The 144,179-nt window shown below is 36.2% G+C and overlaps 1 long non-coding RNA gene across 1 annotated transcript; it reads left to right on the top strand.

Moving 5' to 3' along the window:
• Positions 1–57,047: 57,047 nt before the first annotated feature.
• Positions 57,048–100,535, top strand: LOC130150959 (uncharacterized). Its single transcript, XR_008822442.1, has 3 exons — positions 57,048–57,169; positions 94,322–94,426; positions 100,453–100,535. It is a non-coding gene; the product is annotated as an uncharacterized LOC130150959 (long non-coding RNA).
• Positions 100,536–144,179: the final 43,644 nt, after the last annotated feature.

The following is a 144,179-nucleotide window of genomic DNA, read 5'->3' on the forward strand; positions in this document are numbered from 1 at the left end:
GATGTTTAGGTGAGGCGGGGTACTCATAATTTATTGCAAACTGAATGCATTAGACCATAATCTTTGCCAAAAAGTGTCAAAAATAAAACACAGCATGCAACACTTTGAAATTTGTTTCTCCTCTGTACCCAACACACAAAAAATAAGCTGAAAATGAAGGCTAAACAGAGATAACATTTTCTTTCAAAATCCCCTGGGTTTTTAATTTATTTTTCAATGCTTCTAATGCACGAGTGAAAAATCCTTTGCCTCAATTATGCCTACCTGCTTATTTCCTCTTTATTCTATTCCTTTTGGAGAAAAAACATATCTCTAAATTTGTAAGTTTTTCAGCATCATATCAGTAATACTTTTATGTTAATTAACCTGTAAGAACAGAAGCCTATATTGACGTTCATCTGCTTTTCATTCCTTGATGAGTGTAGTAATTTCATGACCTCACAAAGGATGTTAGGACAAGTAAATATATTTATCACATTGAAAAATCCAGACCAATAAGAATCCTTCCAATATAAAAAATTCAGCTGGAACTATGCTGTATGTTTTCTAGGTGAAGCACATTTTTCTCCTCCAGGATTTCAAATTAAGCATATTGCCAAATTACTTGTGTTTTCCTTTTAGTCTTTGTGTAACCATCAATGAGTGCTACTCAAAATGTTACTGAGAAAATGTTAGAACACTGGAGATACAGACTTAAAAGTAGGAACCTTCCATCAACATCCTTTACAATTTCTCCTTGGAAAAGCTTGAATAATTTATATGTGTATTTATTCATGAAACCATACAGTATTAAAGTACATACATTAAACACTTGATAGGTTGCCTAATTGAATTTTTAAAATTAGCTCCACAGATTTTCAGACTAACCATCCTCTCAGTGATTATATTCACTCCTCTCTGTGTACTCTTTCTGTTTTCCTTTTTTTACACATTTGAAGGCATGTTTAGAGCAGGAAGATATCTTTTTTACGACATGTAAAACAATGGAGGACTGGTCCTTGACTAGGTTATTAGGTAATAGATCTCTGCAAATAGTAGCAATATCATATAAAACAAAAACAGCAAAAGTAAAATTTGTATTTGTTATGGCGGGGGGGGGGGGGGGGGGGAAGTGAATAAGGAATGCCCCAGCAATAGATAGCTACCTCTATGCTAATGAGCCACATTGTCAAAATGATTTTGCCAAGCAGAAATAATATGTGACCTGTGACTGGAATGCCTAAAACTATAATTAAGGAATTAGTCTGTTCTTTATAGTATACAGATCTTTGAGCTGATGACATTTGCACGAGAAGTGGAAATGAGGTAAATCATCCTATGAAGATGGTGCAGCTATTGTCATTCTGTCTGTTTCTCCAGATATTTTGCCATGAAGAGCTTTCGGGGAAATAAGAAACTGAGCAACAAAAGCATTTCCAAACAATTTGGTCCTGCTGTTTTGTTGACTACCTGCATGGCATCAGGGAGAAGAGACTGACTGTTCTTAGAGATGTTACAGAGTTCAGTGCAGCAAAAGATGGAGAGGTTACACTTAAATGGGCAGATGATGAAGACTCACCAAGATGGTGGCCTCTGGCAGCCAGAAGTGATGTTTTTCTTTACCTGCAGATGTGCCCTTACAGAATAGGCAGAAAGCCTTGGCAGCAGACATGAACAAGTTCCCTCTGAGAAGAAATCTAGGCCAGCTGAGCCTGATCCATGTGTCAAAAACAAGACAAAGCCATGGATGACTGTAACTGAAGACTGTGGGAGATTAAACCATCCATCTGCTGAGCAGATCTATTTTAATTTTTTTTTGTATGGTTGATTGGTTGATGGGTTAAATCCAAAATGCTACAAAAAAGAGGGCTGAGGCACAGTAATTTTTTTCCTGCTCATCCACGTGGGCACCAACAATATTGCCAAGGGAGACCATGAATATATCAAGATTGAATGTAAGGCTCGGGGGACTAGGGCTCAGAGCATAGGCATCCAGGTGATGTCATCCTCAATCCTGCTAGTGGGAGAAGCTCATTTAGGAATGAACACATATAGATGGTAAGCACCTGGCTGTCCAGTTGATGTCACATGCAGAACTTTGACAATGGGTCTACTTTTGAAGAAAAAGAGACAGGGATCATATGACCAAGAAGAACAAGATCCTCTTCCCCATCAGATTTGCTGACATCTTAAGGAAACCTTTAAAATAGATTTATCAGGGAAGTGTGACCACAAGCCAATGAGAAGCTAACAAGAGTGTGGGAAGTAAGGATGTATTTGGTTTATGCAAAAGGTTTTGGTAATGGGAGGACTGCAGGGATGGCTTTTATGAAAATGCACGAGAAGCTGCACCCGTGTCAGACAGAGCCAGTTCCAGTCTGCTCCAAGATGGAACCACTGCTCCCTAAAGCAGAGCCAGTCAAAATGTTGGCAGCACCTTTATGATAACATATTTAAGGAGTAAAGATGCTGCACAACAGCACCTGGGAGAGACGAGTGAAAATATATTAAAGAAACAACTACACAGACATCAAGGTCAGCAAAGCAGGATGGGGAGCAGCTGCTCCAGGTGCCAGAGTAAAGATACTCCTGCAGCCTGTGGTGAAGACCATGGTGATGCAGGTTGTCCCGCTGCAGCACATGGAGGTTACTGGTGAAGCAGGTATCCACCTGTAGCCCATGGAGTATCCCACACTGGAACAAGTGGATGTGCCCTGAAGGAGACAAGACCATGCAGGAGACAGTTTTCTAGCTGGACCTGTCGCCCATGCAGGACCCATGCTAGGGCAGCTCATAGAATCATACAATGGTTTGGGTTGGAAGGGATCAAGATCATCTAGTTCCAAGCCCTTTGCCATGGGCAGGGGCACCTTCCACTAGACCAGGTTGCTCAAAGCCCCATCTAATATGACAAACACTTCCAGGGGTGGGGCATCCACAACTTCTCTGGGCAACCTGTGCCAGTGCCTTATCATCCTCATAGTGAAGAATTTCTTTCTAATATCTAGTCTAAATCTACCCTCTTTCTACTTAAAGCTATTCCCCCTTGTCCTATCACTACAGACCCTTGTAAAAAGTCCCTCTCCAGCTTTCTTGTAGGCCCCCTTGAGCTACTGGAAGGCTGCTATGAGGTCTCCCTGGAGCCTTCTCTTCTCTAGGCTGAAGAACTCCAACTCTCTCAGCATGCCTTCATAGGAGAGGTGCTCCAACCCTCTGATCATCTTTGTGGCCCTCCTTTCGACTTGCTGCAAAAGGTCCATGTCCTTCTTATTCTGGGGGTTGACATATCCTTTAAGGATACTGTTGAATTTCTGGACTCCAAATGCACATTGCTGGGTCATGTTGAGCTTCTCATCCACCAACATCCCCAAGTCCTTCTCTGCAGGGCTGCTCCCTATCCATTCTCTACCCAGGTTGTATTTGTGCTTGGGATTGCCCCAACCCATGTGCATGACCTTGGACATGGCCTTGTTGAAAGTAATGAGATTTGCATGGTCTCACCCCTCAAGCCTGGCAGGGCCCCTCTGGATGACATCCCTTCCCTCCGGTGTGTTGACCGCACCACACAGCTTGGTCTCATTGGCAAATTTACTAAGGGTGCACTCAATCCCACTGTCCATGTTGCTGACAAAGATGTTAAATAGCAGCAGTCCCAATACTGGCCCCTGAGGAATGGCACTCATTAGGCATAGGTAGCTCTAAGGAGCTAATTAACGCCTTCTCAACTTCCCTGATGTTACACAGCCTTCTTACCACCTCTTGTGGCTCAGCCACCTGCTGCAGGAGGTCCTCCACCTGGGCATACCTTTTGCAGGCAGGTCTGCTGCCTGTCCCTGCCCCAGGAGAAAAGTCTGGGTGCTTCCTGCGGTCTGAAGTCTGCACTGCAGCCTCTCCCTTCAGCAGCTCCATCTGAGTGGAGTCAATGACCACCCCTGGGGTTGATGGTACAGGCCTCCCAGCAGGAGCTGCAGCTTTTGCTCTCAGATGAGTGTTCACCGTTCTTCCCTGAGGGTCAGGTAGGATGAGTGCCCCTGACCTGTGCAGACGATCACAGAAAAGTGCCCTGTTGCTGGGTTATATGGACTTCCAAGTCTCTCCACTCAACCAGTGGAAAGTCTGTCCTTCAAAGTGATGCCTTCCCTACACGCCCTCCCACACAAACTGCAACACAAACTACCATGCTGTGCCCTGGCTGATGCACTGTGCCCTGTTTGCCCATCCTGGTCACAGTGCTCCTAGTTGCTAGCCATCCCTAGGGCTGCCCTTTATGGGAGCAGGGGATGGCCACCATTACTCCTGGCCCTGCCCATACCTCATCAGCTGCTCTCATGCAGTTCTCCAGGAAGTGTCTCTGCACTCCCCCAGGGTTTCCCCAGCTCAGGACACCTGCCCTGTACACAGTGATCCCTTGCTTCACTGTGGAACACTCCTGCACCAGAACTGATCACCTCAGTGAGTGAACAGTACTGCATCTTGTGGGATGGAACTATGTTGGAGAAATGCACGAAAGACTGTAGCCCATGGGTGGTGTGATGGGTTGACTGACTGGATGCCTGGTGCCCACCAAGTTGCTCTATCACTCCTCCTCCTCAGCTGGACAGTGGGAAAAAAATACAACAAAAGGCTCATGGGCTGAGATAAGGAGGGGGAGAGATCACTCACCAATTACCATCATGGGCAAAAGAGACTAAACTGGGGGAATTTAATTTAATTATTGCCAATCAAATCAGAATAGGGTAATAAGAAATAAAACCAAATCTTAAAATACCTTCCTCCCACCCTTCCCTTTTTCCTGGGCTCAACTTCACTCCCAGTTTTCTCTACCTCTTCCACTCCAGCAGTGCAGGGGGACAGGGAATGTTGAATTCTCTGTCCCCCTGTGTCACTCAGAGGAAGGAAGTAGAGAACTCCAGAATGAAGTTGAGCCTGGGAAGAAAGGAGGGGTGGGGGCAAAGGTAGTTTTAGATTTGTTCTTATTTTTTATTATCCTACTCTGTTTAACTGGTGATACATTAAATTAATTTCCTCAACTTATCTCAACCCATGAGGTTTCATCATATTTTATCCTTCTGTCCTAGTGAGGAGGGGGAGTGATAAAGAATCTTGGTGGGCACCTAGTGACTAGTCAAGTTTAACTCACCACAAAGGATGCCACTTTCTCAGTGAGAAAGCAATATCATCAGAGGTTCATGCACATGCCTATATATCAATGCACAAAGCTTGGAAACCAGTTACAGAGCTACAACTTTATTCAGGCCACAGATATGTAGTAGGATAGCTCACATGACTGGAGTGCTGTGATGGGTGGATACAGGCACTTTAGGAAGAACAGGCAGGGGAAGCAAGAAGAAGAGGTTGTGTTTTGTGCAGAGGAATGGCTTAGATCTAAGGACCTCTGCTGAGTATGGGTAATACACCAGTTAGGAGCTTATTGCGTGGGATCAGAGGAGAGACAAGGAAGAGTGTTGTGGTAGTTATGTACTACAGACTTCCCAGTCAAGAAGTGAATGAAATCTTTTTTTAAACAACTGGGGGATCCTCATGACAACAGACCTTGGTAGTCATGGGAAGTTTTAACCACTGGCCCCTGCTGGAAGTGCAACACAGTAGGACACAAGCAGTGCAGGAGTTTTTTGGAGAGAACTAAGAAAAATTCTGTAACAGGCAGTCAAGAAATTCAGCATAGCAGAAGTGAGATGTTGGAGTTTAAGAACATAAGAGAACAGAAGACAGCAGAATTATAACTTAGAGTTTCAGAAGAGTAGTCTTCTCCTTCTTCAAAAAACTACCCAGAAGGATCCCATTGTACATTGTTCTGAAGTGCAAAAGGGACCTTCAGAAAACCAAATTTTTCAAATTTCAATGACAGCATTTTCAAAGCCCCAAAAATGTACATTTATGTATGGAACAAGTTAATTGAGCTGGCATGGCAGAATGCTGGCTTGACTAAGGAAGATAATCCTTACAGAGAGCAGAGATTCTTTCAGAGGTTTGAGACCCTCACAGATCTCAGAAACAAAACAAACAAACAAACAAACAAACAAACAAACAAACAAAAAAAGATACTTAGGAAAGTCAAAGCACAGCTGGAGTTGAAATTGGCAAGAGAAGTGAGGGGCAATAAGAAAGTCTTCTACAGGAACATGGACAGTAAAAAGAAGACTGGGTCCACAGTTCAATACGCCCAAGGACCAAGTGATAAAGGACATAAAAAAGGTTGAGGTATTCAATGTGGTCTTCATTTCAGTCTTTACTGGCCTCAGGCCTCGCAGGTCCCTGCCTTAGTGACAGAACTGGGAGAAGCAAAGCAGTATCCATTGTTAAGAAAGACAGAATTCGGAAACATTTAAGAAAATTGGTCTTACCTAAATCCATGGAACCAGGTGAGAAGCATCCAAGGTTATGAAGGATATGAATGGTGGCTTATATTCCAGTTTCCTACTGTCCTGGATAGAACATGCTGAGAAATTCCTGAGGACTGGAAAAAGGTAAATATTGCACTCACCTTCAACCAAAAGAGGAGGCTCCAAGGAATAACAGACCAATGAGCAAATAAATCTTCCTAGAAGACATGTCCAAGTGCAGTGAGGACAATAGCAGGACCCTAAGGATACTAAGGGTGTGCTTAATGGCCCTTAACTAGGCCTTAATGGCCCGGACTGGTGTCCCCTCATACTTCCTGCCCAGGGGCCCCTTTCAGCTCAAGCATCTAATCACCACCCATGTTATGAGGTACCTGCCTCCAGCCCTGCCTCTGGCTCTGCCAGCACTGTCTTCTGCTTTCCTAACTTGCTGACTGGACTTCTCTGCTGGATTCCAGACCTTGCATTATCTGATAATCTCTGGCCTGTAGAAAAAACCAAGTTACTATCACCAACCCATTGTCAAGATGGAGTCTCTGAAGTACATTAATCAAATAGTATGATATAACAGATTTTGTTACAAACTACTGGAATGTTAAATACTTTAAAAACACAGTGACCCAAAACTTCAACCAACAAGTATGTTATTAATTACTCAGAATATTTTGTCTTGTATTATGTATTATGTGGTCTAAAACATTGCAGACATAATTCAGCCGATAGCTGATTAGCTGGCAAATGAGCCTTTAGTTAGAGAGGCTGCAATGCTTCTAGAACCTCTGCTGCAGAAGGCAAATGTAAATTTGGGTGATTAATGAACTTGCTGAACACTTTTAAAGCTATAACTGTGCAGACTTTGGAAACCTTTTTCTAAAACCTGTATTTTCCAATCATTTGAAACAGCTTTTAATAAAAGGCCTACCTAGTAACTGCAAGATCTCATTAAGTCTTATTTGTTGTGATACCGCATTTTCCTGAATTTGCCATTAGTTATGCACTCCAACTCAATGTATTACAGTCCTAGAACACAACCATGACTCCTAGAGTTTTTTCTGTCCTATAGAATGGCCAGACATTCTGTTAGAACCTCTTCTTTGTGGTAGATATGTTGATTTTACTGGTGTATGCTTTCTAAATAAGGAAAGAATACACGTGCTTTACCTAAGATTACTATATATTCCTAATGTGAATAAATTGTTCTGCTTGTTTTTAGAGCAAGATCCAATCTCATTTGTTACTATAGATTAATAAAAGAAATTCCATTTATATTCTAAAGCTTTCTGAGCCTCCTGCAAAACTGAACAGCCTTATTCCTGGCAGTCTTTACTGGAATTGCAGTATTTGGATTCTGCAGGAATTTACAGGACCAGACAACTTGTAACTGAAATGTTTAATTTTGATAGCTAAATTTCATGGAAACATTTTGATAGACAAAATATGTTGAATCGGAAGCCCAGTTCAAGTGTAATTCTTTAGATGGCTATTAATAGTAACACAATCACATGCAGATAACAAAATGTTTCATAAGTACAAGCTGGTGTCATGACATCTGGAAGTAACACCTGAAAATGAAGAAGAAAATGGAACGGACTAAGTCTTCAGCTTTCTATTTAGTTTAGTGAGCCTAATGTAGATGAAAATTCCATTCAGTCTTGTTGCAGTATTAAGATTAAAGCCATGTGGTAGCAATAAAGTACTTTCTGTCATGGCTCATGCATTTAAAATGTGACATTTAGAAGAAGAAAGTAGAAAATAAGATGAGAAAAATATGTTAGGTGATGAACTACATAGCTTAGTAGACACCTTGAATAGTCAGGGACAGAAAAGAATTTTGAAAAGACTTGTAAGAAGACAGACATTTAAAGGTAATTTTCAAAGCACTTATACTATTATTGTGAGCTTTTGCCTCACAATTACAGACCACAATTGTTGTTTAAGGTCATCTCCTATTTGTAGAGGAAAGTATAGACTGGGAACATTGTGTGCTCTGAGTTGCTCAATGTATGTTTTCTTCACTGTGCTTGTCTTTGAACTTGTAAGTAACTTAAGTCAGCAAGGTCTTTCATTTTTCATCTGCCTAACATAGGGTATTTTGAGGTTCATAGAGAATAATAAACAGTGCATCCAGGAAGTTTTATTTAGCACTTTATATCTAATAGACAAGGTTGCTTGAATGAGAAATGTTAGGCAAGAAAAAATGTGGAAAAAAGTGCTCTCTTTTCTGTGCTCCATTCCAACAAACAGTTTTGTACATGGTTAATTTTATCCAGGAGAGTAGTCAAGCCCGGTCTAGAGGATATGCTGGCCACTGATCCTAGCAAGGCTATCTACATATGTCACAGCTAAGTATCATTACATTAGCTGATCTGGGACTTACAGTATTATCAGTAGCTAGTATGCATTATGTCATGTTACCTAAGAATCAAACCAGAAGGCTATACTTATAAATATATAATATGTGTTATCAAGAAGTCACATAATTCTTTTAGTATGGATTCATATGAATAAAACAATGAAACCACTTATGACTGAAATTATTTAGGTATGGTTACAATTTAAACATTCATAAGGCCATAGCAAGTCTGCTTTATGCTTTTAAAAGAACTCTTCAGAATTAAGAGACTATTGCTCAGTAGATTGTTTTCATAACTGCAATTTTGCATGAGCAGATCTTTAGTAATGTAAGCTTTATCCTACTTCTCTCAAACTCTAGATTCCCTGGTTTCTTGTAAAATTGTTTTGCAACTTTTCGTAACATTCCATATTATCTATACATTGCATTAGCTTTCATTTGGTCTCCAGCAACTCTGCATAACTTTGTGCATATTAATAAATGTACAAATAATGAACAAAGCTTGCCTGCTAAACACTAATGCCTTAATACTAAATATGTACAAAAAGCCCTGCAATTTTTGTAGCTCATTTGTTGAAAAAACTATGTTGGCCAAAAAGTAAAAGCATGCTCTTCTTCACTTAATTCTTCAAAATCCTCTCTTGTTCAGAAGGCTGACTGTCATGTAATGTTCACTTGAAATAGAAGTATATTTATTTCAGCATCACTTAATTTACAGTTTAGATATAGAATTCCAAATTGTTTCTTTTGTTATCTTCTTTTGCTTCTTCCTTTTGCTTCTTTCATTTTGTTTTCTTCCTTGTTTTGTGAAGACCTCTTCCTGCAGAACAGAGCAGATCAAACCAGAAGGCAGGATATGAGATGCACAACAGGTAACACATTCTTTTATACAAATCTGACTCCAAGAGACAAAGATACAATATATAAGTATTTATTAGCACCTCAGATCCTTTTTAAAATCTTTTCTCAGAGCCTGATTTTTTTTCAGTGACCTATTTCTTAGCCAAATTATAACCAGGATGCAGAAAGACACTCAGACATTTTAAGGCAGTGTTTTCAGAACAAAATTTATTTGAAACTGGGAAAGGGTTGGGGTTTGGTTTTGGGTTTGTTTGTTTTTATTTTATTTTTCTATTCTGAATTAATTCCAATAGAATATTTCAAATGGATATAAATAATTCAAATATTACAACTGGAAGCTGCTATGAAAATTTAGATATTAATTTACTTAACCATTCATCACATGTAAAAGTTATCTGTAAGAATTTAAGGGCGAGGATGGCAATTTGTTATATTCTTGCACAGTGAATGCTATTTAAATAGAAAAAGTAACCAATCTTAGAAGCTAAAACAACTTATTGAGATATACATAAGGAACATTAAAATCTCATTTCACTCTTGTGATCTGCAAAAACACTGTTTTAAAATTATAAATCCTGAAGTGAAATAAAAGGAATCAAAGGACTAGACTAAGAATGATTGCTCATACTTTTTTATTATAAATACTGTCACTGTAATCTTTACAAGGTACTTTAGAAGACTACAATGACAAATTCTGACACCCTAATTCTGCAGGATATTTAAATTCATGTCTGGATTTAAATACAAAAATGACTGCATTTGTTCAAGTGGTACTACCTGTGAAATGTAATGTTAGACATATTTAAAATAACTTGCCCAGGTTTAGGCATGTACTTCAGGTATGCACACGGGTTTACTTTTGGAAGGGTTAAAACTGTGATTTCATAAATGTTTATACTATTTTCTATGCATTGGTACAAACATACAACAACATAGATGTTAAACAATCTTATGGTTATAAAATACCTCCTTTGAAAAACAATGACCAGGGTTATAAATGAATTCTATAAAGATGCAATAATTACACAGCTTTGTGCATTGCAATCACATAAGTTCAGACTGCAATTACATAATTACAGGCTGTCAAAAAATGATTGAAGGTATTTATGTTCATAATTATGTGATTTGCCATAATTATAGTTATAAAATGACTTCACAGCAAGATTTATTTTTCTCAAGTTTTGAAAAATAAAAATAAAAATAAAAATAAGTGTTTTGTAATTAGGGGGTGGAAGTAAACATTTGATCCTTTGGTATGACAATGTCTAACTGTAGATCAACAAAATGTTTATCTTGTATGCATTTGCAATACTTGAAGGATTACAGTCTGAGACACAGGAAAATAAGTCAAGTGCAGTAACTGATGTTGACTGAAATATGAATCTAATATCTGCATTTCTATTACCTGTCAAAACTGCTAGGCTAGTATATCCTCATACAGAATTTAAATGAAACTCATGAATGGGTAAACCTGAGAAATCAAAGGACTTAACCACTGTCCTGCATTTTTTTTTTCTTGATTAAACTGCTGTTGAAATCAGTAGCACGATTATATAAATATAGTACAAGAGTTCAGATATCTAAAACCAGTTGCAAGAACAGGAAACTGAAATATAACTTTTCCTGCAGCTTTTGTGTCTGAATATGGCTAGAAAGCATATGGGAAGTAAAGAAAAGAATGAGTACATTGAAAATTAATTGCAAAGGTGAAGACAACAAATATAGCGATCACTATTTGCTGGTGCCAAGATATGGATAAGACCTTTATAATAATAATAATAATAAAAATAAAAAATAATAATCATAAAGAAAAATCTGGTGATACTATCATCTTAATGATTTCAAATACCTTACAAAGTGAGAAAAATAACAGAAAAAGCACAGTTTTATATGTTCTGATGGTTAGAGATTAATAACACTTAGTTCAGATAAGCATTTTAGTTCAGAAGAGCATGTGAATAATGTCTTTTCAAAATCTAAACCTGGAATGCTCATGAAGATCTGTGTAAGGCTAATAATCTGTAAACACATTGAAGAATGATAGTCTTTTTGCCTTAATGAATACATTTTAAAATTAACAGTTTAAATTACAATAATTTACTCATGTGTAATGTTCTGTTTAGAAACAGCATCCCAGATGATGGTACCAATATTAAAGAAGATATGGCACATTCAACAGAATAATGTGTGTCATACAAGGATGTCTCTCAGTAACAGTGATTCATTCTGATGCAGAAATGATCACCAAACCTTTCTTTGTTTCATTAACAAGGTTATTATTAGTACAACATACCAAGACCAGAAACTAGGTCCATGCACTGGGACAAAATTGTCTACACCATTTAATTTCGAGGCCAGCACCAGGAATGATTTTGACTCAGGCAGGAAGGATCCTGCTAAATAATGCCTGAGCAAAGTCTGAAATTATGAAAGGTCAGGAGAAATGTCCTTAACAAAACTTAGCTTGCTTTGAGGAAGAAAAATTCCATATGGTTGTGGGTTGTGCCATGGCACTTGCCGCAGGGTCAGATGGCAAAACTTAATAAAGGTTTGAATTTTTTTTTTTGCTTGTTTTTTTGTTTATTAAGTTTTAATTTAACCTTAATAAATCCTTGATCCTCAAAGGGGACCAGCTGAGAAGGGATTGTATTGAACTGTCTAGTACTAGGTGTGCTCCAGAAAGTAAGGTAAATCAGTACTTTTGTACTCTAGAAAGCTAGAAATATCTTATCCTTTTTGCTTTTAATTACCCAAGTATAATCAAATAAAAGAGCATAAACCTGCTCTGTGGTGTTGTTTAGATGATACACATATTAAAGAATTAAAGCTGGCCATGTCAGTTATTGACAGTGTCAATTCTATGAGCTCAAGAGAAAGACTCCAGTGTTCTCATACTGTAATTCTTATTCACATTGCAGAGTACTGTAGCAATTCAATTCTAATTACTTGTGTCCTGTGACTAATGGCTAGAAAATTAATTCCTGACCACCTAGTGCATAGCATTGTACAAGGAATAAACAAGCAAAATGATTAAGTAGACTATGCATTTCTCACTCTTGTCCTACAAGGTTCCCTATTAAATTTTTTCATACTTTGCAATTTCCTAACTTCTGGGATTATGCTTTAACCTGCAGAAAGATACTCTGTGATATGGAACACAGCCAACCACCAGCCAGTTAGAAAGGAAGTCACTAATATTCTGCAAAAGATTGTAGGTCACACCATCACAATTTCTTTTCTCTGTGTATCATTTAGTGCCTTTTCTTACTTGGAAGAAAATAATTCTCTCTGTGTAATGCAAGGGTGATCAGAAAGAAACTGGGATTTTGCTCATAAATCTCTCATAATATCCTCTACAAGTTTTCTTATAAGCAGCAATTAAATGTCCTAATAGCACACTATTCTGAGATTGAATGAACTTCTTTAATAGCCTTTCAGTTTTTGCAATAAATTATCCCTCAAATTGAAAATTAATCAATTTTACTATTATACTTTTGTTTGAATTTTTTTCTTCTTCTTTGGAATGCCAAAGTAATTATAGGTATAAAGGATAATTGCATACGCCAACAATTTTTCTTTCCATTTTAAAAGATATGTTACACAGCTTTCATCTCAGCCATAGAGCATACAGGAACAAATTTTCTTTCACTAAAGCTAGTGGTAAAACTTCTGTTAACTTTAATGAAAGCAAGATCAGATCTACATTATATTGTCACGTACAACTTTCATATTTTCTATTAGGTTATGGGACTAAAATCTCATCTGGACACTCACAAAGGAGCACACAGAGAAAATGGGGGGGGGGGGGGGGGCGGGGGGGGAAGCCCAGTTAATACCCTGCCTCTGCTCCTCCCAGGCCCATCCCATGAGCCATCAGCCTGTCAAAGATCCATCTCCACAAACTGAGAGGAGAAAGGCATCCAAAGGCAGGTGAGAACCCAAATTAAAGACTCAGAGAAAGGGACAGTCTTTCCAGGCCCCTCCCAGGGCTATCCCAGGAAAGCCATAGTCCCGGTGTCCAACTGCAACACTCACCATGATGAGTCAACACTGGAACACCTTTCGGAGTGGGGGTAACTGCAACTGGGTGTCAGATGCATGGAGAAGGATATTTTGGGATTGCACAAAATGTATTACAGGGTATGTAGGGGGAGAACTAAGAGCAGAGAAAGGGAGGATCTTGGTTTGGGGGGGAAGAAGCATGGGAAAATAGAAGGATAAGGGGACAAAAAAAAAACCAACAGGGGTCTGTCACATTGTCACCAAAATCAGGAATAAGAAAACTCCTAACACCAATGTAGCATTAAGAAGCAGGCATTCCTTTATTGCAGCGCTGGATGCATGGGGGATTGCTCCACCTAATGTGCACGCCGTATGTTTCATTCATGCAAAATTATATAGTCTACACATATGTGTATGCATTACATTTCTCAGAAAAATCATACATATTCATTCAATAGGTGATCCTATGTTAAGCAGTGTGCATGCTCCTTACCAGTATTATAGAGTCTTCTAAGGGGTCTCAAGCAGCAGTTGACCCTATAATAACAGCTGACCGAACACTGAACCTCGATTTACCTCCCTTATATGTAAAGTCCATGTTTATTTCATTAGGTAATTATACAACGGTCTTCCCAGCTACCACACAGTCTTCTCAGCAACCAGAAGTTTTAGATGACTCTTTCCCTTTCGGCATGAAATTACGCAACTAAGGTTGGTTAGTAACCTCTCTGTAGCAATTATAGTGAAACAAACAATATAGTTACAAAGCTAAAACAGACTATACCACATGGCGGTAACAAAATTTCATCAGAGAGAGCTTGGTACAGTTGTTTGGCTGTGCCCTATGCTGATCAGCACAGTCTGCCTTGTCTTCTCATTAAACTCTATTTCTAATTTTTTTTCTTCTGTGAGGGTGTCCATCTTGTGTGTGCTTGTGTCTGTATGGAGCCCTGAGTGCCAGGAACTGGAGTGAGAGCCCCAGTCAGAAGGACCCATTTATCCGTGGAGCAGCACCTGGAGCAAGTGTGCATGTGAGTGTGGGGGCATTAGCAATGATCCAGCTGGACAAGCTGGCAGGTAGGTGATGTGGCCTGGGAGGGGAGGCGGGGGGGAGGGCGGGGGGGAGGGAGTGTCTCTAAGGGTGAGATCATGAGAGGGTCTGGCTTTGGGGGACCAGTGTAGTATCAGCCAGTTCTCTGTGTGTGTGCATGACAATCTGTACCAGCAGCTGGAGAGGTGCTATGGTCCTGAGGCTTGCATGACTAGATGCTAGCAACTGGGGAGACCAGCATTCAGGGACAGCTACTGGGCACGCTGAGTGTCTGAATGAAAGTGCTGGAGAAAGCCACATTGTAGATATGTGTTATATATACTTACCACTAATAGACCTTCATCCTGACCAGCCAGACCAAGTAGAACGATTGGGCCCTTGTGCAGCTTGTGTCTGTGTGAGTGCTGAGTATGTCTACCTGTGCTGATCTACGTCACCAGTTGTGTCTATATGTATATAAAATTGTATATTTATATATGTGTTGCATACATTCTGTCTGTGCATGTGCCCACCAGGAATGCAACTCATTACTAGTGGGACCTAGGTCATAGAGGTATGGCAATGTCAGCTTTGTCAGGCAGCTGCATTCAGACTCTCCCTAATATTTTATTTTATGAATTATCCTTTTTCTGACTCTTGATCATTAGGTTGTTAGTAACAAAGAAAAGAAAACAACTTACTGAAATTCCCTTTGTAGTTTTTTCTTCAAGTTTGCTTTCTCTTGCAGAAACTTAGCACACACCTCTCCAAACTTTAGAGTAAAACATAATTAATGAGAATTTTCTCTTTGTATTCCAGATCTGATTCTTACCTTCTAACTTTGTACAAATACAACTGTACGAGCATGAATGCCATTTGGCTGGAGAAAGTGATAAGAAACAAAACTGCTCTAGCTTGAAGTACTCTTTCTGTTAAGACGATTCTGAACTGACCTGTACCTCATTATGCCCATTTTAGGTTCTTCATTATTTGTGATTTTGGGACATTGCAAAAATGCAAAGATAACCTTATAGTTGTGCATGGTATATGTAGACTATATGCTATACAAGACTATGTGGTAACTTAATGTGGTAGAAACAAGATTGTGACTATACTGCAGACATTTTACTTCAAAGTGCATGTCGTGGGTTGACTTTGGCTTGTTTCCAAATGCTTACCCAGCTGCTCTCCCATGCCCTTTTCTCAACAGGAGGCAGTGAGAAAATGAGATTAAAAACCTAGCTGGTCAAGGTAAAGACAGGGAAATCACTTACTAATGACCATCACCAGCAGACATGAGTGGGAGAACTATTTTATTGCTCCTCAAAGTAAATACTAAGTAAGAATACAAATCAAAAGATTTCAGATATTTGGATGTATGGGGCAGCCCCTGGCTTGTTCTCACAGAGGCTACACTTGGAGCCCTCAGCTCCTCAAAACCTTGCCATGTAAACCAAATCCAGTGCAGCAACAGGGCAATTAGTACTTTTCCCTGTGCTCTCTGGGCAGAGATTATCCCGAAAGGCAACAACTGATGTATTTATTCTAGTCGGGTGTGCTTCCTATAGACAGCTCTGCTGAAGGGGCTTTGGATTTTTCTTTCTTGCCCATTAACACTTCCACCCACACCTTTCTATGTCCTTTATGTCTGGTTTTGGAGATATAGTTTGGCTGGATAGAGAAAAGACACGAATCTGTTGAACACATATATTCTGACAGCTATCCCTTTGTGAACTGTCACCTCTCCTTGTATTTTCTCCATGCATAGCAGACAGGTATGTAATACTCTGTGAGAAATTATTTCTGTTCCAATGGAAGAAATGGAAATAGTTTTCTGCATATACAAGTAAGGATTTATTTTATTTTTTTCCCCAGGAATTTGTCACAAATTTTGGCAAACGGAAAGAAAAAGATATTTTATTTATCACCTGCTGAATACTTACCTGTTATTCTGAGATGCTAGAATTTCATCATGTTCTGTCTTGTATCTAGGGGAAGCGCAAACATGTTCATATAATGGTACCTCAAACTATAGAAAGTGATAAGTCTTTCCTTTGCATGTTATGAATTTCCCACCACAAAGTGCATCTGTGAATATAAAATATCTCAAGACCTAGACCAATTAACCAGGTTTTTGCTTAAATTATATGATTTTTGTAATTTACATATATTTCAAAAGAAGACATCACTAAATCATGCATCACAGGCTTTCATCAGAACATCTTCATAATGAGCTTTTAACCTACTCACAATGTTATATATTTGTATCTATATAGATTAACAGAATAATTTTTCATATGGTGATATTTTTAATTAATGTAAAAATTATTTAAATGCATAAGAATTGTGAGCAGAAAGCTGAAAGCCAGCAACTTCAAATAAGATTGGTTGCTGAAAGATGTTTTTAAATATGGATTCAAAATGTTAATGTCTTCATGAAGGAAATTGCTGTAGGTCAAACAAAATGGAAATTAAGTAATACTTTTTTTTTTTTTTTTTAATAGAAATGATTAAAAAAACCCCGTCTGTGAATGGTTAAGTCATCACTGCTATTAGGTAGCTTCATTTTTGGGTTTTAACTTGACGTGGAAAGACTTGTGACTCCTGTTCTCTATTGCAGTTGCTTCTTTCAAGGGAAAAAGGCATAATTATGCAGTGCATAATTAATGAAGTTAAATTGAGTAGAACTATTTACTTTACAAATATTGGTTGTATAAAGTGACAATTAGTAAATACTAAATAAGACAAAGACACTTTGATTTGAAATTGCTATCTGTAAAATATGCTTATTTATAATAAAATTTAATGGTTGCTATAAATGTTAATTTTGCTAATTCAGCTTGGAGATAAAGGATAGTAACTAACTTCATATTAATTTACTAAGGATTAACAAAAGGAATGTTGAGAATACTTGAAAGGGAACTTTATGTGAAAGGAGGAATACAAATAATAATAAAAAAACAGATATGCAGATGCAATTCTAGTTTCAGCTAATGTTCCTTAATAGACTAAAAATCAGCTGAAAAAATAAGATAAAATAATTCTCCCACCTCTTTTAAAATCAATGAGACTGAATTAATTTTTCTAACTAATTTTGAAAAATGTTCCTAAAAATAGCTATTAAAAGTCAAAATCTAGTATATGTGTATGATGGCATCTTAGATGCATCTAATGGAATGTGGATATAAGAATGTGATTCTCTATTAATCTGTTCTGGTGTGAGAGCCTCCACAGGCTGCTGTGCTGTGGACCACCTCCTTCTCCTCCTCCTCCTCTGACCTTGGCTTTCCTTCTGTTCTTACTCAGTCTTCATTCCATCCACCTCTCCCTTTCTGTCATTTCCTCCTGCCCTTTCTTAAAATATGCTTCACAGGGGTACCCCCAGCCTGGCAGGTGGGCTGAGTGTGCCCTGTTGCAGAGCCAGTTGGACCCAGCTGTCTGGCACAGGGGCGGTCCCTGGCCTTTTCTCGCGGAGGCCACCTCTGCAGCTCACCCTCTACAGCTACCAAAAGCTGGTTACTGACACTCAGTACAGTGACACACCTAAGCTTGCTGCTCAGATTTGCTAGCTTAGGCTATATGATTCTGTAGCTTGGCTATACGCCTTTTGAGCTAATTCTAGATCATATGAGCCTGACTCAGTATCCAGAAAAATCTGGATCTGCACCAAGATAATATCATAAGCAAGTAATCTTCTACTGTTCCCATTATGTGTCCCATTTTACCAACCTTTAAAGGACTGGAAAGAGGATCATCCTTTTCTTCAATGCAAATCAACAGGTTACATTTTGTGGTGGCATCATCCTATGTACTTTGGGGTCATCGACTTCATATATAAAGTTAAAAAAAATAAGACATTATTTCCCCATTAACACTTCATATACACAATTCTGAAGATACTCATTTGGGTTTATATGCTCTATTTTTTAAACAAAATACTACTAAATATATTGTTTAGCTTTACATTCAGGTGGCAATAGAAGAGATAGAATGACTTATTAGGTTTTAATCTAATATTTCAATATGCCAACAGGAAAAGAACATTGGAAACATTGTAATAAAACCAATAATATACTGTTCTAAACATTCAGTTGCTGAAAGTTAACACTGGGGAAAATATTTCTATATAGCCACTAATTGAAAAAAATACTCATTTTAGCTGGACACATATTGAAAATGCTGTTGGTGTATAAGCAGTGAATATATAGAGTTGTTAGATGAAAACAAAAACAAAAACAAAAACAAAAACAAAAACAAAAACAAAAACAAACCTGAGTGAAATTTTATTAAATGCCACAGACATTTCATAAGAAATCAACAGTCATTGAAGGAAGCAAAGTAATATATCTATTTTATCTGCAACCCTCTAAATTACATTTGGATTCTGTGAAATCCACTTTTTACCAAATCTTTTTACAATTTCTACGTTGAATACTAAAATCAAAGAATGGATGATTTTCATGGAGTAATAAGATTGGCCTGGTTTACAGTTCTCTTTCATTGTGTCTGCTTTGGGAACTCAATATATGCATTTACAGAGGGAGGAAGACTTAAAGCTCCCTTATTTTGTTGGTTCCTTAATATTTATCACTTTAATAATGTTTTCCCCTCAAAGATATTTTTAGAAAGTCTTCTTTTGTAAATAAGGTATAAACTTACAGTGTATTTAAAATGTAATCACTAGTAGGTCTCTCTCACTCCTGTGTCTGAATAACCAGTGCCTTTGAAAGAATCTGTAGGTGTATAATAGACAGCTGTACTACTTCACCCTTGTTTCTGCATGGATTTTTTTCTTTCCCTTCCTAATTCTATTCTTAGACAGTAATAGTGGCATTTTTTTCTTCTTTCTGCTTTGCAGAAGCCCATCTGCCAAACTAGCAGATAAACTATTATAAATAAATGAACTATTTATTTAGTGGATATTATGTTCTCCCAAGTCAAGCTTACTCACTCACAACCTGAAATTTCAGAAAAACATTGCTTTTGCTGTTACTATGGCTTGATAGGTTTATACCCCCACCATTCCTGAGACACTGAGTAGGAAAATAAATCTAACACTTTAATATATCTTTCCTCATTGAAATTTTGCACATGCATCAGACAAAATAGGACGTTATACATCTTAGTTTTAACACAGTGTTGCATCTTCGCATTCACTTGCTGTCTCAACCAGTTTACAGAGTCTAATATGGAATTCTAGGACATTCAATTTAATTATCTAAAAGCTATGTATCTCATGCAAACTATTTGTCTCTGTCTAGTCAGTGGAGAAACAGAAGTTCCATTAGAGAAGTAGATCCATAGAAAAGCCCCCATATAATACAAAAGTGTTTTATTAATATAAAAGGTACATTCATTATGTTAGATATGCAGTTTCTAACATGTCATGAAGTGTTTTATTCAGTTATATCAATGTAAATGTTGATTATCATTTGAGATACCTTATGTGTGACATTCACATATGACTGGCAGGTGACAGGGTCTTACAGGAGACTGGGGTTTTCTGGGGAAAGCTGGAAATCAAGTAAGATATGTCATAGAATCTAAAAGGGCATTACTGTGTTCAGCTGAGTGATTTGAGCTAAACATAGTAAGAAAAATAGGAGGATAGCAAGAAAGATGGGTATAAAAGATGGAAACTTTTAAGGACAGAAATGAAATTATGCTTATTGTACAGCCATACATTTAGAAAATACATTTCATGACCATGCAATACTCCTTTTTCTAATTGTATCCGCTATTTACTTGATCAATCACACTGTAATTATTTAACAACTTATAAATTAATGCTGGGGTAATAAATAAAAATTCATTGAAAAGCAGACAACAAATTAAAAAGACAGAGATTTAAACATTCTTTTAGGTTGTCTAATATCTCTCTTTGCTAATGGAGAATTGTGCTTTATTTTTTGAAAATTTTCACGCATACACCTGCAAGGACACATGTTCATGTGTACTCACAGGCATTTGGTTATTTTGTATTTAGTATTGTGGTAGTACTTGCTCGAGTTTTGTTTTGAATGCCCAAAGCTTTGTTTTTTAACAGCTTTTCTTTCTTTGTCTCCAAAAATTGTTTTTCTGAAAGATATATTATTTACCTTCATATTCCTTTTAAAATTTTTAGCTGTTACTCCTAGAAAAATTACAAACATAATTTTTCATTAGTGTTTGCAAGTTTTGAATACTTGTCATGATTAAAAGTATCTTTCCATCATAATGCACGCAGTATTGCACTACAGTAATGCATTTACTGTAGCCTGCTAAGCATGACTTCCACTATTACTATTTAAACAGTAAAGTCTCTGTGCAGACCTGGTGGTGCAGAAACTCAACCTCTCCTTGTCCTGAGTTGGGTTTGTCTGGTTTAATTCCTGCACTGGGACCCAGTGACTGCTTCTTCCCCTGTTTTTCCTTCAGCTCTGTGGGGTGACAGAGGGTAACACCCCTCTAGAGGCCACTGCCAAGATGCAGCTGGCAGCCCAGGAGAAGGAAGTGGGTTGTGATAAGAATAACATACCCGAGTCCATATCACACTCCCAAAATTAACATCTGAGGATACAGGTTGCCATAACCATCCCCTCCTTTCTTCCTAAGGATGTGTTTGCTTTGGGACTCAAGAGCATACTGGTAGTATATGCATTAAACAAAATAAAAGGGGTAGATAGTAGCATGTTTGAAGGATTTTCTGTTTAACAGTTTTAACAATAATATTAATTTGGCTTCTTATTTTAGTAGACAGCTTGAACTGTTCAACTATTAAAACACTAATTGGTCTAAAAAGAAATCTTTGATTAAATATATGATGTCTTTCCTTTTGTCCATGGAAGGATTTTCAATATTATGTTACAAAATCTGTATGTTTGCTTTTTTCTTTTAATATTACCTAAGCACTATTTTCTATCTGGCACCTATATTATCTGTGTACATACATAACTCCAAAATGTCCTTGCTGAGTGTATTTTTTCTTCCATGTTTTGTCTGTCATATTTATTTGGATTGCTAGCTCTTTCTGGCAGAAATTATGATTCACATAGCCAGTAAGACATAGTCATAAACAGTATAAAAATATTTTGTCTAATATTAGAAGTACAAAAGTTATTTGATGTCTAAAGGATTTATTTGTTACAAATAAGATATCACTTAGTTTGATTTGCAACTTCAAAAACACATGATGAAGGGGTCTTTTTTGAGGGTGGGTGTGTTTATGTTTTCTCTGCCTATTTGATGCCTTTAACACAAAAATATTAAAATTAAAAGAATGTACAGTATAAAAGAAAGCTTTACAACAGTAATGGTGATAGAGATAATAAAGGCTTCATTATAATGATTGCACCATTCCTACTGAGATCTTAATAGCTTCTCCAAAGTCATTGGCATAACATGCTACGAGGACTCAGTTTGTACTTGCAACATATTTATTTTCCCCATCTGCATGAGGAAAACTAAAAGCAAAGTAACTTGAGAGTTTTTAAAAATGGTTACTGCCATGACATTGAAACTTTTTCTTTAGGATAAAATCCTTCCTTTTATGTTAACCATCTTCAAAAATACAAGAAAACCCAGAAGAGAAAAGTGGTTCATTTTTAAATACACAATACATTAATACTAAAATATTGTGTACTAAAATTTTTCAAATTGAAAATTTCCCTTCATTTTCATGCCGGCTCAGAACAAAAGACTTGTTTTAAAGTGTTTTCTATGTCTAAGTTGCAAGACTTCTTAAATGGAAGCTGTAGAGTAGCTGTTCTTATAGGGGAAAGAAGCGATCTACCAAAGAAATCATACTTTCTTGGGAACAAGTAGGTAATAATTCTAAAATACTTTTTTACATTTTTTACCCCTAAAGTAATTTTGACAGAAAAGTAAATTGAAAACAACTCAAAATTCTGCTAGCACCTACTTAACAAGGACTCCAAAGCAAATAATTTCTTGAAAGAAACTGTACCAAAATCTAATCAGAAATACATCTCTGCTTGTCTTGTCATTGAATAATTATATCAGTGAAAAACTGGCAATACCCTAAAAAGCACAACTGAGTATTTGTCTTTTGCCTTTTATGAGAGATAGAGGAAAAGAGGAAGGGAGCAGAAATCAGGAATAAAGCAGGTAGGTGTTGGGAAGAAGTGTCTGCATTTTGCTTTGTCCTGAAATATGTAGAATATAAATCTGCAATGAGATATTGACAAGCGTATTGACCTTTGATTCTTTCATATTAATTTGAAATTAATTCCATTTTCATCAAGTCTTGTAAGAAAGAACATGAGGGCAAAGGAAGGCACTGAGATATAAAACACCCAGGATCTCTGCTGGGTCATGCTAAGGTCCACCCACCCTAGCACTGCTCTACATCAGTAGTAACCAGGAGGAGGAGAGGAGAAGAAAGAACAGGGCTGGGCCTTTCCTGCTTCCTGCCTCCTCCCAGTACTCCACCCTGGCTGCTAGGATATCTACTTCCCACACTTCTCTTCTTGTGCAACCTCTCCTCTCCCTCACCCATTTCCTCTGTGCTAGGGCAAGGGAAAAGAGGTTGATCGCTGCACTATAGAATGTAAAACATCACTGCTGCAATCCTTACTGTTCTGTCACCTACACTGCCACATTTTACAGAGCCCTGACACCACTGATACTTACAGTGGTAGTATACTATGCTACTACCCACAAAAAAAACCCCAGTCTTTCACTATTTCACATAGAAAAAGCTTTCTCTTAAAGATGGAACATACCACTACACTTTCTGCTGTGAGGCCCTTGGAGACTCCTGTCAACAAAGTCCGTTCTGGGACAGGCTAAGAATTCAGGACAACTGGCAGCTCTTTATAGTTAAATTGAGAATTTCTTTCCACAACAACTCTGAGCTGGCCAACGTTTACAAGGGCTTCCTTATCTCTATCATCTCCCCACAGCACTCCTGATTGGGTGTTTGTGTGTGAGGTGGGGTGGGGTCCGTGGGGGGTGTGGGTGTGGGTGGGTGCGTGTGCATGTGTGTGTGTGTGTGTGTGTGTGTGTGTGTGTGTGATTTCCTATCACTCATCCCTTTTCCGGACCAAACATCCCTAGGTTGTTTAGACATTCCTTAATCTAATTCCATTATATGCCTTTGATCATAGTTGTCAGCTTTCCCAAAACTTTAGCATTTCAGCTCTGTCCTTCCTAAGGTGGAGAATACCCTAGTGTTCAACATATTTAGAGATGGCAAAACTATGGATTTCTACAGTGGAATGACAAAGTTTTTTGTTTTGTTCTCTTACTGATTTATTTGTTTCTGTTACTATCTCAATATTTCCTTTGCTTTTTTGATTGCTACGAAGCAGTGAGTTGACATATTAATCGATAATCTACCATTCTTCAAGTTCTCATTTCTGAGTGATGAAGATTAGCACAGAGTTCCTAATTTTATATATGAAGTTAGAGCTGTTTCTTTTTTATTCATATTGCTGTACCATAGTAACTTTGTGCAGTATATCTCAAATTGCTAACATTTCTGAATAAACTATTCAGAAAAGTATGTTTTACATCAGGCATTACAATTGCAAAATTCTCATTAATTTAACAGTATCAGGAATTTACCTGGATCTTTGAAACTAACAGATGTTAAAATACATTAAGCATCCACATTGAAGTGTTCATGGGCAAAGGAAAGCTGTGGCAGCCCAGTTGTCTAATTTGATGTACAGGTAAGGATAGCTGAGATGTCCTGGGGTATCCTTCCTGGCTCTAAGTTACTAGTCTAGAGGGACACACATCTCTTTTCACCCCCATGTTGTAAATATCAGGATAAGTCAAAAACTGACAAGTAGGGTGTCCTGGTTGAGACAGGGAAAGAGTTAATTTGTCTTCCTAGTAGCTAGTACAGTGCTGTGTTTTGAATTTAATATGAGAATAATGTTGATAACACACTGATGTTTCAGTTGTGAAGTAGTTCCTACCCTAAGGAACTCAAGCGGTTGCTCTCAGGCAACTGAGAGATGTTGCAACTGAGAGATGAGACAACAGGTCTCAGAGGACCCTTCTGTTGTGGGGTTGCTGGAACTTGAAGAACAGCAGGTGCTGATTTTTACCACAATAGTGCATGGGTGGCAATATTGCACCAGCCAATACTCCCTGATTCTCTTCCATAGGCTGATTTGTCAAGTGAGAGTCAAGGAGTGATCAGCTCACTTCCTCACCTGTATGTTTAACCCCGCATCACCTGTTGTTAAACCACGACACACGGCAAATGACAACAGGTATTTTTCAGGCAGCGGAATCACACCTGAGATCAAACATGTCATCTTGAAAAGAAATGGGATTTTCTTACTGTCTTGTAATATATCAGTCAAAATGAGAATCAACTTTTTGATGTGAATATTCACATCAAAAGTCAATCCAGCAGAGTAAATGGCCCAGCTTCTTTCCCAGGGTCTGAACACTTATTACCACACAGTTTTAAAGCTAAATCCTGTCCCATTATAATTTAATATATTATAACACTGATCTGATATAATTATAGTTATAATTGACTTTCCTTCCTGATTGTTTGAATGTGCCTCAGTAGTCCAAATAAATCATTACTCCACTAATCATTAAATCTATGCATTTTTATGACCTATGCAATAAATGAGCTGTGCCTCTTGTACACCTTGGTTCTCTCATCCTCCCACTAGGTGTCAGGAGATTAGTCAGGGCCAAAGATCCCTCAGACTTCAAAATGTTTGCCTTTTGTAGGATTTATTAGTACATTTGCTACCATTAATACAGATGTTTTCAAATGGTATTCTGCCTGCAGCTGTGAGTGCAGAGGACATGCTGGAGTGGGGCAGTGAGGGAAGGGATTGGGGCTGGAGCAATGATACAGCCTGGCAAACCCTCAAGGAGGGCAACTGTAGCCCAGAAGAGAATTTAAGGCTGAAAGACGAAACCAGTTTATCAGTTATGAAACTACAATTGACTACCTAGCAAACGTTGTGAAGAAGAGAAAGCCTGGCTTCAGATGGTATAGAATGTTGGATTAAAAACAAGTATTGCAAACAAAAATTAAAAAATAGAAAACTGTCCTTTTGATCAGGGAGTGCATACAAAAAAATTACCTGTTTTTAATGATGTTTGATAAAATTTCCTGCAACCCTTACGAAAGACCAGAATTTAATATTATTTTTTAAAATAAATACCAGTTTAATACCTACTAATACAGTGAAAATATATTTTCATTTGGTATTATAAACATACATAATATGCATGGCCTTAAAGTCAATATACTGTAACATGGAGTCCCTGTGATACTGAAAAAATGGCAAAAGGCCCTCTAGCCTTAATTTTGTAAGTTTAGAAGGCAGGCGTTCTTTATTGCAGTGCTGGGCGGACAGAGATTGATCAAATCATACACCCCTATCTGACCAGCATTTCTCAATTTATTACAATACATAATACAAAGCATACATATTCATCATATTTTCCTGAATTTTAATACATAACTACTCCCTCAAAATTATTTGCATATGCATAAGCACTTCAGTCCCGGGGGTCTTTCAAGACCCTTGGTGGTCATCAGGTTGGTGATCATCAGCTGAACTTTCTTGGGGAACACGCGCACTGCTTGTACCGCAATGCCCCCTTGCCCCACTTTTCTTGTCTATTGTTATATCCCAGGTGTCTCAGAAAGATTGCCATCTTAGTGAGCCTATTGAAGAGGTCAAGTTAATCATTGCTTTAGTTTCAGACTGTTAGTGATTCTTTATATCTTAATTATATCATTTGATTAAGAGATAAGCTGAAAGCTCACTTCTGACTAGAAATGTCCTTATAGAGTAAAAACGGAGCAACAGTTAACTTGAACATTCAGGCAATCAAGGTGAAACCTAAACCAATATTAATTATTCTTAAAGATTTCTATTTTAAAAAAAAAAAAACAAAAACTTTGATAAAAAAATACATGGAGATGCTACATAACAGGCATGTCCAATTCTAAGCATGCAAGGTTCAGATTTGCTGTAATAATAATTCTACCTGCCATGAAACCACATGACTGGTCTAATGATTTGTGCCAAATGGAGGGGGCTATATGTCATATGTCAGACTTTAGCAAGTACCCAAAGAAAACACCACTTGACATTATAACCGAAATAGCAGACTTGCAGAATTGCATTTCATGTTTTAATTGCAGAGCAAGTTAGAAGTTAGCACCTCACTTCTTGATGACATTCCACTTAACAAGCACACACAAAATGAAACATTTTAAGTACTTTGTGAAGTGAAGGCGAAGTGTGTGATACTGTTTCTTCAAAGCATACAAAGCGAATATGCACAGACAGCAGAAATACGAATACTGCTTTACGTATTATGGCTGTGTTTTCAGACCAGACATTCCTTTTGGGAAGAGGTGAGAGGAGGTGCTGGAATATAATTTCTGTAATTATCCTTTCTTTCTTTAGTGACTAATGTTAAAAATAATATGCCAGCTACCCTCACAAACACCTGTACTACAGTAAAACAGAGGAAACCAAACAAAAATACTAATTTAATAAGCGGAAATTGTATATACCTAAGAGATCTTTTCCTTCTAGACTTCATTTACTAAAATAGCTAATCAAGGGGATCCAGGCATGTCTGCCACAAGTTGAAAAATATTCATTGATAAAGTAAGAAACGGAGTTACATAAAAAATGTTATTGGCAGCAAAATCTTAAAGCTTCATTAAATGTAATGAAAAATAGTGCTATGAATGTGGTGTTTTGTTAGCAAAGCCAAATATTAGTGAGATAAATAACTTTTAATGGTTACTTTATAGAAAAGAATTGGATTTATCAAGTTTTGGTAATTCTTTCCAACAAAAAAGAAAGGCCCACCTAACCAATATCCTGGGTAGCTGGGGAGGAGCTTAATTACACATACTGAAGAAAACACAATGGTTTGACATACACATTTCAAGGCCAAATAAAAGTCTCCATTTAAAAAAATAAATACGAGGAAATATAAGGAAAAAAATAGAATGAAAATGAACAGCTAAACTACTCAGACAGCTCCCTTCAGGAGCTGGACATTGAGCTTTCTCTGGTTTTACGTCTCTGGTTTCTTAGCTACATGTTAAGAAATAAAAAGAACCAACTCAAGCAAGTAACTCAATAGTTCCAATAACCCACAATCCACCAAAACTCAATGAATATCCATACCATCTCTGTTTTCCATTGTTTTCCATGTTAGAGGGCTATCTAATCCTTAATGGCCTTCAAACTCCAGAAAACATGTACTAGATTTTTGCTGGAGTTAACTGGAGTTAAAACTAAGTCCACTGTGGGGTTTTTCCTGTCTTCAACTAATTCTAGAAATTGGTCTTTATATCAAGAAACAGCAAACTGATATACCAGAATATTGACATCCTTTCTTGTCAAAATGGCCTATACAACTGCCGGATGCTCTACTTTCAAATACTAACATTAGAAAGTCACTTTCTCTTGCCTCTGCCCCTGTTTTACAAGAAAATCAAAATGTTCTACTTTAGGAGGTACAATTGTCTTCAACGTCAGTAAATTATTCACTCAGAGCAAACAAGTAGTCCTGTGAGTGCTGTTCTTGCATCTGTCTGCTTCAGGTAACCCTGTGGGCTAATTTCATCTTCTACTTTCTTTCCTTTTTCTTCTCTTCTTGCTTCTGACATTGCTGTAGCATATAACAATTGTTTCTCTCCTGGGCAGGAGCACATTCAGAACAATTCTCTCATGGAGTTATTCTATGACATAAGATTTTTGCATATTGAAATTGTGGTTTTCTTCAGAAGTTTAAGATGTTCCCCATGTCCTGGCACATTCAGCAAAATGACCAAGACTCTACATGTAAAACTGGCAGAAAAAGCCAGAACATTTTTTCTCAGTAAGCATAGTTTCATTTAAAATAAAATCTTTGACAAGCACATGTGGAACTGTGTTGGGTATCTAACTTAATTTCAGTCATCTTAAAATGTAAATAAAGAATATTTCTTTGTTTTTACCTTTGAGTTCTTTTGATTTAATTGTTTTGTAGCATTTAGTTTATTTCTAATGCTATTAGATATCATGACTATATTTCAAATACAGTAATCTCTTATGGAAGAAGTGTAATCACATGGATGATATACATTTTGACATTACTTAAAAAAAAACCTTTTTTTTTGTTTTGTTGTAATCTTGTTTCCTAATAAATTTCTCATTTTCATTTGGAGTCTAATTGCCTAATATTGTAAATAACCGGACAGGAATGTTTCTGGTCCAATATTAACTATATGTCATTATAAGTGCATGACTGATGCAAAAAGACATCTTTGCTTGCCTTAAACTTTCCTAGAACTGTAATCTGGTTCATATGATCACAAACAGATTTGTGATTTCTTGGTATAATATTTCAGGTATTTGAATCTTGCTATATTTCTTTACATTCCTACCACTAGCATGTATGTTTATGCAGCCAAATATTTAGTCATCAATGAGAAAAGGTGTAGAAAAATATGTATGCTTTATCTCATCAAGGTTCACTTGAAAGGAAAGGAAATGGGGTCATTACTGTCCTCAAGATATACCAAAGCTTTTTGGCATCAAAGCAGCACACATGGTACCGTTTTGTACATGTCAGAGGTCAGCACATCTGGTTGCAACGTATGGCAATTATGGCAATTACCATTGTCGTATCTAACTAAGTCTTATGCTATGGAAATAATCACATATATATGAAGAAAATAAGAGAAGGAAGAGGAAGGGGCAGAAAGAAGAAAGCAGAATCCCAAAATCAGAGTGCCGTAGACTAAGAAAGAGAGTTTTCCATTTTCTGTATCTTTGTAGTACGACTGTTGGCACATAATTGTGCCATTGTGTATTTACCAAACTTGTTCAAAGAATATTAAATCCAAAAGAACAACATGAATCAGTGATCACTCTTTGTAGAATCCCACTGACAAATCTTATCTCCACAGATGAAACATAATCCACTGCAGCACTGGGAAGAGACGGGTAGCATAACACATTGAATAGCAGAATGCGTGATACGAACCAAGTGTAAAGCAGGCAAAGCTGTCTCTCTCAGAAAGTATGTTTCCATTTTAAACTTTCCCTGTTACGTGGTGTAAGAGTGCAGAATATATATCAAATATATTTTAGGAAAGTATTATATATTTATTATTTGGGCAACTGAGCAAAAAGGAACTAAGCATATGTATACATATTTCTAAGTTACTTCATTAGATCTACCCTTCCTTGGATTATAAGCATTTTTATAGCTATCATCCATTCCCCCCCCCCCCCCCCCCCCCCATATTTTAGACATACTAATTTACCAGACAAAACTTGTTAGAAAAATCTTTGTTGTTATTGTTGGTTTTGAAAATATTAAGTATTGAAATAAAGGGATAGCATATTTTAAATTACCAAAAGCCATTACCACATATAATCAAAGTTGTGGTTTGAAAAGCTGTATTTTCATCATCTACTGATCGAGTCTTCTGAATGGACTGCAATATCAAGAATGTACACAATCTTCTGTCTTTCTACAGGGACATGGTATACCTGAAATTCATTACAGGTATGCTTCCACATAGCAAAATCCCCAGGCCATAGGAGATAAGTGCCAAAAGTCAACTTGTAATTTCAGCTTTCCTGAAACACGGCAAATGCATGTTTAAATATTTTAGTTTGGGGACAAAATGCTATCATTTTAAAATAAAATCAGATTTTGTTTCCCCCCTGATATTTTACTTTTCGCATTAGAACCAGACATAATATGTGCATTTCCTACATTTACTTTGATACCTATTCTTTACCATAAAATATTTTAGGCCTGACATAGCTATTAGGTAAGAATTTTACTATTATTATTGCTATTATATTCCATGTTAGAAAGTTACTCAGACTGAACTCACAGCAATTTTTTTTCCTTTCCCTTCCCTTCCCTTCCCTTCCCTTCCCTTCCCTTCCCTTCCCTTCCCTTCCCTTCCCTTCCTTCCCTTCCCTTCCTTCCCTTCCCTTCCCTTCCCTTCCCTTCCCTTCCCTTCCCTTCCCTTCCCTTCCCTTCCCTTCCCTTCCCTTCCCTTCCCTTCCCTTCCCTTCCCTTCCCTTCCCTTCCCTTCCCTTCCCTTCCCTTCCCTTCCCTTCCCTTCCTTTCCCTTGCCTTCCCTTCCTTTGCCTTGCCTTCCCTTGCCTTCCCTTGCCTTCCTTTGCCTTCCTTCCCTTGCCTTTCCGTTTCCTTTCATTTCGTTCCGTTTTCCCATTCCCTCAGTTTGTATTCAACAGACTTGTATATGGAGATAGGGCCAGCATTGCAGGGGATCTGTGTTTCAGTTTTAGCTGTTCATTCTAGATCATCCCTGCCTGAATAAAAATATTGACAATAGTCTTCACAGTCAACAGCAGTAACTTGCCCTGTGCATGTCTTTTGCCCCCAAAATATAAGTATTGCAGTAAAAAATTAAATAGGATTGAGCCAAGGAGAGGATTTTGTGGCATGTTAAGTCTGTAAAGTCTGTCTTCAGTTCATCCCTGACTGTCCACAATTTTCAAAAATGCCCTATAGTCATACCAGGAGGGAAATCTTTGCACAGTGCAATGGAATAAATAATGATTTGGACAGCACTTAGCCTCCGTTTATCGGAGAGGGAAGAACTACCTACATACATGAAACTCAGAGCTATGGTTAGAAAATGTAGCAGAGAATTATTTTTAAAGCTTTGAAATGTTTTCTAAAAGTACAACACCTACTTCTAAAAGTAGAACAGATTTAATACCACCATTGGTGTTTACACAAAAAAATTGTAATTCTGATGAATCCTCCTTCTTTTTTTAAAGCCTAAATCCATTCCCAAACAAAGCCCTTTGTTGTTAGAAATGTTGATTGTGCCACAACTGATTTTGGATTACAAACCTAAATGGAATACCAATGCCTGTGAAGCCTTATTTCAAAAGTAATAAGAAACGTCTTCATATTATTTGTCCTAAGAAATTACGTTACTCCAAACTAACATTCTGGCAAATGTACTTGCAAGCAGACATCAAAACAGAAGAAAATTTATTGGAGATGAAATAAAAATCCATTCAAGAATCACTAATTTAGACTTCAGGACTTAGAAATATTGAAAGAAAAGGATCTAAGGCCCTTGAGCTCCAGTTCATTTCCGTCTCAGACTCAATATATAAATTTTTATGTTTCACCTTCTGCAGTATAGAAACAAAATCCTCTGTTACTGAAATGAATTATTTTTTAATTTATTTATTTATTATTAATTATTACAATGATTATTATTTGTGTTTGTGCACAGGAGCTTAATTTTCTTATTGCCATATAAACATTCAACAGACATATGGTGGGTGCTTTGTGCTTTTTTCAGTTTACAGCAATAACTAAATGACAGAAGCAGATGAGTTAGTAGAAAGAAACAATGATTTGTGACAGACTCCAGTGTTAGCACATCAGCAGCCAAATTGTTTCTAACCTATTAGTTTTGGAGTGGTCTGCTTTTGAATCCACTAAAATGTTTTGAAGAGACATTTAAAGGTGAAGAAACTGGTATTTAATTACTAATTTTTATTGGAAGTTTTTAGCTTCTCAAACATATAAGGCATTGTGGGAGAAAGGAGAGAACAATTTGTATAAAAACAAGTGGGGCATGAAGTATGATAGAATTTACTGATCAGATTTAGTTCACACTAAATGAAAGATGGTAGGTAAAATGTGAACAGACCACATATTCAAAAGAAAATGGTCACAATTTATATGATGGAAAAGAGAGACTGAGTGAATGCTAAAAATATCTATGTCTGAGTCAAAGCAGGAAACTCATGGAACCCAGTGTTTTGAATGGATTTGAGGAGTAAGGACTACCTCCAAGCTGAGAGTTTTCACTAGACAAAAAAAGGAAAGAGTGATCAAAATTTACTTGTGGGATTTAACACGTGGAAGTGTTTGAAAAATGCGTAGATGTGGTACTTAGGGACTTGGTTTAGTGATAGACTTGGCAGTTCTGGGTTAATAGTTGGACCTGATGATCCTGAAGGTCTTTTCAAACCTAAATTATTCTATGAATAATGATTCTATGATTCTATATGCAATAACAATACAAGATTTGTAATAAATGCCATGATCAGCAGCAGGGCAGAATAGAGTCCAGTCTTTAATAAGCAATATGAGGAAAGAATAACAACAAATTATTGAAATTGGGTTTTCATAGTGTTGCCCTTCTTCTTACACTGACTAGGTGTTGAATGATCTTTGTAAGGTATATAGACAATAATAGGCTTATTAACTGTAGTAAAATAAAACAGACTGAGTATAAATGACATCACTGTGCTATTGCAACTGTGAGTTAAAAAACCCCAAACATAACCAAACCAAACAAAACCTTTCACTCCAACATGTAATCAATTACAAATTAGAAAGTCTATTTTTAAATGTAATGCACACATTAATGGAATATTCGATGTTACATTCAGTCCAGCTGAATTCCACCTACGTCTCAGTGTAAGTAGAAAGTTAACTTTCAGGGAATTATTCAGAATCGTTATTCTCAAGAAATATTTAATTAATTATAATTTCCATTTTGACATCAATTCCTCAGTTTTTAAACATAGGTTCTTGTGAATTTCTAGAGATCTGAGATACTTGGTGTTACCACATTCTGCCATAATGCAGGGAACAGAAGAATGATACCATGTTGCAGTAAAAGGCCCGCTTTTAACTATGCTCATACTATGCCTAAATCATTTGGACTGATTCAGTCCTGGCACTGTCATTTCTGGTCACTACAATGGAGATAGTTTGATGCCCCTTTTCATAAAATCCTAGTAGCTGAAGCCCCTAACACTGGGCAGCATTTGTCATATGGAGATTTGCATCCACTGATCCTCAGAGAAGTGTATAACTACTTTGACAGGAGTAAGACTGAGAAAGGAAATGATACAGCTTTTCAAGTTGACTTTTTACTCAGCTCATATCCATAAGATTTATGATACTTGAAGGAGATGTCTAATTCTTTAATTTGATGTTCTTCAATGGAAGAGTAAAAACATATCTACGTTCTAGATCCTACTCCCACAGTAGAACGTCTTATAAAAAAGATTTATTATTTTTACAACAGACTTAAGGTAAAGCTTATAAAAAATATTATTGGCAAGGAGTATTCAGGCCTCATGTAGAAGAGTGGATTTATCACAAAGCCATGTCTTCTGAGGAAACATGATTAGAAATTTTATCTCACTTTTTTGGGAGCTAAGAGCAAACACAATTTCTGTCTTAACGTCACCTCATAAGTTTTAAAGCTGTGTCACCTCAGTCATGTCTGAACTTTCAGTATCTACTCACAAGTATCTACAGATTACTGCATTATGCTCTCTTCCATCTCCATATTCTTTAAATTTATTATGGCCAGTGAAAATAGAGCTATATGCTAGCTGATTTTCTAGGCCAGGGGAAAAAAAAGCATCTGAAATGTTCTTATAGTTACATCACTTTCCTTTAATTTTTATATTTTACCCTTTCTCCATCTAATTTCTGAGTCTTGTCAGAGACTCAGGATGGATTCCTAGAGCTACGTACCTGAATTTTATATTAGCATTTAAAAATACTCTTGAAATATTAAGCATACATAACATCTATCTGCCTATTACTATACAGGTAATCAGAATTATAAAATCTTTTTCTCAGAGCTGTTAGGCCCTCATAAATCCAGTGATTTTTCACTTGGAATGCACAAGTATTGTGAAAACAAGGAACATGTATCACAAAACTGTAGAATTTTAATTAAAACAGGAAGAAGCAAGATAATTAAGATATGCTACTAACATCAATATCACATTTAGGGTGCCATTTGGAAAGCTTTACAACCAATTGTCTGCTAGAGAAACAGCTTGTTAAGCCTAGGTGAGTTCAGATACTTTGCTTAGAAAAATTACGTCTTCAGCTGGCACATCAGAAGCTGGCAACAATATCTATTAATATAATTTAAAAAATTATAAAAATTTGCACAGACGTGAATTATCTGTAGAGAAATACAGATTTAAGTAAACAGATTATTTTAAATTAATTATATTACTTTGTTTCAGAGAATCTGTATAAAGCATATTTCAAAATTCTTAATCAGCTTTCTCTCAGATACTCAACTACAGAATCTAGTGCTAGTGGTCTCATTCTCTTTAAACCAGTATTCATAATATGGTTATAATTAAATAATTGTAACATTTTCTATCTAAAAAACATGGTTAAAAAAGCAGAGGAATTTACCTCAGTTGATTGGATATTACCAGAATATATATATGTATTTATATGAAAGGAAGCTGAACCTGCTGTGTATGTATTTGTCTTTTAAAATGTTATAAGTAATTTAGAAGTAGCAAAAATGCCATCATAAAATAATAAATAATACCAAAACATTAAATTAGTTCATAAAGAAAGATCTTTAGGAAATTATATATATGTATATATATATATATATGTTGATGAAACAGTACATGAAGCAATTTGAAAACATAAGACAAAATACCTGCTTTAAAGGATGAGTCAATATACATAAGTAAAGAAGGTTTGCTTAAATAGCTGAAAAAATCTGAATAAAGCATTTAAGTGAAATTTTCATTATGGTTATGGAGTATTAGCTTCCTTGTTTGAGGAAAACATGCTTTGATAGTTATTTAAAGCTGTTGAATGCAGAGAGAAATTTGGTGGATTCAAAATTCTTATGTTAAGACTATGATACATACTGCCAAAAAAGCCTGGTATTATGCAGGAGTAATTAATGACATGGAATCTATTCATATTTACAGAGCTGTCTTTGGTTCACTGGTTAACAAAAATGGGTACAACAGAAATAATAAATTACAAAATTAAAACCTAATTTAGGACTTGTAGAACTAGTGATGCAATGCAGAAAATCATGATTATGCTGTCTCACGATCCTAATCACAAAGAACGGTCTGTCCATAGAAGAAAAAGCTGACAAGAAAAAAAAATTCCCAAAGAGAAATAAGGTGAGCAGGAAGATTAAATGTTAAAGTAGTGCTGATTGTCATAGACCCACTCTGCATACTGTCCAATAATCTGAAGAACCTCTATTGTAGATACCTCAGAGATCATACTAAATAAAAAGTAATTTTGCTCATTCTGTATTTTGACAATACTCAGTTAAGATTGATATGAAGCTAAAAATGAAAAGCATAGGTAAAGCACGAACTTATAAACAACAATACTATATACTATAACATTGGAGTAATAATATTTGATGAAATTGCAGATCATGGAAATATAACTGAAGTAAGAGATCAGTATAGAAATGGATATTAAAAATATTTTTATCTGCCTGAAAGGAGTAGGAAGAAGAATTTTTTTAGAAATCTTTCCCTTGGAAAAAAATGTTTCACCCTTGTGAAATGACATACTTTAAAATACCTGAAGCAAGAAAACCTTCTATAAAAAGAGCTTATGAGGCAAAACTATGCAAGGCAGTTTCCAGGGGATACCAATAACTGAGCTACCAAGCTCCCCTTCCCCCTTCAAATCTAGTTTAAAGCTTTTTCAATGAGCCCTGTTAACTCTTGTGCAAAGATCCTTTCACCCCTCTGATGCAAGTGTACCCTTTCTCTTGCCTGCAGGCCTGGTGTCTTCTAGCCAACCCATGATCAAAAACCACAAAATTCTACCGGTGGTACCAGGCTTGGAGCCAGGTACTGATTTGCTGGCTTTTATTCCTTCTTCCCTCATCATTCCCTGCAACTGGAAGGATAAAGGAGAACATCACCTGTGCTCCTTAACCTTTAACCAGCCATCCTAAGGCCCTGAAGTCCCTCTTGATTGCCCTTGGACTTCTTGTTACAACTTCATCTCTGCCTACCTGAATAATCAATAATAATCTTAGGGCCATACAAGGTTAGGAAGTGTTCTTTTCACAACTTTAACCCAGGCACCAGGGGGGCAGCAGGTGTCCCTAAGAAGTGGGTCCAGGCTGCATAATGGGCCTTCTGTTCCACTTAGGAGAGAGTCTCCTATGGCAATAATCCATCTTTTTTTTCTTTATGGAAGCAGTTTTGACACAGGTCATAGGCCGACTTAACCTTGGCGACACCTCTAACCTACATGAACCATAATCCTCATCACTGTTTGGTTCCATTAGCAAAACCTCATACTTATTATGATATATGTATGATAACTCACAGATGACAACAGTAGACCTACACTACATACAGTTCAGATGTGTTTTGTTAATGAATAATTTATTATAGGTGTAGTAAATGTAATTGTAGTTGTATACATTACAATAAACTTTTTTCAGTGTAGGGGAAAATTTACGTCCATTGGACACTAGTTATAGACTTAGTTTGATTTAGTGTTTGACTTATTTTGTATGAGTTCTAGCATCACAGGCTGAATTACATTAGGGATAAGTCTGGTCCTTTATTTGAATGATACCACCTCATAGGAGCCTCAGCAGCTATGTAAACTGAATTACATGATGCAATCTGGGAATTAAGGCAGGGTAATTACCTTGACACTAGTAGCAGGCATCCCAAAATACAGATTAAAGTTGTCATTTTCCACTTTGTCTCCAAAACTGTTTACCAGTATCATCAGTCATAGGTAATTAAATCTGCTAATCTGCGAAGGATACTTTGAAAGTAATTTAAATAAAAAAAAAAAAAAAAAAGGTGGTTTTAATACGTAAATTGTTTACTTTTACTTTCACATCTAGCTGCCTTTTAATAAAACCCTTCTACTTGGGGGAGCATTTTAAATGCAAGATACTTTCTGGTGAAACAGAATATCTGTGTTATTAGGGAAAATAGCTTGAATGACCTCAAATCCACCAGTGGTCTGGTTAGTCTCTCGTCACACAACCCTCTCAGATTCTCATTACTAGTTTTTTAAATAGCAGAAAAAAGAACTGTCAATCAGCTATGAAGGAAATTCATAAAACACTAAAGGAAGAGTGTTTGTTGGTTTGGTTTGGTTTGGTTTTTTTCTTATTTCTGGATAAATTTCTGATATGAAATATGTTCCTAGGAATATCGAGAACATAGGGTTCTCTCTGTTGCCCAGATGCAAAGGTGTTATGTAAAATCTTAATGTTCTGATGTGCAGCCTTTCCATTATGAAATATAAGGCACAAGATTAAAGTTTATTGTCATGAGGGAATTCTTGCCTCTTGAAGGTTAGAGATAATTCAAAACAAGCAATGGAATAGTATAGCATTATTCCCCAGGGATTTTATAACAGCAAAGTACCCTTGTGGGTTATTCATCGTAATTTTTGGAAACTCTTTCATATGTGGACAGTTCACATATGAATATTTACATATGGGATGGAGCCAAATGCCAAGTTCCACCTGCTCTAAAACACGGTTAGAACAGGAGATTTAACACAAACAGTACTAGAACTTTGGCATAAAAATCTGCTGGACTTCAAAAGTACTAAGTCCATTTGTCAACAATATTTTTTCAATAGAAAATGAGACTGTTTCCTTTACTAATTTAGAAGGTCATTACAAACATGCTTCAATATCAAAAGTGAGTGGTTTAAAGTATGTTTAATGAATATTAATTGAATATTCCACTGAGAGATCCTGTTGGTAAATCTCTGACACAGAGCATGCAGGTTTTGGGTTCTGTCCTTCCTGCTGCCCCCACCTCTTCTCTTCTTTATATCTATTATTATGATTCTGAATGTAAAAAAAAAAAAAAAATACACTAACAATATAAATATTTGAAATATAATTACACAGTATTCTGTATTATACACATTTGAATCCTCTGCTTCAATTATCATGCTACTGTTGGTGAACTGTTATGCAAAGACATGTAAATTTTCTGTATTCTTTATAGAGCACACAAGGATCTTATCTATGTGGAATCTTTCAAGTATATTTGATCTACAAATGCATGTTTTTCCAACTCTTCTACTAGCTCCCTTCAGTCATTTTCTCATAATTATCCTTCAGATTTCTTCGTCCTCAAGGCAGTTACAATTTGCCTTTTAGCAGTTAGCTTTTCCATTTTGAAAGCCTGCACTTTGACCGTGGAAATTCAGTATTTCAGAGCTTTGTCATTTATAATATCAAAACAATTCAAATTCAGACTTTGAGTTCCTCAAAATAAATCTCTGGGTTATCAAATTTTTAAATAATGTCAAAATTACTGTATTTCGTTTACGTGGCAAGGCAAGGGGAGGTTTCAGGTGTGGTCTCTGTGAGGAAAGATCAGGAGTTGCTCCAATGTTGGATGGAGTCAGTTTCAGCTGGCTCCAAAATGGACCCATTGCTGCCCAAAGCTGAGCCTATCAGTGACACTGGTGACACCTTTGCAATAACGTATTTAAGAAAGGATAAAAATGATGTGCAGTAGCTGTGAGGGAAGCATCAGAGAATAAGCCATGCAGACTGAAGGAGGGGGAGGAGGTGCTCCAGGTGCTGGAGCAGAGATTCTTCTGCAGCCTGTGAAGATCATGGTGAAGCAGGGGAAAAGTGTAAGGATGAGGGAGTGGCAGATAGGAAATGTTATGGACAGCCCACAGCCCCCATTCTGCATCCCCCGTCACTGCTTGTTGGTGGGGAAGGAGGCAGAAGAGTCAGGAACGGATGAATGAAATTGAGCCTGGGATGAAGGGAGGTGCAGGGAAAGTGTGTTTTTAGTTTTGCCTCTGTTTTTCACTATCCTACTCTATTTTTATCTGGCAATAAATTAAAACAATGTTCCCCAATTTGAGTCTATTTTGCCCATGATGGTAATTGTTGAGTGATCTCCTTGTCTCTATCTCAACCCATGAGCTTTTTCATGTTATTTTATTCCTCTGCCTTGTTCTGATTGTCTCACCTGTCCCACTGGGAGGGAGGGAGCAGGTGTGTGACGCTTAGCTGCCTACCTACATACACGGAGTGAGAGAGCACCTTGTGCGCATCTGTCAGCCAGGCAAGATGAAACCATCACAACAACCTATCAGAGTAAGGGTCAGATGTTGCTTTCTGTCAATACTTTTAAACATTACCTAGTAACTAAACTCAGACCATGATAAAAGCCTTGGGTAATTCCAGAATTTATAAACAGACTGCAGACTCAAAATGCCACACTGAAGTTACAGTTATTTGATAACTGATATTATCCTATAAGTCACCAGTTTCTTTGAGCTAAGAAAATACTTATTTGTGGAATTCCATATTTTATCTAATAATTTTGTTTATGTTTTGTTGGTGTTTGGTTGTCAAGTGTTTTGTATTATATTTTTCACAGTCACATAGTACTGAAAGAAAGAATTTGTGAAATTCTGTTGTTTAAATATCTAAGACTGCAGTTCTAGTTTTAAGAATAACCGTAAATTTCCTAGGTATTCATTCCTTGGAAATATGGTGTTCAACTTTAAAGCCGATTATAAAGAAAAAAAATCATCAAATCGTGAAAAATCTGTTGATATAATAAAGAAAGAAAAGACAATTTTAGTCAGATCATGGTTGGCATTGTCAGTGTTTAAAACTCACATCTGAATTACGATAATCTGAGGTCTGATATGTATTTTAAGGGTCAACGTTACACTTTGACTTCTGGCTGATATGTCAGTTTTTATTTGTTAATAATTTTGCAACTGCAGTTCTACCTGTTAGCATTTAATTCCCATTTTGATTATTGCCACAAATGCTACCATATTGCAAGATCCAGAATTCTTAACATCACTGGAAATGGTAAAATATTTTACCAAAAAATTAGGAAAAAAGCATAGCTTCCTGTTTAAATACTCTTTTTGGAAACAGAACAATTAGCTATGAAAGTTTTTAAAGTATTTTCTCTTCTTTGAGTATGAAACAGCATGAAGTTATGTGAAAAGGAAGAATCATTTATATATCAATACAAAAAAGAGGTTTTGACCCAGAATTTGTGCGTTATAGAAAAAGTAAAAACAAAAATCAGTTTTTCTCAAACAGTTACATTTGGAAGATAAACTATGAAGTACATATGGCTGACACTATGATTTCCATATAACTTCACATTGACAGTATAATCTCCATTCAGTTCTCTAAAGAGCATAGATTTATAACTGTCCAATAGGGTAATTCCACATCAGAAAATTGTGGAGGACTAAAGTATCAAATTTTCATAAGACAAATCATTTCAGAGACAACCTGTTCACCAGAAATGCTCTACAGTGACTCTTGTTTTGCCAGATTAGTCATCTGTCCTTGTAAAACTGAGAAGAAAATGCCAACTTTTTTAATCACATGGATTTTTTCTTTATGCACCAGGTATCTGTATTTGCAATATTGCTCACTTTAGCTGCCAGAATACAAGAAATATTTTATGTATGCTACTTGAGAAGTGAGTCACTGGCCCCTTTCATCCTCCTCTAAATTGTCTCATAATCAGCACGAGCATATTGAAGTGACTACTACATAGTTACAATGACAGTCAACATCCAGTGATAGATACTGTTTAGGGAACAACCTCACAGTCACTTAAACTCTGGAATTGTTCCATGCTAATTACAGTTTTGTATTTATTTTTGTGTGCTTTTCTCCAGCTGTTATGGAAGTTTAACCTCATTGAGAAATATTTTTGCTAAATAAATCATTTTAGAGAACACACTTCAGCTTTTCTAAGTGATTCTTAGGAAATTTATTATCTCAGGAACAAATGAACTTAATTGCTGGAAATAATTATTGTGTATATAGGTGATTTGATATTTTCTAATATTAATGAAACTGTGTTATATTTAAGTTACTGCTAAAACTGAAAAGTCTACTGGTGTTTGTAATTGCTGGATGAGTGCTGCATGGCATGAAGATATGTAGATATATAAAATTCTGTGCAAAAATCACATGAACATGAACTGACCAAATGGTCTTTCTCTTCTCAGAGCCTGCAGTGTGGTGGGCTGCAGTATGCTGTAGCATTGAGGACCAAATTGACATTGCCAGCAGGTCTTAGTGTTAAGGGAACTTTTAACAGGAGAAAATGGTGATGAGCACTGTTGACTTCAGCAACAGACTTGAACTGGTATCAAAAGGAAATCCTTTGTGAATGTAAACGATTCTGAGATGGCTAGGCATTCTGACAGAGGTGAGCAGTAATAAGACAGACTCAACAGTATTTATTTTTTTTTGACATAATTGTAATTGTATTTTATTACCTTTTGTTTTGCTTTCCTCATGTTTTGTCAAACGGGATTTTATGCACTCTGCTACTGAGAAATGATATCATTTAATATAGCATCAACTGATGACAAGCCTTTAAAGAAGGAGCAATTAGGGTACATGAAAAAGACTATAAGCTACGATGTTTCATCATTGTTTTGTCTAACTGTTTCCATTCCCACACCAGGCATTCTGACAAAGACGAATCCTGATCTTGCAACACCTTTCTTACAAGCCAAATCTTCACATCTCTGTGAAAATTCAACAAGTAGACAGGCTTTCTATGCAACAGTTTGCTAGTATTTCCAAACAGTCTGCAAGACTTTGGCCATAAAGAAATGGTTTTTCATGTCTATAATATTTTCGCTTACCTTTCATTCCAAGACAAAAATTACATTGTTATTCACTGAAGTTCCTCTTTTTTATGTTATTGAATGCAATTTTAAAAAAAGAAATAAAACAATGTTTTCCTTTTTTTTTTTTTTTTTTTTTTTTTCCTAGGAAGTGCCATGGTGTTTTTATAATATAAAACAACTAAATTTACTTCTACTTTTTTCTAATTTTATACAATTGGGAATTATTCAACCTTGATATTCAATATTGTTGCCTATGCCCTATCATCTGTTTGCTAGTTGTTGCTACTGACAAGTCATGCACATAATACTTCATTTTTTACTTTACAGACACTCCAAGTAACAGATTGGATAATCATAAACAAAGAATTATGACCCTTTAATGTCATCAAACAGCAGGGGGAGAAATTCTACAAGAAAGAAAGCTTCTCAAATATGATGTCTATAACAACTGGCAAATTAAGAGACAGAAATAAACATAAAAGTAAATTAAATGCTATTCATAATGCACTTTTGAAGGGTAACTAAAATTCTTTTTGAAATATTTTAAATTAGTCATTTCAAATAATTTAGTCCATTCTCCTTTATATCTCCCACACACCACCTAGAACAGATCTCCAGAAATACAACCAAAGCAGATGCTTGTTCCATGTAAATGGGAACTACGATCCTTCTGTTGCCCCAGCTGACACACAAATAATACATTTATCTGCCACAAAACCATATAAATATAGTGTTGAAAAAAGTATACTGTAATTTTTATTTCTTTCAACTTATACTGTTATGTTTCATCTAAAATTTTAAGTTCATAACAGGAAAGAACAAAACAATTATACTTGAGGAAGGCTGCAATTGTCATCCTTGGGACCAGGTATGACATTGGAATTGGGAGTATGACACCAGAAGAAAGGGGGGTATGTATGAATGAGTTTTCTTGGATTAAAACTTCAACAACTTTATTATTCAATATTTTTTAAAAAAATATTATTTAAATAATTAGGACTTCTTGACTGTGAAAACCAATCAGATCACCAGGAAATTCTTGGCCTTGCAAGTATAATATGCTCTTTTTTGGTCATCTAAATATCTGAATCCTTGAAATATTATCTGTATAAAATACTTTTCAAGTGCATTATATTTATACTGTAACTCATTACTCCTGCTAAAGAAGCAACAAATGTTCATTTCCCCATTTTATGTAAAGTACGATACACCAAAGTTATATCAAGCAGGCATTGACAGAAAAGTCCTCAGCACCCTGTATTTCTCCACTATTGTATATTGTAAACATTTTCTTTTAAGTCTACAGATGTAGTTATCTTGTCAAAGTAATTCCCTGAATAATCCTAAAAAAAAGAAAACCGCTAACAATTCCTCACTTTTGGCAGGGTCTGGAAATGTCTTAAAACTTGCACTATATACTACCATAAGAAATATATTTCCTGAAATTTATGAGGAATATCTCTTAAGCCTTTGGAAACTGTCAAGGTAATAGAAATCTTATTAAATGTAATCTCCCTTGTTTAGTTTTTCGGTGGTGTCATGAGGAGCTGTGGAGCTGAGCCGTAAAATTCAGAAGCTTTGTCACTATACAGAATAGGACCATAAAGTGTGCAACTGACTTGTCCTTTTAGAAGGCCTCTCTGTGGTTGGTACGTGCTGCTTCACTTTCCTATATGAGTGATTAGGTATTAATTAGTCAGCTGAAAACTCAAAGGCAATCCATAACATTTCCTTAGGCTATTACTTAACTTATTTTGTACTTTATGTAGAGAAAAGGTAAACATTAATTCTTTTTCTCAGGTTTAAAATTAGTTACTGTGAATCTAAACCTGCTTATCTTTCTTAATTCTCTAAAAATATACCCCTGTGTTGGTTGGCTGGGGGGGGGGGGGGGGGGGGGGGTGGCAGGCAGGCAAGAGTGTTCATATTGGCATGTAAGCTAACAACCTCCCTGTAAATCCTAGGTCTAAGTCCACTGCTTTGTGCCTTCTTTTGTTGTAAACACCAGTGAATAAGGTTAAGTGGGATTTAAAATGTCTTAGTGATTTACAATGTAACTACATGTATACCTTCTCTAATTAAAATACAGGTTATACGAAAACCCCTCCATCCTTCCTCCCTGCTTGCTTTCCTAATGTTTCTGTTTACTGCTACCTCTGTTATGGGATACAACTCCTGGGGAACAACACTGCAATTAAAACACTGAAATGAAGGACCATACACTTCTCTCTAAAAAAACTCAAACAAGGTTGTATTTTTAATTAATCATTATTGCTTTGATACAAATTATCATGAAGATACAAGTTACGATTTAAAATGTAAGATATGGAGTGAAAGGGTAAGAAATTCCTCAAATGGCTTTGTTGTTAGATGGAAACTACATTCTGATTTCACATGTCTGACTCAATAAGGAGGGACAGGAGCACAAAATCACATCCGCTTTAAAGATACAAAATATTTCTATTTGTTTTGTACTGTCCTAATAAGATCACACACCAGTACTGTGCTACCCATCTGGCATATGTAAAAGGAAGGTGTAATTTTAGTACACATTAGAGGGTGAAACAGTCCTCGCAATAGTCAGACTTCACTGTAGAATTATATTCTCATAAACTAAGATCTGAAAACAAAATATGAATATAATTTAGTTATATCACTTTTATGAAGGGGAATATTCCCTTCGACACCAATTTCTGAAGAAACTGCAGTCAGGCAAGTTCCTGCTGCTGTTAGTAAGATTCTGCCTTGTCATGAGCATATATCTGCAATGAGTCGTTGACGGATCGGAGCTTTTACTTGTGGCAAGTGGAAAATGTGTTATGGATAGTTCTCATTCTACTTTTTTATTGCAAAGCTACATCACTGCTTACACATAAAAATGTTCTCCTCTTAATCACTCTATTTGAGAGCCCTTGAAATGTAATGGTGATGACTCCTAGCTAGCAAACTAGATAGATGTTAATGCAAAGTGAGTCATTACAATTTAGGTATGACCTACTGCCTAACACATTCAAATAATTTGCAAGAGTGATATGGGCATAATATACAAATCATATTATGTCTAACCAGTTTGAAATAGTGCACTCCATTTTCTCAATCATATTAAGGCAAAGCATAGTCTAGCAATCCCTCTCACTGAACTTTCTCTTCTTTTATGGATCAGGCATATGAATTCTGGCTTGCAGAATTAAGCATGTAATCAACACAGACATGCACACACGCGCACACACCCCCCATTCAGCAGTGAGTATCAAGCAGTAAAAAAAAAAAAAAAAAAAAAGTCAAATTACCCATTGCATTTCTTTGGACAAATGTATGTTATCAATTAGTACTATCACATTTTCCTCATACTTTATACTTCCAGAAATGAGAGCAAATTCTGTGTCCAGGTGATACATAATAATACAGGAGAACCATACCACATCGCCCTGTCCATATCACAGCTGGAAAATGTATTGACTTGATGGAATCCAGAAAATATCTAAAAACCTACACTGTTGGCAGTCTAGTGAAATATACACAGCAATATCAATATAAAACAGCAGGATCAGAAGAGTACAGTGATTCTCAATCATACATTGCTATGTAAATTGCATTTCTTGCTGTGTAACACCCTCTATAAATCTCTAAATTAAAAAAAAAAAAAGGATAATGGGAGAAAATACGTCTTCTTGCTGCATTTTTTTAAAAATAATAAATTTTGTTTGACTTTTCATGTCTCTCAAAGTGATAGGGAAAAAAAAGGCAAGCTAATTTACAGTATCATTGCTGACTACTGTAAAAGATCATTTAGCAGACTTTCTCATTGCTCTTTACATGAACATATTGTGATTAAATGAACATATTGTGACATCCACAGTTACTAGCTAATTATTAAAAGTCTCCAAAAATAATTGTTGAATACCTGATTAAAGGAATGAGTCAACATTTTATATTGATAGGAACTTCTCTTCACAAAAGAGTATGCAGACAAAAGCAAACTCGTAGGTTTAACTGCAACCTGAGCCTTTATTAATAACATATTATAATATATTTTCCTTTAATTGTCTAATAATTGAGAAAAATGTAGAAAACGTAGCATTTCCATTAAAAATGTTTGCATTTGTTTTTATCATGCAGAGACTATGATTGAAATAACAATAGACACAAGCAATTTACTAAAATTTTAACTTGCTCAGAAAGAGTTAATCATGCCACTGATGCATTAAGCATATAAATATTAATAAAATCAATAATTTCTTAGTGTGTCTAGAAATCAGCTTTGTATCAATTATGTCTAGTTATCTATTGTGTTTGTGACAACATGAAAATGGGCACAAGATCCTTTCATTGATTTACTGTCTAATAAATAATTACTATTTATTGATTGTAAACTTCCATAATAACTTTACCCCCTTCCTCATTATGCTATCAGTGTCAGTTCTAAAGTTAGAGTAATCTGCTTGATCAAATTTTAAAAGCAGTTATGCACAAAGGAGAAATGTCATTCAGCAAAGCCCTTTAAATTCATGTGGGAATACAAGGTTTGTCTCCTTCGACTCATTTACATCATTTCAGCACATTTTTAGGAGGATACTGGAAATAATAACCAAAAAGAAAGTGTCCAAAATTTACATTATGATAACTAAAAATGCAATTCATACAGTCTTTTTTTTTTTTTTTTTTTTTTTTAGGTGATAAAGACAGGAGTTTTGTGGGGAGAAAAAAAATGGGGGAAAAAAAGTATTAAGGCAGAATTTCAGAAAAAATATATTGAGGCACTACCTGAGACACAAACCAAAAAAGTATACGCTGTATACAAATTTGTCATTCTATCTTCCTCCAGCTCAGGTTTCATGTATAAACAAATACTTGTCATTTAGGACTTGCACAGACTGTGAATCTTATGCTCGTGCCCAATGAAATAAAAGGCATCCACGACCCAGATGTGTGCAGCTGAAATAACTGAGGAAATAGGAAGCTATTATGTCCTAACAGAACGAAGGTGAGGTAATAATATCTGCAGCATCAAGAAACATGATAACTTACACAAACATCTTGGAACAGGGATGCAAGGCAGCCCCAAATTGTAGCAGTACCCAGAGAGGCAAATCACACACACAAAAAGTTTTGAGTCAGAGTTTTTTACATCATAAACTTACCCAAAAGCTGTCTGAAGTATAAAAGCAAGGTCAAGCTCTCTTCTTCCAATGAACAGAAGTTTAGATGAAGGAACATGCATATTTCTAATAGAAAAAAGTGGTTAAAGTGGAAAATTCATATGAATTCAAAGAGAGGTGGATGCATTCACAGTGAAAAAAAAAACACTGAATCCACTTTTTCATTTTCTGTTTGATTTTTCTCACCATAAGTTTAATGTACAAAAGCTGGCAACCCCATTATTGACTGTATCTTGTACAGAAAGTGACGGTTAATGCTATGTTTTGTATCTACCCATTTATCTCAGTTCTGCCTTACTCCATTCAGATTCAAGTGAAGTTTAGATACTCTGTCTTCAAATCCAGATCAAAATGCTGCTAAGGTAAAAACTAAGCAGCCTGGTATGCACAAAGGAGTTGTTTCACAGATGAGTGTTTGTTTATATTTCTGTGCCAGGGAAATATAAGCATTTGCATCCAAATTTTGATGTTAGTTAAATTAGTTCTTAGTGAATTAGAGCATTTTCATAACCTTTCAGTATAAAGATTTAATTTGTACTGAAACTCTTTTTGTCATTATTATAAAGTAGGTTTCTGGGTCTTACTTGAGACAACTGTGTTTGAAGCCCTTAAGGTCTCATTGTCAGAAAAGGAATTAAGTTCAAATCTGCACTGAAGCATTGAGATCATACATTTTTCATAAACATTTACTCAACCACCTGGTTATTGCTTTTATTCTCATCAGATCAGATATATTTGTGTATGTGTGCAGGTATTTTTTTCATGTACATTTCCAGAATTAGAAAAGGTATGCATAAAGAAAGGTTATTTAATCTGAGTAGCAAAGTCTCTTCTTTCTGATAGGCATTCATAACTATAAAGCTCATTGTGAAATTCAGGATTCTTTCCGACACTGATTTGGAAATTCATTCTTCCCCACAAATGCATGGAAGTAGATGTCAGCTATATGCTTGTGCAATTCGTGGAGTATATGCAGAAGCTGCTCCATACTGGGATTTTGTCAGAATAAATTAGCCTATGCAGATTATATAGAGTCAATATATCTGTAAATTGATAACTAAAGGTATGATTGTGAATAGACATTTCATGCCATATAGCCAAAGAAAGACTATATAGCTTACTACTGTCCAGTGCAGGTCCATTTTATGTTTCAGTGTTGCAAGAGACAACTACATCTTTGATATACATGCTAGAGAGAGAATACTACTCCTCCGTACAAGAGGTACACATCTAGTAACTAAGCATGCATGCTGCTGAAGTTGCTGTATGTCTGGGTTGCCTTAAGAAGGCAACAAATTGGCCACTCAGAACTGGAGCAAAAGAGCAAGTGTGCAGAGGTGATGATTGCAGGCTTAAAGGTCCTGGAGTTAAGTGAGTCAACTTGACAGCATAGACACACCAAAGAGTATTTAGTCTCAATGTGCTTGCATGTACCACTTTCTCATGAATATCTGAGTCAGGTGCGTGATGTATATCAATACTACACATTCTTTTTAACTGAAAGTAATTGGCAAATTTTGATGGAAAAAGAAACAACTTTTTTAAAGCTTCACACACACATACACAGAGCTGGCTGTCAAACACAAAAGAAACTTCATGCCTGAGGGGAGATAATTATTCAAAAGGAGTAAATTTGGAAAGAAAAATAATTCAAATTCTATTGTATTCACTGTGAAGTGTTTTAAACAGCATTGCGTCTACAAGTACTGAGTAGAATTACAGACTGTCCTAAAAAGAGAACTTTTCTCTAGGGTAATTCTGAGCCTACAGTATCTTCCTGTCTTTTGGGTGCTAGTCTGGATCACATTTCTCCTAGTTGTCAAAGCTTGTGGAAGCTGTAGTGTTGTCATTTATCAACACCATACTGTAGATAAATTTAGATACATTCCCTGCCTTTATTATTTTAATTTTGAACTCGGATTGCACAAATAAAAGGTAAGTGAACAGAGGAGCAATCTAAACTACTATGTGAATAGATGTATTTTTTTTTATCTCCAAAGTGCTTTTCTGGTTTTGTAGTGGTAGCACACATATTAAAAAGAAGTCTGATTAAATCTCAAAGAAAAAGAAGCACATGAATTAAAGCTGTTCACTGGAATTTTCTTTAAGTAATCACCCTACAGTTCAGTAGCAATGAATAATTCCCACAGCAACCCCTACTGCCATATGGCAACAAAATCTACTCTCGTACCTTAAGGACAAAATCTTACCAGAGTGAAAAACAATGTTTAAAAATAACACTTTTTTAATTCTAAATTTTATCCTAGGGACAATCTGGGAAAAAAAAAAAAATACCTTGCAAAGGAAAAGAGATATTTTCATACTACATTTTTCATAACTTTCCCAATAGACTTTGTTAAGATAATAATCTCAACATAGATTCCTACATTTTTATATTATACCTCAAGTGATGACAAATTCTGACAGTCATGGTAAAAAGCCCAACACCTACAATAATGCAAAGGAATGTATGCTGAAATGTTAAATCTGTCCTAGCCATGGGCTAAATCATAACATCCATTTCAAGCAAAATTCCATTCTCCTTTGGAAAAATAAGGGGAAAAAAAAGATAAACTTTACATAAACCATAATATGAAATGACCATATTTGTTCAAGGGTATCTGCATCCTTGATATGTATACACAATGTGGCAGCTTCAGTAACCCACCAAGTCTTGACAAAACTGTATTGGCAAAAAGCAAATTTTAAGATGACAATCATGTATCATCATAGAAGCATGCAATTTGAGTTACAAGAGATGTCAGGAAGTTGGTAGTCAAACCACCTCAAAGCAAGGTCAACTCTGACATCAGGTCATGTGAAGGGAGACTCTGAGTATTGTAAGGCTAGAGTAGTAATTTGTACAGAACCGTGTACCTTTTCATGCCTTCAAGATTAAGCCAAAGAAAACTAGCCAAGAGACGTCTACATCTGCTTGATAGCCTGCTGCCAAACCAAACCAATGGGGGTCAGAGGCAGCCAGCACAAAGTAGCTCCAAACTGACAATATTCTAGTTCTCCTATTATTTTTTATTACTATTGTAAGAACAAATGCAAATGAATTACTTTCCTCAGGCCTTTCAGCCATTTGAAGTCTGCTGAACACATTGTTCAATGTTATATACGTGTATACATACATATACATGCCTATGTGCATGTGTGCATACGTAATTTTCCCTCCCATGTAACTCTTAAAAATACCTGATTCCCAGCTATGTGTAAAAAATCATATAATTCACAGCCTAGTCCTTCTGAACACTCTTACACAGTGTAATGCACAGCTACGTCTTCATCACTTCCTGCTTTTGACAACTCCAGAGAGATAAATACATGTGAAAGAACAAAAGACAAATGGTACCAAACAGTAAAAAATAATACATACTCACATCTCAAAGCTGTAGAATGAAAATTTAGTTGATCAAATAGAAGACATGATAATCTATAGTATAAATTTTATATATTATTGATCTCACTGGATTGATATTATTTTATTGCCTTTCCATCACAAAATACATTCACAGAGTACTGATTGCAACTTTTAATCAACTGTTTTTCATCTGAAAGTCATTGGTTTAAGAAAATAGCTATTACACTGACTTTTTATTCTCAGTGCAGGATACAAGTCATCGGACTTGTATGCTTTTAGATTTCTTTTAAATTGTGTTTTTTTCCTTGGCTACTCCATTGTAGCCCCTGGACACACAGCAAAGAAATGAGACGTTGAAACCTGTGTGCCCATACTTCTATCATAAAGACCTCTGAAACACTGTGTAGTCTTGCTTTGAAACATGTCTCTAAGGGTACGCTGTATTTATAATTCAGCTTCTCAAAGGTATATAACGGTTGTAATATATAATACATACAGGCTTAACATAAGTTTAAAATAAGCTACTTTTAACTTAGGAAATAGAACAAACTCACAACCATAAAGTAATAAATACCAAGTTATTTTGCCTTTATCATTTATATCATCAACCTGAAATATGCTCTGTCCTGAGGTCATATTCCTCTGGCACATCCAGCACTCTGAGCTTGCTGCCTAAATCTTTCTATCTCTGCTCAAGGTTGACTTACAGACAAACCAGTTTCACTTTCTACAATAAATCTTATGGCTAAACTGGTCCTCCTTTACATAAACACATGCCATTTTACTTCCACTCTTCATTGCAAACCAGTACATTTCCTATCAATGCTTGGATTCATAGCCTTTCAACTTAAAGGTGTATTCATGGAGAGCTGAGAAACAAAATCATTCTTCTGGGACTAAGTGTTTATATCTTTTTTTTTTTCCCCAACTCTTCATATATTAAGAATTAAGGAACAAATATTAAGTCTTAACAAAGTTGCTTAGTAAAAGATCAGTTATATACACTTTGACATTTTCCAGAATATCATCAGAGGTCTAGTCATCACCTAAAAGAGGGATCCTAAGTGAAGACTCCTAGCATCACCAACATCAACAAGAATTCAGAAGTTGTATGTAGACAGATACTACGCAATCAGCACAGTCTGCCTCAACTGTTCAGATATCTGTAGAAGGAAAGGTCACAGGTATTTGGAAAATTCCTACTTTTTTTCTCCATATTTTTTCCTCTATATACTATACGGGGCTGAATTTACAGAAGTTCTAGTAGTTATCTAGTGTCAAAGGAAAAATAACACAGTTTATTATCGGAGTTAAAGAAAATATCAGAAAACACATCTGGGGAAGCGTCCAGAACTGCAGAACACAAATAACAATATAGCCCTGAATTTCCTACTGCTGGGATGAGCATTTCTGTTCAAATAAAGGACTTAATCAAAGCTACTGTTGCACCCACTGGCTATTTTCAATGGACTGTTTTCAAAGATAAGAGTCTGGGGGTAAATAAACTGTGAGCGTTTTTGCAGGTAATCATAAAAGCTGTAGCTGTGATTATGAACCAAAAAAAAAGGATGACAGCAGCAGTTATTGTTACAGTAACTTTAATCTCTGGGAGAAAGTTCTATTAGGGAGCTTTTGCCTTAAATAGGAGTCACCCTTGCTTAAAAGAAAGATGAAAATTATGTGCTATTTTATTCCTTACACTGAAGTATCTATATACTCTATGGAAGAAGGAATCATGTTGCTGATAGACTACTAGATATTTAGAAAGGTTAGTCTTTCCTGAGAGGAAGGCTTTGGATGGGACTCAAGAAATCAGGGGTTTGAGGAGTTGTCACTGGAGTGCAAGATGCCAGGTTCATAGAGTTTTGAACACGTAAGAAAGTTGGAAATTAGGCCTAGGAGGAGTTCTAAACAAAATGTTCAGGTCAAAAAGTTCATACGGTTCTAGTAAGTCTTGAGTAAATACCCGAAGTGAACTCACTCTCTGGTAAATAAGAAAATTGAGAGCATACAATATTACTTATTTCAGGGTATACCTGAAAGTATGAAATTTAGAGCAAATGCATCTTTTAAACATCAAATATCTGGCATCAATTTAATATCCAGTACCAGTAACAATCTCTGAATCATTATGTTCCCTGTAAGACTATTCAGAGTCAACTGACTAGTGACATGTTTTGTGGGGCACTTACAAATAGTTTTTGTGCCCCAAAATGCTTTCCATGACAGTGTCATTTAATCTTCTGTGTAGTTTTTCAGGATGGTAATTTTGTCCTATTATAAACTGACAGTAAAAAGATCCTTTCATGATTATTTTTACAATGTTATTTAAAAAGGGAATGAAAACATGCAAGACTAATATCACAATTGTGTAAGATGTCACTATGTACAGGATAAGAGAGAAAATAAATGATAGGGGTTTAATTTTTACAGAGAAAAGTGTTGCTGTTGAATTTGAATAATAAAACCAATGATCTAGAATACGGGTTATTTACTATGATACCATAAAAATAAAAAGGAAAACCATGCCTTTGGCAGATTGCTGTTTAAAAGTAAAGACAAACTTGCCTACTACTAAAGCATCAGAACAGTATTCTGCTAGTTGTTGTTTTCTCCAGAGAAGTCTTAAACAACAAAGTGGTTCAAAATGGGTCTGAAGTAATGCTGCAGCAGCTCATGGATCATCCCAAAACAAACTTACACAAATCTACTGTGTTTGTTAAGCAGACACATACATCTCAGCGTGATTGTAACAGCTGAAACAAGGCATTGAGGGAATGTTGATGCCCTGAAGACTAGTGAGAGATCCTTAAATGTTGACATAATGACTAAAATAACCCAAATTATTGTGAATGTTGCCTTTGGTCTTTGGGAAAAATTGCCTGAAGTTTCATAAGTTAACCATTTATTTTAAAATAAAATGAATAAATATACATTCCTAGAAAAAAAATAACCTCTCTGAAATGTGTTATTTTTGTCTCAAATGCAATTAACACCTATAGACACCTGAAATTCCTATATAGTAAAAATGATATAATTAATGTGTGTAACAACAAACATTTGAGACAGTATTTCTTCCCTGACTTTACAAGTATCTTTGCAAGTATTCTTTTTTATTTTGTAACAAGTAACTAAAATACAATTAAGCCCACCAAGGATACTCTTCTCATAATATCTATTGCTCTGAAGGCAGTGAGGTTACAAAAGCTACTAGCAGCTGTGATAAATCCCCTTTATCAAAAATCTTCCACCACCGCTAACATGAGTAAAAGAAACTGCCCTTACAGGAAGGTGGTGCTTCCCTAGTGATTAGGAGCTTCCCTGACACATCATGGTTGGAAGAAAAATAAAAGATGGCTAGAACTTAATTCTGAGACTTAAAAAGCAGCCGGTGTTAACAGCAATTGAAGATAAAGATCTAGAGTTAGCTATTCATTTCAAAACCCATGAAGCATGGTTTGTGTACATTCTTAGTGTTCACTTTCTCATAAAGCAAAATCTATCTCTTCCTTTGAAATAATTCTGTTTTGGTTTATTCTATTTTAATGTTTATACCAAGCTTTTATTTTTTTTTTTCCTCTACAAATTGTTCGTTGATGATTAACATGTATCATGCTGACATTTTACCTTTATCTAGGGTCCATTTTTCTAAAATAAAGTGGGTGCATTACGTTGGGAATGTTTTTTTACAGTTTGGTTTATCTTTCTTTTAAAATATTTAGTGTTATGTAGACAAAGACAGAGGCAGATGTGTGAAAGATGCAGTGTTTTACATTTAGCCATCTCCAGTCAAGACTTGTAAGACCTCGGTTTGTGGACACCATTGTTACAGCCATTTTAGATCAGTTTGTTCAGGCATTAGCTGGGCACAAAGAGACTGCAGGCAGAATACAGGTAACCATTTTTATCAGTTTTGAAATTATTTTTTTTTAATTTAATTTAATTAATTGATCAATTAGTTTGGCCAATGCATGTTAAAAACACATATTATTTAGCAAACTATGAGGTTAAGAACTGGTGTGCCCACACTCTAGTACAGCACCTGGAGAGCCTTCCCCAGCCAGGCAGGTGTTGGTGAGGAGGGAAGGGTCAGTAGTCACAGCTCCCAGGAGCCATCATCAGGAGAGCAGAACTGTCACCTTCCTTCAACTCCATCAACAGTGACAGCCCTGGCAGTTCCTGACTGACCTTGGCTAGAACCCAGCCAGCCTCCAGCTACCCTTCCTGCATTATTTTTTTAAAGATTTTATCTTTTCATGTCGATGTTTTCTCTCTTGAATCCTTGGCCTAATAACGATCACAGCTCAGCAGTCCTATCTGTCTAATTTTGACCTTACTTATCTCTGTGCAGACGATCTCACAGATCTGTTTCAGCAGTCTGAATCAAGATTAAAGAACTGAGACTTATCAAATCTGGATTCCTGTACAAGGGCAGCTAAACTGTTTGGGAGAGAAATTATAATAGGGGCCACAGAAAGAGGGTTACAGTGTTTGTCTTTGGACATTACAGCTTAAGAAGGGTGTGAATAAATTGGAAAGAAACAAGCAAAGGACAAGAATGATCAGGAGTATATGATCTGCAAGAAAAGTAAGGAAGGGAAGGGGGTGAGAGGGAAAAGACTAGAGAAGATAAATAAGAGTTATCCCAGGAGACTTCTAATATGAAGACATATCTATAAAATGGAGACAGTGGTGTGAGAAGAATTAATGGGCTGAAATAACAGATAAGGGAATTTCAATAGATTTATAGAAAATCTTCCTACTGCTACAAATAATTAAGCATTTCCCTGGGGAGAATACAATCTGTAGTCCATAAAACATCTCAAAACATGGTATCTGTGGTGTTCAACTAATAGTCAGTGATAGCCTCCTGTCTTCAGAATTTATTCCGTTAACTAGGAATAGTTCCTAAGGAAAAATCTGCCTTTTAAAAGATGTTGGTTATGTGCTTCTTGTAAAGATGTCCATTGCGTTAGAAGAACCAAGCTGTCAATCATTAACTTGGAACTTCTGGGGGTCTTTTAGATATCTTGGATAAAAGCCACAATGTGTCATGAACAGAAATTTACCATAACTAGTAGAGAAAGCACAGACCAGCTTTGATATGTTTTTGATAGTCTGTAGTTCTGTATTTACTTAGAGTTTCCTGAACTGTCCAGGCTTCTTGCCAAGGTATATCAGATTCTGTAACCTAGCCAAGAGATTGAGGAAAACGTGAATAACCAAGGGCGGCTTATCATGTGCTGGAATCTTCTAGCCAGCTATAAATGCAAAGAAATACTTTTTTACTGATGCTACTGCACAAACTTACTGTCAGTAAAGAAGTTAGGAGTGCACATAAACTTTGATCAGAAAATTTGCGTTACTCTTTGAACACTGGAAACTACAGTTGGGCTGCAAATTCCTCAAATTATATACCTGTGGAGAACAACTTGGGGATACTGGCAGATGAAAAATGAGACATGAGCCAGCAATGTGTGCTCGCAGCCCAGGAAACCAATCGTATCCTGGGTCACATTAAAAGAAATGTGGTGAGCAGGTCAAAAGAGGTGATTTTCCCCCTCTACTCTGCCCTTGTAAGACCCTACCTGGAGCACCACATTGAGTTCTGGGGTCTTCAGTACAAGAAAGACATGGATCTGTTAGAGTGGGTCCAGAGTAGGGCCATGAAAGTTATCAGAGGGCTGGAACACCTCTCCTATGAAAACAGGCTGAAAAAGTTGAGGTTGTTCAACCTGGATAAGAGGAAGACTCTGGGGAGACCATATTACAGCCTCCCAGTACTTAAAGGGGGCTTGACAGGACAAGGGACAACAGTTTAAAACTGCAAGAGGGTATATTTAGATTGGCCATAAGGAAGACATATTTTTACAGTGAGGGCGGTGAGGCACTGGAATAGGCTTCCCAAAGAAGCTGGGGGTGCCCCATCCCTGGAAGTGTTCAAGGTCAGCTTGAAATGGGCTTTGAGCAACTTGATCTAGTGAAAGATGCCCCCTGTCAATAGCATAAGGGTTGGGCCGGAGGGTTTGTAAAGGTCCATTCCAACCCAAAACATTCTATATTCCTGTGGTTCTATGACTTTTACTGTTGCTGAAGGCACAAGAGTCTTTTTCTTTCTGCTTCTGTTGTGTGGTTCTCCTCCAGGAGGGCTTCTTCCAGAAGACACATTTTTGATGTTCAGTGTCCTGCTATATACCCACAATGAAGTTCTGAAAATTACAAGGATGCTTGTCATCCTTTTTTGGAAATTAAATAAACCACATGTGCTGTTGGTACAACTTCAGTTAGCACAGGCATGAGATCAGGTTATGTAGAGGAATGAAGCTGGGTTAATTAGCATTGATAATATACAGCTGTGGGCTGGCTTCAGGGGCGGTGGGTTGGCCGATGTAGATAAGGTGCAGCTGTGGCTGGTTCTGCTTGGTGTTTGAGAGCCAATGAAGAGAGAGCAGCCAAGGAAGAAGCAGAGAGAGGAAAAAGCAAGAGAAGAGAGAGTGTGCCTTGGATGAGATGAGGAGAAGGCAGAAGAGGGACTGTATGAAGAGTATGCTGGTGTGAGATGGTTAAAGATCTTGTCACAGCTTGATAGTCTGGAGAGTGCTGTGATAAAGGCAGGTGTGTCAATCACGGAAAGCATAACTTCAATATTATATTTCATAAACTTATTTGCTGATCTTACTATAAAATTTCAAACACTGCTGCTTAAATCATGATTTTATTTTTGCAGAATTTCTGTGTTCTAATATAAGCATTACAGTAGCATTAGAAATACATTCAAACACAAAACAGCCCTTTCAGACTTAAATTACAATCAAGGAGCAGTTTTGAGTGTTATTTTCATGCGACAGACTTAACTAACACTTAGCAAATTAGACAGCTAACTTCTACGCCAAAATACAGGACTAATATCAAATTTCTTTACCTTCAGACAGAAGTTAAAGTTGAAAGCAAAATAATAGCTGATATATTAAAGTTTAAATCAAAATACTCTTTAATTAGTTGAGTATTCAAAAAAGAGTTAATTCAAAGAATAATCCTATCTCCTACTTACATATTCTTGACAGCTGAGTTTGTCTTCCTCACAATAACAATTGTCTGATGAGTATTACTGGAAGAAAAAGGAATAAGAAGCCTTATTTGCTTAGAAAGATACAGAGTAATTTTCAGTTTCAGTAACAATGTTTTTTTCTTAGTGACTTGAACATATTGTAAGTTAAAACTTTTAACTGTTACAGGAAAAAGCAGAACACTGCTGTTTAAAATGGCATCTTGCATTTTTATGTTCTTATACAAAGAAATCAAATAATTTTAGAAAATTTAAATGTAAGTCTTTCAAGCTATATCAGTTCAAATGCATACCATTGCCAAAGATATACCAAAACAATGTAATAAAAAATACGTTTTAAGTAATATATGTTTGATATTAATACACGTATACTTGTATATATGCATCTTTCCAATTATCCTGTATAGGTTTGAATGTATAGCACAAGATGATTCTTAATGTCCTCGTATTTCTTTTGTTTTGTCATAAAATTTGACCTCATTATTAATATTATTAATTTCAATATCAAGTTATATCTACACATGCAAATAAATATACATAACTTATGTGGCTTTTATGCTGTCATGTCCAAGCTATCTCAGTTATTTCAAGGTAGTGTAACATGAAGGCACACTGAAGCAGACTACATTGATTTTGAAGCATCATAGCATTTAGTTCCTTTTTTTTTATTTTTTTCTTTTAAAAATTGACTTACTCTCTTGTATATATTGGCTTAGAGCTAGGGCTGGCAAGATTTACATCATAATGCATGGTAGCTGAAGCATTCATCTGTAAGGTTAGAAAGTTTTATTCAGATTTGGCATATGCATTTGAATCAGTCCTTATCTGTAGTTGTAACTTCTGAGCCCTTTATAAACTGTTTTCAGGTTTTCATTACAACAATTCTAATTTGTATAGGTATTCTGATAAATATGAAAGAGTGAGACAGTCTGAATGACTGAAATTAATAAGGATAGAGTACCTAAGTCAGTTTGACACTGGTTTGCTACTAAATAAGCTGTGAAGAGTTTTCAAAACTTCTCTAAACTATAAGAAACTCTGGCCAGTAATCTATTGCATAAAAGAAGACCACCCATTATGTTCCCTCTGATAGTGTTGTGAGTTATGGTGGAATTAGTTAACATATTTGAAACAAATTCACAAAATATTCCAGAATTATTAGAATCATGTTATTGGCAAATAGTTATTTAAAATAAATTTGCTTTTATATATTTTCACAGCTCTAGCTACAAAATATCTTCATATTTACATAAACTAAACCTTTCTAGAATCCTGATCAAGCTTTGTTCATGGCTATCACTATATGGTAGAGAGTCCAGATATGTATATATTACATGTTACACATTCTACCTAGAAAAATAAATATTTTTTTATTTAAATTTGGGGTAGTAGTCACATTTGACAAGGGTTTATAATACAAGTATTTTTTCTTTTTTATTTTTTTCTTTTATTTAGGCTAAATACTTTCAATTGTTGAAATCTATCTTTTTTTGCAGTATGACAATTTTGGTGATTTTTCCTTTCATTTATATCTATGCCAGACCATTCATTTCTGAATTAAGAACAATAATTTGACAGTAGGATGAAACTTGAGGTCATATAAGATTGTTACTTTTCAGCTGTTAATATTTGCTATCAGAATGTGAATTATATAAATTGTGTAATATTCATGGTGTGATTAATATGAGCTATAAAAAACTATCAGTAGCTATTTTATGTAGAGCAAAGGTGACCAGCTTTTCAAGACTCCAAACCATATCCCAAAACCCTGAAGGCCACTAAATACATTCCCCATGCTTCGTACAGTATGGACAAACTCTCAAAACACTTGCTTTTAAAGAAATATGAGAGTTTCTTCCAACCCTTGTTTTCTTTAAGAAGTAGATCAGGCAGGCATCCCAATTCAGAAACTTCTGTGGATGCTGGCTTTGCCAGTCTCTCATACTTTGCCTTCTGACCCCAGTCAAGCACAGCCAAGAGGTCAGCTGTGGTCCCAGGTCTGGTCACAGGGCTTTTGCTAATATACGAGTACACCAAACTCTTTATGAGCTACGTGTAGCTTAAGAGCTGCATATCAGCCAGCTTCGCCCTACAGCGCAATGTAATACACTGAAACAATTGCTTCCTCAGGTGGAGAGAAAATAGGCACATTCCTACATACATATGCATGTAGCAGCTGAGATGACACAGTAGACAGAGTGAGAGAATACCTAAAATATGTTGTTCAAATGACCTGTGAATCCACCTTCAAATTATTATTCAATACTAAATTTTATAGTATTGATAGTATTTGGACAAATACTAGGACTTGTCCAAATTAGTTTTAAAAGTTGCAGGACAGACAGTTCCTTGAATTGAACCCAGTATTGGTCTTCTAAGTTTTTTTCTGTGTGCTATGATAAACAATTTTCCTTTCCTTCTTACCAGGGTAGACACTTGGGAAACATGAAGGCAACAGAGATAAATATTATATCAGGGTTTTTGAAATGTGAAACAGTTCATTCTCAGCTGTGTATCTAGAAATACTGTGAATCAATGGTGACAAACCTGTTCCTTTAAAAAAATAAATAAATAAATAAATAAAATTTTGTACTTTTAAAAAATATTTGATCTGTCTTTATTGGCTACATCTATTTCAGCTTGATTAATACTGTGGGATTTAGAAAAGGGCGGTTTCATCCCCTCTGATACTGTAGAATTAGCTGTGTAATTTGGACATCTGTCACTGTCTTACTCTGTGGTTGATGAACCATGACAGGCTTTTCCAGAAACTAATTCAGGTTTAGTTGAGCTCCTAACTTAGTCATTTTATTTGGAGATCTTAAGTCAGGTCAAATACATCGGCACTAGAACTCCAAACTTTAAGTTGAAGATGTGTGACTGTTCTGTTTGTTTATGTAAACTTGTTGTGGTTTAACCCCAGCCAGTGATTGAGCCACACACAGCCGCTCACTCACTCTCCTCACAGTGGAATGGGGGAGAGAACTGGAAGAGTAAAAGGTAGAAAACTTGTGGGTTGGGATAAAAATAAATTAATAGGGAAAGCAAAAGCCACACACACAAGCAAAGCAAGACAAGGAATTCATTCACCACTTCCCACGGGCAGGCAGGTGTTCAGCCATCTCCAGGAAAGCAGGGCTCCAGCACACATAACAGTTACTTGGGAAGGCAAATGCCATAATGCCAAATGTCTCCCCCTTCTTTCTTCTTCCCCCAGTTTATATACTCAGCATGGAATATCCCTTTGGCTCATTCAGATCAGCTGTCCTGGCTGTGTCCCCTTCCAATTTCTTGTGACCCTCCAGCCCTCTCGCTGGTAGGGCCTGAGACACTGAAGAGTTCTTGACTTAATATAAATATTACTCAGCAACAACCAAAACCATCCGTGTGTTAGCACCATTCTCACACCAAATCCAAAACACAGCACTAAACCAGCTACTAATAAGAAGGAAATTAACCCTATCCCAGTTGAAACCAGGACAAAATAATTCTGAATGTGAACTCTGCTTGAATTATGGTCAGATTGAGAGACTGGTCTTAATAATGTAATCATGGCTTTCCAGCATTTACTCTATTCCTTCTATTTTCATAGTCACAGAGGAATGTTGTGATTTAACACCATCCAACTGCTAATAAGCACCACAGCTGCTCACTCATTCCCCCCTGGCTGGATAAGGGAAAAGAATTGGAAGGATAAAAGTGAGAATACTCATGCATTGAGATAAAGACCATTTAATAGGTAAAACAAAGAAAAGCAAAATAAGGAGTTAATTCACTGCTTCATATTTTCAGGCAGACATTTAGCCACCTTCAGGATAGAAGGGCTTCATCATGTGTAATGGTGACTTGGGAAAACAAACGCTTAACTCCAATGTCCCTCCTTCTTCTCTACAGCTTTTATCACTAAACATGATGTCATATGGTATGGAATATCCCTTTGGTCAGTTGGGGTCAGCTGCCCTGGCTGTCTTTCCTCCCAACTTCTTCTGCACCCCCAGCCTCCTCACTGGTGGGGCAGTGTGAGAAGCACAAAACACCTTGATGCTATTTAAACACTGGTTAGCAGTAACTAAAACATCAGTATATTATTAACACTCTTTTCATCACAACTGCAAAACACAGCCACACATAAACTAAAATTTAACTACGCCACCCAAAACCAGCAGAAGAGGCTACTAAATTGTTATGTTTGGCATGGAGTGATGGGTTTTCGATGCCAATCCCATCTTTTGATGGCCTGAGGAAGGTGTATTCAGCATCTTAGCAGAATTCCTCTCATCAAAAAATATATGTATATGAATGCTAGAGGTATACTATAAATTCTGATTAAAATGGAGAAAGTGGATCTTAAGAATACCCCAATGTTCTGTCAAACTTGTTTTTCATCAGAATTGCTTTTCACACATATCGGTGGGTCATGCTGAGAAAACATTCTTTGTACAAGAAAGTATTTGCCTAATATGGTTAATGTTAATTTAACTAATGATTTTCAATGTTACTGTGTTTAAATTAGGCAGAAGGAATAGTCTGAGAAGTATAAAGAAGATCTGTTCAGGCTGATTTTACTAACTCTTACTCTCATTTTGAGTATGCTGCTTAAGAGAAATACTTTAATAATATCTTTATATGATTATTCATAAAAAATGTAATTATATTCATTGTCTTCAAGCCCTACATTTTCCTGTCCCATTACAGTAGGTCATGGTCATTATGCTTCTCTCCTCCCTTAAGCCACTATGTTGCCATAAGCAAAATGAGTAGGAAATTTATCTGACAAATGCATGGTGAAATTTCTGCCTACCCAATACTTTTCAAATCAGAAGTAAAAGCAGCCTTGAGAGATAAATCTACAGAATTTCAAGCAGCCATACAGAAATTGCTGAAATAATCCCCTGCATTGCCCAAAGCAAGATGTAAATTAAGAAGCAATACACTATGAGTCTAATGGAGCATGTACTTTTCATGCTTCCATTCATCTCATGTAAACAGCTCGTACACTGCATCTCACAGGAATAATTACAAAATAGTAGAATATGTGAAATTATAAATATTAAGACAGAAGAGAAAAAAGACAATATTTTATTTTAATAAGACTTTTATTCTTTAAAAAAGTTGATAATTGCTACCTTGTTTTCTAATTATCAACTTACACAGGTAGAAAGTCAAAAGAATGAAAAAGGCTTTGGGCAAAATCAGCAGGGGAGATATGCATTCTGTCTGTTGAAAATAGATGTTAGCAGGCTGGTTGGCATGGTAGCAGCATTCTGTGCTTCCATACGGGACATAAATATTTGAAAAGACCTTAGAACTTTCAGTCTTCAAAATCCCAAGGACAGAGTGTGTTACAGAGATGTTGCTTGTTCCTTTCTGTGGAAGAAAAGATAAATTAAGAGATATACCCATACCCAAGATATGTTAAAATAGTCACCAAGGAAATTTTCAAATTCTTCATCAAAAGATCACCTCAACTGCTGTGGTCTGATCTCTTCAGTAATCACATGCATGAAGTAACAAGTGTCAAGAAGTGCCAAGAACTTGCTTTATTGCTTCTGCAAATCTGTACACCTCTATAAGGTCATTCTCCACAATACCACCATTACTTTCATATCTAATACTTGGCACTTCCATTTAACAAATAGAAGAATAGAAGAATAAATTAAAACTAATAAATAATTGACATTAGGGATATTAAGGACAGCACCTGCAAGCACATATTCACATGAGCAGATGAAAGATGATGGTTAACTGAATAACAAGTTTGGCTTTTCAACTTAATCATGACATGAGCTTCTTAATGTAAAGGGTGCAGTATCATAGGGATAAATTCTCGGGATAAAATACACAAGGGGTAGTTCAGAGAGCATTGTGGTTTTACTTTAGGATTTTGTAATATTTTCTAAAAGCTGATGCCTACCAATTCAGAAAATGACCCAGCTAAGCAAAGCCCTGGGCAACCTTGTCTGATCCCATAATTGACTCCGTTTTGAGTAGGAGAGTGATCTAGAGACCTCTGAGGTTTCTCCCAACTTGAATTGTTCTATGATCCTGTCCTGTAGTCTTACTTACAGGTAAGATTACCTTTTCTGCATTCATTTGTTTGGCTGTTGCTGAAATGGTTAGCAATTTTACAGTTTGATCCAGTATCAGACTGGCTATAATTAAAGAACATTTTTTTCTAGCAGCAGAGCAGGACTCCCAGAGAGGTTATGCCACCTCCATCCTTGGAGGTTTCCAAAACCATCTGGACAAAGCTCTGAGCAACCTGACCTGAAGCTGTACTGGACCTTGCTTTGAGCAGGAGGTTGGTTTGGTGACATCCTGAGGTCCCTTCCAACCTGAATTAATACATACTTTTATAAGTAGTGTATAAATAGTCCACTGATCAATTCTTGGATTTCAGACTGACCTGTAAAAAATAGCCTGTAAAAAATGGCCTTATTTTTTCCAAATTATTGTGAATGTCACGTTTTGTAAGACACCAGTGTTATGTAAAAGCTGTTCCACTCACCAAATATTCTACTGGGTCTACTGCACTGTTGTAATCAGTAACGCAGGACTGAGAGCCTTCTGTCTGAGATATTCAATTTCTTCTACTCTGTGATCTAATGAATGACAACAAGAAGTGTCATCACATAAACTGTGCAGTAAGCAGTGAAGGAGTCCTAAAGCAGACACACTTTTCCTTTCTCTTCAGTGGGTTCTGTCTTTATTTTATTTTTTGGCCATGCAATTAAATTTAACTCCTGTTAAGAAGCCAAAATAAAAATATTGTCATAAGACAAATACAGGAATATTTCCTGAGGAAAGAAAACTATTAAATTTAGTTCTAACCTCATTAGATTTCAGATTATGGAGAATATAATTGTAATTATAACAGTAGGAGATCAATGTGCCTAGGTAATTCTATGGAACTTAATGACTTTAGAACCTGAGTATTTGTTTTCAACCTTTTATTTGTGGGTATGAATGTAAAATACGCTGATTAGTTTAAAGGAACTTCTTTATCTTTTTAATTGTACATTTCTGTGTGACAGTGTATATGGTCATACACCTCATTTATATGGACAGATATGCTGCAATGGAGAGACGGGACACTGTTTGATGCAAACAAATGTCCACCTATTGTACAGAAACACGAGTTTATATATACTTTCAGAAGTCGCGGGTTTTAAACAGATTGGTTCTTTTGAGCTAAGCATTGCATACTAGGCAATCCCTGATTGGTGGTTAACTACCAGCAATCAACAGCAAGGTGTTACCTTTCCTTGGTGCCATCCTTGGCACCATCTGTCCCGCACTCCCCTATGCCCTGTCAACATGACTCACCATGTTAATTGTTGTCTAGACAAGCTGGAGCACATTCCCCTCAGCCAACTGATTGTCATGCATGGTCCTAGTTTCCAGCCTGCTCCTGCACAGAGATATATATATATATATGTCCATATAAATTAGAAGAAATTTGGTAACATTCTATGAATAAAATATTGTGTTTTGCACTTAGTTCTGAAAGCAGAGTTACAAAAGATTTTAGCCACTCAGTTTAGTAAGTACCTCTTATTGATTAGCCATATGGCTATTCAAAAAAGTAAAACACTATTGGCTGAAAAAAATAACTATGCCAGTTTTTTCTCTTAAAAAAGCAGAGGAGAAATTCTAAGCTAATCGCTCAGGAATTTAACATTTTCACCAAAGATGTAGAAGGCATAAGGGGCTCAAGTAAGCTGTAGCTATAATTCAGCCTGTTGGTCATGTAAAATGCTACCCAGTCATAATGTGAAACTCAATATACACCTCAATTTTTGACAGTGACATTCCTCTGTAATTTCACATTCTGTTTTTATGCATATGCACATATCCTGATCTTGATAAAGTTTAAGAACTCATGAAACATGTAACAGCTAAGTATAATAAGAATAGAAATATCAGTGATTTCTCCAATTAAGTTTCCATAGTTAGATATTCTGTGAATGTACATACAACTACAGGAACAGACCACTCACAAAATGTATCAGCTGTTCCCTTTCTGGAGCACACCTGGAAGAAAAAAAAGAAAAAGTCACATATACTTACCTAAGATATGTTCTCACTTACACATACTGACCGATACAAAAATCAGTAAGGAGAAGGTTCAACCTCACAGCCCAAGCCTCTCAACTCAATACCTGGGCTGTAGGCTGTACTGAGGTTAAGAATACTCTTCCCTCTTCTTTTTTAAGCTGTTTCACTGTGTAGAAAAGAATTAAAAATTTATAGGATCAGAAAGAGAGCAAACATAACAATGACTCAGTAGCCTACTGGTTCAAAATCTCACTTGAGAAAAGAGACCCAGATTCTGTTCTGTGTTCCAAAGACTATACATTTTACATAAGATAGACATTGGATAACATGCATAAGTAGCTCATGGAGCAACCTAGACCTTTCCAGTCCCAAAAGAATATCTTAACCAGCTGACATGAGAACCATGCTAACTATAGGGTCTTTCAGTGCTCTCTATGAATATTGCATAGCGACAGGTAAGCATCTCACTCACTATATCTGAAGCTATAGCCTCATATTTAAAAAGATCTCCTGGGATGTTTACTTGATACCATCCAGTGAAAATAAAAAAAAAAAACAATTTCTAATTAGTAGGGTAACTAGGCTATGACAAGTGCTATATAACCATCACCTACCTTTAATGTGAAACTTTGGAAAAGAAAATCTCCTGTCCCTTTAAGATATTTGTACTCTACTCACTTGAAGAAGGTTCAGCCACTTCCAGCTGAAAATTCTAGCCTTCTTAATATCCTAATAATATGTTAAAGTTTAATAATATTCACAATTTAGATTAAAAAAATCTGAAATAATTATTTTGCAATCTATTCTTTATTATTTTCATGCTGAATATTATATTTGGGTTAACTATTTGTCAGATTCTAGGTCCCATTGACTAGATACATTACTATGTGACACAGTGCGTTCATTCTCTTCATGAGGCTTTTGGCGTTATATGTCTGTGACTGATCAATAAACCCCTAAAATGGAAGAAGGCTCAGAGGACATGGGCAGCAGCAACGTGCCCGTGAAAGTCAGAGTTATGCAGGATGTGGCTGACCACAGCTGTTGCAAAGAAGCTGACTTTATCTCATCACAAAGAGGACCAGAGGGTGGTCTTTGTTTTAGATGAAAAGCTATCAACAGCTGAGGGATCAGCTGGTGGTATAAATGTTTCTCCCCAGTTTGCCAGAAGAGCTTGAATGTCTCCCTGAGTTAGCCACACCAGCATGGGGGTAGTCAATATGTGGCTCAGCTCAACATAGGGTATAAAACTAGAAAACTGTCCAAAGAATTTAAAACACAGCAGCAAGTCTGAGCTGGCTTCAACCCATGTTTTACTTCCCACCAATTAGGGACACCCAGCATCCTGACAGTGAGAATGTTACAGGCCCCAACAATGGTGATCACATTGGTATTGTGATTCAACTGTGTATTGAAAATGCTTTATTTTGCTAAGTTTAACTTAAATTTGTATTGAGTTATGCAAATATGATATGTATTTTGTAACACTTTGCTAAATCAGAAACACCATGTAACATCAACTATTTCCAGATAAGTAAAACTGATACCAAATACTAGACCTTGCACAAGTAGAATATCTAAAAAACTTGGTCAGAGTATTGGACTCTGACGATTTCCTGCAAAAACTTCAAAAATCCATTCTTATTCCCATTAAATATTTCCTTATGACATCAATAAATGTAATCTCTTACAAATATACCACTATGTCAAGATATTTTTTATTCATATACATTTTATTTTTGCTGAATATCCTGAAAATTTAATTACTTATTTACTTGAGCTTCTATGTGTACCACAAGATTATTTTTCGCAGATTTTTATATGATTTTTTATATATTTTTGTTTGGTTGGTTAGTTGGTTTCTTGATTAAATATATACATCATACATTTTCTCCAGATGTCTACAAACATAATGAGGTCAGAAGCTGTTTAAGGAGAACTTTTGTACTATTACTACCACTTTTAACTCCATTTTCTAATTCTGCATTCTAGGTCCATGGAATGGGAAAAAACCTACTACTACCTTGCCTAGCTTCAGGAATGTTAAGCGAAACTGTTTCTTTTCACATCAATAGTATTATTTCCTCACTGCATATTTCTTTATTAAAAGTACTGAGCGGGAACCACAGAATCATTTAGGTTGGAAAAGACCTCTGAGATCATCAAGTCCAACCATTAACCCAGGACTGCCAAGTCCACCACTAAACTATGTCTCTAAATACCACATCTACATGGTTTTTAAATACCTCCAGAGATGGTGATTCCACCACCTCCCTGGGCAGCCTGCTCCAATGATTGACCACCCTCTCAGTGAAGATTTTTTTTTCTAATATCAAGCATAAACCTCCCCTCAAGGCATAACTTGAGGCTGTTTCCTCTTGTCCTGTCGCTTGTTATCTAGGAGAGGGGACCTATCCCCACCTACCTACAACCTCCTTTCAGGTAGTTGTAGAGAGCAATAAGGTCCCTCCTGAGCCTCCTCCAGATTAAACAACCCCAGTTCCGTCAGCCAGTCCTTGTAAGACTTCTACTCCAGACATTTCACCAGCATTGTTGCCCTTCTCTTGACATGCTCCAGCACTTCAATGCCTTTCTTGTAGTGAGGGGCCCAAAACTGAACACAGGATTCGAGGTGCAGCCTCACCAGTGCTGAGTACAGGGGCACAATTATTTCCTTTGTCCTGCTGGCCACACTTGATCTTGATATAATCCAAGATGCTGTTGGCCTTCTTGGCCACCTGGGCACACTGCTGGCTCATGTTCAGCCAGCCGTCAGCCAGCATCTCCAGGTACTTTTCCAGCAGGCACCTTTCCCAACACTTTTCTCCAAGCCTGTAGCATTCCATGGCATGGTTGTGACCCAGGTGCAGGACCTGGCACCACTTCTTATTGAATCTCATACAAATGACTCATTAATCCAGCCTGTCCAGATCGCTCTGCAGAGCCTTCCTACTCTCAAGCAGATCAACACTCCTGCCCAGTTTGATGTCATCTGCAAACTTACTGAGAGTGCGCTCAGTACCCTCGTCCAAATTGTTGATAAAGATATTGAACAGAACTGGCCCCAGTACTGAGCCCTGGGGAACACCACTCATGACTGGTTGCCAGCTGGAAGTAACTTCATTTACTACCACTCTTTGGGTTCAGCCACCCAGCCAGATTTTTACCCGGCATGGAGTATACACATCCAAGCCATAAGCAGCCAGTTTCTCCAGAAGGATGCTGGTGGAGACAGCATCAAACACTTTCCTAAAGTCCAGGTAGACAACCACCACAGCCTTTCCCTCATCCACCAGGTGGGTCATGTTGTAGAAGGAGATCAGGTTAGTCAAGCAGGACCTGCCTTTCATAAACCTATGTTGACTGGACCTGATTCCCTGGTTGTCTTGCACATGCCATGTGGCACTCAAGATGATCTGCTCCATAACCTTTCCCGGCACTGAGGTCAGGCTGACAGGTCTGTACTTTCCCAAATCCTCTTTCCTGCCCTTCTTGTAGATGAGCATCACATTAACTAACCTCCAGAGTCTTCTGGGACATCTCCAGTTAGCCAGGACTGTTGATAAATGGTGGAGACCAGCTTGGCAAGCTCTTCTGCCAGCTCCCTCAGTACCCTTGGGTGGATCCCATCCAGCCCCACAGAAGTGTACATGTCAAAGTGGAGCACCGTAGTCCTCCTGGCCTGTGGGGCCTTCATTCTGCTCCTGTACCTCTCTTCCAGCTCATGGGGCTGAGTACCCAAGCTGATCTGACTATTTAAAGACTGAGGCAAGGGAAGCATTAAGTACCTGAGCCTTTTCTGTGTCCTTTGTGGTAATGTTCCCAGCCACATCCAATAATGGATGAAGATTCTCCTTGGTCCTCCTTTTGTTTCTAATGCAGTTTTAAAAAGTATTTTATTTATCTTTTATGGCAGTGGCCAGTCTGAGTTCCAGCTGGGCTTTCACCTCTTTAATCTTTTCCCTGCACAACCTCGTGACATCTGTATAGTCCTCCTGAGTTGCCTGCCCCTTCTTCCAAAGGTGGTAAACTCCCTTTTTTTCTCTGAGTTCCAGCCAAAGCTCTCTGTTCAGCCAGGCTGGTCTTCTCCCCTGCTGGCTTACCTTTTGGCATATGGGAATGGCCAGCTCCTACACCTTTAAGACTATTTTCTTCAATAATCTCCAACCTTCCTTGGCCCTCCAGAACTATCTCCCAAGGGAAGGTGCAATATCAAATGCCACAGTGCTAGATTTGCCTCTTTATCCTCCACACTGTAATACACAATTTTGCCTCTTTATCCTCCACACTGTAATACACAATTTTGCTAATGAAACTGAACATCCTCATGACAGCACAAGCTGATAGAGCAAGTATCTGCAGGACTGTATCTGTAACTACCACTGAGAAATGGTTTGGGTCCCAATGCACATAAGCCCTTCTCTCTCCTTATGGTACTTTCTCATTCTTCTGATTCATAAACATATCTCCCATGTCTCCTAACATTTAATGTTTTCTTGATTCTTCCTTTTTTCATATCAGCTCTTGTCAAATCTCAGGGAATTTCCCTGGATACTCCTATTTCTGCCAACCCTGTACCACTGGGTGAAAACCAAATAGGTGAATTCAGAGTCTGAGACATTCCCAGTGAAACACTCAACTACTAGAATGCGGCATAGTACAGGAAAATTCTCCAAAACCTCTAAATCTGTAAAATTAGGTCTTTTGCTGAGGTCACTGCCTGTGAAATTCTGTGTTATTGTGGATGTGGAATTGAACTTGTGATAGTGTGAGAAGGATGACCATTTTATTGGAGCAGTCAGTAACAGCATAACATTCAGTACAGCGTGAGGCATGATTGTCTTACCCTTGTTCACAGTGACTTGTAGGCAAGTAATTTTGTTGAGCCAGAGCCAACTATTCAGTGTGAAGAAAGAAAAAATCGGGACTGCATCTCACTATCAGCATCACAGCTGTTCTCACTTCATGTCCTACTTGATAGCTGGGCTACTGAGAAAAGCAAATACTTCTTTGTCTTATTTCTGCACTAAGTAAATGTCATAGCAACTCATTAGCACTGACACAGTTCTTGTTTCTGAATATCAACTACTTTAACTCTTTCTTTTACACCACCTGTTTTTCCATGATTTAAGCCATAGAAAGCAATGTCCTTTGTTTAAGACTACATGCAATTACAGCATTTGACTTTTCCAAAATAATAAAAAGATAAAAATAACTCATTTTATTCTTATTGTACAGTTCTGTTGGCTACTGTGCTTTTTGTGCATTGCTTAGAACATGACTCTTCTACTCTCAGTAGTTAGTCTTAACCTGCTTCTAAATAAAAAAAAAATAATAATAATAAAAAAAATTACCTCTGCACAGGACTGGGCAAATTATATTTGAGTTAAATGAAAACAGTGTCAATATTTCTGTGGACTTATGGAACCAATTCTTAAATAACATCATAATTTGACCCTTTGAAATATGTACCAAATGTTTTCCAAAACATATTGAAACCAGCAGTAAAATCCTTCTGTTAACTTCGTTGACTTGGATCAGATTCACACAGTAAAATTGCTTTAGATTTTGTGTTTCATTACTCATATTACTGTCACAGTAAAAATGTTATAGTCTTTATTGACTCAACTCTCAAAAGTATCTGAAAAGTTCTTGGTGCTATTTTAGGATCCAAAACATTCCTGTACGTTTATGTTAAAACTCATTAGAAGTTGCTTTTTGTTATCTTCCTTGCCTACATTAATTTGAGTTTCCACAAGCTGAAGTTTGTCAGTGTATAGGTGGATCATCAAGCCCAGGATAGCAGGCACTACTTGTCAAAGCTGTCATGCATGATACCCATCAGAAAATCCTGACACTGTATTGCTTCAGAGGCTAGTAAAGCCTTCACTGATTGCTATGGAATAGTTACATGGAGTATGAAGGTTCTACCTGAATCTCTACACTTTTCTACAAAATTTGTTCCAAAATGAGGGAAGCAGAGATAAATTAGCGTCCGCTTTTGATTGCAGAAAACTTGAGTGCATTTCTTTTCATCTACTTTTTTCTTAAACTAATTCAGGAACATACTCCTTCCAATCAAGAAAAACATGACTGATAAATCATATAATAGGAGCTAGTATAAATGTATTAGCTTCTTTGACCTCAGGAGAGCTGTGACGGAGGAAGCTGTGCACAATGCTATACTATGCTGATAAACACCACACTTTCAAATTATTTGTATCAATATCAGTGCTTACCTTATGTAAGCCTCTTTACAAATAGAAAAAAACAAATGCATGTTGTGTGGGGAATTTCTTTTACTTTCACCTAACCCAATTTAGAGATATTAATATTGCTCCTTGGTTAAAGCTGGGTGCTTATCCCTATCATATAAACATACTTGCCCACTCTTAGCATGTAAGGTAATCTATTTTATAATTGCCTACAGATGCATAAGTTTCTGATTTAGAAGATACACCCTTAGAGTATCCTTTGAGGTCAAACAGCCTTAATCATTATTTTTCTACTTTCTGTCATTTTCTAACTCATTTCTGTCATTGATGCATGTATTAAGGAAAGATAAACTATGAATATGCAGAGATAACTTACTAAACATGGAGCTCAGATCCTTGTCTTGATGCAAAATAATCAAGACTGACATATACTTTATCTGATCAATGGTTAATAATGCACCACTTCACAAGATGACAAAGAAATTACTTTCAGAACTACTCCTCTGGACATGTTTAAGATAAGATTACATTTAGAAGAAAGTACATGATTTACTTCCTCAGGCATACAACTTAGTTGGAAAGACTGTGAAAATTTAATATTCAGAATGCTTTGCTTCATTTAATTTTTAGTATGAAATTATTCAGTTTGTGGGATGCCAACTTCTATGATTGCTATTACACTAAACGTAATGTCCTACCTGTTAACACAATAATGACCTATATCTCAAAGGATAACAGTCTACAGGAATCTGTTACACCCAAAATCTTGTTCTGGCCAAAAAGGCAAAACCCCATATATACAAAGCTAGAAAATTATTGTTAGTCCAGTTAGAGTTTTAATAAACTTATAATCTAATTTATCTGGGTAATACAGAAAAGCCTTATTGATAATGTGGTTAAAACTGACCAGAGGGTGATCTCTGTTTTAGATGAAGGGCCGTATTGGTTGAGTAGATCAGCTGGCTGTGTAAATGGCCTTCCCCGAGTTAATTAAAAAATGTTTGAAAGTCCTCCTGGTGAGCCAGACCAGCATGGGTGAAGTTAATATGTGGCTCAGCCCAACACAGAGTACAAAACCCAAACAACCAATGGAATGAAACTTGAAGACAACAGCAGGCTTGAGCTGGCTTCAGCCCATGTGCTCCTTCCCAGTGACTGGGGTCTCTCAGAATCATGACAATAAGCTTATGTTGTAGTAGTAATAATAATAACAACAACAACAACAATAATAATAATAATAATACAGGAATCATGTTGGTACTGTGACCCAACCATATATTGCAATTGCCATATTGTGCTTGTGTTGTAATTTCAGCTGTATTACTTTGCTAAATGAAAATGCCAGGCAACACCAAATATCTTCAAATAAATTTTATATTAAAACATCAAAACACCCCTGTGTGAAATATCTAAAAGAGTCTTGTCAGAGTGTTGGACTTTGACAGTGGGAAATGTAAATACAAAGTTTAATCTAATTTCTGCAGGTAAGTGTCCATGGCATTTAATGGTTTTGTTTGAATCTCCTCAGTATCATGTGGAAGGTGGCAGAGACTTTCTGTAGGACATGATTATCTGCAGAGATAACCATTGTAGGATGTCCACATTTTTAAAAACTTTAGTGTTACTTTCTAAGGTTTTGAACACCAACAATCAGGGTGAAATCAGGGGCTAGGATTTGGTTTTGATGGTTAAACTAATGAAGAGCTTATGTAATGATGACTGTTGCAATAGCTCAGGGTATTTCACCTGCTTTGAATTACATATAGAGTGAACTGTAACATAACAAGTTTGCAATGTTATGTATCCAGCCATACTTAGGTACTAGTACAGCTTGAGAATCTGCACTGCAGAGGTAACATTCTGGTACGTACCATAAACCACCTTAGAATGATCAAAGATGAAAGGATACTTCTTTGAAAAGTCACGGGTGTTTACTGATGGTGAGTGTCACTGAAATTATGCAGCAACTGTTATAACTAACAAAGCATGAACACATGTTCAATGTTTTTAATAAAAATATGTTGCCCAAGTTCTGCAGTGTAGAAGTTAATAAAATATAAAAATTGGAAAGGTCATTTGCAAAAACAAAACAAAACCAAAAACCAAACAAAAAAAAAAAAAAAAAAACACACAGCAAAAAAACATGGAAGCCACAGTGTGTAGGATTAATCTAATGGCAGATGGAGAGCCACACAGTCTACAGCACACTTTATAGTACATGCCAGTCAGTACCCACTAAATTTTTTATCCTTTTTTTTTTTTTTTTGGCTTTCCACAAATTTTGCTATCCAACTGGTATGCAACTGTAACATTCATCAGTCCTAAACACATGAATAGTTTTATCCCATGGTAATATTTCTTATATCCTCACACCACTCCATGGAAACCATGCTTGTGTTTGCTTTGATGTACACATGCCACAGAGGAACCATCTTGTCTTCATGGCTTGTCCAGTGCTCTCTCTTCCTTTGACACCTGTTTGCAGTGACTGACAGTTTGTCCCTTTGGACATCCATAAGTTTCAGCCTAACCATACCACAGCTGTCAGATACTGTCACACTGTATGTATCAACATGGCAGCATTCTTTACATCCTGTCACACATAGACATGCTGCTAATGCATGTTTCTATCTTTTACTTGGTGCTTCATTTTACAGTTGTTTTGCACTTTGTTAGACACCACAAAATAGCTTAATTCCTGTACAAATATTAACATTCTCAAGATTTAAGAACAATTCTTCCATAAAGAGGAAAGAAAGAAAAAAATCTAAGGCTGAATGAAATATCTAACAATAATTTTAAAATCCTACAACAGCATATTGTGCGAAAATAAAATAAAAATAGGAAAATCATGTGCAATTAAATCCATTATGCATATTTAAAATATACTGCTAGAATCCAGCTTTCACTAATAATTGACTCATGTTCACAGAAAACATTTTTTATGAAGAATTATCTATTAATACTAAATGAACTCCTCCTTAAAAGAGACAAAAACCTAGTTGCTCAGTAAAACTTAATTCCAAAGGAAAGTGAACTAAGAAGAAAATGTGTTTATTGATTTTTCTAGCACGTATTTTTTTCCACTAAAATCCATCTACTGGGACTGTGCCTCTATGTGTTTCTATGATTAGAAAATGGCACACTAAACTCCAAAGAGAATGGGGGTTTCCAAAGAACATTTCTTGATACGCAGAAGACCTTTGGAAATTTATAAGCAGAAAATAAGTTTTGCTCCTAAGCTTTTTGCTTTCTCTCAGTTCTACACCCATTGTGCAAGTCTATAAAAAGAGGAGGAAAAAATCCTCTTATGAGAATAATGTTTTAATGCAGGAGCAGGCTGGAAACTAGGACCATGCATGGCAATCAGTTGGCTGAGGGGAATGTGCTCCAGCTTGTCTAGACAACAATTAACATGATGAGTCATGTTGACAGGGCATAGGGGAGTGGGGGACGGATGGTGCCAAGGATGGCACCAAGGAAAGGTAACACCTTGCTGTTGATTGCTGGTAGTTAACCACCAATCAGGGATTGCCTAGTATGCAATGCTTAGCTCAAAAGAACCAATCTGTTTAAAACGCGTGATTTCTGAAAGTATATATACCCGTGTTGCTATACAATTTGCTTGCATCAAGCTGCGTCCCATCTCTCCATCGCAGCATTTTAAAATTTGCAACTAATTCCACTAACTTTTGGTAACATAGCTTAACATGAAAGAGTTGTTCAAGGCTGTGAGTTTTAAGTAGTGGCATCCTGATACTTTGAGTTACTTTCGCAAACAACAGAAAGTCAGCTTAAGTCAGCACTATTTGTTGGGCAAAGGAACAGCTTCCCAGGTTGTTTGCTGCATGGTTATAGTCCTATTCTGGAACCTCTAATGCTGCTATGCCTTATGTGAAGTGCTAATTTCAGGCTATAACTTCTACTGTGTGCTGGTACCCAGCAGTTACTAGCAACCTTCCCTGTGTGACCTGTGTAGTATTAACGGTGAAGATGATAACATAAAAAAACCAAAACAAAACAAAATAAAAAGGAGATTAATAATGACTTTGGAGCTATTATGTCAGACTGGAGCTATTAGGACCTATTAAGGTCTCATGTGGACACACAGAAGAGGAGGCCTGTGAGACTACTGATTCCTGTGCTGCTAGATTCTAAATGTATACTATGGTAATGAGTGTGCTGTTATGTGCTTCTGTTATTTTTATGAGATTATTTCTGTTTGTTTCTTTGGCTTTTGCTCAAATGGCTAGATTTTTCAAACAATGGCCCCATCAACTATTTGCAGTGTAGTTCCAAATAGCCTGTAGCTATTTGCTGCTGTAGCCAGTAGCGTAGAAATGTAAATCCTTAGCAACACCCACAATAAGTAAATTAACATGCAAATGACCTTAAAACCGCCCTCAGAAATGGATGTCAGATTAAGGATAACATGGAAATTTCACTTTGAATGTTCAGGCTGAGAAGAGCAAGTCTTACTTCCATCCTTTGCTGCTTCACTTTAGCTTAACGTAAATAAAAAACCAGCTTATTCTCTAGCACATTTGATTCTAATGTATACAATACAGAAGCACATTGTCCAGAAAATTACTGAGACATATAGCACCAGGGAGAAATTACTTTCCTTGACTAAGGGATGCAAACTCCAAAGATTTATGTTAGAGAAAGAGGAGATCAGTATCACACCACAAAAGACATCTGACCTTCTTGATGAGGACTATCAGGAAGAATATGTGGGCTGGTCATTTGGTTAGTAATGGAAACTTATCATTCACGGGATAAATTGGAAGCTGGTTTTAATGTACATATTTTTATATGCGAGAGATCTAATCCTTTTCTTCCTATAAACTGTGTTCATCATAATTTTATATTATAATTTCTATACAACATATAACTTCCTAACTCAGAGGTTCTTGAAAAATACCCTATTGTGCACATTTTGACCAAACTTTAACTGTACATGTTCTTCTAAAACATGTATTTTTCCTCAGTCCTCCCTTCAACAAAGCAGTGATGCAGCTGAACAACGTTCAGAAAAAACTTCTAAATCCTTTTTTTTTTTTTTTTCAGGCAACCTTCTAGAATATTATCAAAGCAATAACAATCTTTTTAAAAGAGAACAAAGCATACATAAATGTACAAGACTTCAAAACCAACCTCATTACTCTTATCTTCCTTTAACACTACAGCTTTGTTTACGCTATGACACCACCACACATATTTTAAAATGCAGAAGTAGGAAGAAGGGCAAACCACAAAGCAGCATTAAAAAAAATGTATACCTACAGAAAAATATGTAGTAGAAAGCTTGAGGAAATGTGCAGTAAAACCTTTTAAGCAGTGTATTTTGTTAGACATGCATAGCAATTATTTTTGCTTTTACAGAAGTAAAATGTGCCATGAGACCAAAAAAAATCAGAGGATAAACAATTAAAAAAAATTAATACATTGTAGCTTTATATGGAAGAAAGCTCACTTTATAGTGTTTGTCATGTTCCACGTGGCATCTTTGGTACTTAAATCTTTAACACATTACCTAAGCAGAAAATAGAAATGAAGGAGTGGGGTAATCACATATTCTCTTTTACATCAGAAATGACCCTGGTGGTATGGTACCTTTATTCATTACAATGAAATCAAGGAGGAGTGTGAGACTGCTCTAATATCAGGTAAATTAAGGTTTATGGTATGCTATGGCTAGAAAGCAGTTGCAGTCAGAGCAGCTAGTAAAAGAATCTCTTCATCAATTGAGTGGCATTATCTGGAGTTTCTTGATGGATATTCGAAGTAATAAAAAAGAAAAAACAATATAAAAGGACTCTACAGAACCTATAGCCAATGTGTCAATATTGCAAACCAGTGACTATTACCCCTACTGTGAGAGAAAAAGTGGACATAAAGGCAGCTTTCATTTGCCCATAAATTCAGGAATACTTTTTGAACAACAATCATTTAAAAAAGTAATACTGGCTTCCTCTGTTATACACCTTGAGATTTTCTGATAAAAACTGCTGTAATAAGAAGTAATCATTATAATTTTACAACTACAGATAAGAAGAATTACTGGATTTCAAGGTTTTGTAAGGTACAAGAACTCATATGTTATATTCTAAATGATAACTGGAGCTCCAAAGATAGCCTAAGTGTTTTGTCATATACTTGAGAAAAGTTATCATAAATGCCAACTACCCAAGAAGACTGAGTTCAGGGAATGAGTTCTGCAAAGCACTGGTAAGATCTGTTTCTATCACACTTAACAGAGAAGGAGTTCTTCTCCAGAACTGTGGCCCTCTGCTGTTACTGCAATCAGTAATTCATTATAAACATTCCCAAACAGAATTAGCACAGTTCATAGGGTGTCAAGAAGTCAAGATCTTGATCCAGCAAGATCTACCACAGCCAAGACTACTACTGCCGCTACCATTTTTCCTTTTGTTTCATATGTTACTATGCTCAATGATCCTTAAGGTTTTCTCAAAGACTGTTAAGGATTTCTGCAGCCTTGTACCAACAGTTTTTCAGAGTACAGAAATCCTTAAGGCTACCCACGCTCTTACAGTGTTTTAAATACTCAGCTGAGTAAAATGACATGGGAAATATCTTGTAGCCTGCTTAAAATTAGAGCTAGATTATCAAGATTTTTCAGATCAAATATGTGGTGGTTTTTACTATTCTTGAGAACAACTAATTGATTTAGGTGCATTAGTAAATATCAAGACATTTTAGAAGAATGTACATTACTTCAGAGGTTATAAAGTTAATATGAATTCTCTATTTTGCAAGATGTTTCTTTCATTACTTGTAATCTGAAATCTATACATTAGATACATTAGATACAAGAAAATAATAAATCATTATTCTTATAAAGTTTAATTACATTTATATTTACACATTAAATATGTTTTAACAGATATTTTTAATATTCTACAATATTTTAATTTTATTATTTTATTCTTCAACTTAAAAAATATAATATATAAATAATATATATTCTACAACTTCAAAAATAAAAAGAAAATATTACTGTAACCAATTTATTTTACATAGTTTATTTGTAATATGTTTGTTGGTTTTCTTTATCCATGCTAGACTGACCATTCTTTCATTCATCCACTAGAAGGCTATTCTCTTAAAAAACACACTGTTAAATCTCTTACAGTTTTCTATTAATTCAGGCCATCAAGCCACCACCACCATGGATTGTAATCCTGTCAGATGTAACAAGCTAAGCAGATTCAGGCTGAATTAATAGTAGAGTTGGAGACCTCCAAGGAACACTTTAGGATTACAGCAAGTTTTTTAGTGCTGCTGGCTCAGTGGGAGACACTCTTCTATGTGAGTTAGTACTGAAGTAATGCCCCAGCTGGGGAATTCTAAAAGACACTATAATTAGGATGCTATAGGCAGGAGTGCTCAGAAATAGAGAATGGCAGACTAAATACAGCCAATATGGTTGAAAGCGTCTTAATGTACAAAATAGAAAAAAGCAACTGGAAAAGAAAAAAAAAAAAAAAGCAATTCCTGTTGCTAGCAGGAAAAGCAAGGAAAGTACTACTGTACAACGTAAAAAGATCTTACGGTCAGAGAATAAAATATAAAAGCATAAGAAAGTCTAGTCTGTTTGATGTGATGAGCTCCAGATTATTTTACTGATGCATATAATGAATTTCTAACAATATCAAGGAAAAAGAGCTAGCTAAAAATAGACAGATAAAAATAATTCTAAGTCAGCTATAGCTGACGTGTTGCTTGCATTACATGTTAAAAATGTTTTTCAACAAAGTCAGTCCACCAGGGGCCTTTGCACAAGTGTAAAATAAGGAACATTCTGCTACAAAACTTAGTACACAAGACAACTGTGGATATTTAATAAATGCTGGAGTAAAGAATCTAAATTCAATGGAAAAGCTAGTCTAATATTTCTAAGTACTGGGCAATTAGTAAAAAGTTTGTCTATTTTCATGCATGGTTTCTCCTTCCCAGAGCGAAAAGTTTTGTCTCTCTTCTCATAGACAAGTAGCTTGGAAGGAAAGTAAAGGAAGGTGAGCTCTGGATCACAAAATATTTTCTTAATTTTACAGGCAGGCAGTATTTGCCCATCTGTAGCTATGTCTCAAAATCAGTTCACTTCTTTTCCTAACATGATCAGCAAGTAGCTAAAGCCATCTTTAATACCAAATGTATCTCATTCTGAGGCTGCGTTGTATTTTCTTTAAATTTAATACAAAGTTAGCAGTGTTCACAAAAATTTACTGAAGGTGGTCCCCAAAGACACAGTCTGTATTAAACATATAAGCTTCCTGGATATGACTGTCTCCAAACCTTGACAAGGAATGTGCAGTGGAAAATGCTGGGAAAATAGCTAAACTATATTATATATAGCTAACATATAATATGTGTTAGCCTAAGGTTGAGTTGATACATTAACAGAGGAAGACAAGAAATGGGGAATAAAAAAAAAAAAAAGGTGATGTGATAGTCCCTGAAGGGCAGTAAATCAAATCAGGAGATAGAGCTTCCATTAATGTTTCAGTGTAAGAAAAAAATTGGGATTTTCCCCATAAATTTGTAATAGTTACCACCACTGGTCAACTTTCTAATCACTCAGACAATAAATAAAGTTGACAGAATACTTAACAAGGCACTGCCCATATAAATTATTAAAAATTTGCTGATAATATTCAGTGAAGAGCATATGAGAAGCTAGAAGTGCATTGACTATTTTAAGTATTAGTTGTCAATACAACTTCTTAATATGTACTGAAGTTATATGGAAGGTAATGTTTTCAAAAGATTGCTATGGAACATTTTTAAATTTTTTTATAGATCCTGAAGGAATATATTAGAACTTAATTTGCTGAAGACAGGAAGAATACTCTAGAAGTAACACCCTTCTTAACCAAACATTCAACAGCAAAACATAAGTCAGATTATTTTTCTGATTGTCATGCTACTGGAATTTTGATAGATGTGAGAGTTTGTTTGGGCATTATTTCCTTGATATTTTCAGAGTTCATTATAGAAAATAGTGTTGCATTTATCAATATTTTCACTCTTCAAAGTAGAAGTATAAAACTTTTCCTTGTATGAATGCAGCCTCAGAATCATGAATAAATGATTATTCAGTATGGCACAATGCATTTATAAATTGTGCATGATAACTCCCTATTTTAGGTGATCTTAAGCATCATCCAAAAGCAGCAGTATTGCTGTTAGCAAATGGACAAGTGTAGATGAAACGGAAAAGGATTGTGTCTTGATGAATGTTACTTGATTGCATTCTACTTATGACAAAGAATAAAGGAAAGCATTTACTGATATGGCAACAGTAAAAATGGAGTTGTAGGGTATTACTTTTTTTTAATAAAATGCTAAAATTGATTCTATTTTAAAAGTTTTGTTTAAAGTTACAACTTTTCATACTTTGTTTTCCAACTAATCATGCTCTCTTTGGACAATTCTGTTATATCCATCAAAAAATTGATTCATTATTTTAAAAATTTAATTTATTTTCCTCATTTGAAAGTTACTACTTTAAGAAGACATTTCCCAGGGCTTGTGTTCAGTGATGGCTTTTTTTCCCACTCTCCCAATTACAGGCAACTTTTTTTACAATTTATTTGAAGGCCTCTGAAGTCTGTAAATTTAATTTCAAAATTCAGCAATTTTGCATTTTCAGATTAGGACTTGACAACAATTTGACATGGAAAAAAAATCTGCTTAAAATTATTATGCAGCAGCAGCTTTTATTCTGGTGTGGCACACTTGTTCTTGTATATACAGTTAATTTTAGGTAAAGAAGTTGCTTTAAAATCACATTGAACAGAGACATTTCCTAAACCTTGAGAATTCTTAGGGATTATCAGTTTTCAAACATTATTTTATCATTCCTGATTGACAGGATACCTGCTATGAACAATAGGCCATGCCCCTCTATATCATAATGATAGGTAGTCTGTAGACTAAAAAGCATTGTTAATTCAGGCAGACATAGTATGAAGTACTCTTTGTAACTGAGTATGGTGGCTTGCCAGGAGATAAGGTTCACCAGGGCACTCCTATACAAATGCATTTCTCTGTCTTTTTTGTGTGAAATAAGAATCCTTACATTTCTCACTGCTCCCTCTGGCACACAGTTTATAAGCATGTTGGTCAGAAAGAAAATGACCACTCAAAAATGAACAGAATAGCTGGAAGATGGAATAAGAACTGAAGCTCTGCCCTGAATGGGGTCCTGCACATTTAATTGTCCCTGAAAACTCAGAAGAATGATTTCAATTGAGTCATGGGTGGCTGGAAGTGCCCATGGGAAAATACCGATGGGGATTGATATGATTTGTTTGTGCTGAAAGATATAAAAACCTGTAAGGAGGAATTTGAGTAAGTGTTTGAAAAGGAAAAGAATAATTTGCATCATCATAAAATCTACTTAGCCATACCATGTGTAATATTTAACAAGATACACTCATTCCCCAGTAAAAGTCTATGGATCATAGATGCTGGTTCTAAATCTTAGTAGCTATGTTCAGTCATGAAGGATAGGTTATGCCTTCTAGCTAGTTATTCAAATGAGTGCTGCAGGTAACAGAGCAAAGAACATGAAGAATGTTTAAAATTGGAAGTGACTTCTGTAGGATACAAAAAACCAGACCAGTTCTTGCCCCATCAACCTCAGTGAATGTAATTCATCCATTTGCATTAGCCATTCAAGCTCAGTTAATTTTCTGAAACAGTAAAGCTATTCAAGACATCTGCATACGGCTGACAACAGGACTTTTGCCATTCTGAAGAGGCAGCTAAAGCCCCACGAGGTGGCATGTCAGACAGCGTTAGGTGCTGATGAATGAACATCAGCTCCATGAAACCGTACAAAGACCTTCACCTTGTATGGCAAAAAGATTCATAGCGAAAATGACCTTATAATTTCTTTATGGAAGTACACTAGTGGCATAATAAACTACCTTGGAAGGAAATCTGATCACCTAGCAACTGCTGTGTTGTGAACTTTTCTAAATCTGAGGATTAGGAATGTATTTCCAAATATGGCTCCAATTCATTGAAATGACCATTCTTGCTTTGTTGACTTAACTACTTTTCCTTGCCTTTGGCCAGTTTTCCTGATCACTCTTCACTTCTGTGTAAACAGCGTTCATACACCTGTGCTGTGAGCAGGGTAACTCCATCATTTAATGGCAAACAGTTCCCCTCCGGCTTTGCACCTAAAAATAAATCACATATATAGTTTTTCACAGTTACTTATGGTAAGGAGTATTTATTTCAGAATTTATACAAAGACAAAACCCACCTTACTATGCTCTGACTTGCTTTGCATATGTCATTGCTCCTACTGCTTCACTAATTTAATTATATAGTTCACATGAAAAATTGGTACCAACATTTAAATCCCATTCTCTCAGTAGGCATAAATGCCAGCAAAGGATGTTCAGAAGAATTTCTGTTTAAAAAGATATTCTTAGCTTCCCTAGAGGTCTTAAATAGGTAGATTATCATACTACAGAGAACCCCTGAATCTATAAGGAAGTTTAACCGGTAAATTCTCATGGGCTTTTCTACTACATTGCAGAGTCTTACCCCACTCAGTGCAAAGATCTGTTAATGTTGCTGATGTCAGACCTTCTCTTTTATAAAATTGTTCTTCAAGAAGAATAATTTGCTTTTCTTTTTTTCATGATTCTAAGTACCTCTCCTTAACATAGAATTAACTCATTAAGAATGTTTAATTCTTCATACTGGGACCAATTTCACAGGTTGACACAGCAGCATCAGAAAGAGAGTTAGGATTAATTTCTTGGTATGGTTACACTAGATTCCTATCATGGAAAACTGGTGAGCTGTTAGCATGTCCCACACCTCATTTTGGCCCATGCTCTTTAGCAGTTTCCCAGCCAATGGCCAGACAGTTCAGGAATTATCACAGGCCAAATATAATTCCAAAGCTAATTTGGATACAGTCACCCTTTTTTGGATGGGGAGAGAGTTTAGCTGTGCAAACACAAGTTAAACTCTGCTGGTTGATCTCAGTGCCTGAAGCTTTTCATTTGCTAGTGCCAACATAGCCTGTGTGTCAAAACATTACAAAAGTTAAAAATATACATTACTAGGTACTGGAATTAATATTTGTTGATATAAATACAGTGCTGATTAATATTTATACATTCTTCCAGGTTTGGTGACCAAGCCGGATCAATATTAATCTGTAAAAAATGAATTTTAGGATTCTTAACTGAAATAACAGGGCTGCACAACTGGACAGGTGGAAGAACAGTCAGCCCAGAAGAAGCACTGAACTAGTCCTTGTCTTCTCTGTGCTCCTTGGACATAACCTGTACTGGGCTGTTGCAATGACTGTCTGTTCAGAAAAGACTTACTTTTGCATTCACAACCCCATGCACTCATTCAACAGCAAGGTATAATTTAACCCTTATAACATGTATTAATTAATCCAATATACTCTATAACTCTTATTGTTCAACAACTACATAAAATGAGGGAAATCTTAATAATTTTTGGTGGGTCTGTGTTGCAGTAAAGAATGAATACAAGTTAATAGTGACCTCACAAACTGAAAACCTGCTTCTCCTTAGTACACTACTTCCAGCAGCAAAACATTAACTTTACAGTAAATTCCAGCCTTTTGCTTCTAAAGATGCTGATTCGTATACCGAGGCCACTTAACCAAGTTACTTGACTTTTGGAATCCCACCAGAATTACAGATTCAGGTAGCATCAAAACAAGACAACTTTAATGACCAGACACACAGGAATTGGCCTGTAAACACAGCAATTTTAATGTGCAACAAATACTTCTTTAGAAGTCCAATACTTGGATTAGTTGTGGACAGGACTAATCTACTCAGTTGGCCTCTGTGGGACAGCTACCTCACACCAACAAAGACTGTGGCACCAATAAAAAAAGTTCTATTTTCAAAGACACTCAGAGTCACCTATTTTATTTTCAAAACACAAGCACTTTATTTTTATACCAGCCATATCAGGTTTTTGTATTTTGTCTTTTTTTTTTTCTTAAGCTAATAGGTTGATTGCTATCACACTGACATAAGTCTCAATTTATAGCTGCATTTCCAGGAATTTAAACAGTACAGTGATCTAGTCCTTTCTCTAAGGATTAATTTTTGGGTAAGATTTAAGTTTTATAGAGTATCTAAGTACTTAATTCATGAACACACTTAATGCAAATATGCTGAAGACACTCCAGTATGATTTTTTCCTAGTTGGATCAAGGATTCTTTTTTAGGAAATGGGTTACTTTGCTACTGGCAAGATAAATTTAACAATGGCTAAGAAATTGTAGAATAACTGAACATCTTAGCACTTTAATTATCTATATATGTCTAGTAATTATTTCTCATGAATCAGAATCATCGTCAATCTCTCCTTCTTGGGGAATTTACTGAACATAAAGTGATCACGTGGTCTCCTGATTCTTTTAAGATCATTGATTACTACATGTCATTTCAGAAAAGACCTACTTGAAATATATCATTTTAAGAATCACTCTAAAGAGAGAATAAACTGATAATGGACTTTGAGAGTCTTGGAATGGCTTTGTCTTTTTCTCTCTATAGTAACCCCGGAAAATGTACATAGGAAAAGAGGATTAAGAAATAAAACAGTTGTATATTTGTTGCACATAAAATGGAATGAATTATTCTTTTCTTAAAGCCTTATCACTGAGAAGTCACTTTAAAGCATTTTAGGCACAGAAATGACGGGAATATTTTGTGGAAGCATTCTATACCAGTCAAAGCAAACAAACTCTTCATGACTTATAAATGTTTGCTGCTGCAGTGTCCCAGGAAAAGGCTTTGTTGATGTGTGATCTTTACTTTCTTTATTCAACACAAATACCTTATCTCCAACCATATTTGACATTTCAAGCATTAAACATAATACTGAATATAAATCAGGGCGCTGGAATGAAAACTTTGTCTCATAGGAACCACCTAAAAAGGGAGCTTTTTAACAGGAAAAATATTTTGGTCCTAAGGCAAACTCAAAACTCATGTAGGTGCCAGAAGCATTATTTAGATTTAGAACATATTAACATAGTGTTCAGAGAGATATCTTCAGTGAAGTTAGCTTGAGTTCTGGAAGTAACCAAACAGTGGGTTTATTCTCTGTGTAAAATTAACTAAGACCCAAGCTGGGTTAATTTGTTTCCTTAAGAATGTTAATAATAGTGATAATACTGATGAATCTGTGTTTGTTCCTGGAACTTGGACTAAGTTTTCTTTTCTCATTGATCAGATAGATCATTTCATGTGGTTAAACTTGGAACAACTAATTTTAATTCATATTTTGTTTTGAAATTTGCTACTTCTGTTTCAAACCTATAAATCTAAGGGCTTACCTAAGACAAATAATTTTATTTTTTCAACTATGTTAGCTAGTATAATAAAAGTTATTACTTCAATATGAAAAACTTGGCTACCAGAACACAATCTGTAATTCTACCAATGCTTTCATAGAAAACATATAAATACAGAGAACGCAGAGGGTGACAATCACCACCTGCAAGTGTATTCCCAGATCTGGCCTCAGGAATCCTTATCTTATTTAGCTGTTAATAAGTATCTTGTGATGAATAAATCCTTCTGAACAGTCAATATGATTCATTAATATTCAGCATTATGCTAGGTATTATGAAAGTGATCATTATTATTGTGCTGCCTTTAACTTTACACAATATAGGATACACTAATTTTCCAAGCCTTATTTTTTCTTAGATTTTTAATACACAACACTATTATAAGATGACAGCCTTCCACTCTTGCTGGTTTATGAAATTATTTATGTTCAATTCAATTTTAACTGTGTGCATTTTCTGTCATATTAAAAAAGGAGTCACCACAGACACTAGGGATATCTTAAATTCAAGAGCCTATTTTCACATAACACTTTGTTTTGATCAGGAGTCTGTGAAGCTTACTAACATGATTATGGTTCACTAATCAGAGGTCCAGAAACATCAGGTTGTTTTGCTCTTAGCATTTATCCTTGATAGTTATTCCCTATAGAAATATTAATCCACAATAGATGCCTTATTAATGACCTCTTAACTAGGAGATAAAAATACAGCACTGTGCTGTGGGCATTTTCATCTTAGGAAAAAAAAGCCCTGCCTAATTATGATAACAGCAATATTGTGGTATTATGGTGCTTTTTATAGAATAGTCAATACATTTATTACAGGTATATTCCCATAATATTGTGAAGTCAACAAGTGTATGCTTATATCATTTATTTCTTACAAAGATTCTTCTATATTTCATATTTATTCATGCTTCGATGAATCTCTTCACCCAGCTAGTTTATTAAAATTACAGGTGAGTGAAAGCATAATTTTCAAGATGGCTCCATTCTGAAAAGTCTATGAAGCAGTAGATTGGAAGCATAAAATAAAGTGATGAGAATCATGTCATGTTCTACTGGGAGACATATTTTACCCTTCATCAGCATATTAGAAACGCATGTTTCAGAAATTGAGGCAAAGCATACAGTACCTTCTTCCCATGAGATATATTCCTCTGCCTAGAGCAGAATCTTCCTCTTGGCAGTGTGTTTCAAAACGGGCAAGTTCAACAGTTTAAACTCTTTAACATTTGCATTACATTTTCCAATTAAAAAAGAAAAAAATCAAAAATTCTATCATACTGTTAGGGTTTTTTACAAATAATTTTAACCCACATGGGCAAGATTAGTCATTTATCCTCCAAACAGGTTATTTAGGCTACTGGGATGTCTTGAGTTTGTTATGTGATTTTAATAATGCATTCACATTGCATTGTCTCTCTAGTTCCTAGTCAAATTTTCAAAATAAATTGGAAAGATACATTCAGAAAAGGTTGAAAAGCAATCTTGTTTGAAGGAGAGACGTCGTTGCATATTTACATGGTAGAGTTTATATGGTATAGTCCCCCTGCAGTATTTATTTAGCAGAATACTGCTAACAGCGTATTACTTCTCCAATGGATATAGAGCACAATCAGTGCTCCTTCCACTTGAACCTTCTTGCAGATGTTTATCATCAGACCAAGAAATTACTACTTAAAAGAAACGATGTTTGTGATTTTAAGAGACAGAATTTTCAGGGAATATGCTTTCAGGATTTTGAAATGTCCAAGAAGACTTGTATGAAGCAGTTAATGAGTGGGTAAAAGATGTTGGCAAACATCGACTATATAGGAGAGTAAAGCCCTGGATACTTATTAATTTATACCAGTTATTTTTAAAACAGGTCAAACTGCTTGTTTGGACATACTAATTTTTATACTCAGGAATCTTACTTTGATTTTGGCCTGAAGCTGTTCTTACTATTTCTCCTTAAATCTAAACAAAAAATAAAATAAAAAAAAAATAAAATTGGGAGCGTATTGGTTTAACTTTAGCAATATAAAACTGGACATGTTTATGTGCAAGTATGTGTAGTCTTGTAAACCATAGAACTCATTATAAGATGAGGAAATACAGATTTTGTCCTTAGAACTAAACGTGGATCTTCTAATTTAAGGTCCTCATAATGAAATCAGGAGACAAATAAACTTCTCATTCTTTCTGAAGGTTGCTTGATGACTAAACATCTTTTCCATACTTAAGGAAAGACAACAAGGAGAATAAATGCATATTTTATTTTTTTCCCCTCTTTACCTTCATGTCTACAACCTCTTGTGGCAATGTTCTCACAATACTTCTCTGGTAAATTCTTGGGGTGGAAAGGTATGTTATAGATTGTTGGCATGCACCAGGCTAGGATACCATCACTGAATTTAACCATTGCCATTGCAAATTCTCCTGGTTATGTTGAGCACCATACTGAGCATAGGCTGGAGGTGTGTGTGGAGAAAATTTAGGGGTTTTATATATATATATATATATATATAAGTATATATAAGTATAGGAAACACCTATAATGCATCTTATTGGAGAGGAAAAGGTACTCACTTTGAACTCCCAGATTCTCCACAAATCTGTGGAGAAGAATATGACCTTTTAATGCCTTACCCAGAAGTTTAGTACCTGATAGATGTTAGAAGACCAGAGCAGACTATCTTAGACAACTCACTGTGAGCATTAAGTTTCAAAGCTCCCAGTGTGGCCAGATGGAATTCAGCACTGTAAAGGTGAAGCCATTAGACCTAAAAGTTATTTCAGCAGGAACAGAGAACAGAATTTGTCCTCTTCCTTTAAGGTGCACACAGGGAAAGATGACCACGTACAGATCTTGTCCTTTAGCTCTTTACATAGGTAGATGGTAAAGATACAGGTTTATTTCTGCACTGTCTTTCTTAAAAAGTCTGCTGACTGGGTTATTTGCAAGGGAGAGGAGAAAAGTAATTTTCTAGCTTCTCAGAAAGAAAAGGTAATTAATCCATTGTTTTTGCAGGAGAATGTCTAACCCTTTGAGTAAACAGACTAATGAATGACAAGTGCTGTTTTTCTCTTTCAGCTATTGTGTTAAAAACAATGATTGCCATTCTTCCATTTGCTTTAAGTAGTATCCTGATACTTCAGAGAATTTTCGAGGCACATACAAAGCAATGAGATTGTGAAACTTTTTAAATTTTGTTAAAGAAACATAGGACTACACTCAAGCCTATATATAGTGTGGTTATGTATAGTGAAAAGGGAGTGTTAGATTCAGACATCTACCTTACACCTAAGTCCTACTTCATACTAATTAAAACATAGCTTTTTGGAGCAAATCTCTATTGCTCAATTGTCTTTTAACTGTAGAGAGCATTCAAGCTTCTGCAAAATCATGGGTTATCTGTTAGTGTTGTGGTTTAACCCCAGCTGGCAACTAAGTACTTCACAGCCGCTCACTCACTCCCCCGACAGTGGGTTGGGGGAGAGAATCAGAAGAGTAAAAGTGAGAAAACTCCTGGGCTGAGATGAAGACAGATTAATAGGGAAAGCAAAAGCCGTGCACGCAAGCAAAGCAAAACAAGGAATTCATTCACTATTTCCCATCAGCAGGCAGGTGTTCAGCCATCTCCAGGAAATCAGGTCTCCATTATGCATAACAGTGACTTGGGAAGACAAACACCGTAACTCCAAATGTACCCCGCTTCCTTCTTCTTCCTCCAGATTTATATACAGAGCATGACATGCCATGGTATGGAATATCCCTTTGGCTAGTTTGGGTCAGCTGTCCAGGCTTTCACAATTTTTTGTGCACCTCCAGCCTTCCCACTGATAGGGCCCAAGAAAACTGAAAAGTCCTTGACTTAATATAAACATTACTTAGAAACAACTAAAAACATCTCTATATTATCTACATTGTTCTCTCACCAAATCCAAAACACAGCACTGCACCAGCTACTAAGAAGAAAATTCTATATCCAGTGAAACCAGGACAATTAGCTACTTATTGACATATACATTCTACAAGCACTTCAGTTTATCATTCCTAGGAATTTGAATTTCTCTAGGATGTGCCATAGTGGACATAACTTATAGACTCAGTTTCACAAGAAATACTGCTGTATGAGAAGGAGATATTTTGTTCATTGTACACTATTTCTTAAAGGTAAAAATACTTACTCAAGAAAGTGTAAAAATACATGCTACATGGACAGAATTACTTCATTGTTTCACCAAGAATCTTTTATTTTGTTTAGAAAAAATAAACCTAAATTAATGTAAATTAAATGGGAAAGCAATTTCAGCTGTTAAAGCATTCATCCTAGGAGAGGATATGCCAGTATTCTTTAATATCTTAGACCACAGAATCATAGAATAGTTGGGGTTGGAAGGGACCTTTAAAGAACATCTAGTCCAACCCCTCTGCAGTAAGAAGGGACATCTTCAACTAGATCAGCTTGTGCAGAGCCCCATCCAACCTGACCTTGAATGTTACCAGGAATGGGACATCTACCACCTCTCTGGGCAACCTGTTCCAGTGTTTCACCACTCTTGCTGTAAATAAATTCTTCCTTATATCTAGTCTGAATCTACCCTCTTTAGTTTGAAACTATTCCCCCTTGTCCTATTGCTATGGGTCCTGCTAAAAAGTCTGTCCCCATCTTTCTTATATGCCCCCTTTAAGTACTGAAATGCTGCAACGCTTGTGGGGGATCAAAAGATCAAGAAGGCTGAAAGGGATCTCAAGACATTTGGCTTAAAGTCTAAATTTTCTAACAAGCACAATATCTAAATGAGCTAATGCATTTTGAAATCTTACCTTCTGACATCTCTTTCTGTTGAAGTCACTGGGACACTCCTCATGTTGATGAATTCTGATATGAATCTTCATGCTCGAATATATTTAACTTGAAATTTATCTCCTGAGAATGTAATGCAGAACCACACAGATACGTCCCAATAGGGTGTACACAAAGTAAATTAATTTTATTTAGTAATCACCTTTCAACGTTTTAACTAGACTCAGAGAGGACCTTAGTTTTTGCAGGGCTCATTTGTTGCACACCAAGTTTTCAGAAGTCCTAATAATGCATAATTGTAGAAGCCAAGGAACTCTTGAAGTAAATAAGTATTCAATGGAGAACTGTGTTGATTGTTAAAATATCATCTCCTTCAGTAGTTAGGGCATTGAAAGAGAGTGATGTTCTTGCTTTTCATTTATTCCTTAATTGTGACACAGAAATGTGTTTGTCTAGCAGATAAAAGAGTGAAACTAGCTCCTTTCAGCAAAACACCAGAGATTTGATTCTTCAGGATTTAGGCAGTTGTTTCCATGTACATTCCTAAAAATTTATGAAGAATTCATTGCTCCGGCTGATTAAACTTGTATGAATATAACACTTATTTGTTCCTCTGTTCTTTAAGTTACAGCCTAGAACAATAGCTAAAATTGAATCTGTTAGTAATTAAGATCAATTATTAAACTTCACAGGATAAGGAGAAGATAACACGAACAGTTCAGCTTGGTACCTTCAGGCAGAGCAGACAGCTATTTCCTCCACCTTTGCGGCCAAAGCTGAGCTGGCATCTGGAAACGTGTGAGCCAGCACAAATTTAAGTAGCTAGAGACCTCACGTGCAAGGCTGGGTCAGACTTTTGTGTACAGCAATATTGACTAGTTTTGGTGTCTGAAGAGATTCTTGGTGCCTAAAACCCTATTATGATTCCAGTCCTTAGGGGTTTAGCTAGAAAACTTGTATAATAATAATGCAGAATGAATTCACAGAAGTCTTGTGAGGTTTAATTAGCAATAACTTGCAGAATTCTTTGAAGATGTAAAATGCTGTATCATTATTAATAACATGATAGTAATTATTTAAAGGCAAAATACTATTACTCTTTTTATTTTGAAGACTTAATTCTAGAACTGTTTATTGCAACAGCTAATTAATAAATTTACAGTCTCTAAGACAAGGTAGGCGGGACGTTGATTTTTTGAATTTAATCTTCTGAAGAAAAAATTATGGAGAATTAAAGAAAACCTTTAAGTTAAAGCTTTTCCTAAAAATCATAAAAATAAAGAAAAATTAAATTATGAAATCTGAATATATTTTAAACAATAAAGAAATCTATAGGATCATCAAGAAATACTCCCAGAAACAACAACAAACAAAACCCCCAGAGAAAACAAGCAAATAAAAAACAATAAAGGAAAACTTACTTCCCAAAGGAAGGTGCTGAAAAAGATATACTATATGGTTTCCTAAGCCTTTTGGATATGTTGTTGCTGTTGGTGTACACATCTAAATTTGACAGCAAGCTCAATACTTCCATACACAGAACAACCACAGTAATAGTTTGACAGTGCTGCTCCCCGACCTCCCCGACTTGGGCTATGAGCTGACCCCCACAGCCAAACCCTCCAAACTGGAGCAATGCACTCAGGGCCCTGACACACAATTCCATACCTGGTTTGCTCACATATAATCAATTTTCTATACAGCAGCTTCCAAAGTGCAAAAACTTAGGTCTGTGGTTGAAAGGAAATTGCAACACAGTCCCACATGCAACTGATCTGGACAGTTGTATGACATCTAGGGGAGTGTGGCAGGATACTCCAGAAAGTAACTGCAGATATTCCATACAAATCACTGAAATGGGAGTTGATAGGAAGCAAAATACAAATCTTCAAAATATGAACACTGAAACTAAGACAGCAAGAAAGTTCCATGAAGTAAGCACTAACATATTTAATCAGAACTTTTAACAACCAGTTGCTGGGAGTTACATTCTAATTTAAGCTCTCACTTGCCCTCTACAATCTACGTGGATGCTTCTAAATTAGCATTTTAGATCAAGTCCTAGCGTGCTTTTGAAAAAGAACAACTTCCAGTCATCCCTACTTCCTTACACCTCCAGCTCCACACATCCTAGAGTGCTTTTAGAATGAACCACTTTTCTTTCACATAAAAATAAACTGGATGAAACTCGCCATGAGTGTAGCTTGTGAACTCTGACTACTGATGAGTATTCAGTGCACAGAACCAAGCTAGAACTGGTCCAAAGGAACTTCAGAAATTTGGATAATGTAGATTCTTGTCCTCAGCACCAACTGTTTCACTTTACAAATGCATTTAAATCATTTTGTGCTATGTGGTAATAGCCTATGTATAACTTCTAACACATTCTTCAGATGTTCTGTTTCTCAGTATCCATACAAAAAACCAAGAAAAATCTCCTTTACAAGGACACTGTTTTTATCATGTATTTGCAAGGTAATCAGTGATTTTAGGATGGATGTTTTCTTCAGAAAATATTTTCCTCCAAAACTCATGTGAATAAGTCATATTCTTTGAATTTGTTTAGATTTATTTTAAAGATGATTCTGCTTTGAACTTTCCAACTGTAATCTAAAAATACCATTAGCAGTACAGCTTCTTTCTGCATTTAAATATCCCTTCAGTACTGTATGAGGAACTTAGGAAAACCATTTTAACACATATGTTTGGTCTTCATTTGAATTTCTCGATCTATAAAATATAGGTCAAATTTAATTAAATCAATGGGGAATGAATATTACTTTGAGAAATAATAAGCATAAAGAAGTAAAAACAAATATCAAATCTGATATATAGTTTTTGAAGAGTTATTTGATCATATAACACAGAATCTGTAACCCTCTCATCCACCATCAGCCTATGACTCCTCTCTCTGTTTGCTTGTTATGGTGGGATATCTTTTTCCATAAGTATTTTTGCATCTGCCCAGTCAACACATTTCCTTTAATATGCTACATGCTTTCTAAACAAAGTTTTCAGCAGCGCACATCATGAATATACCGATGAAGTTCTCCTCATACAAAGAAAAATCCACCTCCTCACAAATACTTTTCCTTAGCAAAATTACTCTGATTTTGAAAAAATGTCTTGGAAGACTTCTTCAGTCTATGCTCACAATAGAAACAAAACACCTTAAAAAAGCAGGAGAATCAAACCCAAATGTTTGTTTCTTCTTTTTTTCCAGAGCCATTTATGACTAAACTACTTAATGAAGAAATTCCTAATTATGTCAACTTGAGTGAAAATGAAGACACATTCATTGAGTAGATTTGCTCAATTGATCTCAGAGGTAATGTAATTATGGCTCTATATGGTGCTATTGCTGAATAGTGACACTTTGCTAATGCCATCACACTTCTTTCTTACCTACTTCACATCTACTGTGAAATAGTGTATCACAGCAGTGAGCGTCCAGGCCAGAGGAGCTCAGTGCCAGGTTATGAATGTCTATGCCGAAGGACATAAACATTCTGTTAGGAGCTTGCTTGCTAATGCTGCATGAGTGCCTATGCCACTAGACTATTGGCTGTTTGAACTGATGGGATTCTTTGCTTTTGTCTCTATAGAAATGATAATGGAACAGGACCATTCTCTGGTACTATAGCCAAATAAGCTAACAATGCTGACATCACCAATCCAGTGGACATTTCCCAAAGCCACATTGACATGACTAAAATGTCAAAAAATTGCCACCACTTTCTTTTAAAATGTACCTGGGAAAGAAGCCCTTTCTTTGGTGTAGGAATTATATGCATATATATAAACACACACACACCCCCCTAGAAGGTAAAATATTAGGTTTGAATTCTTCTTCATTTTGTGCTGTTAAAACATCTGTTTCCACAGAAAGTATTTTAACTGTGACATTTTAGGGTATTTAAAGCACAGGAACACGCCATCATCTTATGAAAGCAAGGTCTCTGTTCAGAAAGGAAGTCAGTAGTTTATGAAACAGTTACTATCCTGCTAAGACCCTTAGTTGAGACTACAGGATTCTTGTCCTTTCTCCTTAGGATCGCTTAACACAACAAATTCAAGCTACACTGTCTAGGAGCTAAGAATCTTGCCTCACATGTGGACATGAGCTGTCAAAATGAAAGGAAATATTTCTTTTACAGACTTGACTCAATAATTGCACTAATGACTTGAATGAGAAGGAATATTAAATTTCCAGGAAGGACAAAATGAGTACAAGCTCCAAGTACATGGGAGAGAGAGAGAATTCAAATTGATTTTGACAAATCAGAAAAGAGGAAAAGGTACAAAGCTGCATGCAAGGCAGCTATTTAGGAATAATCAGCTCTTCATATTCTAGATTTGATATAGCTGACTAGTATGAATTCCACTAAAAAACCTCTAGAAAAAAAGTTCTATCCAGTAGCAAGGATGGAGAAAAGTTCCTCATCCAGTAGCAATGACCAAGCAGACAGACCTTCATACTCTGTCTAGCCATAAAGAGTGAAGTATTGGTGTAGGGTAATGGTGAGTAAAGAAAGTAAACAATATAATTGTCTAACTCTCAAATACCTAAGCCGTTTCACAGTCTTTAAATATCAAATGGAAAGATTTTTAATAGATTAATTGCTAATAGATTTGTTTCAAAATGTGTCCTACTGCCTTGGACTGCAGGGACTTTTTAGGTTTGCCTAAAGCAGCTTTAATCTTTATCTTTTTATTTATTTATTTAATCTTTTAATGTTTGTTGACTGGGTGACATTTGCCATATAAAATTGCTACAAGAAATCCTTATAATCTTATTCTTAAATTCTGATTGATACGTTAAAAAAATCCATTTTGAGTGAAGTAATATTCACGTTATCTCAGGCTCTAATTAAATGAGTGGCTAGACATCTTACTTACTGCTTGAATTATAAAAACAAAATCTTCCAATAAAAATAAATAAATACATACAAAGTGATCCAACTCCACAATTAAAAAATTCTAATGCATTCCAGCTACCAGAAATTTGAGCTTTCTTTGTTTCATTGGGAGATTCTTGTTAAACATTTTAAATTACAGGTGTATTAAGCTCAACATGCATTTCCCTAGGTTTTTTTAAGTTACAATAAGGTAATGATAGGTAGACAAGATGCTGTGTTCAAGGGGGAGAAGTCAGCCTGAAAAAGACCATTACTGTTACTATATATCTGTCATATAGGTCTCCATTATTTGCATGTGATTTAGTTTCTTCTAACATTCATGCTTTCTTACCTTCTTATTAAAATTTCTTTAGACTGAATATACAGTCAGTATACTGAAAGTTTAATTGGACTGATACTTGGTTTTCTTTTTTGCTTTGGATTCTTTAGAAATATTTACTATTAAATAGCTAACAAAGTTTTTTATATTGTCAGAAATATTCTCAGTGTCATCTTGTAAGGCTGAAGTCATTTGGTACTTTGCACAACAGTAAAAATTAGTTATTAAATTAAATAAAACAGTTCTGCCCATCTAGTTTTGCACATTCTCTGTGAAGTCCAATTGACATTTTCCTTCTGTTTGATAAATCTAGACATCAAAAAGTAGAAACATTTCAGGTAAAATATGCAACATTCTACTCTCTGAATACATAACTTCCATGAAATTTGTGATTTAATTTAATTTGGCTTCTAAACCTTAAATAATAATTTAGAATTATATATACTGGATCATCTTTCCAAGGGACAATGAAATACTAACAGAGTTGCTTACAATGTATAGTAAGAACCTACCTGAAGCTTTTGAAATTAATTAAGTGTGTTTCTAGAAAGAAATGAGGTGCTTATTTAAGTTTTTTTGAAAGGCTAGTCATTGTTGTATCACAGTAAGTAGTTTAATCATTTAGTCCAGCATCTTAGAAGGTTAGCTGGGATTATCCAACCTTTAAACTAGACAGAGTAATAAGAATGAGTGAAGAAGCCCTTTACTTCATGATCACAGTCAGATTGTGGTGTTTGCTGTAGGGAAAAAAAAAATAGCTCTTCCATCTACTCTTGATAAACAGTTTGACCATGGCTCAATGCCAAGTGTCCACCAAAGCTCCTCTGTCAGTCCTTTCCTCAGCTGGACAAGGGAAGAAAATTATGACAAAAAGTTCATGGGTAGAGATAGAGACAGGGAGAGATCACTCACCAATTACAGTCACAAGTGAGACAGACTAGACTTGGGGAAGTAAGTTTAATCTATTGCCAATCAAATCAGACTAGGGCAATGAGAAATAAAAACTAAAAACACCTTCCTTTTACCATTCCCTTCTTCCCAGGCATAACTTTACTCCTGATCTTTCCAATTCCTCCCCTATCAGCAGCACAGAAAGATGAGGAAGGAGTTTACGGTCAGTTTATCACATATTGTCCTTGCTACTCCTTCCCCCTCACATTCTTCCCCTGCTCCAGCATGGGGTCCCTCCCACAGGAGACAATCCTCTGTAATCCATCAGGGATCCTTCCCAGAGGCTGCAGTTCTTCACCCACTGCTCAAGCGTGGGTCCCTTCCATGAGGTGCAGTCCTTCAGGAGCAGGCTGCTCCAGCAAGGTCCCCCACGAGGTCATGAGTCCTGCCAGCAAACCTGCTCCAGCATGGGCTTCCCATGGGTCACAGCTTCCTTTAGGCATCTACCTGCTCCAGCATGGGTTACTCCATGGGCTGCAGGTGGAGATCTGCTCCACTATTAACCTCCATGGGCTGCAGGGGGACAGCCTGCCCCACCATGGTCTTCACCAGAGATTGCAGGGAAATCCTTGCTCTGGTGCCTGGAGTACCTCCTCCCTTGACCTTGGGTGTCTGCAGAGCTGTTGCACTCATATATTCTCACTCCCCTCCTCTGACCGCTGCTGCTCTGCAGTTGTTCCCACCCCACACACCCCCTTTAAATATGTTATCTTGGAGGTGCTGCCGCTATCATTGATGGGGTCAGTCTTGGTCAGCAGTGGGTCCATTTTGGAGCTGGCTGGCATTGGCTCTACCAGACATGGGGGAAAGTTCTAGCAGCTTCTCACAGAAGCCACCTCTTTAACCCCCCTGCTACCAAATCCTTGCCATGCAAACACTAGCTAGCAAAATACAACCACAAGATACAAAAGCTATTTGTTTCCAAAAGCTTCTTTCTGTGATCTATTGAGTATCTATCTAATGCTAACAGGACTTCATTATTCCATTTCTCTACACTGCCATATGAATATGTTGAGGGTGATCAGCATAATAATAGACATTTTAGAAGAAAGTAACAAAGTACAAATGAGAGAAGAGACTTAATCACATGAAAAGAAAGAGCACTGTAACTTATTTTCCTGCAAATTTTGATGGAGTAATAGTCATAGTTATCAACGAAATAATGTATTGAAATTGTTATAGCTATATTTTTCAACTAATGAAATAACAAAATTATATCAGTCCCTCTGTAACATCTATTTAAGTGAATTAAATGAAAGAATAATTTTTCAATGAAATTTTTAAATCATTCTAAAACTTTAAAAATATTGAACATATTTGTATTCATGTAAGTAATCTCATTATGTTTTCCCCTTGTGCAACTGTTTACGTGAATTGCCCTGTTGGCACATGTCAGTTTTGCAGGAGTAAGATCCCAGTTAAGGACTTGATGTTTTATTCCAGTTGTATCTGTTAGAATTTCTAAGAGAAATAGAATCATCCTCCAAGTCTTGTGTTCAGGTTGTTACAATGGAAACTCTGCTCTAAAACCTTAGTGAAAACATAAGTACATAAACCAAGCTGTTCTCAGGCAACACTTGGTCAGCTTTCTATGTAATTACTCAGTCCATGAAGATTTTTAACTGGGGATTTCAACATAATATCTTTATCAATGACATAGAATTTGTAGTTAAGATAATTCAGCACATCATCATGTGATGTTCGTCATAACTTAATCAGACCAACAATTAGAGGAAGGTACAAAAAAATCAGTGACAAATGTGGCCAGACTGGGAATGTATTACAAGAAAACTGCATTCACTCACCAAAGTTCTATACTTACACACTATATTTGTGTTACTAAGCTAGCCACCTACAGGTTTGTTTTGATATGAATTTTATCTGATGGCAAAAGAAGCTTAAAAACTATGTGTTTTCCTTGTTGTATTCTTCAACACGTGTTCTCATACTGCATATTATTTATATAGATATAATTGATTTATAATAATGCAATATAAACCAGCAGCCTCAGTAAAATCAAAGTGAAATCTACAACAAAAGCTTTCATTACAACACATCTTCCAAGCCGGTAGGGTGATCCACAGTGGTGAAGCGTGAGATTAAATTACTGGGGAAGTGTATCTCCTAGGATAGCTTTGTCCCTGAAGAAAGTATGCTTAGAACAGAGTTTCTACTTAACAAGAAAAAAAGAAGAAGGGGAAAAAAAAAAAAAAAAAAAGTATGTGGACAGCTGGCTTTTTAAGTTATCATTTCACTGATCTGGATTAAAGTCATAATCCCATATGAGTCTCTAGTAAATTACACAGGTTCAACTGAAGAAGCATTGAACTGCAAGAGGAACATATGAATAAATGGCTGAAAAGGGAGCAGGGCAGATGCTTGAATAGTTTCTGCTGCAAACAGTGGTGAAAAATTGAACTATAGCCTGAATCAGCTGGTACACTAATCAAAGCATTATCAGAAAGCAAAGATGATCATAAAAGGGAAAAAAAAAAAAAAAAAAAAAAAAGGAACAAAAAGAAGGTTCTTTTTTTTTTTTTCCTAGGTTATTTCCTCAGTGAAAAAAGAAGACTACAATTACTGAAAGGTTGAGTTGGGCTCTAGATTCACCCATTTATAATTCATTAGTATCAGAGCTAGAACACTGAAAAATGTACTTTGCATCTAAGCTTGTTTCTTTTGGCAAAAGAATATGAAAAGTCTAATTTTGGTGGCTTATTACACTCACTGTTCACTCTCTTTATTCAGGTGTGAACTATATACAGTATGGACCAATAAAGAAACAGTTCTAAGAAGCTTAGGAGAATTTTGGTGATGTTTTTGAGTTTTGTTTATTATAAGAAAGCCACTTTTTTACTAATTCTGCTTCTGACCAAGTAAACATTGCCTTTCTCCTCAGGGGTAAAAATATAAATATTTTGTGGAGAAAAGACAGCCTCTCTATAATTCTGCATGCATGTTAAAAGTGTATCTCTGTTTAACTCAACAGCAACTTCCATATACAAGAAGCAATAGTTTTACTGTAAGGTTAGGACACCAGGATCTTTTCATAATTGTTTTGGTTTATTTTAAGAAGAGCAGCTGTAGTACTTATTTGTCACTCATACTGCCTGTACTTCTCTTCTGTATTCTGTTAATGACTGTTGCTTTCCTGGGGTTCTACAGTTGCTTCTGTAAGTGCTGTACCACAGATTGCCTGTGGTCCGGTAAATTTGCTGTTTGAAGATTCCATCACAAGGAATGACCACAGCCCCTGACAATGATAATTTTATTGTGTATGAAGATGGCATTAACACATTCAAGATCTAACAGGTAAGGCATTGCTTTTCTTTTACAGACTCGGCAAAATAAAAGCATATTATTTTGCGTTAGCCTCTTCACTTAAGTGTTTACACTCCATCTTTACCATTTACATTACCATACTTACCAATAAATAAGCCTACACTTCTTCCTTTATTTTATTTTTTCCTAGTATTTTCCAGGACCATTTATCTTCTATGACTCTCTCAACTTGGTTAGAAGATTCTCCCTCTTGACCAGGGTTTGCAAGAGTCCTATTTTGATTAATGCTTAAGCAAAATATTTCTGTGGTTGTACATACTAATTCATGCTAAAGCAATGTCTACAATAACCTAAAAAGTGTCTTGGGTAGGAATGCAAAAAAAATCCAGGAAAAGACAACCATACCTTTTGTTATGCAGAATATTTTTTTGATTTAAGAAGTGTATGTGTACACCTGTGTCCCTGTGTGTATTGGGGGGCTTGGAAGGGTTGAAAGTGTAATTATTGAGGGTTTGATTTGTTACTTATCCATGTTGGGTCACTACTTCCAGTCAAGCATACTGAGAAAAAAAATATATAGTCCAAAAATGGTTTTAATATTAAAATGTTATTTCACTACTTGCTTTTTGCATGACAAGAAGGGAATAGAACAATTTTTTTCATTTCAGATGAGAATATTTGAATGTAAATGCTGCCTAGAATATGGCGTACTCTTAATTAAATCTTAGACATTATTGAAAAAGAAAAAAAACACAAACCATAAACAACATGATTAAGCAGAACTAGTAATTCACAACTGCAAGAATGAAACTTTGAACTGTTTCTGAACTTCTGTTTGACACCCAGTGTTCTTTCTAGAACATCTGGAAATCCTGGATGCAAGTAACCTCTTTTAGAGTCCTGTGTTGAGCAAGCTTTTGATTAAAAAGAAGTGTAAAGGAATATTTGCCACCATTTGTTTTATTGGATAATACAAAATCTTAGTTGCAAAGGAAGATTTTTTTGTTTGCTTCATTTCTATATGCAACAAGTTTTAAATTGAAGTAGAAAATGGGGAAACAACTGAAGAACATTCTCACAATAAAATTATCTTGTGATGTTACTGTGAGAAACACTGAAGTGAAGGGACTGTGAAGTGAAGTGAAGTGAACACTGAAGTGAAGAACACTGAAGTGAAGTGAAGGCCATGGATGGAGTGAAAGAGAAGACACCCAAAATACAAGGAATTTCAGAGTACAAAATCCCAAGACTGTAAAGATCTGAATATTCAGTAACCCAGGTCTTTCTCCTATGCAAGTTTTTGTTCTTTTTCATCTCCAATCAGATAAAAATTTTAAAAATATTTAGTCTGTAAGCCTATCTAGAAGGTATGTTTTTAGCAAAATCTTTTCAGTTGTAGCATAACTTTAACAGATTTTTTGAAAGTAGTTATACTACGGGGTCACCAGTTTAGTTCTTGCATTCCCATCTATGTAGTTCCACACACGACTTCAATGAGATACTTCATTTGTGGGAAGTGAATCAGGTTGAATCTTTAAAGCTTTCTCATCTTCACTGGCAATAATGGACCACACCTATGAATACCTTGCATCAAGAATCAAGCTACAGGGCACCACTTCAACAGGTCTTATTATCAGAAAGTAGAATGAAAATGTTTGTGTACTTTTGCAGTCTGTTATAAAACAGCGCTTTTCATACCACTCATGTAATGAGAACATTTTCAATAATATTGAAAGCACTCCAACTTAATATCAAATAAGTTATTACTGCAAAGAATGTGCTACTGTAGCAGTCAAAGAACAAACTGTATGTCACATTCTTCTTTAATACTTAACTAATGTGTATAAATTAGTGTCATTTCCAGTACAAGAAAAACAGAGTCTGATTTTCCATTAGATAAGCTGAGAGTATTGGTAAAGTCACTTGTATTATCTATGAAAGGCTAAAAATTATGCAGAATTTAAGGATTCATTAACATTCTTTAATGAGCTTTGGTAGATTAAAAAGTTAGGCTACAATAGTATTAATAGGACTACCGCAATGAAACCAGATGCTTGGATACTCTTGGTAAATCTTCCCCAGCACAATACCAGTTTCATGGTGCTCCACATACTATTTTTTTTGTGTTGATGTTTGAAGCAGGATAGAAGAGACCTAATTCTTGTTTACCATGACCATCGTTATAAGGAATTTGCCCACTGGCTCTAGCCCTTTAACTCATTTGACCCTACCCTTATTTTGAAAGCAAGTAGGACCCTCAGGATTTTGATTACTTTCAATTTCACACAAAAGCAGATTTCCAGACAGCCCTCATAGTTGGAATTTTTTTTCCCTATAAGGTACTATTCCTTAAGGACATAATGAAATCACAGAATGGTGGAGATCCAGTCTAATCCCCTGCTCAAAGCTGGATCAGATAGAGTAGGTTGTTCAGTACTGTGCCCAGCCAGATTTTGACTGACTGCAAGAATGGAGTCTCAGCAGCACCTCTGGGCAAGCTGTTCCTATGTTGAACAACACTCACAGTAAAAATGTCTTAAGTTTAAATGGAATTTCTTGTATTTCAGTTTCTCTCCATTGCTTCCTATTCTTTCCTTTAACACCACTGAGAAGAATCTGGCTCAGAACACCTTACTTCCCCTATCAGGTGTTTTATACATGTTGATAAAATTGTATAAATAATGCCTTCAAACTTTCTACAAGCTAAACAAGCACAAGTGCCTCAGTCTCTGTGTATGTCTGATGCTCCAGTCCCTCATAATCTTTATGTCTCCTTGCTGGGCTTGTCCCAGTGTGTCCATGTTTTTCTTGTACAGGGCCTCAACAGTGCTGAGTAGAGAGGAATTTATCACTCCCCTCAACCTGCTGGCTGTGGTCTTCCTTGCAGCCCAGGATGTTGTTATCTGCCTTTGCTGGTTGATGGCCAACTTGCTATCCACCAGGATACCAAGGTACTTCTCTACAGAACTTCTTTGAAGCTATTTGTCCCCCCTAACTGTGTACTAGTGTGCCGGCTTATTCTTCCCCAGGGGCAGAATTTGGCACTTGTTGAGATTACCACGAGATTCCTGATGGCCATTTCTGCAGTCTGTAGAGGTCCCTCTGAACAGCAACACAACCCTCTGGTGTATCAACCACTCCTCCTGATTATGTATCCTCTGCAAAAATTGCAGAGGGTGCACTCTGTCCCAAAGTCCAGGACATTCAAGAAGAGATTAAATAATAGTACACTGTTACAGACTGGCCTACCACTGGAGTTTGTGACACTGATCACGATCTTTTAAGTCCAGCAACTCAGTCAGTTTTCAGTCCACATAACTGTTCAGTTTCTAATTTGCATTTCGTTTTGTCTGTGAGGTTGCTATAGGAGGCAGTTGAAAAGCCTTGCTAAAGTCAAGATAAACAGCATGCACAGCTCTCCCCTCATTCAACAAACCAGCCACCTCATCACAGAAGACTATTAGGTTGGTTAAGTGTAATTTCCCCTTTATAAAAGCATGCTGACCACTCCAAATCACCTTCTTGTCCTTCATATGTTTGGAAATGGTTTCTAGGAGGATTTCCTCAGGGACTGTGGTGAGATTGAGTAGCCTGCAGTTTTCTGTATCCTCCTTCTCTTCTTGACAGGGGGATTGGCATTTACTTTCTTCCAGATGTCAGGAACTTTTCACAATTGCTGGTCTGTCAAAGGTAATTGAGAACGGCCTTGTAATGACATTGGCCATCTTCCTCAGTACTCATGGATACATCACACTGGGTTCCATGGACTTATGTCCAGTCAGTTTAAAAGTTTTCCAACTTGTTCCTTCTCCATCTGGGGTCAGTCTTCCTTGCTCCAAAATTTCCCACAAGTCTCAGAGATCTGGGATTTATCTGGGAATATCTTATCAGTAAAGACTGAGGTGAAGGCATTGAGTACCTCAGCCACTTCTGTGTTCTTTGTTACTCTGTTCCCCTATCTCCTTTAGCAACCATCCCACACTTTCCCTAGTCTTCCTTCCACACTTGTACAGAAGCCCTTCTTACTGATCCTCATGTTCTTCACCATGTTCATCTCCAGGAGGTTTTGACTTTCCTAACTCTATACCCAGGTGCTTGGGCAGTGTCTTTATATTCCTCCTTGGTCACCTGTTCCTGCTTCCACTTCTTGTGTGTCTCTTTTTTATGTCTGAGTTTTTACAGGAGCTCCTTGTTTACCTGTACAGGCCTTCCGTCATCTTTGCTTAATATCCTGCATGTCATAACAGACAGTTACTCTGCTTCTGTAGGGTAATCTCTGAAGATCAACCAGGTATCTTGCACCTCTCTTTTCTCCAGGATCGTATTTCATGGAATACTTTGAAGCAGAACTTGATCAGGCCAAATTCTACTATTCTGAAGTCCAGGGCTGTGATGTGCACCTGGCCATGTTCCATCCTTTCAGAATCCTGAACTCTTCCCTTTAATGATCACTACAGCAAAGGCTGCCCTGGTCTTCACATCCCCAAAGAGGTCTTTCTTGTTTTTCTCAGGTCCAGCAGAGCACCTCCCCTTGTCATTTCTTCAATCACCCATGTTAGAAAGTTCACAACAATGCACTCCACAAACTTAATGGATTTCTCATGTCCTGCTATGTTGCCTTTCCAGTGGAGATCAGCGTGATTCAAGTCTCCTATGAGGACCTGAGCCTGCAAGTGTGATGCTTTTTCCAGTTCTCTGAAGAGGGCCTTATCTGCTACTTCTTCCTAATTGGGTGGTCTGTAGGAGACATCCAACACAACATTGTCTGTATTGGTCTGCCTTCTAATCCTGACCCATAAATTCTTGACTGGCTCATCACCCATCCTAAGACAGAGCTGCATGCAACCCTTCTGCTCACTCATAAAAATCCATACCTTATTCTTGCCACCCTAGTCTGTCCTTCGTAAACAGCCTGTATCTTTCCATTATAGCACTTCAGACATGAGCTGTGACCATGCCCCTGTAATCCCAATATAAGAGCCCTGCAACTTCATGCCTGCCTTTACTACCTGCACTTTATCCTGCAAGATATATGCATTACTGCGTAGGCAATAGGCATCTGCTTGTGGTGATTTTCCAGACAAAGTAAGAAAGCATTTCTCCATCATACTGTTCTCTTGGCATTTCATTATTTTTATGTGTAGACTTTGGGTGGAGCCCATGAAATCCTTCTTTGGTGATCATAAGGTCTCTCTCGTCCACATCGACTTGCACCCTTTGTTTACCAACCTGGCCTACCACTTCCTCAATAGTGGACCATTATCTCCTTCCCCTGTCTTTCTTAGAATCATAAGATCATAGAATCATAGAAACATTTGGGTTGGAAGGGACCTTTAAAGAGCATCTAATCCAACCCCTCTGCAGTGAGCAGGGACATCTTCAACTAGATCAGCTTGCTCAGAGCCCTATCCAACCTGATTTCCATCTGGATGTTGAGCTGTTGACCACTACTCTCTGGATGTGACCATCCAGCCCATTCCTCATCCACCAAACAGTCCACCCATCAAATCCGTATCTCTCCAATTTAAAAAGAAGGATGTTGTTGGGAACTGTGTCAAAGGCCTTACAGAAATCCAAATAGATGACACCTGTAGCTCTTTCCTTGTTCACTGATGTAGTCTTTCTTTGTTTAAAGCTCTTCCCACCAGGTTGCCTAGCCTGTCAGCAAAAATGTTTATGCCTGACTTGGTCAGGTGTATTCTGTCTCTTCCTAAGAGTCTTTGATATTGAGAAAGGGTCCCGTGTCTGTAAAAGTCAAATGTCTCAGCTGATACAGAATCGCATAAAAGCTGAAGTTGCAAGTGACTTTCTGGAGGTCATCTGGTGCAATCCCCCCAGCTCTAGCAGCTTCACTCTATGTGTAACCCATAGTGGCATATTTGACACTCTGTACATGCTCTATTATTTTTAAATGCTAGTCTTAACCAGTGGTTTTGGCTTTTTAACATCTGACCCAAGAGATCTATTCTGCTATTTTGAAAAACACTAATATATGAGTTTCTTCTCAGTAAAACAGAACTTTCACTCTTTATAGATATTGAATTAAAATTTTCCTATAATTTACTTTCCTATAGTTCTTTACTGATTTTTTTTTCTTCTGTCAGCTGGAGATATGTACAATAGTTTTACATTACAAACAAATATTATGCCTGACAAGAATACAAATAATATTTCAGGTTTTATAAAAACTACTACCTCAGTAACTGTGAGAAGTCTTTCTTTTTGCTCTAGCTGAGCTTCTGGTTGAAAATATTTTACTTTCTGTATGTATTCTCTGAATGTTGTTTACTCAGGTAAAGATACAGTAATTTTTCTAAAAGAGATTTTGATAGGGCTTATGATCTGCTGCTTGTTGCTAAACGTAGAAGTACTGATGGACCAGGTGGTACTTATTTTACTTCAGTCTTTAGAATACACATCTTATCCCTTTGAAAATTCTTGGAATAAGGAGGCTGATAATTAAAATGGAGTGAGCTTTTTATCTCTCTGGATGAAAGGACTGATTAAGGTATTCTGTGAAAGAAAAAAAAAAGAAAGAAAAACAAACAAACAACGAAGGAAGGTAAATATATTTAAAGGGACAACAAAATGATCAATGCTTATAATCTCTAATTTTGAGTAAAACAGGTTGTTTCCTAGGGATGGAAATAGCATGAATTCATTAAAGAGGGTTTTTTGCAAGTTTTCTATCAATGAAATTTAAATTATAAAACCTGTATTCACACCTATATCTACCTTGTCTTATCAATGGACTAGTAAAGATGCATGAATCAGACAAGTGGGCAATGAAAGTTTTAATTACAATGACTCCATGGGTCATTCTCATTTAGGTGTACATGGAATTAGAAATGGATAAATCACAACATCCATTAGAGAACACGGACAGACCAGAACCTGTGGGTAGGTTACCATTGGATACTATGTAATGAAATTTGACTGAACTTGATAGGGGGAAAAACCCAAAAAACTATCTGCTTTGCCACAAATGGTACCTTGACATATCTGCTATGCCATAAATGGTACCTCTAGGTACAATAACTCATGCATTCATTTGGTTCAAAGTAGTTAGACAACAGTTTAGTTGAGGTCTAACCTTGGTGTCTCATGCTTCCTGGTGCTTAAAATGCTATAGATGTCATCTACAAAACATGTAGGGGGAATTCACATCAACAGCAGTATAGAAACAAAGCAGGACATATTAGTGTTGAAGTAGCCAAGTTTATTTCACAAACATTGAGGTCTTCAACACAAACACCTTTGTGCAAAGTCAACTTTCTTGTGTGTTGTCCACCAGTGCAGCTGAACTGCATCTCTGGTATATTTCTTCAGCATATTTAAATTGATAGATACATCTCATCTAAACAAATTGTTTTGGGTTTGGGTTTGCTTTTGGTTTTTTGCATTTCTTCATCTACATAATAATACCTGAGGATTCAATAACAGGTATTTTGGCCTGTTTTTGACAATATACTGTACATTCAATTTGATTTGAGAGTAATACATTCTTTTAAACCAATATGCAGTTCCACTGACTGGTGTTACTGAAGAGACAGGAGGAATTTTCTGCTAACTTGATGGTACGCAGATGAAAGTACTATTATTTTTTTAAATTAATAGTCTAGTTCATTTAAAATGTTGATTCTTTTTTACCTTATATAAAATGTTTACCGAAAGTACTATTGTTTTTTTTAAATTAATAGTCTAGTTCATTTAAAATGTTGATTCTTTTTTACCTTATATAAAATGTTTACCGAAAGTACTATTATTTTTTTTTAAATTAATAGTCTAGTTCGTTTAAAATGTTGATTCTTTTTTACCTTATATAAAATGTTTACCATCTCACTTATCTGCTGATACAGATACATGATGCACACCAGTTCTTTCTTATTTAAAGAAAGAATCTTACTGGATTTAATGCAGATGCTTATTTGTAATGTCCTTGAGCTCTACTTCTTTGAACAGTTCAGCAAAAAAGAAAATTATTTATTAGAGATCTTGTCTTATGTTTATGTTCTACAAAAGTAATTCTCTCCTCCTCACCACCTATGTAAAGTATTTATTTGTCTTTAAAAGAGATTCTGATTTTAAAGAAACTTGTTAAAAAGAACAGTGTTAGAAAATGCCTTTAGCTCACCTAACTTAGACTGTGAAACTAAATCACTGTGCCAACATCCGCTCAATTCAGAAAATGGTATTTGAAGTCACATGTATACCACAGTGCAATGTTAAGTAGTTGGGGTGTCAATGGGTTTTACTTTTTCTACACAGAGCATACTAGCAATGACAGAGAAGTTTCTATGACCTCAGGAATATTACATCTGTCAGAAATGAAATAAGTACAACTATAAATTACAGATGTACTAAAAGTTCAGACACTCTTATCTGAACACAAAGAAACTCAGTACCTGTCCGATTTCATTAAAGTCTACTGTCATGATTTGTAAAGTCTGTGAGAGGAATGAGTTTGCCTCAGGTTTAATTTCTCTTTGCTTGAGCCTTTTCCTCTTGTATCAGGAGCTGTGCACCCCTCAGTAAAGCATTGCTTTAACCTTCGTGAATAAGATATGTTAATACTGATAATATCTATGCTTGTCTATTGTATCTATATCCATCTATATGATAGCGAGGTTCTGAAACACTGCCACCTCATGCAGTTTTATGCAAAACTAAATGTAGTCAGTGTAGACCTAGCAGATTTATTTCACTGGGATCTTACAACCATTTGACTTTCCTTCCAATATTAGTTTAACATTATATTAATTCCCAGTATTGAAGCCAAAAAACGTTTTGCTCAACTTCACCCAGTATGCAGAGTGGAAAATTTCACAAGTTTAGGGAAAACTTGGGCTGGGGCTTGCTTGGAAATGTCTGTGAACCAAAATAAATATATTCATGACTGTTTGCTATAACTAGCGCACTGAGAGCAAGGGTGGATTTCTGGGGATCAGCTGCCTTTAGTCAAAATATCTGAAAGGGATATCTCTAGGGATTCGTGGTCTTGAATCATCCCCTAAAGCTGGGGTATGATCATTCATATTGAAAACCAAGCATCAATAACTTTATTTTCTTAAAAGGCTAAATGAGACGCTGTCTTTCCTCCAGCAGTCAAGGTATACAAGTACATGAAAGAGAACTGATTCACTGCCTCTTTTTGACATTGATGCAAATCCTTCAGTCTCTGTCAAAACAAGGGCAGCCTACATGCTGTAAAGTACTGTGGGGCACAGTGTCATGGTTTACCCCGGCATGTGGTGTTTCTAAACACCACATAGCTGCTTATTCATTCCCCACACCTCACTGGGATGCGGGAGAGAACTGGGGGGGATGGGGGAAAGTAAAATTCATGGGTTGAGATAATGACAGTTTAATAGGGCTAAAAAGGAAGGGAAAATACTACTAATAATAAAAATAATGATAAAAGAATTACACTTGCAGTTGAATTTTACATCATAAACTTCAGGAATAAAATGAAAAAAAAAACCAGCCCACTCTCACAAATAATTACCTTAACTATAAAGTTTATACATAAAATCATACATTGTTTTCTCTGTTATCTAGTAAATCTCAATTCTTTGCAGAGCAGCTGGAATTTTCATTACGTTCATCATTCATCATCCACTATAATGCAGTGATTAAGATGGTGTCTATAATGATGCAATTTTGAACTTCCTCAAGACAAAGGAAATGGGTTCTATTCCCAGGCAATGAATCTCATCAGAACTATATCCCTAGCCGGGAAAAAGAAGGAAAAATCACTTCCTTTTGGTCTAAATTTATGTCTTGCAGAAATGTGACAGATGCAATGTGTGTAGCATCTGAACTTAAAACCATTATCATAAAATATGGCAAAAATGAAGTCCAGAAATATCTATTTCTAGAGTATGAAGTGTAAATGTGAAACAGGTCTTGCTATGCACAAGAACTAAGCAAGCTTTTCAGCTTGGTCTTAACTGAGACACTCTTGTTTCCAGAAATGGACTTTTAGCCACCTTTAATGTAAAAAAAAAAAAAGAAACCACCAAAAAAGTGGTTTCTTTTTTTATCTCACCTGACTTCAGAAGTCTACTGTGGAGATTTATACAGCTGAATTAGTCAGAACTGTGTGTAGAGTCCTTTTATATTCAGTAGAAAGAAATAAACTGTTTTCAAGCGCTATTCATTGCACCCTCAGGCAGACATCTAATACAGTTCATGTAATTAGCAGCCTAGTATCACCTAGGGTTTTTTTATTTGACTATAAAAGAAACTTAAGGAAAGTACCTCAAATGTCTTACTGAAGATAAATTTGCATTGTGTGATGGATCCTACTCTAAGTGCCTTCATAATTAGAAACAAAAAATAATAAAAAGAAGCAGGAGTTCAAAATACTCTTTTGCACTTGAGTGACTTCCTCTAATCCCAGTTCACTTTCTATAGCTACAATTTTTTGTGCATCTGAGTCCTTCACAATTGCTGATTTCACCTATCCAAATCTGCATAGAGACAGCAGTCTACAAAGGAAGTAATAATCAAGTCTGTAGTTTAAAACCCAAATGACAAAGCAACACACAGCTAATGTTTATTGGAGCAAAGATGATAACATTTGATTCTATCAGGCTTCTTGATGATTAGCTATTTTACAAAGTTGTTTGTGGGTTCAGATAAAGATTATTGGTTTAATAGCAAACTTCAAAAATAATTAACAAACTGGTTCTGTCATGTGAGAACATAAAAATATTACTTCCAGAGGCTACTTCACTATATTCACTGTAATGTGCATTTCCTAAGATGCTAATGACACTGTAAAATGCATTGTTTAAGAAAAGAAAATTCATCAAATATATAAGAAATAATTGGAAGTGCAAAACCTGCATTATTTCATAACTTGTTATCAGGCTAATATAAAAAGTGTTAAAATTCTCTTAAAATATGAAACATAGTTTATACAAACTATATTCTGTTAAGAGCAAGAAAATAAGCATGGATCACTCTATCTTAAAAATAAGTACTAAAAATGAGAAAATCTGAAAGTGAAGTATCTTGAACTTCAGTTGCAGTTGTTACAGTCTTTTTCTTTATTCAGTTCTTTATGTTTTCTCCAAGAACATCCATGATTCAAGAAAAAAAACCACCTTTCTCAGGCACAAAACAATACAGAAATTGCAACTGACAGTAAACATTCTAAAGGAAATTTCATAAACACAGAGAAGAGGTTAACCTCTAGAAATCAAAGAACTTCTTGGCATTCAGTTCACTGTAGTGGATCTCCTTTATTGGATCTCATCTTATGGTGAAGACCAGATGTACCAGCGGGAAAGGAGCAGAAGTAGTGAATCTACCTATCTATGTAAGATTCAGAGCAGAGGGAGAGCACGGCTAGAAGTAATTTTGTGGTTTGTCATTTGCACTGTTATTAATTCATGATAGGGGTACCTTTTCTTCCTTGCTATCATTCTTACATTTTGGTGTTTGTTCCAGCATCAGTATGTATTGACAAATAGTTGTGATGGCATTAGCTTTCTGGTGAACAAGAAAGAAATTAAAGTCAGAAAAGCTATGCCTGATATTTAGCAGGATGATGGCAGCTGCAGGGAGGTTACATGAACTTATATGTATGCTTTACAACAGAAGAGGAAACTTTGATACCTCTTCTGTAATATTTCTTTAAATCTAATAGGCTTACCCTAGCTTTTATTTATCAGAGTTTAAGCAAAAGTGGTCAGAAAAGTGGCTTCCTTGGCACCTTTCTGGGGAGATTCTAAGTAAGTATGGTCTCAAGAACTCATGTGGATTAAGACCCAGATTTTCTGGGGCTTGTTGTTGCTTTCCATAACAATTATTCAAAAACTTTGCAGTGTCCACAATGCTAAGTCCTGTGAGACTATGTCCTAACTTTCTCAGATGATGATTCCAACCAAAATACAATTTATAGCATTGAAGAATCTAAACATCAGGCTTGCAGAAACCTACTTCTCAATATAAGGAAGTGTTCAAATCCCCATTTTAGTATTTCTATCGGCAGTCACTTCTGCAACTGAAAGTATATTTTCAGCTCTCACTGATCACAAGGAAAAAAATACTGCATTCAGTCAATTGCCTGTCCAGCCATACAACTAACCACCCTATCAAACAGTACTGTAGAATTTCAATTCTGATTTACAATGTAAGAAACCACTTTGAACCTATCATAAATGATCCTGTTACTACAACAAATTATATGTAATTCCATGGATGAATGTTTTAACCTTTATTTTATAATAAATTTGTACATGTGTTTTGTATAGTAGGCTATTAAAACATATATTGTGGCTCCTGGCAGCTCTGCTTTATGCCAGAGTGACTCACAGCAGTTCAAGGTTGAATGTCACTGATTTAAATCAACATGATTTGTATTTATCATACTGTTTCTTGATTTCCTTAAAGCAATCGTAAAGATGCACTTCATTGCTGGGCAAAAGTTCAACTATGATTACTTAACAGAAAAAAAACAAAAAGTAACATGAAAAAGACCTATGACATTTGCATTATCTGGATTAGAGAAAACTATTCTATGTAGTGCAGTATTACATTATAATATATATACATATTACATTACAGATAGTGTAACTTAAACTGTGAAGCCAAATATTCTATCATGCCCCAAACTGATTTTTTCTTTTGTCAGTATCCCGTGGGTGTGGGTGTCCCTGATATAATTTATTCCATATTAACAATGCAAGAATCAAAGCAAATATTTGTACAAGAAAATTATTTAGGTGATTATCCTATAATCTTCATGTATGGGGTGTTTAAATTATTTAAAATAATCCAATTGGATGCAAAATATCATGCCATCTGTTTACAGGGTCTCGTAACTATCACTACGGCTCCTTTCCAGTAAATCATTTTTAATGAAGTTCAAAATTTGAGAAAATTCTTGGATTTTAATAACTTTTTTTCTTTATGGATGTCACATAAGATGTGGAAGGAGGAAATTTTTTTTTGTATTTTTAGCAGAAAAAAATCTATATAGAATATGTAAACAAAAGGTAAGATGGATAAACTAGAACGGAGAATGTTCAGGATGCAAAAGGACAGGATTGGCCTTTGAAAACCATCCCCACACGAAGTCACTGACTCAAAGGACTCACCCAAATTTAGACAGAGATTGAACTGGACTTTGGCATCTTTAGGAGTTTGGTTGACAAAGACTCTTGGGAGGCAGTCCTAAAGGATCAAGAGGCCCAGGAAAGCTGGAAATTCTTCAAGAAGGAAGTCTTAAAGGGACAGGAGCAGGGCATTTCCATATGCCAAAAGATGAGTTGGCAGTGAAAACAACTGTCCTGCCTGAACACAGACCTTTGACTGGAATTCAGGGGGAAAAGAAAGAAAATTTAGCACCTTTGAAAGAAGGGGCAGATAACTCAGGAGGATTATATGGATGTCACAAGGTTATGCAGGGAGAAAATTAGAAATTAGAAGACCTAGCTACAACTCAGGGTGTCCACTGCCATAAAAGATAACAAAAAATGTCTTAAAGAGAAATACATTAGAAACAAAAGGAAGTCTAAGGAGAATCTCCATCCTTTATTGGATGTAACAAGGAACATCAGCACAAAGGATGAGGAAAAGGATGAGGTACTTAATGTTTTCTTTACCTCAGTCTTTTTTAATAACAAGACCAGCTTCCCTCTGGGTACTCATCCTCCAGAGCTGGAAGAGAGGGATGAGGAGGAACAGAATGAAGTCCCCGCAGCCGAGGAAGAAAGGATTAGTGACCTGCTGCTCCACTTAGGCATGTACAAGTCTATGGGGCAAGGGCTACATGGGACCCACCCAAGGGTACTGAGGGAGCTGGCAGAAGAGCTCGCCAAGCCAAGCCAGTCTCCACCATTTCTCAACAGTCCTGGCTAACTGGAGATGTCCCAGAAGACTCTGGAGGTTAGCCAATGTGATGTCCATCTACCAGAAGGGCAGGAAGGGGGATCTGGGGAACTACAGGCCTATCAGCCTGACCTCAGTGCCAGGGAAAGTTATGGAGCAGATCATTTTAACTTCCACCACATGGCATGTGCAGAACACAACGAAGGGATCAGGCCCAGCCAGCATGGGTTTATGAAAGGCAAGTCCTCCTTAACTAACCTGATGTCCAAGATGACCCACCTAGCGGATGAGGGAAAGGCTGTGGTGGTTGTCTACCTGGACCTTAGGAAAGCATTTGACACCATCTACCCCAGCATCCTCCTGGAGAAACTGGCCAAAGGACAAGGGAAGTGATCAGCCCCCTATACTCGGCACTGGTGAGGCCACAATGCAAATACTGTGTTCAGTAGGGACATAGAGCTGCTGGAGCATGTCCAGTGAAGGGTGGCAAAGCTGGTGAAGGGTCTGGAGCACAAGTGTTACAAGTGTTATGAGGAGCAGCTGAGGGAAATGGGTCTGTTTAGTCTGGAGAAAAGGAGGCTTGGGGGGGACCTTATTGCTCTTTCCAACTACCTGAAACGAGGCTGTAGGCAGGCAGGTGTAAGTCTCTTCTCCCAGATAACAAGTGACAGGACAAGAGGAAATAGCCTCAAGTTGCATGAGAGAAGGTTCAAATTGGAGTCACCATCCCTGGAGGTACTGAAAAAAACACATGGATGTGGTGTTTAGACATAGTTTAGTGGTGGACTTGAAAGTCCTGAATTAACTGTTGGACTAGATGAACTTAAAGGTTTTTTCAACCTAAATGATTCTATAATTCTATGAACAAGGTTTGCATTCCCATTCTGTAATTCAAGACATAATAAATTAGAGAAGGCAATTAAAAAACCCCAAGGAGTAACTCAAGTATTTAGGAAATTTTTCACAGGATATTAAAATTGAGAATGACTTTGTTATTTTCTATTATTCCTACTAGATTTTCTGCTTCAGAGGTAAAAAAAAACAACAAAAAAAAAACAACCAAAACCAAACAAACTTAGCACTTAAATTATTCTTTTTAGGTTTGATTCCCAAATGGTCTTTATTACGAAAAACCTATTTTTGATAAACACAAAACAAAATTTCTTTGAAAAACATTGTTTCACTTGACTTCTCTTATAAACAGCACATTTTGCTAGAGAATATTCAAATTATGTTGGACTTTTAGATGGGTAGCACAGATGCTCAGTGTTAAAAACTATCACAGTTAAGAAAATCTTACACAGATTTTTTTTGGTTCCACTAACACTTCAAGGTGCAAGGTAATTTCTAAAATTAATAGGGGCTATAAAGATCAGAAAAATATGGATGACAGATTGTCCTCTACCTATCTACTGCAGAATTCTCTTCACTTTCTTCTGTAGCTGGTTAAATTTTCCTAGTACTGCAGTACTGAATGAAGGCAACATTTCCTCCAATATGTTGTTTCCTAGGTAGCAAGGCCTAAATTCATTCTACCTAAATCTAGATACTTAAATAAGATGTTGAAGCTGAGAAAACTTCCATTCTGTACATTTTTCATTTTTCTAAGTCAGATAGCAGAGACCATAATCAATATTTCTTAGGAAAGCTTTTATACACTAAGTTGTTATTATCATTAGAAACAAGCTTTTTTAATATATATATCTATAATATAAATAAAATACAAAATATATAATGTATATATATAATATATATATAATAACATGATTATTAACAAAATGCATACACTACACAGAACACATGCACTTATTTGCTCATACAAACTTCATTCACATGAACATTTACACATAGTTATCTGTCCAGGTTTCAGTTTGGAGTCCACTTCCAACACCAGACTTAAGAAGAAAGAGTCAGGGTGTACATCAGTGTCTTCTGTAGAGAAGTTTATAAAGTCTGTCAGAGGTCTGTTTCATCATTTGTATTTATAACCCTAATGCTTCATCTGCATTCAGCAGTCCCTGACCTCTTGGATGCAGCCTGAGATACACAACTTGCCATCAGTGCACCTGTTGTGTGGTCAGCAACCTCTTGGTCTCCTGAGACTATCCATTCCTACAGAATTAGCAGCTCTCCTGAGTTTATAAATCCTACAGGAAGTTTCACACACTGCTTTCTCAGCACATACGTTTCCTCAGTTTAGTTTTCTGGGCTTTGGTAATAATTTCTTTCTCCAAAACTATGGATACTTTGTAGTAGCCATTTACATGAAAGTGTATAAACCAGATATTTCTAACAATGAAAGATACTGGACGGAGAAAGCTACATATATAGAGGAATCATGTTCCCATGAAATTCTGCCATTCTCTCAGAGCACCTCTTCATTTTGTTTTAGAAATGTATTATTTATATAAAGAGTCACCACCACTCTGATGCCTAACTGAGATGCCTCAATCACATTTCCATAGTTGGATTGGATGTGCCCTAGGTAGTTCATGATGCAAAATTACATGAACCCTAAATCAAAAGGTATCAAAACTTTGTTTCTTCTCTATCTCGAATAATGACTAAGGTTTAAAATCTAAGTTACAATATCAAGGAAGTAAATGAAAATGTTTTAAACTAGCTTTTATTAAAAATAAAGATCACAAGCATAGTCAAAGCAATACTTCAATATTTTCTAAACTTCTGTTATCTTTGGATTCTGGGCTCTTTCTTAACTCTTATAATCCCCTTTAGCTATAAAACTAAAACTGTTATATAATTTGAACAAAAATGCAGTTAAAGTTAGTTTATTATATTGGTTCAGCATATAAAAAGCAGAAACTGTCAAACCTTAAGAATGACCATTTATGAAATTATAAATTCACTTTTCTGTAGCATCCTAAATTTCCATAGAATGTTCCAGTTACAGTGAGCTCTTTATATAAGTCAGTGGAAGTTACTGATACTAACTACATATTCCTTATGCAGTCTCACAAAGAAAAAAACATTTTACTGGCAGTGCTATATATACCTACCTTACGTTAGAAGAAACCTTCGGACTATTTGTGGAAGATATTGAAAAGTGATCAGAGAATTTTCATAGAATGCCAAGTTAATGCACCAAACCTGTTACACCACTACCAAACATTTCTAAAAATACTCTTTCATGAATGCAGAGAATATACAAGTTGTTCTGAAAGAATTTCATTTTGATGCCTTCACAAACTATGAGATGTCAGATTTCTGGGAAGAACCATCTCCTACGAGTGGCAAAAATTATTTTTTTTTTTACATGCTTGTGTACAAATATGACTCAGTGTTTGAGGTAGATAACAGGGATTAAAAAAAATTGTCCATATTCAGCATTCCTACATTTCTAACCTCCTAGGATACTTCACCAATAAGACAACCAGCCAAAGCTCTGACTGCAGCATAGTATTTAAATATCTGCCTAACCTTAAGCAGGAAGAAATAGTTTATTTGAATTTATTGTATTATTCTGCTTTTTAGATGTAAATGTCTGCTTAAATATGTTACTGAATTGAGGCCAAGGTCAATATCTGGTTCACTCAGACCAATCACTCTTTAAGCAACCTTAAAAAGAACATGCCACAGAACTAGAGGCTGATCAATACACACTAGACTGAATGGCTGGAGTCAGGGCCAGAAGATGAAGTTACTGAACAATGACTAATTAATCAGCAGTGCCCCACTGGGGACTAAAATGCTAATTGAAGCAGAACTAATACAAGTTTGAGATAAAATAATGTTGGAGTTAAACAGATCAACCTCTGAGACAAAATCACTTTAAACAGGATCTGCCTCTCATCTGCCTAGGAAAGCTTCTTGCTATGAATTATTTATTAAACAATCCCTTTCCTTAGAACTTTTGTGCTCAGCCACCAAGGAGGATAACATAACTTCTGTAGAGCTAACATCTGCTCATTCAGAATTCAAAGCACTTCATCAAATATCAACAGATGATGAAAAGGATTGTTGGAAGACCACAAAGGGAATCTGAGAACCTTTTTCTTCAGCATACAAAGGTACAGGCAATTCCAAGCAGTTTAACATGATCTGTTGTATTATGGTCCGTTGTGGTTATGATTCAGTGAACTATATAATATAGCAACCAGTGCATTACATAGAGATGTTTAATTTTTAAGTTGTGCTTGATTTTTAAAGCATTCATTTATCTGTTGAGAGGTGATAAAAGAACCTTTTCAGAAAACTATAGCATGCCACATAAGAAACATTTTGTCTAATATTCACTGGCAGGAGAATTAAGCTAGATAGAAAAGTCTGCTATTCTCAGTCTTCTTGCTCAAATACATTGGGAAAAGACGTGAAAAACAGGTTTTGACATTTCTCAAAACACATGATGGCATGAAAAGAACAAAGAGAAGAAATAAGTTTTATTGATGAGTTTTCATACTCTGCCCACCATTGGCAAACTGAATACATCCAGGGAGAAACTTAAGAATCAAAAAGGACATTCAGTAATAAATCATTAAATATATAGGAAGCCAGTGAGGATGAGAGAAATATTTCCAGATCATAGTACATGAAAGACAGTGACAAGCTAAGTACAAATCTGAAAAATTGCAATCAATCTTCTAATGAAGTAAAGAATAAAACAGATTCCCAACTTCAGATACTTTTTTTTTCTTTAAATTGACTTCCCAAAACATTCTCAGAAATTATGCTACTTAACATTCCTTATACTATGCTGAACATAGCAAATAACATTATCTCATTGTATATAACTTAATTAATACATCATTAATAACTGCTGTGGATACCTTTTAAACTTACAGTCATTTTGGTAGGGCCAGAATTCGACTCTGGAAACAATTCTACAAATCACATTCTGCTAGGGCCTGCTTTCATCATATTGTCCTTGAGAAAGTGGGTGGAATAAGATATACCTCACAATCAAACTAAAGTAAAAACAGAAGATGCTTGCTGACAAATACCATCTCCAGAAATCTAATGTTCTTTAAAATGAAACAACAGAAAAAGATGAAAAAATACCATAGTTTATACTCTCTTTACCAACCTCCAATACTAGCCGGACATATTAGTTCTAATTCTGAACATAAATTTATGTTCAGCTTTGTTCTTTGCATGTATGAACTCTTCTAATTAGAACATATCTTTCAGTCGACTTCAACAGAAGCTCTTAAGTATACTTTGGTCAGATGAATGAGGGAGACACATCTGGGTTTCTGATCAGCTACGTTTACAGGTAAATCAGAATAAATTTGGAAACGGAAAGATTTACCAACAGTTTCAGAGCAAAATTATGCTTCTTTCAGTTGTCTTAAGAGACAGTATGTAGCATATCCTAATGACAGAGCTGTCAAGTCTTATAGTAAAATGGAATTTATGTATCAAAAGGAACTAATAAATGTAGAGTACAATGAAGATAATAAAAATCTAGCTAAAAATGATAATTGTGACTGATGTAGTGGAAAAAAAAAGATATAACAGTAGCAAGCAAGGAAGATGTTAATGCCAAAGTGATAGCCTATGATACCGATGCACTCATATTTAATATATATATATATTTATATATATATATATATACACACATATATATATAGGATAGTGTTTGTTAAAAATTCAGATCTCATTTAGAATGAAAAATATATTCCTATTCATTTTCAGAAGCATATGAGTGAAACACACATGAGAGCTTGCAAATAGATGATGCGAACTATTTGAAAAGCTTCCTTGAATGATTGCTTTCTGTTCTACCAGTGAAATGATTATTGCTTTCAGATGAAGTGCCTACAGATAAGCATCTATGATCCTGAATTGTAATAGACAATACCAAACACAACAATTGCAAGAAATATAATAATCTAAATGAAGGGAAACAGATCATGGTGCTTCATCTGTGTAACTTCTGTTTTCCATAAAACAACAGATAGCCAGTATATACTGTGTATAAAGAAGAAATATCCAAAGACTAGAAACATAGAATCGTTTTGATTCAAAAAGGCCTTTGAGATCATTACATCCAACCATGAACCTAGCACTGCCATGTCCACCACTAAACCATGTCCTTCAGCACCACATCTACCCATTTTTTAAACACCTCCAGGGATGGTGACTCAATCACTTCCCTGGACAGCTTATTCCAATGTTTGAAGAAAAAAAAAAAAAAAATAAATCACATGTGCTATATACTATTATTCTAGAACATTATATACTTTCCTAACTAAAAATGATAATTCAAAGTGGAATGTGTAGAAAGGCTTAGATATACATGGCACCAAAATTGTCAGAACTGCTTTTACACACAGCTATTTTATAGCTTGTCTCCTGTAGTTTCTTTAGTTTTTTAGCCATAAGTTTCTGATAGTGCTGAATATCCATTTGCAGATTTAATTAGGTCATTCTAGTCCAACCAGTACAGCCATGTGGTTCAGTGGCCTTTCTTAAAATTATTACATGAATTAAAACTATACATCAGTGATTTCCCCTCCTTCTATCTAAAGTTATGATGGAGATGGATCCAGCCCTATCTATTCCCTACACTATTAAAAGCCCTTGTTCTAGTTACTCCTAGCAGGTAGTACTCAGTACTGGTATGCTGTCTATAGCATGTCTTCTAAGACTATACCTTAATTGAATCTCATACAAAGTCAGCTGAGGACAAGGCTGCATATTTGATTACATTTTTATGCATTTGTCAAAACCTCTTCAATTAAAGCCTATCTGGGACATTAAAAAGCTAGGCTTGCATTCTCCTTTTATCTGACTTATAGCTGAGATGTCTCGTAGCTGCGTGGAGGCAGAAATCTTCAGCTGGCCTAGATTTAGATGCTTGGGAACAAAAAGGGGTGGAACATATGCCTTATCTGCTCCTTTTCATTTTCTGCTCTTTGACTGAGGCAGCCAGAGGGATTGTGAAATTCTATTTTAGATACGTACCTATCTCCTCCATGGAAATTTGTCACTAATTCTCAGCCATTAACTACACTGGCAAGCAGAACAGTTGAAAACTAGGAGCTAAAGTACTTGAGCAAACGGAAGTCCCCTGGTACCTTTCACTTTCACTTTATATAGTGTGATTATAATTGGAGGATTTTTTGAATATCGTACTGTGCATATCAAATGCATTGTTTCTGTTTCTGATTATGATTGATAACATGCATTATCCTGTAAAAGACAGAACACCTTTTCAAAGAGCTTGCAAAATAAACAGTAGATGCAGAAAAGACAATATGCACTAAAGCTCTCAGGTTTTCTATTTCATAAATATAAAAATCTAGTTTTGTGTGTATCACTGGAGTATTGAAACTTAAAGGGAGGTTTTAATAAGGAGAAGGTAGCAATAGAAAAGCATAATACTTTCCACCTGGGCCTTTCTGCAAAGTTTTTCTTAACAATCTTTAGCTCTTCAGTGCACCATTGCTGCCTTCCTCCACTTTTGTTTCCATGTTATTTGCAGCATTCTATGAGGACTCAGAAATACTATGTTGCCAATCTATTTAATAATAAACAACCAACTGAATTAAAAATCCAAATACTGAAAAATTTTAATCAGGCATTTCCAAAGTAGCTACAGAACCTGAATATGATTTGTTAATTACTTTAGAAAAACACATCCAACAATATTGTAATTGGTTGTAGCATCTCTCAAATTATTTGTTATAAATTATTTAATTCCTAATCCAAACAAACAGCATCCCCATATCCAATTTATGAACAACACCTGAGTCTTGCTCAAAGTCCTGAGTCAGTCATCTCTGCTAAGGACTGTATTAGGGTGTAATATGCATTTTTTTTCCTTCAAAAATGAGAAATAATGAGGGACTGGTGGAGACTATATGGCTAAATTTGCTGCAGAAGCAGGAAAGGGAGCAGAGATGTTGCTTATATATCTGCAGATTTTGATACTGTAAATAAAATGTCATTTATTTTCCTACAGCCTATATGAAGACTAGTAGGAAAATAATGAGTGATATTAATAGTCACATCTTCCAGTATTCCTTCTGAATTAAGTTTTTCTTAGTCTACCATATTACAGAGGTCAGATCACATTAATCTTACTGTCATGCATAATGCTACTAATACCAGTAGTGAATTAAATGACTATGGAGAGAGTTGTATGATCACAGGAATACTAGTGGAAGTTTTACCGAATAAAATTTAACTTATGATTTATTTTATATAACATATATTTATGTTGTTAAACATAGTAGATTTTCTATTAGAAAACTATATCTCTAAAATATGACGAGACATGTAAAGAGTGCCAAGATTCTTTCTTTTTACTCCAAATGTTTTATTTCTCTGAATTAACTGTAGAAAGCCATTTCATGTGTAAAACATTAAACAAGCAAAAAGAGATTTCCTTTCATTTTCCTTTGCTCTTCAGAACTGTTGAGTTTAAAAGAAATTAGAATGGATTGGCTTTTTCATTTTCACTAGCTTTTTCAGTGTCCTTTACTTGTGGTTGTCTTTTAAGTTTGGGGGTTTTTTAGTCCATCATTTAATCTCCTAGAATAATGAATGCTATACTTCTTTATTTTCAGGGAAGAACTAGATCAGTTTTATTCAAAAGAAATATTTTCTGTCAACATTTCAGACTTTAGCTTGCTGTGCACTCTCAGTGTGTGTTGTCTAAGAAATTTCATTGATATTTTATGTCAAATAGTATATGCCTGTATATTTTTAAAATTATGATTTTTTCACAGTCAAAATATACTGGGCAGAATTCTTTACAGCAGTAATTGCATGCAGCGTCTAGTTTGGTGACGTTTTATTGCTGTGGTTTCAGCAGGAATTTGACTTTTATCCAAAGACTGCCACCCAGCAAAAAAGTTTTTGCCAAAAATACATTTTTAGGAAAAAATAAAATATCAGACTTCCATGCTTGCATTTTCTTTTTGGGAACACCTTTCTTGCCTATTCTCCAAAGGAGTAAACTTGATTGCCATATATTGTCCCACGTCAAAGATCATACTCTGTAACCAAAATCAAATAATTCTATCTTGCCCTTGCTGGAGAAATCACTGGAGCAAATGAGTTTAGGATTTTAGCCTTAGTAATTTTTTTTTTTCCTCCCCAGACACAAGGAAAAGTTTTCAGATCCAATGTTCATTCTTTAGACTTCTATACAGATTTTTACATATACATATAAAAATGTATCCATGCACATATACATGTATACCTGTCAACATTAAATTTGATCTTTCAGTGATATAAATTGTGATTATTCCTAAATAAATAAAATGGCAAGTGCCTTCCCTAATGCAACTCAACATATAGAAGAGGCTAGCAAATCCTGATTCATGAAAATCTGCAATGTGTGTTTGAAAGGACTTTATTGTTATGCTTAGTGTTTCACACCTTGTAAGGATCCTCAAATAAATTGCTTAATTGTGCTGAGGCCATAGGAGGACACGGGTTGCTCACTTTTAGAAAGAGTAATTAATCCAGTAAAGGGGTAGATATTTGTTAATTGTGGCTATCTGTTGAACCAGTTTGTTTGTTACAGTAATTTGTTTTTCTGGAATGTCAATTTTATGTTACTCTTTGTGGATCAAAACAACATGGGAAAAGTCAAGTTAATGAATTGTAAGAAATCATGCTGTAGTTATTTAGAAATGGGGAACAATATTTACAAGGAACCTCTCTACAATAATGCTTTCTAGTAGTATTTTAGAGGTGCTCAGTACTAAATACTGAAACTGCTTAAAAAGAAATAAAAATCAACTCATGAGTCACTTTTAACTATCATTGAATCTGTTTTATATCACCCACCAGGGTGACAGAGATATAAGTGCTATATTTCTGAGAAAGATTAGATCACACTCACACAAAGGTGTTTTTAAACACATATGTCATGTTGGTATATGAGACCCCTTACAGAGAATGATTCATGCTCCAAGAATGCCAGCTTCACTTTACACATTGTATCTTATATAATTTTAAAGTAAACAAGACTTGTCTCAGATGTTCTTACAGGTCCACAAAGAATTCATCACCAGGAAAGAGAGAGGAGGGGAGAGAAGGAGAAGAGTGCGGAATGAGAAGAGGGAGGAAGAGGAGGAAGGATTAGTATAAATAGCAAAAATAGTATGAGTCAGGAATATCACAAGCACCAGAACAAGTGGAATTTGTTTTCCAAGCTTCATTATAAAGAAGTTTCAGTTCCCCTTCAATATAATATGTGCCAAGAAAAAAAGAAGGGGGGGGTGGGGGGTGGGGGGGGGGGGTGGGGGGGGGGGGGGTGGGGGGCGAGGCAAGAAAAAAGAAAAAAAAAAAGAAATCCGAACAGGACAAGGTGAAATATGTACCATATGTACCATATGCTATATATCATACTCTAACAAGTTAGAAACATAACAAAAATAAGGACTTTTTCTCAAAAGGCAAGGAAAAGGACTGAAAAATATGAGAAAAATCTCCTGCATATCTAATTTGAGTTATTTTCTAAGGAACAGTATAATAGTGCAGACAGACACATGAACTCAAATGTAAACAGACATAAACTGGTTGTAGTCTTAACGATCATTTAAACAGGTTTTCCACCTCTGTGAAAAGGTGCCTGCAAGGCCAATTGATGCCAAAACGGCACAGAGTAACTGCTCAGAGACCAATTTTGTCTTTAAGCAGCAAAGGTCTTTATTTTGTGCAACGTTGGGGAACTAGGTGATTCGCACCAGACAAACTAGCTCCAAAGTTTTCAGTGAAAAGTTAGGTATTTTATACAGTTTTCATGAGAGGTTACACAACATTTTTACATACATACTCATTTGGTTTTGACACCCAATCATTCCATTCACAACAGGTGGGATCTAGGTGGAATAGACCTTTCAGGTTTACTTTGTTCAGCAGTTTCCCGACTTGATGGTCTCCTTATCTCCTTCAGGTGCCCACCTTATCTTTTCTAATTATTCAGAGTACATTCCTTTCTCAACACAGAGCATGACCCAGAGCATTTTACCAAATTCATCCTGACTAATCTTTTTATTTTAAGACCTTGTTCTGTTTCATGATGATATTTGATATTTCATATATGTCTATTATGTCATGCTCTAGCCTTATAAAATTACATTGTTTCAAAACTTCCCAACAAAATGCTTCCCATTCTACCCAATAATAACTTTGTGGCAAGATATGCATTTCAAACTCTAATTCTTTTCTAATAATTGCTTACCTTAGCATTTTTGGATTCCTTTAACTCTGGACCGCCTATTTAACATTTTAGATTCTATATAAAAGCATCTAAAGATTTAGGATCTTCAAAGTACAAGTGTCTCTTCTAATCCTAAACTCCATTCTACTGTGAATTTTTTCTCTAACAAAAGGTGAAAGGAAAAAAAAGAAAATAATAAAAAAAATTAAGAAAATTACCTTAGAAATTGATTGTGCAATGAAAAGCATAATAACCCAAGTTTCTGTTGTTGTCAAATACACTATCACACTTTTTACAGATATCTTACACACCACAGAATAACAGAAATTACAAAAGGTCTTGACAGTACACTAATGGATTTAATAAGCTTCACAATAGGTCACAGTGGAGTAATTGGTTGATAGATGTAAGATTAATACTCAGAATTTTTAAACAACTAGAATTCCCAGTTAGTTGTAGAGGTATAAAATATATTTTCCCCTTAATCCTGATTCCTATGTTCCCAATGTTGCTAGTAGATTTGAGGGTTTTTTTAGTTGTGAAATCCAATTCAACCAGTCATATATATTGCAGTATTCTACACTGATAAGTGCTTGCAAAACTGAACCAATGGCTATAAAATCTAAATTCTTCAAGGAATCCTTGTGACCTCTATGCCTATTGCATTGTCTTTGTGCCATGTCAAGGGAAATTGTTAACCAGGACAAACACACTCGTGCATATGCATACATGCATATGCTGCAGCAAAGTAATTATGTTAATGATCTCATTCTGAAACAGTAGTCTCTAAGAAGTTCAAGTTTAAATATTGTGTTCCTAATATAAAGGATCTTTATAACTTTTATATTACCCTACTCCAGTATTGCTATGCTAGCAAAGACATACTTGACTGCTTATTTGTCCATTCCTGTCACCTATAATCACCTACAATCATCTTCACATTTTCTAAAAGGCCTTCCTTTCTTCATCTCTCTGTCTTCCTCACTAATGCATAAGGTCAAGAAATACTTGTAAAGTTAATAACATCCAGATAGTAAGTGTTAGTATAAATATTTCTATGTGATTTAGTTCTGCTTTTCTTTCTCTTACATAGTCTATCATTTTTATTACCACTTTTGGATTGGGCAGGGGTTCAATATTATTAAAAATATGTAATCGATGTAGGAGGTAAGACTTAGACTTAAATCCTGATAGTGTACATAAAGGATACTGTGAAATGTAAACTGAGCTTCTTGGTCCAAAGAAATATACTACTTTATTCATTTATTCTCCTGCAATTTTTCAGGGTGAGGAAGCTGAAGACAGATAGGGAAAGAGATTATTTTGGTGCTTTAATTTTAAGATTTCAAATAATAAAGGAAATTTAAAATTATGTGCCTTAAATCTAGATGCACATAAATACAAAATATCATAATATTTCATCCAGTAATATTAGCATGTCTATGTTTTGATTGCTGTCACAACTCCTGGTTGTCATTGTAGCTCTGGATTGCAACCACAGGAGGAATATTTCATACTTGTGTTTTCAATATTATATATATTATCACATTTACAGTATCAATCCTTTGCCTCTAGTATCTTAAAACTGTACTGTCATCTTCATTGTAAATCTATTATGGAAGGTTGCTCAAGACACTGGATATATATTTTATTTTATTTTCATTTAGGTGGAGATATGACTTGTTCCTGTTTATGAACTTTCTTGTGCATTGAAGATATCATTATATGAAGACCAAAATGACAAATAAGAACTCTGAGAGGTATTTAACACCATGGGAAATGGAAGTCAAATCAAAAGTATAGAAGAGTTCTCTGTGACAGAATGGACTCCTTTGGGAGGAAGAGCGTCTATATTGTGAAAGATTCTGAGGGCTCTCCAGGCATCATGATTTGGATTCCTATGATTTGCATGCTGACTGTATTTCCCTGTTGAAAACTTTATATATGAAAAATCTTTTATTATTTGATCCTTTTCCTGACCAATTCTCTCATGTTGCTCTTAGCTTTTAAAAACCATTTGGCTTTACTTCATAATCTTTCTTGTGCTCTTTATATTTTGTTTTATGTCTATATATTTATGTTTATGTGATGTTGTTTTTCCCCCCACTGATATCTCTCATTACTTTATTAGTTACCCACATGAGTCTCTTGTCCTTTCTTCCATTATTGTTTCTGAGTAGTGTAATATACTAATTTCAGATGTATTTGGATTTGCTTCCTTAACTTTTTAACATTTGTTACTTCTCTAACAGGAGCTCAAAATGACAACCCTGGAGCTTTGAACTTCCCTTTTGTGAATGTGGATATAACATCAGTAGGAGGGTTACAGGGTTACATCAGCTGAAGTTGGCCTCCATATTTTACACACCTAACATCTAACATAATATCCTATAATTCACTCCTTTAAAGTACTTTTATTCATGTCTCCAGATAGAAGAAATTATAGAGAGTGATGGAGGTTACCTGTACACTTATTTCTGTTATTTTTGTGATTTATGCCAACAAAATATTTGCATATGTTGTCTTGTTTCCTAAAGAAGTAATTTTCATGTCTCCTTAAGAAAATGAGAATATATTGTTCCTAACTTCATCACTTTTAAGGGTACTGAGATGTAAAATTTTGATTTTTTTCCTCATTTGAAATCAAGGTAAGTGCTGATGTTCTGGTCCCTTCTTTAATGCTAATCAATGCCATTAATTGTTAGAGAAGCCTCTGTGCTTGAATCTACCACTGTCTTCTTGTATGACCTTAGTCTAGTTTAATGAGCTCCCTGACTGGCAATGTACATGATTTTACTGATAGGTTTCTGGTTTAAATTAATTCCATGTTAGTTGCAACTGAAAGTCATTACCACCTGATAGCTGTTCTGTGTTACTGTCTATGAAGATTACTTACGGGGTTTTATCTATCCACAGTAGTTGAAAGTGAACAGGTGATTCTATCCTTAAACCCCCAAAGCCAGATGGCATCCTTCTTAGTGGTGTAAGATTTGGAAAGCATCAGCATTGAATTCTCCCTCCCTCCACTGAAGTGACAGCAAGCTATTACCTGATAACAGTAGTTTTTACTCAGACTTGTGACACTGTGTCCAGGATGCCTCTCACTGTAAATGTCTTAAAAGTAATTGTAAAATGCTTTGCGTTAGTCAGAACACTTAATAGGTTGAGCAAAACAAATTTGTTTGAATTTCTAGATTTGAAAGAACTTCTAATGAAAAGACATATAATGTTTCACAAATAGTGAAACATCAATACTTTTTTCAGGAAGGCAATATATAAAAAAACTTTCCCAAGTGGTTTGATCAGAATCTAATTTTGGCATTAAGAAATTGCTACTACAGTAAAAAATCATGTGGCAAAGAGAGTTTAAATTCCTGTGTTTTAATCTCCTACAAAATGTGCTGATACTATTTCATGTCATTTTACAAGTCTGATTCCCTGCTTTCGCCTCCTTTTCTCCAGGCTGTTACTGTTGAATCCAGCTGATAGTCATATTCTTCTTTAATATGACTGGTTTGGGGCAAACACCTTCCAGATATCTTCCTGTATTTGATCTGTAGGCATACTATTTACACTCACATTCTTATCAACAGTTGTTATCCAGGTTATTTGCCATGGGTGGGCCATGCAGACATCACCATATCATGGACTTGTATGTTAGATTTGCTTTAATGATCATTTAATCGATCTTCCTCTACTGCAGGTAAAGCTTTGGTCCACAGACTCTGTCTTTAGACTCTGTGACCAGAAAGCAAAACTTACCAGTAAGTATTGAAGAAAAATAGAGTACCTTAACCTTTTATTTGCCTTTTGTCACTAACTCTCTAGCCCCACTGAGCAGCAGGACCATGTTTTCCCTGTCCTTCCTTTTCCTGGCAATGTATTTACAGAAGCCCTTTCACACCCTTCAGTGCTTTCAGCTCCAGTTGACGTTTGACTTTCCTAACTCCATTCCTGCAAGCTCAGGCAATGCTACTATATTCCTCCTAGGTAGCTTTTCTCTGCTTCTGCCTTCTGTGTATTTCCTTCTTGTGTCTGAACTCAGCCAGGAGTTCCCTGTGCAGCCATACTGGACTTTTTGACACCTACTCAACTTTTTGCACATTAGGATGAACCATCCTTGTGCACTGAAACAGCTGTCCTTGAAGATCAACCAAGTCTGTTGGGCTCCTTTGCTCTTCAAGGAAGTTTTCCATAGGATCCTAACAAACAGATGCTTCAAAAAAAATGAAAGCTGCTCTCCTGAAGTCCCACGCTGAATACTCCTATTGATCTCACTCATTTGTCTCAAGATTTTAAACTTCAACATCTCATGCTCACTGCAGCCAAATTTGCCCTTAGCCTTTCCATTCCAATCAGTTCTTATGTTTATTTGTGAGCAGCGAGGATAGCAGAACACAACCACTGACCATGATGCTTTCAGTTGCTTTAAGGAGACTTCCACTTTGTTTTCTTGCTCAGTCTTTAGCAGGCACCTAGAGCAAAATTGTTCTTGGTGGTCTCTCCTCTGATCCTGATCTCTAACTTTCCAACTGTGTTAACACCCTTTGGAAAGGGAAAGTGCATTGACGTACCTTTGTATGGAGTGTAACAACACCTTATATTTGCCTGTACTTTCTACAAAGCTTGAATACATCCATCTTAGCACAGTTGCTAGCAGTCTACCCTACCATTCCTCTGTGATCCCAATGAGATGAAAGCTCTGAACACATACAGACCTCTACTTGCTCCTGTTTGTTTTCCATACTGTGTACATTTTCATACAGGCTTGAAGGATGGTGCCCATTCACACTGATTTCTTAGAAATGTGGCAGCCACCTCTATCATACTGTATCCTGGGTATTTCGTCAGCTGCCTTTGGTACGTTAACTTCTCTTCAATATTTATTCACCTAGTCACATCTTTTCACAAACCTGTTATAAAACTCTCCTAAGTTACTGACTCATTAACTGGACTTTTGCCCTGCTTGTCAGCTAGATTCTGTCTCTCTTTAGCTGTTCTCCCTACTCAGCAAGGGTCTTGTGATTGTTAAGTGTAAGGAACCAATATATTGATAATTGCTTTAAACTTTGCTTAGTGCACAAATTCAAGTGGAGTTAAAAAAAAAAAAGAAAAAGCTGTTCTGCTCAACTTGGAGAGGAAATGAAATGAGCTGCAGCTGCAAAGTGTGCTGCAGTTTTCCTAACTCAGTAACGTCAAGGTGGTATAGGATGGAATGGCTTAAGATCTTGAAAAGGTGAGATCTAGCTACTGCTTCCTGGAAAAAAAGACTTCTGTGGTAACACAAGGCAACTGGTCGTGTGCACAGCAGGGGTTGCCAAAACCCCTCATGACCACCAATGAGGACCCCCTGCGACCACCACTCACACATTGAACTTGTGCAGGCACAGACTACACCCACCCTCACTTTGCATTTAAACGAGGCATCCTCTTGAGAGCATGAAACAGAAATCAATGAAAGCTCAAGTGGGAGACTGAAGAAGACCAATAGGAGGCCACTGGATCCAAGGGTAGTGATATCTCTCTCTCTCTCCTCTCTTTATTGATTAGTGACCAGATCTAAGTAACAACATGTAGCACGGGACTCGCTTATCTAGTTATCGCCATTGAGCTATTGCATCTAACCATGTCTTTTATTTTGTATTAATAAATCAGAAAACTAGTTGACTGGTATCATTTCACCTTAATTCAGTTTGAAGGTGTCATGAACTTGGTTGTGGGTCCCAAGAAGAGAGAGATCATCCTAAATGACTCCTTTCAGGTCGTGACATTAAGCCACGCTCCTGACATCAGCAATGGCTGGGTAGCCAGGTACTGGCTCACAGGATGCATCCAATTTTTCCCAAGCCTTTCCATTTCAACACTGAGGCCAAAGAGACCATTACCTGCACCCCCCTGCCTTTCACACTAACCCTCTGAGATCTATGCTTACTGCTGATCCTCAGCAGGTTTCCCTTAACAATATCATTCATGGCCACATGGATGAGAGAGAAGGGGTCATAACCCAAGGGCTGGAAAGCATCTCCACAGACCCTTGAAAACTCATATTTTAATGAGCCTACAAACTATTTATACAAACGTCAAACAATAACGCTGATACTCAACAGACTAAAGTATCAGAGAAAAAATAAAAATGAAAGAAAAAGGAAAGAGGAACAGTTAAAAAGCTAGGAGAGATGCCAATCTCCAAGCTGAAAAAGTTTTATGTAGTAATACAGATACAAGAAAGAAAACAATTATAATAATCAGTACATGTTCCAAAAGATATATTAAGTCATTTTCTTGAAAAAATAAAAATAATGAAAATATTTTCTATGACAACTGAAGAAGAGAAAAGATGTAAGTAGCAAGAAATAGCTTTTAACAATATTCCAGTGATACTTTCTGTTTAATTAGGCATGAAAAGAAAATAATATTTATGAATTATAACATAACTCGGTTTTACCATTCCGCTAAGGAGATGTTCTTTATATGAAGGACTACATTGGAAAATAAGTAAGATAGGTTTGGTAAATAAAATTTTTGTACAGAGCAATGCATTATTTTAAAATCCTTAATGATTTCAATCATTCAAACCCCAGCTGTGCCTCTGTAAAAAAAAAAAAAAAAAAAAGTTTAGTAAAATGGAAAACAGTCCCACTGATTTGATATATGATTTTTGTATACTGTGATACTACATACCACAAAAAAGTCTATAATACATAAAAAGGACCCAGCAGAACAACTGAAAAATGAGACAGAAGATCAAAAACTGGTAGTAGTTTGTGCCTCTCTTAACTCTTCTGGGCAGTCAGGTTCCTTCTACTGATGATATAAGGAACTTAAGGAGAACTATTTCACGGGGTTTCTAGAACCTCAGGGAAATTTGGTACCTAAGAGAGAGAAGCTAGTTCATACACAGAATTAGTCACTTTATTCTGCTTCTCTTGGAACATTCATCCTTATATTTTGAGTGCTGCATGTATTTTCATAAACTGCAATTCAAGTGGAATATTATCCCCATTTTACATAAGTAAGCTTTAAGTGATATAAGGCAAAAAGATATTATTTGGGTATTTAGTTTGTTAGGCATCTATTTTTTTTTTCGGCCAGACTTGTCCAAATATGGTAACATATTAAAGGATTTTCTATATTAAATCACAGTTTGCATTGAATTTATCTGATTTTGTGAATGCACTAGGAATCTATTAATCACTGTGTAGGGTGTCTGGTTGGGAAACCAGAAAGGAGGAATGCGAACAGTTATTGTGAGAACTTTTGGCTAAAGAACTTGTTCTTTTATCACATAGAGGCTGAAGAGCAGAAGCAAATCAATACATGGTGGTATAATATTTTCTTCTGTTAGGAACTGCTGATTCACTAGGATTGAAATATTTTGGGAAAAGGCATCTCAGAAGCCAGATCTTCTTACTAACTCACCTTTTTAAGTTAGAACTATCTTCCTTCTTAAGAAGTGATACCAGTATTTCCTCTACTCAGAAAAAGACATGATATAGAATGAAGAATGCATTAAACAAGATATTTCAAGATATGTAAGGTAAGGAATTCACGGAGTGTCTGTGCCATTTTCACAGCCTTGGTGAGACAATGTCTGGAACATGTCAATCATGCTCAAAAGAAATAATTCTATGCTGTAAGTGTCAAGACTAGGACTAAGATAATAGATAGGACAGTGGAAAACCTGTGTAACAAAGACTGACTGAAAGAGCTTGCTCAGTGCCCCTCTACCACTGTACTAGTGATAAGAATGTTTTTAAGCTGTTCTCAAGTAGTCCTTTGAAATGAAGAATCAAAAATATCCCCGAAACTACTTTCATATTGAAGCTTTCTACATGTGTGTAAAAGAGAATAAGTGTCTTGTCTTCGATTCCAGAAAACTGGACTCAGTGTTCTATGCCAGCCATATGTCACTCATGATCCTTAGAACAGGCTTTGGTAAAAAAAAAAAAAAAAAACAAAAACAAAACAAACCAAAAAACAACAAACAAAAAACCCCCCAAAAAACCAAAACCCTAAACCAACAATGAAATTGAAATTTTATCCTCCATATTCTAAAAGTTTAGGGCTTGAAGGGAAAAAGTCTTTTACTGAGATTTTGCATGTGCACTTTCCAAGATTTGAGCAACAGCAAGAAAATAGAAAAGCAGAAATATAATTTTATTGACACCTACATGATGCTATCGACCTTTCTTTTATATGGCTTTGGAATCTTGGCTTCCATTATACATATTGCGTAAAATTGTTTATTATGAAGATTATACCTTTCCTCTGCTTGCGGTTGATTAACCACTTTTGTTCTGATGGAGCTTTCTAACCATGCTACCCTCCCTCCTTTCCTTTCCCACTCTTGCATTCCCCTACATCATAAACCCATTCTTGCCCAACTTCCATTTTATCTAACTTCAAATCTACATCATAAACTCATTCTTGCCCAACTTCCTTTTTACCTAACTTCAAATCTTCCAGCCTTCATTTCCCTTTCCCAACTTTCTCTGAGTTCCAGTTATAACTTCCAACTTACCCCCTATTCTACACGGAGACCCATAATTAAGAATATACAAGAAGAAAACCTTGAGGTCATCCTGTAACTTTCAGCACCTAGCAACAGATTTTACAACATATCATTTAAAAAAAAATATTGTTATAATGGTCTGAGCACAATTTTTGCCTGATAAAATACCAGTCACTGGTTACATTAGTGACTGGTGACATCAAGGAACTCTTAGTGCTCTACCACTCTGATAGAGAGCATAGACATAGTCTGATTTGTGAGAAGTTTGATGGTGCTTAGTGAAAATGAAATCTTTAGCAGGTCAGTTACAAGAACTAGAGTTCCTATTAGCAAGTAAGAGTTGTAGGTTTCAAGAGTGGCCAGTACCTAGCTGATGCAAAAGGAACAATTGCCCCCTTGCAATGTGGTTCTCTTGCTCCAAACCATGGAAATACTAGAACTTCTTAAGAGGAAATCAGCCACATACTTTCATCAGGAAGAGAAATTATTTATTCATTACCACTTCCTTGGAAATGAATAAATAGATTTCATTTTATTTTTCCATAGTTATCAATTTTTTAATAACTTTAAAAAGCAATGCAAACAGGCCTGCCTAAAATAAATGAAAATTGGAAAATGCTAGGAAAAAACTAACAAAATCAAGATGAGTGTTAGGTTCTAAGCTCTCAAACAATAAATAGGCTACTATAACCTTTGTATCTGAAAGCATTTTCACACATTTAACTTTGTACTGGTTTGGGCTGGGATGGAGTGAATTTTCTTCATAGCATCTCACATGGTGCTGGCTTAGATTTGTGACCAAAACAATGCTGGTGACACACTAATATTTTAGCTATGTCTGGACAATGCTTGCACATCAAGTTCTTAGTTTCTTGCTCTGAGTCCCCAGTGAACAGATTGGGGGTGTGCAAGAATTTGGGAGGGGACGCAACCAGGCAGATCACCTAAACTAATCAAAGAGATATTCCATGCCATATAATGTCACGCTCATCAATAAAACAGAGAGGAGCAGGGGCATAGCAGATTAGCTGCTTCTTGCTCAAGCATTGGCTAGGCGTTGGTTTAACTATAGAAGGTGGTGAGTGATCGCTTTGCATCACTTAATATGTTTTGACTTGTTTTGCTTTGTTTCTTTCTTCTTCCAATTCTCCTTCAATTATTAACTACTTTTGTCTTGAACCATGAGTTTTGTCACTCTTATTATTCTTTTTGTCTTCCAGCATCCCCCTGGGGGTGAAAAGGGAAGTGAAAGAGTGTGAGGTCCTAGCTGCATACTAAGCTTAACTCACCACAAACTTAAACATACATTTTCAAAAAAAGGAAATAAATGTGAGCATTGTTAATAAAATATAACCTCACTAGAAGTACTTTCTTTTTATAAGTATCCCTTCATTCGTTTTGTGCACCAGACAGAAAACAATCTGCACAACCAATTTGAAGAGGAAGAATGCTAAGGCTGTCAAGCTGTTATGACTGAAGATCATCTGTACTAGAAGATGGAATGAAGGAAGTCTTGATTCTATTGGTATACTCTTGGTACTGTTACAAATGTGCACCAACAAGAAATGCCCATGGTCTTCATTTGACATCTGTCAAAGTACCAAAAATAAGAAAGAGATGTTACATAGCTTTCATAAAATGTTACTATGAAGTGTAATTTGAATGAAATGTTGGCACAATAGACCTTTCAATAGTAATTTTAAATGATCCATGACCTAGGTTATTCTTTCTTTCTTTTATATTTTTTTTTTTGTTTTTTTTTTTTTAACTAAAAGTCTTCTACATCCTAAGTGCACTAAGGCCATATCTGAATGATGTTACAGTTTTTTACATCTGTGTAGACTAACTACCTTTGCACAGGAAGTAGGACCCTGTGAAAGATAGTGGTAGAGTGCCAGGCAGGTGGAACCAGACCCAGGAAACACTCAGATCAGCTACTACACACAGCTGTTTTAGAGTAATTATTGATTACTGTGAGGGTTTTTTGCCTGTAAAGTTTGAAAGAATGACTGTCTTTTGAGTATACTTTTCCTGTTCAGTGCATGAAATAAAAAAGTTTGAAGTTAAACTTTTTAAACTGCCTCAAGTGTGTGGACTATGCTGCTGCTTACCAGAATGGTGTTTTCATAAGATGGTACTGACAATATATGCTTTATGCCCTGAAAAGGTCTGCAAACATCTTATCAGGCAGAATTTTCTGCCCCTCAGCTATTCCTGCATTAATACGTGCCTGGGCTCAAGGTTATCGCCATCCAGGTATGTTTGGTATGTTCCTAACTGTATACATGAGGTCATTCTACTAAGTTAATTTACCATTGCAGATGTGAAAAGAAGGTATCATCAGACTTAAAAGTCTGAGGTAAAGAATTGTATATCAGGTATTCTGATATGTAGAAACTATTATTTTTTTTAAAAATGCTGTAGTGACCTTGTTTGCTGATTAAAAAGGAAAATAATTCTATTTCCGCCCCCCCCCCCCCCCCCCCCTTTCTACAAGTCTTTTTGATTCATAAGGAAATACAAGACCAAACTGTAGCAATACTATAATTGGTGCTACATGGTAAGCTCTGATGTGAATTTGAAACCACAAGGCAATATATGTAAGAATTATACCTATATGTAAGAATTTAATGTTTAAAAGAATTCTTGTCACTGTAAGGCAAAAAGATATTAAAAATTTATAAATAATGCAAATAAAATGCAAAGCATACATCTAGGGAGATATATTTTTAGGGTCCACAAGGTGACATTTTGGACATCATGCCTTGTTTTCTGTCATACTACATTAAGATAAACAAAGTTAGAAATCTTGATTTTGCAGCAAAGAAACTCAGCCTCATTACTTCTCAGTTACACTAGAACTGTGAGTTTCTGTGACAATTCCATTTGTATTGGTCAGAATGAAAGCCAACAAAGTAAAAGTGGATAACTGCATCTTATAATAAGTACAATATATTCTTATTCTTTGAGTACTAGTTTTTTAGATATTGCTATTTTTCATTAAAAAACCTATATAACTGATGTTTTGCTTGTCATCCAGCCCTGCTTCTCTAAATAAATTCCATAGTAGTTATCTGATTTATGGAAGCTTCACTATGAAGCCCCAGCTAACTGTCTCCTGACACATTTGTGAGCTACGTTCAACTACATGCTGAACTCCCTTGCAAGTCAATGAGAGTTCTGCACAAAATTTTAAAGGTGTAATGTAGCTCGAAGGTCACTTTTCTTTAAAGAATAGTAGTTTACTAGGAGAGCTTAACAAACTGAGCAGGGCATTCAAGCAGACAAAGCTTGAGGCAGGATTCAGTAGGCTCTAACAATCAATATTTCTGACAGTGCGTGGGGTGCTTTTTGCTATTTCCAGTAGCACACTTTGAACTTATCATATTGAACCCTGGTTTCTGTAAAAAGCAGATATAAACACCAGTTATATGTAATCTTTTATGGCATCAACAGCCCTTGTCTTTATTTTATCATGTCAATTTCCCATTCCTTGTATAATGAGTCAAAATAATTTCTATACTTTAAACAAAATACTATAAGATGTATTTACTGATTGATTGAAAACAATGTATGACACTATCCAATACCACAAAGCAACTCAGAAAAGGACATTTAATTGGCATACTGTGATTTATGGTAAGATGTCTGATGATCATAGAAAGAAGCAATCACGGTCCACAGCAATAACTGTGGAAATGGTATGGTCAGATGGATGAACTGAGGGATTGTTAGAAACAGGTAATAAATTTCATGCCATATGAAAGACAGGTCCTTTTTATCATTGATAAAATATTCAGCACAACTTCATCCTGCAAGGTGCCAAGCACCTGCTGAGACAGGCCTTTGCCTTCTGACTTACTCTCATTGAAGCTAACAGAAAATCTTTCTAAAGGTGTGGACATTCCTTCGAGGCACAGCTTTGTGCTAAAGGGTAGTTAGGCATGTTCCTTTTTCCAGATACCTAATTTGTTTAGTGGTTTTGCCACCTCAATATGTGTTGTCTCTGACTTACTTCTCTGTGAGATACAATGAGAAATAAAATGGAATGAGCCTGGACAAGATGTACAAAACATACTAATTACTGTTCGCTGCTATAGAATGCAACTTATAAACTATTTTAGAGTTTCCATAATGAAACTGTTGAATATTTTAAATAAAAAATATGCAGTGTATTTTCCTATAATTAACCCGGTTCTCAATGTTGGTAAGGTACCCTTTATGAGCCTTATATGCAGTTAGTAGAAGAGAGCTGCTCTGGAGACATCCAAGTTTCAAAACTCTGGACCTATCTAATACAATATATCTGTGTTCTTCCGGAGCAGAGTTCAGAGATGAAAAATAGGTACTCCTTCCGTTATTGCTCTTCAACGTCTTTATCATCTGTCATCAGAGCATCAAGTCTGTTACCAAGCAAGTTAAAAAAGAGAGACACAAAGAAAGAAATATGTTCATAAATATTAGGAACACCATTTCCCTGAGAACTTCCTCCTATGCTGTACACGTCATACCAATATTTAGCTGGTAAAGGCAGTGAATAAAATTTCATTCACTGAATCTCATTCAAAGATCTTATGATATTTGATAATATTTATCTCTAAAGTATCAAAATGGGGATCCTGAGAAAACAAAACAAAATTATATAACTTTTTTCAGTCTTGTTTGTACCATAATACACCATCTATATTGCAGTGCAGCCAAGTATACTGACCATATAATAGAAGTTTGAATTTTAGGGGGCAATGAACACTAATTTTTAATTTCTTGTAGAAACCAAGTGCTGAACAACTTCTTGCTTAGCTACTGTTCAACATGATCCAAGATACTTACTTAGCCTTCAAAATTTTTTACCTGCAGCTTGTGAACTAACATTCTAAATTAATAAATGTATAGTGGTCAAAAACATATAAGGACACTTATTCATGTCTTCGTAAGAGTTTGTTGGGTGAATCTGAGGGAAAAGTAAAAGGTTACTGGAGAACAGTATGTAGATAGGCTGTTTTCTCATCTTCCTTGCTTTAGCATCCAGTTCTCAAGGACTACCAGGAGCAGCAAATAAAACCTATTTCCAAAATACCTCATAAAACAAAAATATGTTAGCATTTGTTTTCAAGGTTGTCATTCTAGAGAGTGAAAACATCTTACTTTTTTAAAAGACCAGCAGCTGATACTATGAATTATATCTTTCTTCTTTTCTTTAACCCTTTGAGAGGAAAATGTGTGAATTTTTGTTTTCCTCTTTTCTTTGAATCAGACCCAACTATGAGAGTTAATTTACCTGTAACTGTAATAATAACTGTAATAAACTGTAACTTACCTGTCGTGCAGTAAATCGAATCAAATTACAAATGTTTTTGTAAGACAATCTATCTGGCTTTTTGATGGGTATACTCCAACACATTAATGCTGCTCAGGTTCTGTATTAGGGTTGTGCAAGCAGAAGTCATTGGATATTTTTTTGAAATATGTATCCTAGCACTGGTTATATAAACACAACAAATAGCCACATTACTGCATGTAAATAAAAACTTATCCACTGATTCCCAAGCAACTTCTTTAAACTACTCTTTGGCCCAGTCAGCAAAAGGTATTTTTGAAGGGTGTTAAGACACTGATTAGAAATAGTATCTGCCAACAAATACATATAAATTAAGTGAAACAGTTCCAAATCATTTATATAAGTTTATAAATGGCAAGAACACCATTACCACCCTTTCTTGTCTCTTTTTCTCACATATCCCCCAACCGAAACTAAAACCTGTTTTAATAGGTGTTAATAAGTTAATAAACTGGATGTTTTGGAAGTTGTTTATATAGCAATACTGTTTGAAACATTTTCTGTGGCATACCTATCTTTATCTGTTATGAACTTAGGAAGATATTTTCAGACAGACACTCTGCCAGTATAGCACTGATGAAGCTATACTTTCAGTCAGCAAGGAGTTGAATGCTTGATCAGTCAGAATTAACCTGAACCGTGCTTTATATCCAGGTAGAATCATGCCTTTCATTCTTAATTCCTGATTACTACACTCCCTTTCCCACCTGTATACACCACTCCTTTTCTGTGAAGATCTGTGTGAATAGCGAGGCATATGGTAGGCATGCAGATCTTGCTATAAAGTGACAATGTGTGCAAACGGAATCCAGAGAAATGGGATCAGTAGTGCGCTCAGTGTTTACAGTGGATAGAGCCAAAAAGAGCCTGGATAAACATTCAGGCTAGGCTTAGAAGGCTAAGAAATCAACCTATGAACATAATTTCTGTCATAATAAATCAATTTTCCTTTCTTGTTAGTCCAAGTTTTAAATGGTTATGTCATTTTAACATCTGCAATAGCACAGAAAATATTATTCATGTACTCTCTATATATATGTATTCACAGGTTTTAACTTTGCAGCCTACGTACTTTTTCCTAGGTAATCATCCTTTCCATGATGATCAGGTTGGCCTGATTAAGGTGGTATACCCTCACTACAAGGATGAACAGCAGTCAGTAGTCAGACCTAAACTAATAATGTAGGATGAAAGAAGCTCGTTTCAAGTCAAGTAAGCAGAACCAGCTCCCAGAAGTCAAACATGTTCAAGCCAGTGAGCATTGTAGGTCTCACCACCTTCCCATTACAGATTCTGCATTGCAAAGGCATGGAAAGAAATAATTATTTGCTCCTAGCATTAAGAAAAGAAAGAAGGCAAATGCATTCATGTTCACCCCTTAAAAAAAATACATGTATGTAGATCTTAAGCTAACAGGAGTTAAACACCAGTGAGCAAACTGTCTTGAAAACATGAATCATCCAGTTCATAAGAAAAATGAGGGTATGGATCATTACGAAAATATCTCAAGGCTCTGCCAAGATGTAGAAAACCGTAGAAGTCTGTTTTTATAAAATCTAGTAAACAGAAAGACATCACTTTTTACTTGAAAACCTCATTTCTTGCTAGTGATACCATCAGATTCTTTATTTCTCCACAAATCTCTCTATACTCACCTGTTACTTGTGCAAAGTTTGTAGCTTTATATTCAGTGTGGTACAATATAAAAACAAATATTTCTGCAACTATGTACCTGTGGTGGGTTGACCCTACCTGGCAACTAAACTCCCATCCAGTCACCACTCCTGACTCTCCCATGGGATGAAGGAAAGAACCAGACAGCAAAAGTGTGAAAACTCATGGAGATAAAGACAATTAAATAGGTGAGGCAAAGATATGTATGCAAATAAAGCAAAATAAGGAATTTATTAAGTGTTTGTCATCAGCAGGCCAATATTCAACCTGTTCCAAGAAAGCACGACCTTAGTATACGTAACAGTTACTTGGGAAGACAAACAGCATAACCATGAATATGCTCCCTTCCTCCTCCTTTCCCTGAGCTCTTATTGATTAGCACAATGTCATATGACATGGAATAACTTTTTGGTATTTTTTTATCAGTTCCAGCTGTGATCCCTCCCAAAATCTTGCTTACTTTCTGCAGGGTGTAGGGGGGCATAGCAGAAAAAGCCTTGATGCTGTGTAAGCAATACCTAAAATGCTTATGTGTTATCAAACACTGTTTCGGTCAAATACAATACGCAGCACCATTTGTTCTGTAATGAAGAAAATGAATTCCACCTCAGCCAGAGCCTGGTACAGTTATGGTACTTTTTTGCATGAGTTAAGTGAAGCACTCAAAGAGGTCCCCTCAGTAGGTGCAAGTTCTTCCTTGGTTTAGGTTGAGTCCCCTTTAAAATATTATATACACTAATATTTAACCCATCTTCTCACAGCTGGGGCTAGATCTGCTGATATGTAGTTTCACAGACCCTGCTGTGATCCCTACTTAAATACAAGTAACACACTAGCTGGCCTTATGTCCTTAAATACTTCTGTCTGTAGCAAATAATCGCAACTATAAGAAACACACCTTCCTATCTAGTTCCTTCACTACATCTTTTTACACAATGGAATATAATTTACCTATTTATAAATGCAAAAATTATTTCAGTATCACAAACTTTCTAACTGCTATGGGACTTTCTCCTCATCCATGGAAAACTGTCAGGATGAAGCCAGGGCTGGTGGCTCCCTGGGACCAGGGACTGGAAGCAGCAGGAGCTGCCCTGGGGCCTGGCAGGGCAGAGCCCACAGCCAGGGCCTGTCCCACTGTCCAGGCCAGGAGGGGCAACCAGGGGCATGGGAGCAACCCCAGGCCCAGGCACCTCCTTGGGGACAGGCCGAGGTCAGGCTGGGACTTGGGCACCCAGGTAGGCCTAGCTCAGCATAGGCCATGGCTGGGCAGGGCAGGGCTGTGGCGAGCTGAAGACCATCTGTGCTGCAGCATCACTGGGGCAGGGGCTAACAGCCTTGGGGGCTGACATGGGCTCCTGGTATGTGGGCAGGGTCGGGGGAGGTCTCAGGGTGACTGAGCAGAGACCTGTGTCCTAGCAGTGCCCTCAAAGCTGTGACAAAATTTGTCTTTGCAGGTAATTTTATTCTTCCACTATTTCAGTCATAGTACATGTTCTCCTTCATTAACCATCAGAATGCGCTGCCTTGTGTCAAAGCAGCCTTTCCTTTTTTCATGAAGCTGCCATATGGAAATTTTTCTTTTCCTAAATTTAAAACAAATATCAGAATTCTGGGCATATGATATTATGTATGATGAGTTATGTTCTATATCCTATATTCTACTTTATGTACATGTTTTATGTCATGTATTACATGCTACATATCCTATGTGTTTGTGTGGAGGGTTTACCCTGGCTGACTGCCAGATCTTCAAACAGCCACTCTCTTATTCCCCCTCCTCACCAGGACAAGGGGAGAAAATGAGATTGAAATACTCATGAGTTGACATAAAGACAGGGACATCACTTATCAATCACAGTCATGGGCAAAACAGATTTGACTTTGGGTCTTCTGCACATGCTTGCAAGGGGAGTCTCTGCTCTGGTACTTGAAGCACCTTCTCCTCTACTTCTGTCACCTTGGTGTTATCTCTGCTTTTTTATCATTCTTTTTGTCCATCACCCCTTCCTTCATCTGACATTTTTTTGCCCTTTCTTGAGCATGTTTTCCCTGAGGAGCTGGCATCTTGGGTGCTGGGCTCAACTGTCCCCTGTGGTGGGTGAGTTGGAGCTGGCTGGAACCAGTTGTGCCTGGCCAGAGGCAGCTCTGGCCGCCCCTCACAGAGGCTGCCCTGCAGCTCTCCTGCTACCCACAGCTTGCCACAGACAATGTATACACTGTCTAGAGTTCTGTTCAGGTTTTAAACAAAGACCTATTTTAAATTTAAATGTAAAGCTTTTGCTGGAGAGAATATTAAGCCAAATGGTTTCTACTGAATTTTAGAATAGAAAGAGGAAGAGAGAGGAAAAAAGAATGTTTATTACCTTTGCTGGATACTAATATTATGCTTGTCATTCTCATATTCATCAATCTTTTTGCCTCAAAGTGTCTCTGAAGGATCACAAAAATACAAAGGGAGATGTGTAGTTATAGTGCGCATATGCAGAATAAATACCTGACAGTAGGTTAAGTAGTAGAGAAGAAAGAATGGAAACTATCAGCCCACACAAAAGAAATTAAAATGGACAAAATGAAAAAGAAGAAAATTTAATGAAATATCAACAAAAAATAATAGCTTTTTTTTCCTTTCAATGTACGCTGCATCTTCTTTGTCTTTCTAAGCCTGAAGACAATACAACTTTGTTTCCCTCATTTTATGTAATATAGGATCCTTACTGTTTCCAAACACTGGGTAGTATCCTAGCCCTCATAAATCAGTGGGAATGCTATGATTTCTCATTCATAAAATCTAATTCTATCCTGTAACCATCTAGATGCCTATTGCTTAGACATTGTATTTAATATATTTTCTTTTCTGTATTTCTTTTCTATATAAATATATTTTCTTCTCTATGCAACTGTGATAACAATGCTAATAAATAGAGTTGTCCTGGCAGTCTTGTGCGATTGTGTGAAAACCTTGCAGACTTGTAAAAAGAAACTTACAGTATTCCATGCTGCATTCTATGATGGTTTTAGTAGCAAAACAAACAGAAATTATTTTTGGATCTAAACATAACGAAAAAGACCTTTTAATTATTTTCTGTTTGATGGTTTCTGAA

This window comes from Falco biarmicus, chromosome 6, assembly GCF_023638135.1.
Source record: "Falco biarmicus isolate bFalBia1 chromosome 6, bFalBia1.pri, whole genome shotgun sequence".
NCBI lineage: Eukaryota > Metazoa > Chordata > Aves > Falconiformes > Falconidae > Falco > Falco biarmicus.